Source organism: Dromiciops gliroides, chromosome 6 (assembly GCF_019393635.1).
Source record: "Dromiciops gliroides isolate mDroGli1 chromosome 6, mDroGli1.pri, whole genome shotgun sequence".
In the NCBI taxonomy this organism is placed as follows: domain Eukaryota; kingdom Metazoa; phylum Chordata; class Mammalia; order Microbiotheria; family Microbiotheriidae; genus Dromiciops; species Dromiciops gliroides.
The window spans coordinates 207,598,140-207,742,318 of NC_057866.1; the positions used below are offsets into that span (position 1 = coordinate 207,598,140).

General features: G+C 42.0%; 2 protein-coding genes and 2 long non-coding RNA genes across 6 annotated transcripts; 2 read left to right on the forward strand and 2 right to left on the reverse strand.

Annotated features, from left to right (window-relative positions):
• Nucleotides 1-1,742: 1,742 nt before the first annotated feature.
• LOC122731094 (CDKN2A interacting protein) lies at nucleotides 1,743-8,085 on the forward strand. Of its 2 annotated transcripts, none has more exons than XM_043970952.1 (3): nucleotides 1,743-2,008; nucleotides 2,460-2,590; nucleotides 2,974-8,085. In XM_043970952.1, exons 1-3 carry the CDS (start codon nucleotides 1,743-1,745, stop codon nucleotides 4,470-4,472), a joined length of 1,896 nt encoding a protein of 631 aa, XP_043826887.1. In that variant the 3' UTR covers nucleotides 4,473-8,085. The 2 variants fall into 2 exon arrangements, with proteins under 2 accessions (XP_043826887.1, XP_043826888.1); XM_043970953.1 differs by having other exon boundaries at nucleotides 2,460-2,559; nucleotides 2,974-3,107.
• Nucleotides 8,086-15,322: 7,237 nt separating this feature from the next.
• Nucleotides 15,323-25,407, reverse strand: LOC122732524. The gene is made up of 3 exons (XR_006353628.1): nucleotides 25,380-25,407; nucleotides 22,629-22,809; nucleotides 15,323-15,404 (listed from the first exon to the last, which is right to left on the reverse strand). It is a non-coding gene; the product is annotated as an uncharacterized LOC122732524 (long non-coding RNA).
• Nucleotides 25,408-38,379: 12,972 nt separating this feature from the next.
• Nucleotides 38,380-66,542, reverse strand: LOC122732523. Of its 2 annotated transcripts, XR_006353627.1 has the most exons (7): nucleotides 66,472-66,542; nucleotides 65,322-65,379; nucleotides 64,329-64,476; nucleotides 63,435-63,584; nucleotides 53,116-53,248; nucleotides 46,112-46,187; nucleotides 38,380-38,479 (listed from the first exon to the last, which is right to left on the reverse strand). It is a non-coding gene; the product is annotated as an uncharacterized LOC122732523 (long non-coding RNA). The 2 variants fall into 2 exon arrangements; XR_006353626.1 differs by lacking the exons at nucleotides 38,380-38,479; nucleotides 46,112-46,187; nucleotides 53,116-53,248 and adding an exon at nucleotides 59,719-61,038.
• A 54-nt stretch (nucleotides 66,543-66,596) lies between these two features.
• Nucleotides 66,597-78,745, forward strand: ING2 (inhibitor of growth family member 2). The gene is made up of 2 exons (XM_043972734.1): nucleotides 66,597-67,777; nucleotides 74,575-78,745. Exons 1-2 carry the CDS (start codon nucleotides 67,600-67,602, stop codon nucleotides 75,243-75,245), a joined length of 849 nt encoding a protein of 282 aa, XP_043828669.1. The 5' UTR covers nucleotides 66,597-67,599; the 3' UTR covers nucleotides 75,246-78,745.
• Nucleotides 78,746-144,179: the final 65,434 nt, after the last annotated feature.

Genomic DNA, 144,179 nt, shown 5'->3' on the forward strand with positions numbered 1-144,179 from the left:
GAAGCATCTTTCTTTGTCCCAGACAAACCCACCACCATTATGCCAGGCTTGGGACTCTAGGACCGGCTTGGCAGTGCTACCACATGAATCACCTAACTTCTTTAAGCCTTAGTAAGGAAACTCTGTAGGAACAAGGATCAGTATAAAATGTTAAGACTTATTCAGCACTCCATAGACAATTCTATCCTGTATGCCTCAAAACCACCCAGTGAAGTGGGTGCCAGGGGCATTCTCACTCCAACTGAACAAGTGGGGAAGGGTTGGGAAAGGTTGGGGAAATGGCCAAAGATAAGCCAGGTATCTCCTGAGACCAAGTCCTGTCCCTATCCCATCTTACACTTTATCGGAGATGGGAGGAAGGAGAAAGGGTCAGAGAATAAGCGTTTATTAAGCACCTACTACGTGCCAGGCACTGTTCAACGCTTTGCACACAGCTCCTGGGACATTCAATTAACCTGCCCTGAAGTGCGACCCTGACCCCCTCCTCTTGGGCAAGCATGGGTACGAGGCCGGGCCGGGCCGGGCCCCATTCTCCCCGCCTCCAGGGCTGGGCCGCGGCCGAAGGCACCCCCTGGGGAGAGGGACCCCGTGGGGAGAGGCCCCACCTCGGCGCCCCCTCCCTCCGTAGCCGCTCGCTCCGGGGGTCCTGCAGGGGGCCGGAGAGCGCCCGGCCGGCTCCCAGGCGTTGGGTACGCGCCTCTGAATTCTGCCAAGCAAAGAAAGGCCGGGAGCTCCGAGATGGATTAGAGGCCTCTGGTTTTAATGCACATGTCGGGGGCTGCGGCCAGGCCCCGCGGCGGCCGCGCTCCGGGCCCGGACGCTGCCCCTCTTCCGAATCGCCCAAGAAGCGCCCACTTCCTGCCCCCCATCCCCGGCAGGGAGCGCCGCAGGTCCAGCGGCCAGCTGCGGGGGCGGGGCGGACCCAGGCTCCGACTCCATCCGGGTCTCTTCCCTCGGCGACCCGTAACAGTAGGGGGCGCGCGCGTCACCCGGCGGCCGGGGAGGGCCGGGGTGGCGGCGGTGGCGGCGGCAGCAGCTGGATTTCCACCCCGAGACGACGGCCGCGCCGGCCGCGGCGGCGCCGCGCTCCCCCGGTCGTGTGTGGTCTGGGCCGCTGGGGAATCACCCTCACCCCCAGCACCCTAGCCGCCGTGGTAGACGCCCGCACTTCCCCTTCCGCGTTCCTCCGCACCGCCTTCCCCGGAGCCTCAGTGGCCGCAGACGGACCCCGCCCACACCCAGCCGCGGGAGCTGCCGCAGTGGGGGAGGAGCCGAACGAGGAAACCAGCGGCCGGCAGCGAAACGCCCCTTGCGTCGGCGCGTCACAAAAGCGGGAGGAGGTGGGGAGGTACGCGCCCATTGGTCTGTCTGTCGGCTTCAGGACGCCCCGAGGGGCGGGTCCTGCGTTCCCAGCCGTCCGTGACGGGCCGGCCGCCCCTTAGGCCCCGCCTTCCGCCCCCTCCTCGGCCAACCCGAGTGGAGGACCGCGGCGGAGCTGCCCGCCACAGCGGGGGCTCGCGCCGGAAGGAAGGGAGGACGCGCGGGTCCCGCCGAGGTTATAAAAGGAGAGGGGGTGCCTGGCGGCGGGCGGAAGTGGGCGTTTCGGCTCTGCAGCTCGGCTTTCGTTGGTTGCTCGTCCTCCGGATTGAGGGAGCTATCCAAGTCCTCGGTGACAGGGCCTCCTCCGTCCTCTCCCTTGTCCCCGTCCGGCTCTAGCGACGGACGACACAAGCGGGTCGAGCATGGCCCGGGCAGCCATCTCGGAGGTGTCCGAGTACTTAAGCCAAAATCCTCGGGTGGCTGCCTGGGTGGAGACGCTGCGCAGCGACGGCGAGACGGACAAGCACTGGCGCCACCGACGCGAGTTCCTGCTTCGCAATGCCGGAGACCTGGCCCCGACCGCCACCACCGAGGCCGCCTCGGTGGAGTGCGGGGACCGCCGCCGCCAGCTGCAGCAGCTCGTCTCCTCCTCCATGGCCTGGGCCAACCATATCTTCTTGGGGTGCCGGTGAGTGATCGGGCCGGGGCCTCCTTGGCCCTGACAGTCGGTGGCGGGAGCCCGAGGCCTGGGAGCGTAACGAGCTCCGAGGGAGGGAAGCCGGCCGGGCCGAGAGGACGGGGCTGTAGGCCCTTCCTCCCGCCCCGGCGGCCCCTCCCCCTCAGCCCCCGCCCTCGGGTTGGGTGGCGCAGACGTCATCCGCGTTCCTTTTCGGTCAGCTGGGGGAGGCTTGAGTCGGGAGCGGACGAATGGCCGGCTGGCCCGGCTGGGGGGAGGAGAGAGGGCGGATTCCATCGTTCCGAGAACCCGGTTCTTTATGGGCTGTTTAGGAAGCAGAGACTCCTAGCTTCATCCCGATGGCGGGGTGGGAGCTTGATTCCTGGGGTTGGTTTGTAGGCGGTGTGAAACACAATTACGGAGAACGGTCAGCTTGTTTTTCTTTTTTCTTTTTTTTTTTTAGGTACCCACCAAAAGTTATGGATAAAATACTTAGTATGGCTGAAGGCATCAAAGTGACAGATGCTCCAATCCATACAACAAGAGATGAACTGGTTGCCAAGGTGAAGAAAAGAGGGATATCGAGTAGCAATGGTTAGCAGATCATAGATGTGAACATATATAGGAGTATAGAACATAAGTTTATTTTAGTGCTGTGAACTCATGTTTCATATTAACTTATATTTCTAACATAGCCAAACTACTATTTAATGTGTTGTTTTTTTAAGGACTCTAGTCCCAAACTTTTTCTAAATATTTTTTCTTTTTAATTTTAAATTCCTTTGACTGTTTTAAGACTGTCAAATTGTTTCTTTTTTAAGAATTACATAGTAATTTTGTTCTTGGCATTATACATACCAAGTGTTTTGCTTTTCTTTTACTAAGCATCTTTCTTGCATTGAATGTTTAGCTTACACTATTAATCAAGTGGAATTAGTCAAATACCTCATCTTTTTTATATATATTTTTATTTTTAGATGGGGTAGAAGAGCCATGCAAAAGGCGGGCAGTTGAAGGAAAGAGCAGTTTTGCTGGTGGTCAGGATGCTTCGAAGACTTCTGGCAAAACAGAGCAAGTATCACCAAAGCAGGAAGTTAAGGTGGGGCTGGCGTCATCCACTAGATCTGTGGGAAGTGGAGAGAATCTAAGTCGGAGCTCTGGCAGCACTTTGGAAAGGGGGAGTGCACTTTCCCAAGAGGTGACAGGAGTAAAGTGTCAGAATAAATCTACCAATGAGCTGACAGTTGAGAACTTTGGATCAAAGCAAAGTACCAGCACTTCTCAGGTTGCAACAGCTGGCCCTGAAAAGGTTTCAGAAGGAGAAACTTCAGACAAACATAGTACAACACTAATTTCATCTGTGGCAAAATCCACTCTTGGGACCCAGCTAACTGATTCCAAACAACAAAATGTATCACCTATAAAGAGTGTGTTGGAGAGCTCTTCATGTTTTGCTTCTCAGAGCAGTTCAGAGACAGAAGTGCCTCTGTTGACTCCTCAAAGCAGGTCCGAGACAAGTGTGCCATTGTTGGGCTCCCCAAGCAGCTCAGAAGTTGAATTGCCATTGTTATCCTCCACACCTGGTTCAGAATTACTGCCTCCTCTATTAGGTTCCAAAACCACTTCAGATGTAAGCACCTCACAATCGACTTCCAAAACTAATTCAGAATCAAGCATGTCATCATCTATTTCTAAGAATAATTCCTCATCCAGTGGACAAATCTTAACCCCCAAAAGCACCTCCTCCGCAAGCACATTACTGCTAACTTCTAAAAGCAGCTCCCAGGTATCTGCTACACTTTTGGCTTCTAAAAGCAGTTCCCAGGCAGCTGCATCACTGTTGTCTTCCAAAAACAGCTCCCAGACAAGTGGATCACTATTGGCTCCCAAAAGCAGTTCCTTGGCCAGTGTATCCCAGCTGGCTTCTAAGAGTAGCTCTCAGACTAGCACATCACAGTTACCTTCTAAAAGCACTGCACAGTCAAGTGAAACTTCTGTTAGGTTTTCTTGCAAATTAACCACTGAAGATGTAAAACAGAAGCAGCCTTTTTTCAATAGATTGTATAAAACTGTGGCATGGAAGTTAGTGGCTGTTGGTGGCTTTAGTCCCAATGTGAATCATGGGGAACTCTTAAATGCATCTGTGGAGGCTCTAAAAGCAACATTGGATGTTTCTTTTGTTCCACTTAAAGAACTGGCAGATCTGCCTCAAAATAAGAGTTCTCAAGAAAGTATAGTTTGTGAATTAAGGTGCAAGTCTGTTTATTTGGGTACCGGCTGTGGAAAGAGTAAGGAGAATGCCAAAGCAGTAGCATCACGAGAAGCTCTGAAGTTATTTCTCAAGAAAAAAGTGGTGGTAAAGATATGTAAAAGAAAATACAGAGGAAGCGAAATAGAAGATTTGGTGCTTCTTGATGAAGAATCAAGACCTACAAACTTACCTCCAGCTTTAAAGCATCCTCAGGAGCTATCATAGCATGTTTAAAAGGTTACTGCATAAAGCTTACATAGTGTTTTAACACCTGAACTGAAGTTTACTTTTTTGTACACTAAAATACTGGCTTTCAGATAATTTTATATTGCTTTTCCCCCCTAGTTTTGTGGAAAACTTACGTTCTAGTTGTCTTCACCTAGTAGCAGCAGTTGTAAATAATTTATGAATTAATGACAGTGTGCATTTAAAGGTATGCCTTAACATCATAGCACACCAGAACGTTGTTTAATTTGCTAAAGAGTGTACCCATGTCTTCTCTTTTTAATGGTACAGTAGGTACGGTATGCAGTTCAGTATAGTCTTAATACTTTTTGTACTACTAAAAATTTGGTGAAAATGTATTATGAGTGTTAGCTTGCCTTTTTTTTTTTTTTAGCAGAAAAACAAGACCCCTCCACATGAAAGTAATGGGGACCACAGTATTTAGATGGGTGTCTAAAAACCCAAGAAAACCCATTTTTAAAAGTATAGAGAGAACTCATGTTCACTTAAAGAACGAAGAAAAAATAGTTGCTTCAGACTATTTTTCTTAAAAGTTGTAAACATTTTAAAATATGCAGCTGTATGAAGTACTTAACATTATTTTACTAAAATTGTTGGCTAATTCAGTATGATAATTTTCACCTCAAATTCACTGAGTTAATTTATGTTCAAGGTAAAATACAATTCACATTTTTTTCAGAATGAAAAAAATGGGGTTTGTATGTTAAGCACATTGTGACTGCTACTATAAAAACAATTGATTTGTTTAGATATTAAATGCTTTGGGCTATTTTACCTTTTAAAGAAGTTTTGTGGTTTTTCCCAAGCCAAAATTAATTCCTTGGAATAGAAGTTGTTGGGGGTTTTTTAGGATCAGTCACTGTATCCACCTGGTAATTTTCCATAATTAACATATTCCTCTGGTCAAAGCATATTTTTCAAATCAAATACTAGATATTTTGATTTCTATTTGTAAATATGTTTTAGAAGAGGATGTTTGGGAGGAACTGAGTTAAATGATTTCACTAATGAGCATGTAAATTTCTTGTGACCTAAATTTCAATTGCATTTGATAGTAGTGGAATCTTGTCATGCCACAATATCAGCTCACTTTATTGAGTTGCCACTCTTTGGCTCTTTGATAGATATATTAATTTGCTAAACTAAGTCTCCAATTTTTGCATTAACATACTTACCCTAAGGTTTGGTTATTTTTCCTATTTCTTCCTTCGTTCTCTGGATCTTCCTTCTTACTGTGGTATAAGGCATATTCAGTAACTATAGATTGGAAGCAAGAAAGACAAAGGACCACCTAGCAGGTGCTTTTTAGACTTTTACCTGAGAATAGACCGTATAGTTTATAGAGAAATATGGAAATTAGAACTCATATTTCTGGAAGCCTCTAACTGCTTTCAAAAGACTTTTATGACAGCATTTGTTTGAACTTTATAAAAATTCTATGAGATAGGATTTTTTTAGGAGAAAGTGAAACTCACAATTGTTGTGACTTAGTAAAGTCAAACGACAAATAATTGAGGAACAGATTACCTGGTCTCTTGGCTTTCACATCAGTGGTCTTTCTGTCTGGCTGCCTTTTTAGTTTATGGAAATGTAGCTATTCTGTTACACAGAAATTAGTAGCCAAAGTTATTCTCTCTTGATTTTAGCATTAAAGTCTTAATTATTAGTGAGGTTCTACTTCACAGAGTGGCTATAAAAAAGCCACATATGGATTTTCTTTCTGTACTTTAGGTTTGTGCTTATATTAGTGTGGATACTCTCTCCATTGGTGCAGATCACCACATCTTTCTATACCTTAGTATAGATGGTTTTCATGCTGTAGCCAGCCTGTTTATCCTCAAAGGAGAGACACCTTAATCTCTTTCTAGGCTCTTACCTCTTAAAGCCTTTTCCTTCTTGATATATAATCTGCAGCCTACAACAGTTATTAAAGAGCCCCAAGATCACTGCCATTCCACAGTGAGGCATCAGAAGATATTCAGCGGAGGTTTTAACTGACTGTTAATTTTAATTTGTGTTCCTAGAACAAGTTAATGTATACATAATGTGGAAATAGTTTTCATTGGTGTTTATTTCAGGTTTCCTGGGGAGGAGGAGAAAGGATGGGATAGTGATTACTTAAGTACAGCTAAGAACAGAAAGAAGCAAATCTTGTCATTTCAAAACAGGCTGATTACAAATGTATGGAAAGATCCTATTCTGAGTTGGAATATCCAAATACTTTTGTCTTGCCTTTTTGTGAAATGAAATAGACACTGAACCATGCTAGCTACAGGAATTTTTTGGTATAAAAAACATGTGATGTTTTTAAAAAGTACCATATGAAAGGAAAGTTGGAAATAGAATAATGAAAACTATTATGAATGTTAGAAGAATACACAATTTAATTTAGTTGGTCAAATTAAAAAGACTTAAAAAATAAACCTCTGAAAGGTATGTATGATAAGGCAAACAAGACTAATCTTATAAAATCAACATCAGCCTTAGATTTGTAGAGCACTTAACTGATTGCCTTGTGAGGTGGTAGGTAGTACAATTATTATCCCCATTTTATAGGTAAGCAATCTGCCTTTCTGAGCCTCAAACCGCCCAGGTATCCTGACTTCATGTCTAGTCCTCCATACATCCAAGTGAGTGGTGTTCCTTTTTAATTCATCACCTTTGGATGCTTTACTGCAGTGATGCTTGCACTATTAAGGACTTTTTTTTAGAATTGTTTTCAGAGCCTGTGTCATTCTCAGTGGTGGCCAGTCTTCATCCTCAGAGTGGATTTGACTTTTGGAAATAGTCAAGTGTCACTCAGCCAAGCCTGGAAAATAAGGTGGGTAATCGAGTTGAGTAATAACATTTTAGGTCACAAGCAAGGTATGAGACAAAGTAGCAGAATGTGTTTTTGTGTGGCTCATTTGTTTGCTCCAAAGGTGGTTCCAGAATTGTTTGGTGTGGTAGACTGGCATCACTTGGAATCAGATGATGATTCCTTGAGAGCAGCAAATGCCCTTTCAGGGATAAGCTTGGCTTCAAGCATTTAAAGATGGGATGGAATGAGTTATTTGTTGACTGCCTCCTGAGACAATTAACCTTAAGGAACAACTCTAATGGATGTGTTTCTAAAGTTTTTTTAAATTTTCATTTCACAGTCACATATTAGAAAGTTCCCACTTCTATGTTTGTCCCTCCATCAGTAACCCCCTCCACATTCTCAACAATGTAGTCCATTTTAAATTCTAATGTTGATATATGAGTATCTTGTTGAAAGTAGGTCCTTAGTATCAACTTTCATATTGGCACCAAATTCTTTGCTGCCTGAGATCATTGCTAAGACAGTGCTACACTTTGACTATACACTGTTGCTCAAAATACTGCCTTGGTTAATGTTTTGAAAAAATTTTTATTATAAACTTAACTATTAACAACGAGGGGAAAAATTACACAAAACCATAAAGAAAGCTTTAACAAAATAACATCTAATTTGCTGTCTTCTGATTTCTGCCTACTTATTAGATTATGTTATGTTAGTTTTTTCATTATGATCAATGTCTGTGCATAGTGTTGCAATGTACATGCATAACATTTCATAATAAAGGATTAATATGGTAAATTGTTTCTTGAGATTATTTCTTCCATAACAAAATCATGTTTCAAAAAAGTTGGCCTTGGGGCAGCTAGGTGGCGCAGTGGATAGAGCACCGGCTCTGGAGTCATGAGGACCTGAGTTCAAATCCGACCTCAGACACTTAACACTTACTAGCTGTGTGACCCTCGGCAAGTCACTTAACCCCAATTGCCTCACTTTAAAAAAAAAAAAAAGTTGGCCTTTCCATTACATGGAAATATGTAGTTATACAAATTTACCTTTTGTAACAAAGTAATTTCTTAGCTTGTTGGCCCAAGAAATATTCATTTATGGCTTAAGCCTTAAAAGAGTCTTTAGGCTTTGATCTGTTAGGCTTTTTTTGGAAGGTAGGAGGAAAAAAGACTAAAGTTAAATTGAAGGGTGGAGCCAAGTTTTTTTGTCTCAGATTATGTCCCTTTAAGATTATCTCCCACATAGTCGACTTCTCCCACCCTTCATTGATTTAGTACTGAGACAACAGGTAGTTATAAAGATGTTAATGTGAAATTGCTGGAGTCTTGGGAGTCTGCCCCTGTGGTTTCACTAATGTAGGAAATTCCTTAGTCAAGGCAGATCTTCCAGTCTTAGTTTTATGTGTTATGTGACTTGTCCAGGGTCACACAGTCAGTGTGAGGCCAGCAGAGATAGGATTTGAAATTAAAGTGGTTTTTCTATCCATGAGATATGTGGCATCTTAAGGATCTCTCAATTTTTTAACTGGAAGGAGCTTTAAATATAGATCTAATCCAATACTCCATTTTACAAAAAGAAAATGGCCCATCTTTAGTCTGGAAGCCTGTCTTTACTGTGCCAATCTGCATTTGAAGGGATGTGTCAATACTAAGGTTATAGAACTTGGATTGGGCAAAGTGAATTCATAACACAGGAGTGGAGTTGTGAAAAACTAAGCATGCATTTTTGGTGTCACCAAAAATCGTTTAAATAGATGTTTAAGTGGAACAGAGAATAAATTTATCCAGATTAGAAAGACTGTTAGTCTTTCAGAGCAAAATGAAGGAAAAGAGAAGAGAAATAGGAAGAGCATGAGTGTAGGAGTATGAAGTTAGTGTATGTGAATACAGAATCCCAGATGTATATATGAGATGTTCAGCTAGCTATTAGTGGCTAAGTAAAAAGCTATTTGGAGAAGAGTTCATTGGACAATTGAGAAATAATTTGTCAAGTGAACAGTTAACTTTAGCCAAAAGGGACCCAAGCAGGGACAGACCTTATGCCTTGAGCGACCTGAAAGACCCTAACCCCAAACTGCAACCTAGAGGAAAGGGTGCCTAGAAGGGAATGCTTAAATTCCATTGGTGTGGGCATTAACTGATTTGAATCCAACTTCTTCCTGAGTGCAGGAATCCCTTCTGCAGTGTCTCTTTATAGATGGGATCCTACCTCTGTTTTCTGAGGCATCTGTTTCCATTATTAAATGCTAGAAATTCTTCCTTATGTTGAATTGCCTTCCTATAACTCGCACCCATTGATTTTAGTTCTGCCTTCTGGAACCCCACAGAATGAATGTCTAAGTCTTCTTCCCCATAACAACTCTAAAGATGGTTGAAGACATTATTGTTTCAAGAAACTATGACTCCTGGGAGATCCAGTAATGGAACTGAATTCAGTTGTGAAGGTTCAGGAGTTGAATCTATAGAATGTCATCATTGTTCCAATTCTCTTCTGAATCTGCTCAGTATTGACACTAATCTGGTCTACAATTTCAATATACAGGGGGCAGCTAGGTGGTGCAGTGGGTAAAGTACCGGCCCTGGAGTCAGGAGTACCTGAGTTCAAATCCGACCTCAGACACTTAACACTTACTAGCTGTGTGACCTGGGCAAGTCACTTAACCCCAATTGCCTCACTTTAAAAAAAAAAAAGAAGAAGAAGAATTGGAAACATCCATGTAGGTTTGCAAAGCACTTTACAAATAGTATTTCAGTTGCTTCTCTCAACATCCTTATGAAGCAGGTACAATTATTCCTATTTTATACCTGCGGAAACCATCACACAGCTAGTGAATATGCCAATATTCAAACTCCTCTTTCTAATTCCAAGTCCAGCATTTACTATACTATGCATGACCTCTGTATCTTGTGCTCTTGAAGTTTCCTTACACTAGTTATTATCAGTGTCATACTTGAACTGACTCTGTGTGCTTGACCACAGGGGAGAGATTGAAAAAGACCTAGTGGTGGAAAAATGGGTATGGAGCAGGGTGTGTATACAATGGAGAATTCTTCCCTTTTTGATTCTTGGTTAATGGATTGATTATACTTCCTGCTCCCAAGTGGTCAGAGGGGAAAAGGCCAGGGTCTGGGAGGTGGTCTTGGAGGTGCCTTCCATCAACAAATATCTTGGAAACTATGAAGCAAATTTGATGTACTTTAGGAGGATACTAAAGTCCTATGCCAATTCATTTTAGGTATTTTTTCACAAAGGTAATAATTTATTGTATTTAAATTTTTCCTGCTTTGTGCTAGTGGCTGAAATAGTTACTGCCAAGCCACTTTCTAGAGACATTTATGAGTTCTTGGTTTTTTTCTAGACTTCCTTGAATGTAATTTAACCTCTATCCAGTTAGATTCTCCTATGCGCATCTCCCTTCTGGGAATGGTTCCTTTTCCCTCCTTTAAGCCAGTCTTTCAGCCTGTACTGAAATAGTGGAACTGGCTTCTAGCTTTTGTTGTTGGGTTTTGTTTTTTTTTTTAGTGAGGCAATTGGGGTTAAGTGACTTGCCCAGGGTCACACAGCTAGTAAGTGTTAAGTGTCTGAGGCTGGATTTGAACTCAGGTCCTCCTGACTCCAGGGCCGGTGCTCTATCCACTGCGCCACCTAGCTGCCCGGCTTCTAGCTTTTAATGCTTTCCCATAGACATGGAGAGGAGCTTGAGTTCTCTGAGGTTGTGCCAGGAGGATGGTCTACCAAGCAGAAAAGTCTTTTACTTAGGGCTCCAGCAACCATAACGTAGATGTCTATTCTACACAAAGTCTAGATGAATTTGGAGCATCTGTGGAGTGAGTGATGAACTTTTTTTGTGCCCAGTAACTTTTTTTTTTTTTGGTGAGGCAATTGGGGTTAAGTGACTTGCCTAGGGTCATGCAGCTATTAAGTGTTAAGTGTCTGAGGCCGAATTTGAACTCAGGTACTCCTGACTCCAGGGCTAGTGCTCTATCCACTGTGCCACCTAGCTGCCCCTTGTTTTAACTTTTGATAGCACAAAAAGTTGTGATTCAAACAACATTCTTTGTCAAATTGAATTTACAAAATGCAAAATTTAAAAAATGCAAAAACTGTTCTTAGTTCATGAGACCATACAAAAACAGATGGTGAGCTGGATTTGGGCCACTAGCTGTAGGTCACTGACCCCTGCCCTAAACAAATGCTAGAGGTACTGTGGGAAAACAGGTACATTATCCCACTGATGGTGGAGCTGTGAATTGATCTAATCATTCTGGAAAGTAATTTGGAACTTAGGTCCCTAAAGCTATTAAACTCTGTGTATTCTTTGGCCCAGTGATACAACTACCAGGTCTATGCCCCAAAGAGATGAAAGAAGAAAAGGACCCGGGCTTATAAAAATATTTATAGCAGCTTTCTTTGTGTTGGAAAAGAATTGTAAATTGCGTGGGTGTCCATCACATGGAGAACAGCTGAACAAGTTATTACATATGAATATGATGGAATTTTGTTTTGTAAAAAATAATGGAAGCTACAGTTACAGAGAAACCTGGGAACACTTGCATAAACTGATGCAGAGTGAAGTAAGCAGAACCAGGAGAACTTCTAGAGAATTACAAAATTATTGTAAAGATAACTTTGAAAGACAGGAACTCTTAACACAATGACCAACTGTAATTCTAGAGTACTCATGATAAAACTTGCTCCCCACCTACTAAGGGATGAAAGTGCAGACTAAGACTTTTTTGCAGGGGAGGGGAACAATTGGGGAATTGGTTTTGCTTGACCTTTGTAACAAATGTTTGTCACAAACAAATGAAAAAAAAGCAGACATATTAAATATATTCTTTATTGATCATGGTGTAAAACAAATGATATTCAAACAAAGGGCCTTTGAATAAAAGATTTAAATCAATTGGAGACTAAATAATCCTAAGGAATTGGTGGGTGAAGGGACAAATAATAAAAGCATTAGGAGCAGGAAAGGGCTAATGGAGTGGGGGAAGGGATGAGGGAGGAGTGGGGTAGTGAATGAGCCTTATACTCATCAGAGTTGGCTCAAGGAGGGAATAACATACATACTCAATTGGGTGGAGTAATCTATCTAACTCTGCAGGAAAGTAGGAGGGGAAAGGGATAAGGAGGGAGGGGTGAAAGAAGGGAGGGCAGATTGGGGGAGAGGGCAGTTAGAAGCAAATCACTTTTGTAAAGGGGTAAAATTCTAGCTAGTCTGTCTAAAATATCTAATGAGTGGTCGCCAATAAATTATAAGCTTTAGCAAGAGTTAGACTTTTAAGTATTTATTATAGAGAATAAGAATTTGGTGAAGAGAGAGAGAAAAAGGCCTATATTCAGCTGTCTATCTCAGGGAGCCCGAATTTCTGCTCCACTCTCCAAGAGAGTCCTGACAAAAGAGACTGAGAGCCAGCCTCACCCCTTCTTCCTCCCACCAGCCTCCTGTGAAACTGGGAACGTCCCATCCACACGCACACACAGCTCCAAGCTAATTGGTTGGTAGCTTTGATAGACAGTACTGTCAGATTTAAAATTGGATACTAGAGCATTAACCTCCCCTTTTTAACCTTTCCCTTCTTTATCTCCCAGACTAGTAAATGAAAGAAGCCTCGGGTCTCTAGTTAGAGCTTTTATTGTTTGGAAATTACAAGGTGATGTTGATTAGAGGGATAGGAAAGTAGAAATACAAAACAAATAGTCTTAAGTCTAAGTTTAGTCTGTATTCCATATGAAACTCACCAAAAACCCAAGGCCACCTTTTGGGGGGAGAGCCACGTCAAGCACGTGCTGCTAATGGCGAGCCGGGACGAGTCAAACTCCAGTCAGTGTCTGTCTGAGCAGCGCAGCCAGTGAACAGGAGAGCCGAAAAGACATCTCACTTCCGTTCTCTCCTTGCCTTTTAAGCTCACACCCCGGACTTGGAGTGCTTAGCAGCCAGGCTGGCGTGCGTAGCCCATGCACGGCCGTCAGTCTCCTCCCCGAAAGGGTGGTCCTTCAAAAATTGGCGTACTTTTTACCACAGTGCCCACGAGCAACCGTCACTTCCTGATGCCAAGGAAAAGCCCCATGGCTTGCCCTCAGACACCTTTTCCTCATGGCGGAGCTTTCCTACAGTAACTCTTCAGCAGGTGGCGTCACTTCAATCGTCCCACTTTTTAGGAGGGATAGGGCGAAAGAAGATAGAAAATAGAGTAAATATCACGGGGAAGGGAATAGGATGGAGGGAAATAGTTAACAACAGTAATTGTGCAAAAAAATTTTCGAAGCAAAGGCAAGAGTAATGTAAGATGGTGATGATGGTTGGTTGATTGATTTTTTGGCTGCCACATCCCTTACATTGAGATTGTAGTTCAAGATATTTTTGGGGAACTGATTAATTTTTTTTTTTTTTGGCAGGGAAATGAGTAAGCACTGGGAATACACATTTGAGCTAAAAGAGAGTCCCTGCTCATAAGGTGCTTACATTCAAATGGAGGACAAGGGAGCCCCAAAGGACTGGGGGCTAATGTGTGGGTGAGTGAGGGTGGAGAGAAGTACCCTCAAAGGGTATGGGGGCCAAATCCTGAGAATCAGAAGCACAGCTCAGAAGAAAATGCAGCTTGGCCAGTCTGGGCCTCTCTCTAAAATAGAGGCCCTGGAAAGAACTCATCAATGGGAAAAGGAGGCAGGCATGGTGGAGTGATGTTTCAGGGTGCAATCGTAGGCTCAGAGGGAATTTCTAGGGTGAGAAGGTAGTTGAATCAAGGTGGTGAAGTCCAGAGAGTCAGAAGCATAGCCAGGAGGGGAGACTGGATTTTTGTTTTAAAAAATCCTAATCTGGGGCAGCTAGGTGGCACAGTGAATAGAGCACCAGCCCTCGATTCAGGAGAACCTGAGTGCAAATCCGGCTTTGGACACTTGACACTTACTAGCTGTGTGACCCTGGGCAAGTCATATAACCCTCACTGCCCCTCCAAAAACAAAAACAAAGTCCTAATCTTGAACCCAAAAGCTGTGGCTCCAAATTGTTACTCTGCCACCAGCTAGATGTGGAATCTTGGGCAAGTCTCAGAGCCTCAGTTTCCTCTTCTGTAAATGACAGAGTACAATGTAAATAAATGTGTGCCATGTCTTTCTTAAATATGAAAGAACAACACATTCTAAATGCAGCATAGGTAAAAGTCTGTTAGTGTTATGGGGGGCTTTGTAGAACATATTTATCCTGGAGAGAAATTGTTGAAAAGCTTTCTGTTAACTCAGTTGCTTGAGCTAATTTATGAAAATTTCCCCAACAGATCTCAAGCAGGAGATCCCTATGGAAGAGTTCATTGCCTACTTGGAAATGTAGCTGTTTGAAAAGTTTGTATAGGCAGACAATTAGTCAAGTTTCATCCATTTTTCCCAGTCTACTCTATCAGACTTAGCTTTCTACCATCTCTAGACCAACTCATTCATGCACTTTTGTTCTTTCTCCTTGGCTACCCCATTATTTTTCCTGGTCATTTCCCTTCCTTCTATGACACTACAGGCATGAACAGCCAAAAGAAGTTTATAGGATTTTCAGTCTCTAAAGCTTTGACAGAATAATACTTCAGAGGTCAGAAATCCTGTAAATTTCACTTTACTGTTGTTTCAGGGGGCAGAGCAACAAAGCATAGAAAATATGACTGGCCCTTCTTGATCTCTGTCAGTATAAAACAACCAGGGAAAAACAGTAATAGACGGTGATCAATGTAAGGTTAGCCCGGCACAGCTCCGTGAATTGAGTGTGTTTCTGCACATGTGTTTTCAGACATTTAAAATTCTGGCTCTTCTGGTTTTGAGGAGAGCTGTCTCAATCTGTATCACTCAAAGTTGTCTTACTGAATCTTCATCCAAGCAAACAGAAATAACATCCACAAAGGTGTACTTCCCACATCTATTTTAATGGTGTGTTGGCTTCATAGTCTATTTCTGACCTTGTAAAGACTGCAGACTGGCCTCACTGCTAGGCAATATACAGGACAAGGAACGGTGAATCTTAAAAATAACAGTTCTCCAGAAGCAGCTACACAAACTTCTATAGGACGCATCATTATTTCAAGTGATGTTGGGTCACAGTTTCTTGCCTCTTCCTCCTGTAAAATTGAATGGAGGGAGGTCATTCTGTTCCAGATACCTTCAAATAAAACTCTGTGTTGAGGGTCAGTATTAGAAATAGAATTTCAGCTGTTTACACGCATAGAGCAATACTTATTTTCTAAAAGGTCTCTGAACTTGTTGGGAAAGAGTGGAGAATTTTAACAAAGCACATGCTATGGGTATCAAGAGGATGGCCATGAGAGAAATGTACATTTATTTGCAGCCCATGTTGGTCCTTCTAAGTTAGAAATAACCAGACTGTGTTGTTGAATAAAATACATGATGAGGCACAGAGGATAACTCATTGATCTAGAACTAAAAGAGATGATGATCTTGTCCACATCCCCTCCCCCATTTCACAGATGAGGAAACTGAGTATCAGCAAAGTTTTGCCAAGAGTCATATAAGCCCTGTCAGAGGTAGAATTTAAACTCGGGGCTTCTGACTCTGTCCTTGATATTATTGTCATGTTGCCTTCAGCTCTTCAGCTACACAAGCTATTACAGGACACATAATTAAAGATATTTGGTATACTTTTATATTTAGCTCACCTTTACCTTTTATACCAAAAGTTTACTTGGTGTATATGTAGTATATGCTTATTCTTGTGTACGTTGTCACCCTCAATAGAACATATGCTTCTCGTGGGCAGGGATGGATTCATTTTTGTCCTTCTATCCCCAGAATGCTAGCACAGTGCCTGACACACAGCGGTAGGTTAATAAATGCTTGTTGATTGAGCGGTTGTGATAGAACCATGATTGTTCCCAAAGCTTTGATATTTCTTTTCTTTAATTTAATTTAATTTAATTTTTTGATGAGGCAATGGGGGTTAAGTGACTTGCCCAGGGTCACACAGCTAGTAAGTGTCAAGTGTCTGAAGTCAGATCTGAACTCAGGTCCTCCTGACTCCAGGGCTGGTGCTCTATCCACTGCGCCACCTAGCTGCCCCTGGTCTTTACATTTACAACTTCTATTTACATGTACATACTGACAGGGCCCTCCAATTTCTCATAGTTAATTGTACAGCACTCATGATCATCATAGTGGGTCCTTTCTGGTGAACTCCCTCTTCCTTCCTGGCACTTTGGCCATTGTGGATTCACTCAATAAACTTTTACTAAGCACCTCATGTGTGCAATGCACTATATATTAAGCATTGAGGAAACCATAAGGATAATTATAACCAGCTCCTTTGTGTTTTTAAAACTGCCTGTTTATATCCTTTGACCATTTCTCCACTGGGAAATGACTTGTATTCTTATAAATTTGATTCAGTTCTCTATATATTTTAGAAACACTGGCTGTAAACATTGTTTCCCAGTGTTCTACTTTCCTTCTAATATTGGTTACATTAGTTTTGTTTGTGCAAAACCCTTTTAATTTAATGTAATCAAAATGATCCATTCTGCATTTCATAATGTTTTCTATCTCTTGTTTGGTCATAAATTCTTCCCCTCTCCATAGATCTGACAGGTAAACTATTCCTTCCTCTCCTAATTTGCCTATTATGTCTAAATTATATACCCATTTTGAACTTATTTTGGTATATGTAAGATGTTGGTCTATGCCTAGTTTCTGCCATACTATTTTCCAGTTTTCCTAGCAGGTTTTGTCAAATAGTGAGTTCTTATTCCAGAAGCTGGAGTCTTTGGGTTTTATCAAACAGTAGATAGCTCTAGTCATTTACTACTGTCCTGTGTGTCTGACCTATTCATTCCACTGATCTACCACTTTATTCCTTAGCCAGTACCACATAGTTTTGATGATTGCCACTTTATCATTTTAAATCTGGTATGGCTAGGCCACTTTTCTTTGCGTTTTTTTTTTCATTACTTCCCTTGATATTCTTGATCTTTTGTTCTTCCAGATGAATTTTATTATTTTTTCTATCTCTATGAAATATTTTTGATAGTTTGATTAATATGGCACTGAATAAGTAAATTAATCTAGGTAGAATTGTCATTTTTGTGATATTAGTTAGGCCTACCCATGAGCAATTGATATTTTTACAATTGTTTAGATCTGATTTTATTTGTGTGAAAAGCATTTTGTAACTGTGTTCATATACTTCCTGGGTTTGTCTTGGCAGGTAAACTCCCAAATATTTTGTCTACAGTTATTTTTCATGGAATTTCTCTTTCTCTTGCTGCTGGGCTTTGTTGGTCTTACATAAAAATGCTGATGATTTCTATGGGTTTATTTTATATCCTGCAACTTTGCAGAAGTTAATTGTTTCAAGTAGTTCTCTAGATTTCTCTAAGATACCATTCTATCATTTGCAAAGAGTGATAGTTATTTCCTCCTTGCCTATTCCAATTCCTTACCCCTCTTCCCTGCTCTGACTTACTGAATTCTTACCCCTTTTCTTCCTTTTTTTTCTTTTTGCAGGGCAATGGGGGTTAAGTGACTTGCCCAGGGTCACACAGCTAATGTCAAGTGTCTGAGGCCATATTTGAACTCAGGTCCTCCTGAATCCAGGGCTGGTGCTTTATCCATTGCACCACCTAGCTGCTCCCCCTTACCCCTTCTCAAGGGTAATTAAAATGCCATCTGCTACATGAAGCTCTCCTCAGTCCTCCTCCCTGTTAGTGACAACTTGGTCCCTCACTTCTAATTCCTTTACTTACCATGCCTAACAGTTACCTGTGTGTTATCCCATTTATAGCCTAAGGTGCATGAAGGTAAGGACCTTGTGTTCTGAAAACTACTGGCCCTTAATAGATAAATTTCATACTGAATTGATAAAACATAGCAGGGACATAGCCCATTCAGCCTAACCTGCCAAGGAGGCAGTCACTCTTGATGTGATTTGCAGGATGGAGTGCCTTTATGGTGGCAAAGACAGAATGAGAAGTTTGGGTTCAAGTCCAAACTCTTAATTACTAGCCATGTGCCCTTGGGAAAGTCATGTAAAACCAATGGACCTTAATTTCCACATCCGTGAAATGGGGACATTTGTATTGCCAACCTCACTGCTTCCTTGTACTCTGCCATGTTGGCCTTGTCTCCCAAAAAGGAGGGTTTAGGGGCACTAGCTGATGCTTGGACCTCACTCTCATATGAATTGGTCAAGAGAAGGAAGGACACACACATATCACACACACAGAATGGGTACAGAGATATATTTACTTAGGAAAATAGGATGGAAAGGGGAGAAGGGAGGTGGAGGAATTAAAGAGGACAGATTAAGAAGGGGATTAGTCCTAAACAAAACAAACTCTGAAGATGAACAAAAATATTTATAGCTCTCTTTCAGGTTGCAAAGAATGGAAATCTGTGGGGATGCCCATAACTTGTGGAATGGATGAACAATTTATGGTATATAAATGTGATGGAATACTATTGTGCTGAAACTCTTCTCAACATAATGACCAAAAAGGATTTCAAAGAACTAATGATGAAACATGCTACCCATTTCCTGATAGGAAGTAGAAGATTCAATGCAGAATGAGACAACTTCTACTGGACATGGCCAATGTGGAATTTGCTTTGAGCAAATGTATAGGTTTATAATGTTAGAAAAAAAAGATTCACTATGAATATCAAAGGACATAATACACCTGAAGCATTATATTGATGCAATCTAATATTATTATTACCATTATCATAACTGTGTTAAAGACAGCCAGTGTGGTACAAATGGATAGAGAACTGGCCTCAGGGGCTAACTCTTTCCCTTCAGAAGACACTTGGGGAGGATATTGATGTTGACAAAGTGAATTCGTTATAGGAGGAAGCTGAGAAAGTCTTTAAGTTCAGGGCAAGGAGTCAGAAAATAAGCAATAGGGTAACATGGGAAGAAATGTCAGAAATCACAAAAGATTTAAAGACTTTGAGCCCAAAGATATAAACCAACAGGAAGATATCAATACCAGAAAGATAGCCTACAGATTTTCTAAATAAGCCCAAACATTTCTGAATAAATAATGCAAAACAAAGAAAATGAATCAATACCTGATGAGAAAGAAGACTCTGTGGATTTTTTTTTTGTATCCTAGTGTACGGTCAATATTTGTAAAGGTAGCATACACAGCTGAGAAATATGTAAACTTCTTTCTGTTCCCTTTCAGTAATCCTTAGAGGTCTATCAATATCTTAGTTTTCCAAAATCCTAGTTGGATCCTAAACATCTTTCTTGCTTACTTATTTGTAAAATTTCTAAATTATAAGAGGCCTACAACTATTATAGTTTGATTATCTAAGTTCTCACTTTAAAATTTTCTACATCAATTGGTGTATATATATATTAAGCACTGATATTCTTTGTTTATGATGCCTTCAAGTATCTTTTAAAAAATATATCTAATTTACTATTTCCTTGTTTTCTCCCCCTGCTTTTTTCTTTTGCAGGGCAATGGGGGTTAAGTGACTTGCCTAGGGTCACACAGCTAGTAAATGTCAAGTGTCTGAGGCTGGATTTGAACTCAGGTCCTCCTGAATCCAGGGCCAGTGCACCATCCACTGCACCACCTAGCTGCACCCCCCCCATTCCCCTGCTTTTTTGAGGTTACCTAAAGAATAAATTCTATTCTAGTCTCATTTTGTTTGAATCTTTATGTTCAAGTATGTGTCTTGCAAGTACACATTGTTGGACTCAGCTTTCCAATACATTCTGTTAGCCACTTATTTGATAGGTGATTGTATGTTCTGACTGTTGTGTATTTATTTCATCTTATCCTTATACTTTTCCCTCTCCTTACTACCCCGACCACTCTTTTTCACCAGCCTCTGCTCTTCTTGTCCCCAGACCTTGATTAGATTTTTACTTTCCTTTGTTCTTCTGATCTTCTTGATCAGGATTCCAAAGATCTTTATGACTAATCCTTCCCTTATTCTGCCCTCCTTTTAAATACTGCCTCCCCACCATTCTTACTTTTTTCCCCATTGAGTTGAATGTTTTTCCACACCTAGTTATTTTTTTTTCTTTTTTGCAAGGCAGTGGGGGTTAAGTGACTTGCCCAGGGTCACACAGCTAGTAAGTGTCAAGTGTCTGAGGCTGGATTTGAACTCAGGTACTCCTGAATCCAGGGCTGGTGCTTTATCCACTGCACCACCTAGCTGCCCCCCACACCTAGTTATTTTTGAGTGCATGTATGTTCAACTCTCCTTTAAAGGTGAAGTTCATATGTCAGCTTCCCCCATCCCTTCCTCCATGTTTGTATAGTCTTTTGCTCACACATCTATACCATACTACGTGAAATAAGTTATACTCTCCATGATCCTTGAAGACATAAGGGTCCTAAGGGGATGCTTGTTTCATCTATTTTGCTAGTTGTTATTTCTGGTTGCAAGCCTTTATCTTTTTCCTTTTGGAATACTGTATTCCAAGTTCTGTTCTTTACAAAGGTATCTGCCAATCTTTACCCTAGTTTCTTGGTAATTGTACTTTTTTTGTCAAAGTTGCAAATATTTTCAGATTCTTCTGATATATTAATAGGATTTGCTGATTTTTTCCCCTTCTTCCTTTTTCTTTCCTTTAAAAAATTTTTTTTTTTTTTTAGTGAGGCAATTGGGGTTAAGTGACTTGCCCAGGGTCACACAGCTAGTAAGTGTTAAGTGTTTGAGGCCGGATTTGAACTCAGGTCCTCCTGAATCCAGGGCTGGTGCTCTATCCACTGCGCCACCTACCTGCCCTCCTTTTTTTTTTTTTTTTTTTTTGCAGGCAATGGGGGTTAAGTGACTTGCCCTGGGTCACACAGCTAGTAAGTGTCAAGTGTCTGAGGCCAGATTTGAACTCAGGTACTCCTGACTCCAGGGCCGGTGCTTTATCCCCTCCTTTTTTTTAATTTAAAAAATATTTTCTGTATGGGATGGCTCTCTGTGAGAGGAAGGGGGAGGATATTGGGAGAAATTTTGGCAACATTAAACCAAAATATATCAATAAAATGTATTTTAAAAATAAACTCCTTAGGCATATATTTTCTTTGCCTAATTCTATGTGTTTATGTAAGCTAACATACTGTGTCTCAAGAATGAAGTATGTTTTAAACCTATTACATAACAGATCCCAAGTTGATTTGGGAAATGGAAAGCTATCAAAAATGTATTTTAAAACAATAAAAGTTGATGGTCTAACTCTATACACAAAGCTAATTCTTTAATGACTCCCATTTTTGTAACCAATTATTTCCCATCTGCTAAGAAGAGATGGTCTTTTGGTAAGAGATATGGTAAAAGAGGGGTGAAGTTTTTTGGTGCTTGTCAGATTCAGTGCCTTCTAACACTCTTCTTAAAGAAAGTATGCATGATATTTAGACTTTTGAGAAGGCTGCAAGCCTTTAGTGTCTTCTGTTTCTTAAATTTGAACTTTATTTTTCAACATATTTTCTGTCATTTTCCCTTATGTTCACCTTTACAATGATATTACCAAGTACGAATTTGTAGCAGCTGTCACCCCTCCACACATGCTCACACATGTTCAGTCTCTAAAATAATTATTCCTGATATAAGCCACTCTGTGGAGACATCCACTCAAAATGATTATTGTTGTTATTCAATTGTGTCAGACTCTTGGTAACTCCATGACCATAGCATGCCAATATTGTCCAAGGGGGGTTTTCTTGGCAAATGATACTGGAATGTCATTTCCTTCTCTAGTTGATTAAAGCAAACGAAGGTTAAGTGACTTGCCCAGGGTCATGTGGCTATTCCGTGTCTGAAGCTGGATTTGGACTCGGGTCTTCTTGACCCCAAGCCCAGCACTCTAGCCACTGAACCACCCAGTTGCCTCAAAATGATAGCCCCTGGCAGTGTTTACTTTTTCTTTCGTTATCCACAGAACCTAACTGATTCGAAGCAAAGGTATTTCATGAAATGGCAAAGGAAAGACTGCTCCGCACCCAAGGACTTCCCGCCTCTGCAAAGGACTGAGGTAGCTGTGTCTTTACTGAAGGCAAGCTTGTTCTGTGTCATTCTGCAGCTTTGACTTTTGATTGTTCTGTGGTGGTTCTTTTCACTACAGCGTCATTACTTCACTCTGCATATATTTTCTATATTTCCTCCCATAAATACAGGGCACATTTCCCCACAACTTTACACGTGATCAATGGTGAAAGTGAGTTTGCATAGGAATCGTGCAGGTGGTGTTCACAAATGGGGACAAGAAGGAAGGGGCAACTCACACCTCTCGTGGGCAAGAACTGTGTCTTCTGGTAACGTTATTACACTGCTTTCTCTAATAGAACTAAGCACGTTCCTCATAAGACAAGGTGTAGTACCTACGAGCATGTTGGGCTCTTACTCTGCGCAGTCTCCACTGACATGCTGCTTTGCTGGTCTCAATATTAATCTACTGGATATCGTTGTCACCTTCTGGTCTTCTCTCTTCAGGGCTAGCCAAGCCATCTCAACTTTTGTCTGATAGGGTAGAGTTCTTCACAAAGAATCCTTTCATGTCACCTAGTTATGAATGTGGGAAAAACAGGATGGGGAAAAACACAACAAGAATGGCTTGTTTTCAGTTATTCATGGAACAGCCTAGGTGGTCATAAGAAGATGTCTTCTGTACTTAATGAAGTATGGCAAGTATCAGGATCACAGAATCTCTTCTAGATCACTGACCCAATGATTTGTTAATCCCCAATATAATTTAATTATTATTGACTGACTTTTACAAAGGGATATTAAAAAAAAACAAACACCATACAGTAACAACTAAAGTAAAACAAACATCTCCCCCAAACCAAGGGCACACTTTCTCCTATACCTTATCAGGTCCTGGGCAGAGTAGACTCAAATTTAAAGAAGCTGCTACAAAGCATTTGGTCCACTATATTCTTTTTGAAATTTGGCATAGGCAGTGGACAAAATGGGATCCTAGCTTCAATAAAACACTATCTTGGCTGCTGGGCTGATTCACTTATGTTCTGGGTCAAGTAGGCAACTCCTTCATGATGAACTGGCACACTAGGCTTAGCTGCCAGTAAACTCCAACATGAAATCCAGTTTCTGATGGTTCCCTCTTTCTACCTTTCAAGGCACTATACCAAAGGAAAGAAGACATACGCAGGAGGTGGTCCCATCCTGGCATAAGCCATGCACTCACCTGCTTTATGGTGCTCTAGATGGGAGAGAGCCTGAAAGGTCCCTCTGTCACCCAGAAGCCCAGAGTAGTGTGTCTTCCTGAACAAAAAAGCCACAGAGTAGCTGATTTGGGCATTCATGCCTTTCATACACACTCCCAATTTTGGCTAAACAGCCAATCAAAAGATCTCCTTCTGCCTCCCTCATTCAATACTTGTATATGCTCTAAAATGCCCTGAAGCAGGTTTACCAAATATTCACATGGGAGATTTTATTAGGCAAAACCTGCTGTCCATGGTTGCAAGGAATGGAGAGTCAAAAGAACCTAAAAATGCAAATTTACTTGCAGAATTAGAAGATGTATGATGAAGAAGGGGTAACATTGTAAAGGAAGAAGTAAATGTCTCTTCAGAAATGTAATGTCTTCAAAGGGTAATGAGGGAGTTAGGTAAGGAAAAGAGAACTGGGGGGTGGATTCGTTCTGTTCTGAGGGTCTTAGGAGAAGAAAGCAAAAGGAATACTGTAGTGTAGGAATGAGGAAGAAGGAACTGGCTATTTCTTATGATTAGGGTGGATGAGAAGAATATGCAAAAATGGAGGAGGAATAGCATCAGATGAATCTGCTGATAATACTTGGGGGGAATAATCACAAGCAAAACAAACTTCCTAGTCCTAAAGGGGAGATCAAAAGGGAGGAAAAATCTAGGAATTAAAATTTAAAGGAGTGCCTATCAATTGGAGAATGGCTGAATTATGTACAAGAATGTACAATGCAACATTATTGTACCATAAAAAATGTTGGGAAAAGATATCAGGGAATCCTGAGTAGTGTGAATTGACAGAGTAAAGTGAGTGTGATGTGGGCTGGAATCCTGGGGTCAAATTGATCGCGAGTTGTCCCAAAAGAATTACAAGACTCCACAGTGACTCAGTTTCCCAAGTTTTATTGCAATACTGTGGGTGACCACAGGGAGAGAACCAGAATATTGGAAAAGTATCTCTCAAATAAGGAAAGACAGTTATATTTATAGTATGGATAAATTGATTATCAGTCTCATTATAATAATCTCCACCTTGGGGAGGTAGAGGGGAGGGCCTGTCCTTCTCATAATATTCTCCACTTGGGGGTGTTACAGGGGAGGGCTTATCCTAATTTGGAGTTCCTGGAGTCCTAAGCCAACCCTTGAGGCGGGTACCTTTTTCAGTGGAGGTGTGTTTTGGGGGTTTACACGTCATAAGGTGAATCTGGGGACAAATTTGGCCTTTTCTGCGCATGTCTCTTTCTGATTCCCATGGCTAGTTTCAAAATATCATTTTTCATTAGAATTTCTATAGGTTGTCTTTTTCCTTTATTGTTATTTTGACCGGACCCGTTCTCGTCCGTTATGGATGTTGATCACTATGCGTACAAGAACCTAAATTATCCAATAACTGGAATCTGACTCCCTTTTAGAGCTAATATCTGTATTAGAGCTTGGGTCTTGGGTTTTTCTATTAACCCTTTTTTGCCTCCTACATCAAGTGGATCTAGGAGAACAATTTATGTAATAACATTATAAAAAGAAAATGACAGGCTTTAACCTATTAATATAATGACAAGGCACATCTCCAGAGGGCCCATGATAAAGCATAGAATCATCTCCTAACAGAGAGGTGATGGAATCAAGAAATACATTTTTATACATGGCCACCATACGGATTCTTTTTAACTCTGCTTATTTGTTATAAGTGGTTTTAAAAAAAATTCTCCTAGTTATTAATTGGTGGGAGGGGTTTGTGGGAGATGGGGGATTGATTAGCAATAATAATGTCAAAAAAAGAGGGCTACTGAAAACACGTTTTAAAATACAAGGGAGGGGGCAGCTATGTGGCGCAGTGGATAAAGCACCATCCCTGGATTCAGAAGGACCTGAGTTCAAATTTGACTTCAGACACTTGGTACTTACTAGCTGTGTGATCCTGGGCAAGTCACTTAACCCTCACTGCCCTGAAAAGAAAAAAAAAAAAAAGCTTTGGAGGGAGCTGAAGGAAGTTCAGAAAAAACACAGACAAGCAGAAATGTTAAGAAATTAATGTATTGCTTACTGTGAAAATGTGTACCTTGATTTACACTCAAGCAATTATCCAAATAACAACTGTATAAGGACTAGCTTCATTGGCCAACACATCAACTATTCTTTGCATGACGGAGAGGAAACCCAGCTGGTTGTGTTGGGAATCAGTAACCCCAAAGCCAACTGAAGAATCGTCTGACTGCAGGATATGTGACTATGGATATGGACTTTATCTTCAGTTATTCCCCAACTTTGGAATGATCCTTTTTCTTTTTGAAGAGATCTCATCAAGACCTTGAACTGAACTGTCAATCACCAAGAATGCCTTCTGATTTGTGTATCAAAGGGCACATCCTGTATCCATAGAATTCCTCACACACCCCCTCCTCCCTTTGAGAGTGGGCCTTTTAAAGCCCACCTTTCCTTCAAATAAACCCTTGCAATCTATTGCATGGTGTCCTATTTGGCAATAGGCTGAACAGCACCCAGGATAATGCTAAATTTTCTTCCCTGCTTAATAAAACCTTTCTTTTAATGTTTACAGGCATTGTCTTTCTCTGGTTTCCTTTTCTTTTTTTTGTTTTTTTGCGGGGCAATGGGGGTTAAGTGACTTGCCCAAGGTCACACAGCTAGTGTCAAGTGTCTGAGGTCGGATTTGAACTCAAGTACTCCTGAATCCAGGGCTGGTGCTTTATCCACTGCACCACCTAGCTTCCCCTCCTTCCCTTTCAGGAAGAAGGGAATTTAATTCTCAAGAACTGGCCTTCCCCTTTAGGAAGGAGATATCTAAATTCCATTAAGAGAGCATTTGCCTCAGTTTATATTTGTACATTTTTTTTTTTGGTGGGGCAATGAGAGTTAAGTGACTTGCCCAGGGTCACACAGCTAGCAAGTGCCAAGTATCTGAGGTTGGATTTGAACTCAGGTTCTCCTGAACCCAGGGCTGGTGTTTTATCCACTGTGCCACCTAGCTGTCCCTGTATACTTTTTTTTTTTAAAGCAAACCATGTAAAATGAGATTGAGTTTCACATGCAGTCCTCTTTCCTGTGTTCTGAGGTGTATGTGGAAATGTGTGTTTAAGTTCAAATTTAAAATGACTTCTGTGAAGAACTGATTTTGTCTATCTACAAATGAAAATGAACAGCTCCAATTCCAAGCAAGACTGAAGTCAATGAAGTTTTCCCCCGTTCATCCTTTTTCATTAGTGGATCTTCTACTTTGGGGTTTCTGACATTTCTCATCCTACCCCTAAGGAGGTGAAAATAGAAATACTGAGATGAGAAAGAGCCAAGTGAGTCATGAAATCGGCAAAATATTAAAGAGTGAAGGGGACCGTACACACCAGTCCAATGCCCCATTTTACAAAGGAGGCCACTGAGGCAGAGAAGTGTGAAGTCATTTGTCTGACACTACCAGCTGGAGCTGGAAAAGCAGGACTGGTGTCCGACATGCTTGCCAGCCCATTATTATCTCCTCTACTCCACGGCAGTAAGTTATTGAATTGTGGGCAGAGTGCTTTGTGAAGCTGGCTTTTATAAATATGAGTGTAAAAGTGCCTCAGTAAGACTTCAGCAAAAAGAGTAGGTTTAGAAAGGCTAAAAGACCGAAATATGGAAAATAAAGGGGAAAGGGTTCAGAGGAAAGAAGGCGTGGGAGGTAGGAATATCTTAATTACAAAGGAAAAGGCCAGCAAGACAATGAAAGGGCCTCCAGGGTGAAGACTGCATTCAGTCGGAGTTGCAGTTCCTCATCTACATAAGAATCTCAAGGGAGTACAGCAGGTGGAAATGTCTTAACTGAAAGAGTTATCCCACTAGAGGAACTTCTAGAGAAAAGAGGCCTTTCTGCCGGAACTGGTAGCAAAGAGAGACAAGGTTTCTCAAGTGCCTGGGCCTGACAAACAGCCTCAAAACGTAGGCAGTGGGAGAGACAAAGGGTTTAAGAAGCCTCGGCCCCAAAGGAGAGGCCATGGCTGAATGGGGTCTCTTTGAATGTTCCCCAGGCCCAGCTGTGCCACTGCAGGCAAAGTGGTCCGCCCCGTGGCTGAAGAGAACCAGCTACAGAAGGCATAGGAATGTCCCCAAGGTACATCCATCACACACAACTCTTCTAGTCCAGCATACTCCGGCCAGAACACTAATCTTCCATAATAATGGTGTCAAAAGGGCCACATATTGACCTAGAAAGCCATAAATTAACATTATCTATGTTGTATTTCATGTTTGTTTATTTTGTTAAACATTTCCCAACTGCATTTTTTCATCTGGGCTGCTCTCTTTAGTTGCTCTGAGTTTGACAACTGTTCCAAGACATTTTTCCCATTTGAAAAATCTGCTTAGTCTTTTGGATGTGGCGTGTTTTGTATACAAGGACACAGAACACGTCCCCGATTCAGAAGAGTCCTCTGGCATCCCGGGGAGGTAGCATTATCCTTTCACTTGCTTTCCCAGTGCTATACTGGGAAAAGCCTTAAAACGGGCACTACAGAATGACCACATAAAATCCCACATGTACAGGCAAAACAATCACAATTGTCCCCACATACAAGGTTTGCATATTCAGGAGAGAATACTTAGCACAGTTTACCAAAAATCACTGCTTACTGGTACAGAATTTTACCTTTCCCCTTCTGTTCTGGACTCAAGCTAACAGGTCATGTTTAATCACAGAAGAGTTCCAACGAAAAGAAAAGTCATGTTTCCTTTTCTTTAGTTCTTACCTCAACCTTAGAGCCTTAGGGATACCTGGAAGTCACCTCCTTGCCCCTCAGAGAAGAAACCAACTGTCCCAAGTGAAAACACTACCATGATTCCCCAGTGCATAAAATCATTTGACTGGGGTCTTGACAAAATTAGTAAATGTCCTTTTTTACAAAAGATTTACCAAATTTTTTCTAGGGGTCTATGTACCATCGGTTTGTTAGCAGACCAGGCAAATTTCCTCTGGTTCTTTGTTTCAAAGGACACCCCAAATTCCCCCCATCAGATCCCTGCTGCTTCAAAGCTGGTTCTGTTGGAATTTCAATCCCAACAGGACAAAGGGGCACAGTTAGAGAAAATATCAGACTAGGGAGCTAAGAAGGAAGAAAAATAGCTGAGCTCCTCCCAACCAACCTCTTCCAGGAAGATTTATGAAGCAGACTGGGTGGTGATTGGGAAATCCAAGAAAGAAATTACGAGTCATACTTCCATCCTAAATTGGCTTAGAAAAACAGAATTCTCTGCACACTAGGGATTGGGGATTGGCCAGGGGCAAACCCAGTGGTGTTTTGGTAAATGCTTAACAACCAGCTGTCTAGAAAAAGAAAATGAGTGCATATATATTTTATAGACATGAAATCATTTAAAATGTATGTGTATATGTGCAATTTTCATAAGCACTTATGTATAGATGCAACCACTTTAAAACACATGTATACATTAATTTATTATAAATTTGACTGATTAAAAGGATGGGTAGAATGCAATTTACAAATTTTTAAAAAGATAAAATATTCTTTATTGTAAATTCCATATAGTCACCACCTGTTTTTGTATGGCTGCTGAGCTAAGAATGTTTACATTTTTTCAATTAAATTTTCTTGAAACACAGTCAGCCATGCTTATTTATGTATTGTCTATAGCTGCTCTTACCACTTTAAACTCCTACTCAAGCACACTACAAATCACTTCGAGGCAGTTCTAATTCCACAGGTTTTTGAAATGCGGGGCATATTACAGTACCACAACTTTTTTTTTTAAATTAACAGTGCATATCGATAATGTCAAAATAAGAAGAGGAAAGACAGTTTTATTACAATTTTTTGAGCTCAGGCCAGAGATTGAAAATTTTCTGAATGAGAAGGACTCTTAACAATTATTATAGAACACTGAGCATCTTTGGAAATTATCTTTAGCTTCTACTGTGGCCTTGAAAATATTTCTTAATGAATTCAACCTAAAATTGCATGGTAGAACAATGTTTATATGGGAAACATACTGTAGAAAAGTCAACTGATTGACAACTAATGTTGTCTGAATCACAAGTAACGTCCAACTGCTTTACATGTATATCCTTTCTTGTGCTATCAGAAGCTAAAACAAGCAATGAGCTCTCCATTCCATACAAATCTGCAGCAGCTACATCTTCCAAGCCCAAACTACAGTGGCAGAAGTGTTCTTCAGACCTGAATGCAAGTGAAAAGGAAATCTCCATATTTCAAAATCCATTTAACTGTGCAAATGAGGAGCTCCCACCTAACCTTCAAATGAAAGTGATTGATCTGTAAGATAATGACATGGTGAGGGGCAGCTAGGTGGCACAGTGGATAAAGCACTGCCCTTAGATTCAGGAGGACATGAGTTCAAATCCAGCCTCAGACACTTGACACTTAACTAGCTGTGTGACCCTGGGCAAGTCACTTAACCCTCATTGCCCTGCAAAAAAAACAAAAACAAAAACAATGCAAAAACAAAACAATTAGATAATGACATGTTTTAACATATAAGTCACTTACCTCTCACTGCCCTGCAAAAAAACAAAAAAACAAGAGAAGAATCTAATAGAATTCTATAAATGCCTTACAGGAAATAAATATGGTCAATTAAAATCATGTGCTGATGGACAGATATCAGTATTTGGCAGCAGCTAGCTCTGTGGGGGAAAAAAAAAACATTTTCAAAGATGAAATAAATTAGCATTAACAGATGAACATTTGCAATCAATTTTGACGATAGAGAACTTTTGAACCCCAATTAAGAAATATATTACACCCCATCAGAAGAATGCTATTCTTCTGATCAGTAGATACTAAATTACAAAAAAAGTACTTGATTATTATTATTATTATATTTTGAATCTCAACAATAAAAAATGAGTTAAACTTTGTTTTCCCTCATTATTTGACTTCAAAATATCCTTGATTTTGCCTCTTGGCCAGCAAAACTTAAAAGAGTTACTCTCTGGCTCTTTTCAGAAAAAGTTTGCCAACTCCTGATATGTTCAATAACAAAAATACTGTAAAGACAATTACCTATGAAAGTCTTTGGAACTCTGATCAAATAGACCACCCGCCTCTTGATAGAGAAGTGATATACTCAGTGAAAATTGAGAAATATTTGGGGGAGAATGGCCAATGTGGGAAGTTTGCTTGGCTATATGTTTATAACATAAGATTCTGTTTTTCTTGCCTTCTCAAAGGGAGTGGGGAGCTGGGTGTGAAATAAAACAGATCTTCATTTGAAAAAATAATTATTTTATTTTCAAAAGAAAATTACAGACTCGGTCAAATAAGTTCTTAAAGGTGAAGGTTGAGGGTCCAAGAAAGGGCTTTCCAGGGCACATTGGCAAATGCTAACCAACAGACTTACAGTTCATGAGGAACTCACAATAAGACAGAAAGAAGTCTATGCCTGTTTAAAAGCAACTAGAAAAATATAGCTAAGCAACAAAGTATAAAGTCAGAAAAAAAAAGACTAGTAAAATTAAAAGCAACACTCTCTCCCTCCCTTCACTGGATTGGTAAGAGTAGGACAAGGGGGCAGCTAGGTGGCACAGTGGATAAAGCACAGGCCCTGGATTCAGGAGTACCTGAGTTCAAATCCAGCCTCAGACACTTGATACTTACTAGCTGTGTGACCCTGGGCAAGTCACAACCCCCACTGCCCCGAAAAAACCCCCACAAACAAACAAACAAAAACAAAAAGAGTAGGACAAGATGTTTTTGGAAAAACTAATAAAGCCATTAAAAGTAAAGTAGGGGGGCAGCTAGATGGCGCAGTGGATAGAACACCGGCCCTGGAGTCAGGAGTACCTGAGTTCAAATCCGGCCTCAGACACTTAACACTTACTAGCTGTGTGACCCTGGGCAAGTCACTTAACCCCAATTGCCTCACTAAAAACCAAAAAAAAAAAAAAAAAGTAAAGTAGGCAATTCATGACAAATGGAGAATAAAGGAAATTGTCAGAAAGTACTTTGCCAAATTATATGTTAAAAAAGTTAGACGTGGGGGCAGCTAGGTGGCACAGTAGATAAAGCCCTGGCCCTGGATTTAAGAGGACCTGTGTTCAAATCCGACCTCAAACACTTGATACTTACTAGCTGTGTGACCTTAGGCAAGTCACTTAACCCTCATTTCCCTGAAAAAAAAAAAGAAAAAAATTAGCAATGTGGAGGAAATGGGTGAATATTTACAAAAATGTTAAATGCCTAGATTAACAAAATAAGAAATAGACTAAGCAATCCGGTGTCAGGTAAAGAAACTGAACAACCCATAAATGAACTCCAAAAGGAAAAAAAACCCAAAAAACCCAGGACCAGATGGATTTAAAAGTAAAGCCTTTCAGATATTCAAAGGCAATTCCAACATTACAAAACCTTTGTGCAAAAATAGACAAAGGCCCCCTCCAAATTGTTTTCTATTATACAAATATGATCTTGATACCTAAAGCAGGGAGAGAGAAAGACAAGAGAGAAAAATGTTTCATTAATTCTTTGGTTGAGGGTGGGGAGGGTAGCAGTAGAAGGGATAATAAATATTTGTTTAAAAAAGAAAAAAAAACCCACTGGAGGAAATAAGAAATAAAAAAGCGTGTTTCCTACATGTAAGAAAGAGTCAATAAAATTGGGCTCTTAGAATTCTTAGGAGCCCCTGGAGACATTCACTACCTGGGACTTAAGCTTTTGGATTCCTTAGTTGGTGGGATCCTAGGGAAATTGGCCATTTTCCCATCCCATGGTGGACCATAGATGGATATGGAACACCGAGTAAAATGTCAGACTTATTCGATATGTTAGTTTTACAGAACTTTTTTCTCCTCTTTTTAAATTCTTTATTATTAGGGATAGCTCTCTAGCAAGAGTTGAGAGAGGAAGACACTGGGAAATGTACATGATGTAAAAAAAAGGTAGCAATAAAAATTTACTTTATTAAAAGAAAAAAAAAAGATGAGCATTTCTTTCTTTCTTTTTGTGGGGCAATGAGGGTTAAGTAACTTGCCCAGGGTCACACAGCTAGTAAGTGTCAAATGTCTGAGGCCAAACTTGAACTCAGATCCTCCTGAATCCAGGGCTGGTGCTTTATCCACTGCACCACCTAGCTGTCCCCCTTTCTTTCTTTTTTTTCTCCAAAGATAAGTACTTCCCAACTAGGCACCAATAACATTTTAGTGATGCAAAATGAATATTTCCTCTATTAGCCTTGAGATCAGGAATCAATAACAGCAAACATCAGTATTTGTTCATTCAATCAATCAACAAATGTAAAAATTTGTGTAAAGGCATCCCCAAAGGAAGTGACTTCTAAGGGAAACACACATGGAAAAGGATGATCCAATTACAGCTTAAAACAAAGGGGGGAAAATGGCCCATTTCCTTAGGATCCCACCAGCTAAGGAATCCAAAAGCCCCAGGGAGAGAACGTCTCCAAGGGCTCCTGAGAGCTCTTTATTACATGTAGGAAACATGATGCAGGATTGCCATAACAGAAGCCAGGCTTAGGGCTGCAGGGTAATTCTGGGGGCTGGATGTCTTTTTTCTAATGCAATCAGCTAAAGCCTCCATTCCAGCTGTGTTCCTCCACCATCAACTGTTAGCACTCCGGTTCCATTGAACCATTAACACCTATTATCTTTTTACAAGGGGGCATTTGCTTTCAATATAGCAAGAACCAAAGTAAAAATAATATTTCTTCTCAGGATCTTAGATGTGTACACTCTACCCTCTAACACCCCAGTCTTGGGGGAAAGTAGCCTTGGACTGACACTTTTTACACAGCATCGATAAGTTCATGTCCAACATGGTTAACGAATAAGTCCTTTTGTCACACACAGCGGGGCTGGGTTCCAAAGGATTCTCCTCTTTTCCTAGGCCTTCAATACTGGGCGGGCTGCAAAGCCTAACATGGTCTCAACTCCTGGGCCCCCTGAACTCTGGGACAACCAGACAGCTCCCTCTCCTCCCCTTCCAAAGCTTACAAGGTCACATTCACCTAAAACAACAAATGCCACAGCAGAAAACCAGGAGCCTTCTGGAGGGTACATGGCACAGTGCCTGGCACGTAGCAGGAGCTTGACAGGCGTTTGCTGATTAATTACTGATCAGTGGGGTCACACAGAAGCCTTAAAGGGAGAGGGCCCAAGGCCCCTCTGCTTACACTATTGTTTCTCCTCTCCCAAGAACAATGACCACAAAAAGTCTGCCAAACCAAGTCAGAGACAACCAAGCTGAACAAGAGCCTTCTGAATGCTGCCACGGAAGCCAACCAGAGGCTGCTATTCCCACGTGGATGGCAGACCACAGCCAGTTTCTGAATGTCTCCATATGTTCCAAAGTCTCCCATGGTCCTTCCATCAGACACCACCACAACTCTCCCAGAAGCAGGCTCCCCAGCCTTTTCCATGTGGGGAATGATGTCAGCTGAGCAGGGTGATGTCTTCTACACAAGTGCCAGTCCCCTGATAGTATCATAATCTTCATGGGGATAGACTGGGGTTTGGCAGTGAAACAGAATCACAGCAAAGTTAGGAAGTGTGGAGCTCCAGGACATGATCAAGAAGCAAAGAAAGGTACCCATAGGCACGTCGTTCTGCTGAGAGAGAAGAGCCACAAAGGTGTATTTCTTTGATCAGATTTGTTTCACTGTGTCCCCAATGGAAAGAGTCCTAGTAGAAGCAAGGACTCCATGTAGAAGTGAGGCCTAGGAAAAGCTGGACGTGTTGCACATAGAGTGGTAAAAGCATAGGAAACATTAGATAGTGGGAAATCTATCTTCTGATGGATTTTAGTATCTGGGATTACAATAAAATTGTACATGGCGACAGAAAACTATGTCAAGACTATCTATAAATACAAGTGAAAGTAGAAGGAAAAACCCTGTAAATTCATAAGAGTCACTGAGGTAAAATATTTCCCATTTGTACCAATTACTGTATAGCACAATAATTATAAAATCATAAGATCAACTATGCTGGACAGTCAAAATTTAATTGATTACAACACTGAAATGTGCTAATCTACAGTAAATTTTTTGGTGTTTTTTTTTTTTTGGTGAGGCAATTGGGGTTAAGTGACTTGCCCAAGGTCACACAGCTCGTAAGTGTCTGAGGCCAGATTTGAACTCAGGTACTCCTGACTCCAGGACCAGCTCTCTATCTACTGTGCCACCTAGCTGCCCCAAGTTTAAAAACAAAACAAAACAAAACCAAAACACATGTTGCATGGCTCTCTGCTTAGAGTTTCAAAAAGTAGAGAGAATATTAATCTGTACCACACCATTTAACACTTGCTTATATACTGCCCAACCAAGAAAGGTAGACTGTTAACCATCTTAAAACAATAAGAACAAAGTCGACTAAAAGGGTTATTATATTTTTTTTTTTTGGTGGGTGAGGCAATTGGGATTAAGTAATTTGCCCAGGGTCACACAGCTAGTGAGCTGTCAAGTGTCTGGGGCTGGATTTGAACTCAGGTCCTCCTGACTCCAGGGCTGATGCTCTATCCACTGGGCCACTTAGCTGTCCCCAGGTTATTATCTTTCAAACCCATACAAAACCACAGCACATTTATCTGTTGTCTTTATCAATGTGGTTATCTATATTTATGTAATCTATGTTGTTTTGTCACTTCAGTGTCTAATCGGTAATTTCTATTTGAATGTACCACTGTCAACTTGTATTCAGTATTTCCAAAATGAGACTCAATTATTCTATCGCCTCCTCTTTTCTCCCAAATTCCTTTTCTGTATTTCCTTATCTATTAAAAGTCCTAGTGTGTTTTTAATCTCTCAGGCTTGAAACTTTGGCAAATATTCAGCTCATCTTTTTCCTTCACGTTCCATATCTAGGCAGTTATCACATGCTGCTGATTTTCCCGTTGAACCATTTCTCATATCTATTCTTTCTTCTCTGTTCCCAATATCATCTTCCTCACTTCTACGAGTAATCTATAAAATAGATTACTACGAGAGTTGGTATCCTGACTGCAATTTTCTTAACTCTAGGAATCTGCTTAGCTCTGACAGGTGGATCTTCCTAAAACATTGTTGTGTCATGTCACTCTCCTACTCCTAAACTTTCAATGGTTCCCGCCCATCTACCTTTCAAACCCTCCAAGATCTGGCCCCACCTTGTTTCTCCAACCTGTAAATTATTAAAATGTAAGGCATCTTAAGATAAAATTTTGTTGATCTTTTTTATATATACCACTTAAATTTCTCCCTGAATAATACCCACTGTCCCTCCTAAGGAGCCTTCTCTTGTCACAAAGAATTTTTCAAGAAGAGGAAGAGAAAAAAAGAATCAGCAAAATCCAACCCAATACACTGAAAAATCTAACACTATACGCAACATTCCAGACCCATGAATCCTCCTCCACATCTCCCACCTCTACAGGAGAGCAGGGGGACATGCTCTCTCATAGCACTTCTTTGGGGTCAAGCTCATTCTCTAGTATTTTGCAAAATTCCTGTTTGATTGTTTTCAGGTTGTTGTTTCTTCCACTTACACTGTTGTGGGACCGTGTTTCTTGGCTCTGCTTAACTTTACTTTGCATCAGTCTATCTAAGTGTTCCCAGGCTTCTCAGTATTTCCATACTGCTATGCTTAGAGCACAGTACTGTAACATTACACTCATGTGCTATATTTTCTTTGGCCATTCCCCAATCAATGGCTATCCACTTTGTTACCATAAAAAGCACTACTAAAATTCATTGGGGGGCGGGGGAAGCAGCTAGGTGGCACAATGGATAAAATACCAGCCCTGGATTCAGGAGGACTTGAGTTCAAATCTGACATCAGACACTTGACACTTACTAGCTGTGTGACCCTGGGCAAGGCACTTAACCCTCATTGCCCCACCCCACCCCCAAAACACACACACACACACACACACACACACACACACACACTCATTGGGGCAGCTAGATGGTGAAGTGGATAGAGTGCTGGGCCTGAAATCCGGAAGACCTGAGTTCAAATCCAGTTCCAGACATTAACAAGCTATGTAACCTTGGACAAGTCACTTAACCACAGTTGGCTTCAGTTTTCTCAACTGTAAAATGGAGATAAAGCACTTAGCATAGTACCTGGCACATAGTAGGTACTTTAGAAATGCTTATTCCCATGGAGCAGCTAGGGGGCGCAGTGGATAGAGCACCAGCCCTGGAGTCAGGAGTACCTGAGTTCAAAGCACTTAGCATAGTAACTGGCACATAGTAGGTACTTAAGAAATGCTTATTCCCATGGAGCAGCTAGGGGGCGCAGTGGATAGAGCAACCAGCCCTGGAGTCAGGAGTACCGGAATTCAAAGCTGGCCTCAGACACTTAACACTTACTAGCTGTGTGACCCTGGGCAAGTCACTTAACCCCAATTGCCTCACTTAAAAAAAAAAAAGAAAAAAGAAAAAAGAAATGCTTATTCCCAATAAACCTTTTGGTGTATATTGGGCCTTTCTTTTTATCAATGACTTTCTGAAGGTGTATGCCTAGCAGTGGAATCTCTGAGTTGAAGCCAATTCTTGAAGGAAATTGGGGATTCCAAGTGGCAGGGATGGGGAAGGGTTACATTCTGAATATGGGGGAGAGGCAGTGCATAGGCATAGAAATGGGAAATAGGGTGCCATATATAAAGAATGGTAAGACCACAGATTGGATTGTTGATCAAGTAAAAGAGTGATGTGTAATAAGGATGGAAAGGTAGGTTGGGGTCAGGTTGTGAAGGGTTCTAAATGTTAGAAGAATTGACATTTTACCCTAGACATAATAAGTCACTGTATTTTCAGCAGAGCAGTGCACAGATAGATAGGCACTTAAGGAAAATCACTTTGGTTACTACACGGAGGGTAGACTGATATGGGGAAACCAAGCAGGAGGCTACTGAATAGTACAGAGTCAATGCAGAATGGAGCCTCCTTTCCACAAATTCAATTCTATTAGCACCAACTATGTACAATATTGTGATCTGGGCAAGGAGGACAGAGTTGAAAAGCAACAATTCTATACTTGAGGAATTTACAATCTAATGGGGGAGAAGGGAAAATATCATTTATATGATATAATTTAAAAAGTAAGTGATAGGGACTGCTAGGTGGCACAGTGGATAAAGCATTGGCCCTGGAGTCAGGAGGACCTGAGTTCAAATTTGACCTAAGACACTTAACACTTACTAGCTGTGTGACCCTGGGCAAGTCACTTAACCCCAATTGCCTCACCAAAAAAAAAAAAAGTATGTGATAAAGATCTGAAAGGGATCAAAGATGATTTAGTCACCCCCGCCCCTTATTTTACAGATGATGGGCACTGGAGACATCATCCCCAGGACAAAAGCAGATAAAGAGCTCTGAGAAAGTGTGCAGAGGAAGAGATCGCCTCCAGCTAGGGGAAGCAGAAAAGGTTCCCTGAAGGGCATGGCCGACCAGCTGGGCCTTAGGGAAAGAGGAGGATGATGCAGGAAGAGACCGGAGCTCAGCTAGTGAATGGTAAGGACGAGCTGGAACAGATGGTGAAGGAGGCTGGAGGTCCCCTTTTTAGAAGCTAATAAAAATATCAGCACTTGCGAAAGGACCCTTCAGTGGACCGCAGTATTTCTTTAAACAGCAGCTTTTACTAGATTTGAAAGATGATTTAATTCATAAAAATGGAACGTCCCTACACCTTTAAAACCATCATCTAGCATGTAAAGTGCGCTAAGCAGGGACACAGGAACACTGGAATGCTAAGCTTCTGAAGAGAGTTAGGAATGACAGTTGGCTAATGACGACACACTTCTTTCATCTTCGGGGTAGCTCGCGGGGTCTTTAGGCGGGACTATGTTCGGTGGTTTCAGCCTTCCTTTGATTACGTTACAAAGCTGTTCATTTTGGGGGATGAAAATCACTGATTTCAGAAGTTTCTTTAATCAACCAAAGCGAGGATGAGGAATCTGAGCCAACTTCCACAAAATGAACTGCCTTCATGGCCTCCGTGAATGAGGGCACATTCAATTACTCTTCTGATTTCCAGGGTTTATTTTTACTCACTGAAAAGGAAAGGAAGCTTGAGTAGACAATATCTGAAGAAATAATGAAACATAATATATTTCAGGAAGTGTGGGGCTTGTCAGAAAGCTTTACACGAAGATTCTATTAATAATGAGATCTCACAAAGCGGGCACAAATTTTGAGCCCACAGAAATAATTACATATAAATTGACTTGTCCTCAAATCACATCAGGTGAACTCCAGAACTATTTTTTTCATTGTCATTTCTTTCAAACTTCATGTGACAAAAGGATGGCTGCCAGTTGGTAATCTGGTCCTGAATTTTAACAGTGGCTGGACACACAAAAAATATGAATATTACTTGCATAGAGAGGCTTTCCTTATTTTCATACATAAATGTATAAAATCCATGTTAATTGAATTTATCTTAGTTCAACAAACATTCATTGAATTCCTGCTGTATGCAAAGTGTTGGGCCAGGCACTGAGCTCCAAATTCAGCTCAGTATTAAGTGTTTTTGTGCAGAGAACTCTACATTTAAGGAACTCTTCTGGCTTTACAAAGTACTTTTCCCTCAGGTGAGAATAGGATTAAGTCTATTTTATAAATGAGAAAACTGGGGCTCAGGGATCTGAGACAACTTATAGTAAGACAGACAGTTAAGCGTTGGGTCTGGGATATGAACCCAAGTATTCCAACTCCAATTTCAGCCCTCTTTCCACTTTTCAACGTTGCTTCTAAATCATTGTTGCCTTCACAGAACACAGACAAAAATGGTATACAATGATGGATTAATTAGCTTGTTAGAAAGAGGCAAGACAAAGTGCTCGGAGTGGTCCAAGGAAGGTCATTCTTTATTCATGGGGGAAACCAAGGAAGGATTCATTGGTCTTACACATATGAAATGTTAGTCAACAAACAAGTGCCTACTACATGCAGAGAACTAGTCTAGGCACTGGGTTAGACACACCATTTATATGCCATTGTCCTTCCTTTCAACAAGCTTGGTTTAATGAGGAGAAGAGATAGATGATAGCAAAACAGCTATAATGAATGATGCTATACAATAAATATTAGATGGTTCTGAAACAAGTTTCTATGTGAGGTCTGAGGGGAAAGACAAGTTATCTGGGAGAAGGAAGGGAATCAGGGTGAGCTTCCTAGAGGAGGCAGTGTTTAAGTTGGGCTTTAAAGGATGGACCTCAACAGTTAAAGATGGGGAGAAAGAGAAGACATTGAGCAAGAGTCAAAGGAAGGCAGAGTTCAAGTCACCTGCCTGATGGGGCAGTAAAAGGACTTGTGGATGCTATTCCTGAAATGCTGTGAAAGAACTATTTCAAGCCTCCTCTTTCTTCATTACACCTCTCACACTTTCTCCTTTGCTCTTCTCTTACTTTACTTTACTAAGATCCTTATAGTTTCTAAATCTGATGATCATGCTCTGACTCCCCTCAACCTCCCCCACCCCCAGCTTAATCTGGAGGAGAAAAGACCTCAGGAAAGCACGATTTATTTCAAAGATTTGAAGGGTTTAGGAAAGGGACGGGACATACTCTGCCAACAGACCAGAACTAGGAGTCATGTACAAAAAGTTGCTGCAAGGCAAATTTCAGCTCAATATGAGGAGAAAAAAATCCTAACAACTGGGGTTTTCTAAGAAGTGTGGGGTTTCCTGGCTATGAGGTGTTCTGAGGGCTCCAGGACTGCTTGTTCACATGCCGTCATGAGGAGAAAGTGAATAATTTCCCTTCCTAGTACAGGTTGATCTAGTTGGTCTCCTCCCACTCCAAGGTTCTATGAATTATACAATCTCTAAACTCACGAGACATATACAAATATCTAAAATATAATGTAAGTTGTTAAATGCTACAGGAATATGAGCAAAGTACTGTGAGACCACAGAAAAGAAACAGATTCCTTTGAGCTGAAGGGATGTGCAAAGCATGGAATAGAGGGGATTCACAGTGGACCTTGAAGAATGGGTAAAATGTTTTCTTATAGATGTGAAGGCATTCCAGATGGAGAGGAAGAGAATAGCTTTGGAAGTGGGAAAACATTTGTTGTATTTGGGAATGGTCAGCAATCAAGAACAAGGAACTTTGTTCTGTAGATAGTAGCCATTACAGGTTTCTGGGCAGGAGAATGGTGATAGAGGGGCACTTGAGAAAGATTATTTCAGCAGTAGTGTGGCAGTATTTGGGCAGCAGAGAACCAGAGGAAGGGATATTGGCTAGAGAGCTTCAAGGGTATGGGGAACTTCCAGGGGAGGAAACCAATGTGGGTCGGCCTCTTCTCTGCACCTGAGAGAATATTACAGAGGTACCTAGAACACTGAGAAGTGAAGTGACGAGCATAGAGACAGAGCTCAAACCCAAGGTCTTCTTGGCTCCTAGGCCAGCTCTCCCTGTGTGATGTCTATAAATCGTTACATACTAAAGTACTGGTGATATACACGTTGTTGTGGGGTTTTTAAATTGACCTATGAGGAGGGTGCTTTGATCAGGATAGAAAGGCCTCTTTAAGAAATCTCCTTTTGGGGGCGGATAGGTGGCGCAGTGGATAAAGCACCAGCCCCTGGATTCAGGAGTACCTGAGTTCAAATCTGGCCTCAGACACTTGACACTTACTAGCTGTGTGACCCTGGGCAAGTCACTTAACCCCAATTGCCTCACTAAAAAAGAAAAGAAAAGAAAAGAAATAAATCTCCTTTTAAGAGCAATTTGGACCTATGCCCAAAGAGCTATGGGACTGTGCATACCCTTTGATCCAGCAATACCAGTGCTGGTTTGTATCCCAAAGAGATCATAAAAAAAGGGAAAAGGACTCATATGTACAAAAATATTTATAGCAGCTCTCTTTGTGGGGGCAGAGAATTGGAAACTGAGAGAATGCCCATCAATTGGGGAATGGCTGAACAAGCTGTGGTATATGAATGTAATGGAATGTAAGAAATGATGAGTAGGCAGATTTCAGAGAAACCTGGAAAGACTTAAGTGGACTGATGCTGAGTTACATGAGCAGAACCAGGAGAACACTGTACATAGTAACAGCAATACTGTATGATGATCAACTATGATAGACTTAGCTTCTCAGCAATACAATGATCCAAGACAATTCCAAAAGACTCATGATGAAAAATGTTCTCCACATCCAGAAAAAAGAACTGTGGATTCTGAATGCAGACTGAACCATACTGTTTCTACTTTTGTTTTTTTCTCTTCTGAGGTTTTTCCTTTCTGATTCTTCTTTCATAACATGGCTAATGCAGAAATATGTTTAATGTGATTGTTACATATATAACCTATATCAGATTGCTTTCTGTCTTGGGGAGGGAAGGTAGGGAAGGAGAAAAATTTGGAACTAAAAACCTTATGGAAACAAATGTTGAAAACTATCTTTACAAGTAACTGGAAAATAATAAAAATACTTTTATGATTAAAAAAAAGAGAAATTTCCTTTTGTCCAGGCAGATCAACACCTCACCGGCAACTTAGTCTTCAAAAGACTGTAATTACATATAGACAGTAAGTATTGCACAGGTGAAAAGTAATTCGGGCTTGTTAAACTTGGATAAAGACAGTGGGACAAGTGCAAGATGATGCAGAACTAGAAATAATGTGACAACTGTGGGAGGCAAGTGACAGGGAGGAATCAAGGATGACACCAAGGTCTTTAACCTTATTGGAGAGTAGTAATGATTGCCACTAACAAATAGAAAATCAGGAGGGAGGAACCTGAGGAAAGGTAATGAATTTGAGGCATTAGGGGAACAACCAGAGAGTGATGCTAAACAGGCCATAAGAAAAGGGGCTTTAGAGATGCAGAAAGAAGAGTGATTGTAAAGTGACAAAGGAAGAATGTGGAGAGAAAAGGGAACTTGGGTCACTCTTGGGAGGGTGCCAGCATTTGGAGGGGAAATTGGTTTTGTTTTTTTTAAGTATTTCATTTTCCCCCAATTACATGTCAGAACGATTTTAACGTCTATTTTTAAAACTTTGAATTCCAAATTCTCCCCCTCTCTCGGAGGGTAAATTGAAAGAGAAAAAATGGGAGGAACAGAAACCAAGGAAAGCTAAGGGAGGAGTGAATAACCAGATCTTGGTATCACCTTCAAGGAGAATCAGGATTAAGAAAAGGCCTGCCTTCCTTCAAAACTCACCACCCTGAAGAAGCCTTTCCTGATTAACCCGTCCTAATTTTAATCACCTTATTCAACATCACTTCTTTTGCTTATTTAGTCTGCTTATATGAGCATAATCCAAATTTTATTGTTGCTTTATAAATGGGCTTAAGTCCAAGCCTTTCTGGTGGAGCCACACTGTGCGGGCTCTTACATCAGACGCCTGTGGCCACAGCAACAGCAGCAAGTATGAAGGGAGAGGGGCAGCTAGGTGGCACAGTAGATAAAGCACCGGCCTTGGATTCAGGAGGACATGAGTTCAAATCTGGCCTCAGACACTTGACACTTACTAGCTGTGTGACCCTGGGCAAGTCACTTAACCCTCATTACCCCCACCCCCCCAAAAAAAGAATGAGGGGAGGACAGCAGGGGGAGTTGTGGCCTGAGAGGGTAGGACAGATTTGATGGGAATAGCTTTTTTTTGTCTGAAGCAGGTTCTCCACTACTTTGATATCATATGTATCACTGAGTGAACAAAGGGATGCTTACTTCTTCAAAAAAATATAAATCAAAATAAACATCACCACCTCTTATTTTATATCCTAACAAATTCTTCCAGGTTTCCCCTACCATATTACAAGGTCTCATGAGACCTAGGTACAAATCCTGGCTGACACTATGGGACTATAGTCACAACCTCAAGCCCCAGCATCCTCATTTGTAAAATGGGGAAGCCAAGCCTTGTACTGCTGGCCTCACCGAAACAGAAGGAAAGTATTCTGCAAACATTTAAGTGTGACATAAATTCCAGGAGTTTCTGATTTCCTGTCCCAACTGTTTTTTATTAGTTAAATTTAAGACAGCAAGGTATAAGGGAAAGAGCAATGACCCTGGTAGTAAAACTCACGATCTTCCTCAAGCAGAGGGCTAGACGATAGGTGTAACATGCCAGATCTGGCAAAGCGGTTGGTGTGTTTTGTTTATACGGTTTTTTTAATTACAAGAGGGGCTTTTATTCAGTGGGTGGGGATAAGGAAATAATTTTTTTAAATATATCAACAAAACATTTATGAAAAGGAAAGAGCCCCGCACCTGGCATCTGCCTGGGTTTGAATCCTGCTTCTAACACCAGACCTGAGTCTATTAGGAAATCACTTAATTAAGGACTGAGCTTCTTTTTCTGAATAAAAGGGGACAGAGAAGCAGAGGATAGATCTTAAGAGTCAGGAGATATGGATTTGAGTTTTGCCCCAACATATATACTGTGTGATGATGGACTGGGCACTGAAGCTTTCAAAGCCAAGACTATTACAGAGAAGTTGAGAGCACCAGGGGAAGGCCTCTCCATACTCAGGGTGAAAACACAGGGACAGACCCATTTCCCCCAATTTACAATGGGGATGGATGATAATTCCCCCCTCACAGGGCTGTTGAGAGGATCCAATGACATAAAGTACATTGCAAACTTTAAAGTATTAAATACATGTTAGCTACCATTATTTAATAAACTTTTAAAATAAATTGTGATCTATTTCCTATTCTTCAGACTCAACATTTAAACAGATTGGGCTGGAGTTATTATAACTGCAATGTCTTTATCTCACCATTCTCCTTTCCTCTAATCTGATGCTGAATTTTACCTTTGATCTAACCAATGATCCAAGCACATGTGGCCAACAGGATTCAGAAATGACTCCATGCTAGTAAACCAGTCATTTCCTGTGCTAAGATATGATCAATTTCAATCACATCTGGTACCATCTTCTTTTATTTGAGGAAACGGTTCATTATATAGGAGATTAAGGTTTCTGAATAACCTACAAGACTTTAGCCTCTTTCATTTTTTTTTTTTTTTGGTGAGGCAATTGGGGTTAAGTGACTTGCCTAGGGTCACACAGCTAGTAAGTGTTAAGTGTCTGAGGTCGGATTTGAACTCAGACCCTCCTGACTCCAGGGCTGGTGCTCTATCCACTGTACCACCTAGCTGCCCCAGCCTCTTTCATTTTTAAATCCTGAATGGTATTTTTCAACATCTCTTGCCATTTTCCCTTATGCACAGAGTGATCTTTTCATTGAAATTATGAAGTACTATATGTTGACATGGTTTGAAGAATGTTGCTACATTATTCATAGAATTTATCTACTTCTTCATCCTCTGTAAAAGTTGTTGCCAGGGAAGCTAGGTAGTGCAGTGGATAAAGCACCAGCCCTGGATTCAGGAGAACCTGAGTTCAAATCTGATCTCAGGCACTTGACACTTACTAGCTGTGTGACCCTGGACAAGTCACTTAACCCTCACTGCCCTGCCCGCCCCCCAAAAAAAAGCTGTTGCCACTTAAGCTGTAATTATTATTACAGTGGTCTTTTTTGCCTATGCTCACTATGAGCACTACACAGCAGAAAAATAAGAGGAGAAAAGTCTGAAGAAGCATAAAGGTGCCAAACAGGCTTTTATTTGTTAAAGCCCAAAGGAGCATTTTGTGGAGCTTATCTGCAGTTTAAATCCTCTTTAATTCTGAAGAGATACTGGGAGGCAAAACCTGATGTGCAATAATACATATGTATCGATGTACTATCTGCTTTAACGTTTTGGAGAGAACCCCAATGGCCTGGCCTCTGCCATGTACCAGCAGTGACCCGGGAGAAGAGGGCAGGCAGCCTTTCTGGGTAAAGGGATTTCTCTAGCTGCCAAGTGGGTTACTTTCAATATCTATCTACCACAAAGAGCTGAGCTGACAGCAGTCTGTAAGCCCTATGGGCCACTTCAACGGACTGGTGATCTCCTTAATGCAGAAGGCATTGTTGTCTTCTCCACCTGTGAAATTGTGGGCCTAACTCACTGATGGTGTTCGGTGCCTGCCCCAGGCACACCCACCAACACACTCATTCATTGGACTGACCAACTACAGATTAGCTTTTGGGTTTTTTTTGTTTGTTTTTGTTTTTGCGGGGCAATGACGGTTAAGTGACTTGCCCAGGGTCACACAGCTAGTTAAGTGTCTGAGGCTGGATTTGAACTCAGGTCCTCCTGAATCCAAGGCCAGTGCCTTATCCACTGAGCCACCTAGCTGCCCCTACAGATTAGCTTTTGGATGGCAAGTATTCTCTATCTATTCAGTTTTCCAGTGTGGATAATTAGACGGAATTCATAAATGACAATATTATTCAGGAGGATCTGAAATATTTTAAGGCTTCATAAAATCAGCATAATGTGATCTGGAATCTGGTTCATCTGGAGGACCCTTGTCATCCACAGAAATTCCTCTTACCATTTGGACCTTGCCCAGGCCTGATCTGATATCCACAAAAACAGAGGCAAAGGCTCTGTGTGGGCAGTCAGACCATAGGCTGTTCACAATGAAGGTAAAAATTAACATCAAATTAGAAAAGATGTAAAGCTGAAAAGATAGAACAATTGCATCAGCTTCAAACTGACTTATTCAATGGAAAAAAAAAGCAAAGATATTGGCCTCATTTATCACTATTCCTGAAAAGGTTTAACTTACATAAAGTCACCACAAAAATGAAGCCAAAAAAGCACTGAAATTACCTTAGCCAGAAATTCTTGATCTTCTTGTCAACTGGAGAAAAATGGTATCCAAGAGCAACACCAATTTAAACTAACCCTGGAAGACAGCAAAAAGCAGTGGAAGGAAAGTAAGTCTATGGAAAACAGTGTGAGGCCTGTCACTTCAAAAGCATTCTGAGATGAAGCTGACAGGACAGCAAATAGATGGGAAATGGAGCAAATGTGTAATGTTTTTTAAACAATCTACCTTTTAAAATCTCATTTTACTGATATCTTTGCTTTTACATCATCTTCATTCTTAAATATCTTTCCCCTTTCCCTTTAATAAAGTGAGCCATCTCTTTCAACAAGTAACAGACAAAGGGGCAGCTAGGTGGTGCAGTAGATAGAGCACCGGCCCTGGAGTCAGGAGGACCTGAGTTCAAATCCAGCCTCAGACACTTAACACTTACTAGCTGTGTGACCCTGGGCAAGTCACTTAACCCCAATTGCCTCACTAAAAAAAAAAACACAACAAAAACAAGTAACAAAGAGAAAACCCCCTCCCAAAATGGACCAGTCTATGATATCTAAGAAGGGAGATACATTTCTTCAACTCTTCTCTGGGAATAACTGTTGTAATTGTAATTCCAGTGTTTAGGTTTTTTTTTTCTGCTTTCACTGGCACAGTCATTAAGTATATGTTCTCCTGGTTCTGTTTATTTAACTCTGCATTATGTTCATATGCGATCCAAACAATCAATTAACAAGTATATGTTAAGCCTCTACTGGGTGTGAGGAACTGGGCTAGGTGCTGAGGATACAAGTACAAAGAATGAAACAATCCCTATTCACAAGGACCTTACATACAGCATAAAGACAAGGTTAATCAATATAAATATATACCCAGGAAGTGGAAAGTGCCCAAACTGAAGAGTTTACAGACCATATTACTACTTAAAAAAAGGCAACTGAAATAATCTCCGTCACTACCAACCCTTATACTTACTGTTTTGATTTTTCTAAAATCTTTAGGAGAATAAAATGCAGTAGAGAAAGTGCTGGGTTTAGAATCAGAAGGCCTGGCTTCAAAGCCATCTCTGCACTTGCTACATCGCTTAACCTCTCTGGGCCTCCTTCCTTACCTGTAAAATGAGAGGGCCGCCCTAGATGGTCTTTCAAGTCCCTTCCAACTCTAAATCTCTGAGCCAATGATTCCTGGGGGAGCCTTTATACGTGTTCCCAAGTTTCTCTGAATTCTTCACATTAGTCATTCGTTACAACACAGAAATATTCCATTTATTCACATTCTATGATTGGTTTAGTTATTCCCAAACAATGGACGCCTATTTTAACAATCTATTTTTGTTCTCCAAGACAGAAGTCCCAAAGTGGGGCCCTAACACTTCAAGATCTTGTTATACTGCACAACAAAATCAAAATGATGCTTTAAATGAAGTTGGGAAAAGCAGCAGGACTAGACCAAACAAATAATGACAAAATCAATGCTGGAAGCAACACAATTTTGAGGGTATGAAAGCTTCATGTAAAAAGGCTATCTATCAGTAAGTATTTAAGTGCCTACTGCCTGCCAGGTATTGTGCTAGGTGCAGGCGATACAAGTATAAAGAATGAAACAATTTCTACTCACACAAGTACATAGAAAACTATATGCAACAAAGAAATAAGGCTAATAAATACAAACATATACAAAGGAAGAAAAAGTTATCTTTAAAAATTCTCTCTCTCTTCCTTTCACTCTAAAGGTTTCTCAGATGAAAATCTAAGAGGAAACACAAGTAATTTTCCATAAAAGACATCATAATAAAGAACTGGCCAAAAGATAGAGAGAATACCAAGACTCTATTCTACTTGTTGATTACCAAAAAAGCATTTGACTCAGTGGAACAAAATGCAATCTTTTAAGTCTTTCCTCTAGAAAGGACCATGTAACGGATATCTTAAGGTCATACAAGATTTCTTGATAAATGCAAACAGATGGTTTTGTTCACCAATCCTCTATTAATGTTGAAGGAGGAATGAAATATTAGCTATTTGCTAAAAATGGGAAATATTAAAAAATCACTGAGTCAATAATTAGTCAACTGAGCTGGGTTTTTGTATATATTTGTTTTTTGGGGGGTGTTTTCATATAGTATAAGAAATACTCCCATTAACAGCGTAATCTTGAAGAGAAGAGCTCTGTGGAAATCCAAAGAAAATGTGAATGGTGCCACACTCTTGAAAGCAGGGAAGCATACAGTAAAGGCTCTATCTGCCTTGAAATGTGTAAACTTCTGGCTGGCTGGAGCTTCCAATCTGTAAGGGGGGGGGGTTAAAAAAATCCCCCAGGTTCATTAAGCCCCGTGTGGGCCAATCTGTAAGGGCCTGCCCCTTTCCCAACTGCTTCTCCCAGACTAACAAGAAACAAGATTAAAAAGCCTCCTTTCAATTAAAGCAAAAAACAGGGTTTATTGATAAGAATAAACTTTGAGATAAGGATAAAGAAAAGCAAGAAATACGACCTGTGAACTTGATAAAAGCTGTTTCGCCTTTAACGTTCTCTATCCCCCTGGGCTTCTTCTTGCCTGTGGGTGTAGCTGCTGCCACCTGTGCTTCCTCTGGTCTCCCTTCTCTGGTCGCTCCCCCTTCACTCTCCTGCGTCTCCTTCCCCTCCTTCTACCGACGACCCCCTCTTCACTCTGCCTCCCCTGAGCTTCTTGCGTCTCCTCCACTTCTTCTACTGACCCCCTCTCTCCTTTTCAGGTCACTCTTTCGCTCCCCTCTGCTCTATGTCTCATGGTCTCCCCTCTACCAACCTCCCGACTGTTTTACATCTCATTCCTAAAAAACCCTTCTCTCTCAGGTTACTCGAGCAACTGCCCACACACTCCAAGCTAATTAGTTGGCTGTGCCCAAGGCTGGCCAGGGCTTGGGGTTTTTCTGTGCATACTCCGGCTTGGCCGGAGGGAGCTGGTGCACAGGTTTTCTGTGCATATTGGGGCATGCCTGAGGCTTGCGGTGGGGGGGGGCAGAGGGAGCTGGGCAGGGTGCGCCTGAGGTTTTCTAATTTTAGCCAAAGATGGGGGGGTTCCCAAATCAATTCTTATAGTATCTTGTGCCACTTTGTTTCCTGCTGAGTACCCTGTACTCCATAAACAGTCAGTCTTTGTGTTGTTGTGCCATCCTTTTAATCCCACCATCCTAACATGTTCTCTGGAAACTCCAGCTTCTCAGTCTGATGAGTCAGCTTTGAAAAGAAAGAATGTAATAAAGGAAGTAGCACCCATCAATGATTTATAGAGACATACCTCATTTTATCACACTTAGCTTTACTGCGCTTTACAGATATTGCATTAAAAAAAAAACAAACCAACAAATTGAAGGTTTGTAGTAACCCTGCAACAAATAAGTCTATCGATGTCATTTTTTCCAATAGTGTGTGTTCACATCCCGTCTCAGTCACGTTTTGGTAATATTTGGAATATTTCCAACTTTTTCATTACTATTCTTTTATCTGTTATGGCAATCTGGGAACAGTAATTTCTGACATTACTACTGTAATTGTTTGGGGCGCCACAAGCCATGCACACAGAGAGTGGCAAATGATAACCATTGTGTGTGTTCTGACTGCTCCACAGACCAGCCATTCCCCGTCTCTCCCTCTCCTGAGGCCTCCCTTACTCCCTGAGACACAACAACACTGAAGAGAATGACATAAATCTAGTTGATAAAGCAGTGGTACAGTTTGAAGGGATTGACTCCAATTTTGAAAGAAGTTCTATTGCAGGTAAAATGCTATCAAACAACACTGCATGCTAGCTACAGGGAAATCTTTTGTGAACAGAAGAGTCAATTGATGTGGCAAACTTCACCGCTGTCTTATTTTAAGAAACTGCCCCAGCCACCCCAGCCTTTAGCACCCACCTTCCTGATCAGCTGGCAGCCTGGTGGAAGGCAGGACTCTCCCACCAAGCAAAAACATTCTGATTTGATGAAGGCTCAGATAATGGCTAGCATTTTTAGCAATAAAGCATTTTGTTTTTGTTTTGGTGGGGCAACGAGGGTTAAGTGACTTTACCAGGGTCACACAGCTAGTAAGTGTCAAGTGTCTGAGGCCAGATTTGAACTCAGGTCCTCCTGAATCCAGGGCTGGTGCTTTATCCATTGTGCCACCTAGTTGCCCCCACAATAAAGTATTTTTTAGTTAAGGTATGTACATTGTGTTTTTTGTTTTTTGCAGGGCAATGAGGGTTAAGTGACCTGCCCAGAGTCACACAGCTAGTAACTGTCAAGTATCTGGGGTCTGATTTGAACTCAGGTCCTCCTGACTCCAGGGCTGGTGCTTTATCCACTGCACCACCTAGCTGCCCACATTGTGTTTTTAAGATATAATGTTATTGCACACTTAACAGACTGTGGTATGATGTGAACATAACTTTTATATATGTATGGGGAAACCAAAAAATGGGTGCACCTTGCTTTATTGTAGTATTTACTTTATTGTGGTGGTCTGGGATTGAACCCACAATATCTCTGAGATATGCCTGTATTGTAATACTGGGGTGGTTGGTGGGAAGAAAAACATGTAAATAAATGGTCTAGTGAGGAAAGAAATGTTGTGCCTTGCAATTCCCAGGTTCCACTTTTTCCTTTTTTGCCAACACCGGAGCCTTGCTTCTTTTCCCCCATACTTTGTGTGTGGGGGGGGGCAGGGGGGCATTGAGGGTTAAATGACTTGCTTAGGGTCACACAGCTAGTAAGTGTTAAGTGTCTAAGACCAGATTTGAACTCAGGTCCTCCTAACTCCAGGGCCGGTGCTCTATCCACTGCACCACCTAGTTGCCCCTAAAGTTTTTGTTTGTTTGTTTGTTTGTTTGTTTTTAGTGAGGCAGTTGGGGTTAAGTGACTTGCCCAGGGTCACACAGCTAGTAAGTGTTAAGTGTCTGAGGCCAGATTTGAACTCAGGTACTCCTGACTCCAGGGCCAGTGCTCTATCCACTGTGCCACCTAGCTGCCCCCTCCCTCATACTCTTTCAACAAAGGCAGATAATTCTTGAACGGATTGTCTTTGTAAATGAATTATTTTGGTTCACTTTACTTTCTAACTCTTTTGGGCTCACTAGCCAATAATTTCCATTTTATTAAAAAAAAAATATATATATATATGTGTTACACACAAACATCTATGTAACTTCTGTCCTATTAAAAAGAGAACCTCTACCATTCTTCTATCAATTTCTTTGCCATAAAGGATTCAGGAATAGCTAGACAGCTGGGTACCAGGTAGCTTTCAAGGCTGATGGAATCATAGATCTTTAGAATTCAATTCAATTCAACAAACATTTATTAAGTATCTACCACATGCAAGGCACTGTGTCAGAAGCTGTAGATATAAAGACAAAAATGACACTGTACCTTCCCTAAAGGGGCCTCCATTCTCCTCAGGCAAAAAGCACCATGATATGATAAGCATTAGAGGTCACATAAGCTGATTTTCTACAGATCTGTATAATCACTACTGTACTAAGTACTGTTTGGCCCACTTTCCCAGAGCCAGACTGCTACATGCCCTCTTCAGGTTTCTAGGGGTACCTGAGGAGTCAGTGGATATCTCTTCTCTACTGGGTTTGAGCCCACCAGCTGTGTTGCCCCACCGTTAGATACTAGTAACTAGTGTTCCCATTCTATTTAACCACTTAACTTCAATTAACTTTTTACAAAAGGATACTTACTTCAAAGATGTAGCAATAACAGAAGTACAAATGCTTTGCCCTAACACCTGGGGACAAGGAGGGGGCATGCTTGCCCCCATCACTGTGTCTCTGGAGGAGAATGAGCTCAAACTTAGCTGAGCTCCCATATAACATTTGTACTAAATTCACATTCAGATACAACATGACTACTAGACAAGTCCTAGTCTCAGCAACAGTTGGGCTGACTTCTAAAGGTCACTCCTTGCTTCTCTAGGCACCAATGCTGACCTGGCTTCTAGTCAGATGGATGCTGGGAAACCTGAACAGTCGTTTACCTCACTTGAAACACACGGGATTGGATGCTTCAATCCCTCTGCCTAGAAAGGAAAAAAACAAATGCAGAGGCCACAGACCAAGGTCTATTTCTCAGGGCCCTCCAGCCCCGCAGAGGAAAAAGGCCCTGCTTCTCCCATGTGTCTCATCAGACACCGACAGTGAAGAAGTCACACCACCAAGAACACTCCCGAGACTAGACAGAGGATCACTCCGAAGCCAACTCAAGCCTTTGTGAAGGCATCCTCAGCTCTGATTACACAGCCAATTGAAAAGGCTTCTTCTCCATGTGCTTAGCATGTGCCTCATGATGCATCCCATGCTTGAGCCAGGACCCCTTACACTTCCTGGGCTACTGCTCATCTTCCCTGGCTGCTTTATGGCACCTGATAAACTGCTTCCTTCTCTAACTCACAAATGCAGATTACCTTCTTGCAAATCCAGAGTCCACACACAAACACTTTAAGGAAAGCCTTCAGTGAATAATCCTTCCATAAACCATAGACATAAAGTCATCTGATGTATCAGAGCCATATGAGATGGTTAAAGACTAGCTGGTCTGGTGATTCTGTGGGAAAAACTGATTACATCTGTGCTCCCTCAAAACACCAACAGAGGGCGACATCAGAAAATAGCCAAATTAAGTAAAATCCAGCTGTCCAGTTATTTTCTACTTGACAGTGAAACCTATATGAAAATGTGAACACACAAAACAGATAAGTATAATCATGAGAAGTATTATAAGAATCATCTCTGCTCCCTAAGGTTTGGGGACCTTTATTATAGAAACAGGCTTACATCCTACAATACTTTGTTCCCTATTTCAAAACAACGCACACCGCTTTTCCTGCTTATTTACAATGTGGGACCTGCAATTATGGAAATGATGAATTGTGTAAATTTTCTCTTAAACCAAACATTTAAAGTCAAATCAACTGTGGCATCACTACTAATAGTCCCAACTAAGCTATTACATTAAGAAAAGAGTCTTTTTAGAGTAGGAACGAAAGCTTTTACCTCATCAGTTAGGGCTTTAAATGGACGAAAGTGCTGCTATAGCTTCAGGACACTTGCTCTCCAATAGGGGTTCCTGGCCTGGGATCCAGAGATCCACCAAATGGTCTGTGGTTGGATAAGGGGATCTGCAAACCTGGATGAGAAAAAAAATTACATCTTTATTTCCATTAGTAGCTAGCTGAAATTTGGAATGTTCTTCAATTATTTAAAAACATTACACTTAAGAATCTACAGGCTTTAAAAAAACTGCCAAAGGGTACATGATGTAAAAAAACCAATTAAGAACCCCATGCCTAATGAAAACATTTCTCTCATAGTATTATTTTGTGACATTCTGAATATTAATGTATAATTAAAAGCATTTTCATGAATGAATGAACAAGTATTTATTAAACATCCTACAGTGTGCTCAGCAGTAGGGATACAAAAAAGTCCCTGCCCTCAAGGACCTGACATCCTAGCAGGAAAGACAGCATGCACATATTTGGGGATGTACAAACTGTACAAAGCAGACAGAAGACCATCTTTGGAGGGGAAGGCAGCGACAGCTAGAAAGACCAGGAAAGGCAAGTGCAGGGTTCTATTTAAGCTGAGTTTTGAAGAAAACTAGGTATTCCAAGAGGCAGAGGTAAGGAAGGAGTGAACTGCAGGTATGGAGAATAGCCAAGAAAAGGCAGAGATGGGAGATGGCATGTTGTGGATGAGGAACGACAAGGCCAGTCTGGGTGGACTACAGAGTGCTTGGCAAGAAATAATTTTTAAGTAGATTAGAAAGGCAGGATGCAGTCAGGTTGTGAAGAACTGTAAATGTCTGTAGGTAATAGGGAGCCACTAGAGGTAATTGAGTACGAAGGTAACATAGTAACACCTACTCTTTAGAGCAATCGGTTTTGTAGCTTATACAGAAGATGAAATGGCTGGTGAGATGCCTGAGACAGGGAGACTAATTAGGTTACTGCAAGTGTCCAGGTGACAGGTAATGAAGGCCTTACAATGATGAAGGGTGTGATGAAGGGACATATGTGAGATGTTATGGAGGTAGAAATGGCAAGAAGTGACAAATGATTACATATGTGGAGTGAGGGAGCCAAGGATGACATCCAGATTCCAAACGTGAGTGACTGACTAGAATGAGAGTGGAGCCCTCAATGGAAATAGGAAAATTCAGAAAGAGGGATTAAGTTAATGAGTTAAGTTTTAGGCATGTTGCGTTTGAGATGCCTATTAGAGGTCCACTTGGCAATAGAGCTCAAGAGACTCTGTGTGTGTGTGTGTGTGTGTGTGTGTGTGTGTGTGTGTGTGTGTATGAATTGGAGACTCCATAGGAGCTGAGACAGTGACCAGGTCAGAGTACATAGAAAGAGAAGAAGAGGGTCCAGGACCGAACCCTTGGGTGCTTTCACAGTTAGAGAGTGTGATATAAATGTTAATTCATCCAAAAAGCCTGAGAAGCAACAGGCAGACAGTGAAGTGCCGTGAAAACCCAGAGAAGAGAAACTATCCAGGAGAGAGTGTCAACTCTAACAAAGGCGGCAGAAAGATCAAGAGGCATGAAAATTGGCTGGGGGGGGGGGGAGGGGACGGACGACAGGTGATTTAAAAATATTTGAAGCGCTGTCATTTTCTTTTTTTTTTCTTTTTTTTTTTAGTGAGGCAATTGGGGTGAAGTGACTTGCCCAGGGTCACAAAGCTAGTAAGTGTTAAGTGTCTGAGTCTGGATTTGAACTCAGGTCCTCCTGACTCCAGGGCCAGTGCTCTATCCATTGCACCACCTAGCTGCCCTATAGCGCTGCCACTTTCATACTATTGCAAGGACCATTTCCTTCAAGGAACAACTTGCCACAGATGTCAATCAGAAAATGATTCCATTTACAATTTTCAGGAATACATCTATTCCCAAAAAGGAGGTCACTGATATGCATGTGTGTGTGTGTGTGTGTACACATACACAATCACAGACTCTCTCACACACACACACACACACACAAAGAGGGGGAAGGGGAAGGAGAGTAAGGGAGAGAGCAAACACTAACTAGCTGTGTGATTTTACAGAAGTCACTAACTTCTGAGCCACCATATGTTTACCTATAAAATGAGGGGTTAGTCTAGGTACCTTTCATCACCAGAAAATTCAGATTTGATGGTAATCCCTACAGGTGAATTCACAACATCAACTCTGACAACCTTCAAAATCCTTTTTCCTCTTTAGGAGGAAAACCTAAATTAATTTGCTGTTTCCTCCTAAACTCCATATTTTAGTTTATATACACTGCTGCTACTACAGTTTCTAAATGCTACTGCACAGAATAAAACCCTGCTCCCCACTTCTTTCCATCAGACAGAGTAGGGGGTGGGGTCTGAGGAAAGGGCAAAAATGGGTTATTATTTCACTGCTCTCTGAGAAAATGTCTTGGCCAAAAGACCTGCCTCCCCTTAACCCACTTGTGTGGCTAGAGTTCATTTTGTTTTCTTCTAAGAAAGGTTTAACAAGCCACATAGAAAGATGAAATGTCAGGAAGAGGGATCTATACAAGAAAAAACAAACCAAGAATAAAACATGCCCAAAGGGCTGACATCCATTTGTTTTATTTAATTTTAAAATCTACCCTATTGTGCAAAAACACCATATTAGATGAAAGATACAATGATATTTTACAGTTTCAAAAGTCTTTGCTTTCATCCTTGTGGATAATTCAAGGAAATTCTCCCTACCAATGAAAAATGAAAGTTCACCATACAAATTTCTACTGTGATGCCTCATCATGGTACATAAAGACTATGTCAACCAAGTACAACCTCTAGAAACACCTGCCAAGCTGAAAAGGGTTGGCACTCGAGTCCATCCATGGACTCTGTACTCAAAGGATACGGCCTCCAGAGAGGTTTATCAGCACAATGTCATGATTTGGGAGGTGGCCACAGCAACTCATAAAACCTTTGACTAACGGTGAAGAATTTACATCTAGAAATAATAAAAAAGATAAATCTGCACTTATTTTTGTTTTTGTTTTGTTTTTTGCAGGCAATGGGGGTTAAGTGACTTGCCCAGGGTCACACAGCTAGTAAGTGTCAAGTGTGAGGCCAGATTTGAACTCAGGTGCTCCTGAATCCAGGGCTGGTGCTTTAAACACTAATCTGCACTTATTTTAACGTTTTACCGGAAAGTCAAAAGTATGTTATGCCCACTTCTATAAACTAATGGATTTTGAGCTAACTTAAAAATATATATATATATATGTATATATTTTTATATAGCATGAAACCTTTCTTCTCTACATCAAGTCCTCCCCCCCCCACTCCCCTAAACAAAATAATTGCAAAATTTAAGCTCCTTCACTATTGTGACCCAGTTCCCCCCTTGATGTTATATAAACAGTTCATGTTACCATGGTAACCACTCCCGGAAAAAATGACTTTCTGGCCAGTGATATACAAAGTGTACCATTTAAAATGTGTTTATTTTTCCTCTTTGGAACTGGGACACAACATTTTATTTTATGGAATTTCCTCTCGCAGATGATCCCTTGAGAAAAGAGCTAACTGGTCATTTTGTACTACATTGAAATGTTTTATGATCTACTTTTGCCTCACTGAAGTGTTGGTCCTTCATGTACACAGTTAAAGTTTTTATTCACAGTACCATTTCTCCATAATTGTACCCAACACCACATATACATTTGTATGCTGATTTGGTCTTATAGTCAAGTATGGCTGCTCGGGAAATCTGATTTTTATTTCTAGATGCACTGTACTCCAAACACAGCAGGTGATTTGTAATTGGCTGAACTAACTGTCCTTTGAAAGCCTTAGCAATAATGTTTTATTACAATAAAAAGACCTGAAAGGGGCACATTGGCAAATTCTTTAAATTGTAGTTCTTTCCCTGTTATTTCTTCTGCAAAACTGTATTATCTTTTTTGTTTGGGGGGGCAGGGAAGGAGGAGGTTAATTTGTTTTACATTCTAAAGTATATTTTCAAGATACATAAGTGGACCAACCAGATCATATATACCCCTAGTTTACAGGCTCACATCTCTTAGGATTTATTTAGTCTTTTACCACAAACCCAAGGGTAGTCTCAAATACTAATTATCTTTTTTTTGTTTTTTGGTGAGGCAGTTGGAGTTAAGTGACTTGCCCAAGGTCACACAGCTAGTAAGTGTCAAGTGTCTGAGGCTGGATTTGAACTCAGGTCCTCCTGACTCCAGTGCTGGTGCTCTATCCACTGCACCACCTAGCTGCCCCGATTACCTTTTATTTTTTTATTTTTTGTGTGGGGCAATGGGGGTTAAGTGACTTGCCCAGAGTCACACAGCTAGTAAGTGTCAAGTGTCTGAGGCTGGATTTGAACTCAGGTACTCTTGAATCCAGGGCCGGTGCTTTATCCACTACGCCACCTAGCCGCCCCCCTGATTACCTTTTAATTTCAGAATTTCTTCACTCCTTTTATGATTTTTAACTTTTAAGGTTATGAGGCTAACCAATGATTCTCATCCTTTACTTAAATTCCTTCATATTAATTACTCATTTTACATTTTCCACTTGAAAGGAATATTACCTGATGGTAAGGAATTGGATTCTGGTATCTCTAAGGGCTTTGATAAAAGATTTTAAATATTTCAGTTGGCATGAATCAGTATCAAGGCAGCTTTCATTCAGACATCTTGTGACAAGATCCTGGGGAAAATGGTTTGGAAAATCCTGCAAAGCTACTAATAATTTGCTCATCCAACTAGAATTTAGGGCTGTTGCATCCACCTCTCACATCAGAATCAATGGAAAGTACTTGGAACTGTAGGCAAGCTAGCAAGCACAGCCAAGGTTCAGTTTTTCACCTATGACTCTTTGTGACCCCATTTAGGGTTTTCTTGGCAATGACACAGAAATGGCTTGCCATTTCCTTTTCCAGATCATTTTACAGATGAGGAAACTGAGGCAAACAGGGGTAAGTAACTTGCCCAGGGTCACACAGATAGGAAGTGTCTGAGGACAGATTTGAACTCCAGAAGAGTTTTCCTGACTCTAAGCCCAGCACTCTATCCACTGCACTACCTAGTCACCTCTAAAAAGCCTGGAAATTAAGGATTGGAGAGATCCTTAAAAATTTGACTAAGAAGATGCAGAGATTCCTATCTACTGCTGTTTTAACAGGTATTTACTAGAGGGGCCAGCTAGGTGGCGCAGTGGATAAAGCACTGGCCCTGGATTCAGGAGTACCTGAGTTCAAATGCAGCCTCAGACACTTGACACTTACTAGCTGTGTGACCCTGGGAAAGTCACTTAACCCTCACTGCCCCGAAAAAACAAACAAACAAACAAGTATTTACTAACGACTTGTGTGTCTGGTACCATGATCTTACCTCTAAGACTCACATAATACTTTCTTCAAATTGGTACTTCCTGGAGAAGATTACCTTATTGAAGGGTTAGCTATTCATACTGCTTTGATTTATACGACAAAAAAAAAAAAGGAAAGGAAAAAGAGAACATAGTGGGGATATTTTCTACTAGAAACACAACATTTTATCATAGAAGGGACTTCAGTGTCCACCTAGTTCAACCCATACCTGAAAAGAATCCCTACTAAAACATACCAAACAAATGGTCATACAGCTAGTTGGCTCTGCCTCCTTTTTCACACTCTCCATAATCTTAAATGCATCTAACAAGGCAGGGATTTAGGGAACATTTGTAGTTAACAAAAGGGTATAGTAACTATTCGCAAAGGACCCAGAATTTCTAGTTAAGCCATTATTTAGTGTAAAAGGACAAAAGGATGGGTTTGTCAGACATTGTGAGGATTCTCTTCCTTTGTTCTCTTCCCTACAGGCTGCTTTTTTTGGGGTGGGGGCATGGAGATGGGCTTTAATATACCTTTGCAAAAGGTCCATATTTGTTAGGATGTTTTTTCCTGAATTAGGATGTTTAAAAGGTTATTTAGAGTAAAAGGAACAAGACACTTAAAACATTTATTTCCTTTCAGCTTCTATTTTTTTCATGTTTAGCCTAGACCTGATTTCACTATGTCACACTGCCTCTCAGGGATAAATAAACAAAATAAAAATCCTATGAACGGCCTGAAAGCAGATCCCATTAAAATTCAACAAATATTTACTGAAGACCTATTATATGCAAGGTTTGGTACTACACATAACACTTAACCTTTTTTTTCCTTAAAAAACTTGTTATATGCATTTATACTAGACCCCCCCCAACCCCCCAAAAAACCCAAACACTAAAAAATTAAATTCTCATCACAAACACGCATAGCACTGCAACAAATTCACATTGGCCATGTCTGAAAATGTATATCCACTTAACTTTCTCTTTCCCAATCCTGTTTTCAGCACCTGTAAGGGTGCCCGCAAGTTCTGTGCAGGAGGAATGCACACCCCCATTTCCTTTCTCTCCTTTGGCTACTGTTGGGGCCAAATTTGATATAGGGAGAGTTAATTGGGTGGCTCGCCTTAATATTGGGGTTCAGAAAATAATGAGGGACCTCTAGGTCCAAAATTTCCTCCCCTCCAAACTGCCTTTTTGGATATTTTTCCTAGGCCAATAAGAAAGGAGTCTAACAGCCTCTTTTCCACAAACGAATCAGGTTTTATTAATGGGAATAAAATAAACAGCAAAGTTGAAATTAATAAAGTCAAAGAGAAGGGAATAGGAAAAAGAAAAATGGATAATCCCCAAACTCGCTTCCAGCTCAGTTAATTTTAAAGAGCAAGACTCATTTGTTAACTCACCACCTGGGGTCTATAGCTTCAATGGGAAACAGCCATGCAGCCAGGGCCCACAGGACAAACTGCCAGGAAAAACCTCTCTCTCATCTGCTCCCACAGCTCAGCTACTGGAAAGAGCCTTAGCACGTTTACTCTCCCTCCCCTAAAAGGGGAGGTCCTTCAAACTGCTTGTGGAGAGTGGTTTCTCCTGCTGACATCAGCAGCATCCGTCACTCAGGACATGCCAGGTGTGGCCCATCCCAATCAGTCTGCCAAATTCCATTTTTTTGCCACACTACTTTCTCCCTTCTGTTTCCTAAGACTCAGCCAGTGCCCATGACTATGTACAATCTGCTACTGGCCGTAGTGTCTGAATTACACAAAATTCACTGGGAAATGCAGGTTTCAAATAGAGTGCACCACACAGAATCTGGCTGGGGGTGCCAGAAAAAGTCTCCCTCCAAATGGATGCTAATCAATAAATCAACAAACGAATAGTCAACAACAGAATGCCAGCTTGGTGGATTCCTTCACACAATGGTGCAGTGGTGGACAGCGCACTGGGATTCAGAGCTGGGTTTGAGTCCTGGCTCAACACCTCACCGCCTCTGAGACTTTGGGCAAGTCACTTAACCATTTTTTCCAACTTCCCACCTTTCAAACAATACGCCCTTGTTTCCACACACCGGCAGCCCTAGTTTAGGCCTGATCACCAGGGCTACTGCAGTGCCCTTCTAACTGGTATCCCTGTCTCACATCTCTTCCCCATTCCATTCCAATCTATCCTCCCCTTCGCTGCGAAATGATATCCTTCAAAGGTGGATCTGACTCCCGTACTAGCCCAGGCAAGTCCAAGGCGCCCCCATTAGTGAAAGGATGAGCAATTGAAGCTCCTTCGATTCCAGTCTCCTTAACCTCTACTCCTCTCTCCCCAAAGGCTCCAAGCTGCTCCTCCAACATGTCGTCACACATGGCTGCCTGGGCCACCTCATGGGCTGCCTCAGGGCCTCTTGTGAAGAAGCTTCTTCCAGGCCCCTCTTGTAGTAAGCGCCTCGTTACTTTCCTAGCTGTCTCCCATTAGAATGTGAGCTCCCTGAGGCCAGGGCCTAATGGGGCCTCTCTTTGAGCACAGTAGCCGGCGCCTCCCAACAAATGCTTGTTCATAGAATGACTGGACTTCTCGGGCTCTCGGTCTGCTCATCTGTAAAACAAGAAGCTTGGATCAGACGACTATTATGCCCCCTCAGCTGCCTCATCTGTAAAACAGCCTAAGACTAGAAACCTCTGAAGTCACCTTTAGCTCTCAATCTGTGAAATAAGGGAGCATCAACTCTCAAAATTTAAGATCCTCGTCAATCCCTTTGTTTTGTCGATGAAAAAAATCGAGGGACAACCGCAAGGTAGTTTGTCTAGGGCCACAGAGCTTGTTAGTGGCAAAGACACGACTAGAACCCTGGTGGCCCGAGTCCCAGGTCACTAATCTTTTCATCACCCAACAATGTCCCTATCTCTCTTAGCTGCCAAAATGATACTCCTCAAGCCCAGGGCTTAGGGCATTGCCCTAACCACAAAGCCCCAGAGGCTGGCTCTTGCCTCTAGGATAGAAGTCCGGATCCCAGTTTCAGAAATGGATCCAGAAATGCAAGGAAGCTCACAACTCATCCACTTAGGTCATACACAGCATTCATCAGGGGTGGGGCTAGGCAACCCAGGTACTCCTGATTGCGCTCAGTGTTCTTTCCATGGTCCCACAACACACACTCAGAGGAGTTTGCCATGGAAACCCTTTTCTATTCTGGCTCTGGCCTGCCTTTCACATCACGAGTCAGCCCCTGCATGCTCTCCAGGAACTAGCCAAACGGGCCTGCACATGCACCCTTCTGCTTGCTGCCTCCTCTCTGGGCCTCATCTCCAGAAGGCATTCGCCTGCTTCACAGGGTTAGGGTCCTTCCAAGCTACATTCAAGCACTGCAGCCCACATGAAGCCCTTCCCCGATTCCCCTGGGTGCATCTCCTCCCACCACCCCATTACTTTGTATGTATTTTGTATCTCTTTAGATATGTGTGTGATATAGTCTTATCCCAGCCCAGAGCATCAGCGTCTTGAGGGCAAGGACTGTTTCTCTATCTCTGAATTTACGGCAGTGCTTGGCAGGCATGCTGGTGATTCATACAAATCTGATGATTGATTTGGAAAATCTAATATGACCTAACGTAAGAAAAACTAATCTTAGAAATAGTAGTATGCTTATGGTAAAAAAGAAACAGAAGGTTTCAAAGTCCCAAAGAAAGACCATGTCAGTGTTTATGTGGCACTGAGCAAGCAAAAAAGATACTAGGTTCTTTTTTTTTTTTAATGAGGCAATTGGGATTAAGTGACTTGCCCAGGGTCACACAGCTAGTAAGTGTTAAGTGTCTGGTGCTGGATTTGAACTCAGGTACTCCTGACTCCAGGGCCAGTGTTCTATCCACTGCGCCACCTAGCTGCCCCCCAAAAAGATACTAGGGAAGTAGCTGGTCATTAGAAAGTTATGCTCTGTGGTGAGTGGAGTCAGGATTGAATTATTTTTCCCAATGTTTTAGACATTTTTATTTAAAGTTTTGAGTTCCAAATTCTATCCCTTCCTCCCTACCCTCCCAGAGATGGGTAAGCAAACAGATATAGGTTATACATATGCAATTATTTAAAACATTCAGGATTAAACTATTGCTGTAGATCAGTTTTTCTCAAAGTGTGGTCCATGGACTCCTGGAGATCCCTGAGAACTTTCAGGTATAAGTGAGATCAAAACTATTTTCATACTAATATTAAGATGTTATTTGGCTGTTAAGCTACTCCTCCCTTTTCCAACTACATATCTGTATGAGACTGGATTTTCTTCATAGACTTCAACCAAAACAACACACCACAACAGACTGCATGCAGAACCAGATATAAGAACCCAAATATTTTCTATTAAGCCATACATTAAAGAAATTTGCAAAAATATATAAAACAATGTCAATATTTTCACTAAAATTTTTGTTTTGGAAAATAATTATTTTTCATAAAAATGATATTTATGAATTTAACATATATGAATTTATTATTGTTCTTTTAAAATTAATAAATGTGTATTTTTTTTCTTTTTGCGGGGCAATGAGGGTTAAGTGACTTGCCCAGGGTCACACAGCTAGTAAGTGTCAAGTGTCTGAAGTCAAATTTGAACTCAGGTTCTCCTGAATCCAGGGCTAGTGCTTTATCCACTGCGCCACCTAGCTGTCACCAGTAAATGTGTATTTTTAAACATTTATGAGCTTTAGTTTCTATTATGGTAAATATCAATAGCTATAACCCACATAAACAAAAGCCTTATAGCTTGTGGTCCTCAATAATTTTTAGAGTGTAAAGATGTCCAGAGACCAAAATGTTTGAGAAATGGTGTTCTAAACATTCTACCCTGAGGTTCACCTCAGGGTGAACTGATAAAATTGAATTTCTGATTCCCCAAAGCTGAGGCACTAGACTTCCTTTAGACCACAAAATGCAGATACCTTGTGAGGTACACAGGGAACAGTTTCCTCATCAGCAAATGAAGATAGAAAACTTGGACTTACTTCCAAGGGTTTTGAGAGGTCAGCACCTGGTTAAGCATCAAGCACAACAAAGGTGGGTGCCGTTATTAACAATGGGCATGTCCCCTGCCCAGCACGGTGTTTTACAGGTAACAGGTATTCCATAAATACCGATGCATCAACTCCATATACCTAAAAACAACAAGGCACAGAAGAGACAAGTTAAAGTGGGCATCTGGTAACTAACACCCAGTCAATCTCACTAGTGACTCCAGCCTACACAGCTGATGGCTGCTCAGGGAACCTAAATTGACTAAACAGTCAATCCAATGACAATTCTTTAAATTTCAATTTTTCTAACAGAGCACTCAGAAATGCAAAGTTTGTATTTAACAAAGCATCATGACATGCTAGATACCTACTCAGAGTATGATACTAAAATGTCTCAGCTGGAAGGGACATTTATCTGGTCCATAGCCATTAGGCTGTGAGAACCTTCAAGTCAGGGAGACTTGAAGGATCTTTTGCCTCCTCTGGTATCCCTCAGGCTTAGCACAATGCCTGGAAGGTATTAAATTAATAAATGTTTACTGATTAATTATCACCCGCATTTTACATATAACCTTAGCTTGTTACATTAAGTAACTAGCTCAATTCAATTAAACCAACATTTACTAAGCATCTACCATTTCTGTACAAGACACTGTGGCAAACTAAGAATAGGAGGGGGGAAAAAAAAGGCAGCTTCTGCCCTTAAAGATCTTACATGCTTAAAATCTTTAAAAATTCTTCAGCTTGACACTGAAAGACCTTCCCCATCTGGCTCCAAGATGCCTTTTAGACCTCACACTGCTTTCTTCCATAGCCTTTCCATCCCAGCCCAATGATCCCATTTGGTGTTCTCTGAACTCAACATTTCATCTCCTGCTTCCCCACCTTGCAAAAAGATGTCCCCAAAGCACTCTTCTTATCTGGAGAAATCCTTAGCCTCCTTCAAGGTTCAGCTCTCATGCCACCTTCTGAAATGGGCTCTTCACTTTGTGTCACTGTATGCTTGGGCAGGCTGGGGGAGCCCATGGCCCCTCTGAACAATGTTTTAAATACACAAAAGAGATCAGATTACAAAGAAAACAATTACATTGAGATGCAGTTGTCAAATATTTTAAAAAGAACTCTGGTTTGTAAGGAAAACCATTTTGATTCCCTTTTTTTTTTTTAAGTGAGGCAATTGGGGTTAAGTGACTTGCCCAGGGTCACACAGCTAGTAAGTAAGTGTTAAGTGTCTGAGGCCACATTTGAACTCAGGTACTCCTGACTCCAGGGCCAGTGCTCCATCCACTGCCACCTAGCTGCCCCATTCCCTTTCTCTTAACATTATATTGTATTCAGTTATGCCCGGACATATAGTTGACATTTTAGGTAGCTTTAAAGTTTACAAAATGCTATAAAAAAAAGAAACCAAAAAACTCCAAATGCTATACAAATGATTTTATCTGACCTTCACAACCCTGTAAGGCAGATGTTAATATCGGTCCCATTTTACACATAAGGAAACAGGCTCTCGTATAAGTGATTTTGCTGTGGGTCTGACATTGGATGTTTGAGGCAGGATTAATTTAGGTCTCTTAAAAACCAAGTTTAGTGCTCAGTCTACTACAACCAGCTTCCCCCTTACAAAGTAAATCCCCTGAGTGCAGGAGCTTTGTTTTAGTCCCGGTATTCTGCCTGGCATAGTGCCTTACCCAATAGCTGTCCCTCAATAACTGTTCACTGAATTAGACATAGAGACAATGGATAGATAGCACGAGTCTAGGAGTAGGAAGACCTGAGTTCAAGGCACTTCCTGCGGGATCCCGGGCTACTTTGTCAACCTCATTCAGCCTGTTTCCTCATCAGTTAGAAAGAAATGGGGATAATAATAGCACCTACCTTCCCGGGCTGGTGGTGAAGATCAAAGGAGTTAACATATGTAAGGCGCTCTATGAACCTTAAAGAATCAGATACCTGCTGGTTATTATTACTATAACAAGTACAATAGAAAAGCAGTGGGGTAGCCACAAAGTACAGATCCAGAGAAAACGCTGAGTCGTGTAAAAAACTCCTAACTCAAACTTTTCTTTTGTAAGTGCTCCAGAAAAACCTAAGGAGGGAGGGAACACTGTCTACTGAGGACAGGAAGGCCGCACTGCTAAGCGCAGGGAGGAACAAATCTATTTCCAAGCACACGACCTGACTTCACAAAACCGGAGAAAAAGGGACAGTGGTTTGTTTGTTTGTTTGTTTTAAAGAAGCGGACATCGGTAGATGCCGTCAAATCATCAGTTTGGGTAGATCTTTCAAATCCCTGCCAAAAAATATTTTGCTTTCACGTGACTCAGATGTATTTTAGAATCCAAGTAGATTTTTAGACGTTGTTGAGGAGTTTGCATTTCAGTGTTCAGAGTAGTAACTACAAAGGCAGCTTTTAAATTCTTGGGAGATGGAATAAGAAAGTTTCGAAGAGCAGACTACTGACTGATAATTCGACCAGGCGAACCCCACGTCTGGAAATCCCAAAGTCAAAGTCTGGAGGAGACACTTAACTGTGTCACCTCGGGCATCAACTTCCCCCCCTCCGGGGTTTTCTTTATCAGTAAAAAATAAAACGATGCAAAAGAAAACAAAACCACCCCTGGGATGATGCCCACCCGGCACCGCGGCGCCCCCAACCCTTGGACAAAGATCTCCTTCCTACGCAGCTTCCGTGGGGACACCTGTCGGCTCCCTGCCGGGACAATACGAGAAGGGGGAGTTAACATGCTGGGAAAGGATGGGGGGGGGTAGTGCAGGGACCCCCGGGCCGGGTTCTTCCGACCGCAGGCATCTCGGGAGGAGAGGGGAAGGGACAGGGCGGGACGCCGTGGGCGGGCCTGGGAACAAGTTCATAGTTGCCATCCCCCGCCCGGACCTCGGAGGCCAGACCAGCGAGGGGGGCGGGGAAGGGGAGAAGGACCCATGGCCCCGAACAGTCCGCGCCAGGCGAGGCCTCGAGGACCGAAATCTGCCCATAGAGCCCGGGGGTTGGAGAGAGGGAGCCTACCTCCCAAGCCGGCAGCGCCCACGTGCTCAAGGAGCCCAGGGGCGGGGAGCCCGCGGGGCGGGGCCTCCGAGGCGGGGCGGGGCCTGCGGGGCGCGGCGGAGCGCGGGGCTGAGCCTAGCCTGGACGCGCAGCATGCCGGGAGCCCTGGGGTCTCACTGCACTCTGGGAACTGCAGTCTCCTCCGGCCTCGCTCCATATTGAAGGGAAAAAGGGGCCGCCAACTGCTCCATTTTACGCCTGGGCTGCGCTGCTTTGGATCTCCCGGCGGGGAGGTGGTTCATCAGCAGGGTGCAGCCGGAGTCAGGCCGGACTCCGGACGGTTCGGGAGGAGGGCAAAACGGAGCGAGGCGGGAGGATACCGCCTCCACAAGTTAGCTGGCTCGCTACCCTAGACTGAGCAAAGGGGCGGGGTGACGGCGCTTCTCCTTTAAGAGGGGGCGGGGCAGGCCCTGCCGTTTGTCTTCCCCTCCTCCTCTTCCTCCTTCCCTCCTACCCTAACCTCCCCCAGCCGCGAGATGACCGACCAATCACCGGGGTGGCCGAAGGAAGGCGGGAGAATGCGAACCCTTCTGTCCGGCGGGAGGGGCGGGCACCGATCCTTATAAGGGCTGAGCCCTGCGCAAGCGCAGAGGCATCTGCAGTCGGAGGGGAGGGGGGCAAAGAGAGAGCGAGAGAGAGAGAGAGAGAGAGAGACCCACACACACATACATACACATACACACATATACACACACACACTCAGACCCCGACACTCTCACACTAGGTACTTGGGAAAAGTGGGGGACTAGCGGGGGGACGGTCAGTGAAAGCCGAGTAGCGAAGGGAGCCGGGAGCAGATTGGGGCGCGAGGGGGACGCGGAGCCCCGGCAGCCGTCCGGGACGCCCGAGTGCCGCGTCCCCGGCGGCGGCGGCGGCGGCACGGCCGGGGATCCCCGCTGCCCGGGCGCTGAGGGGGGCAGCTGATCTCGCTCCGCCCTAGGACGTGTACCCGCGGCGGGGTATGTGAGGGTCCCCCCTCGGGGGCCGGAGGGAGCGGGTCGGCTGCGCCCCGGAGAGGGCGGCCCGGGCGGCCGCGGCGGTGCATGTGTGGCCGCTGGATGCGGAGGAGGCGGCGGCGGCGGCGGCAGGATGTTAGGGCAGCAGCAGCAGCAGCAGCAGCTGTACCCGGCGGCGGGGCTCCTGGCCGGGGAGCGGGGCCGGCTGCTCTCCTGCTACGTGCAGGACTACCTCGAGTGTGTGGAGTCGCTGCCCCTGGACATGCAGCGGAACGTGTCGGTGCTGCGGGAGATAGACACCAAGTACCAAGGTGAGCGGGGGAGCAGGCCGGGAGGGACGCCCGGCTCGCCGGCCGCGCTGACAGCCCCGCGCCCCCGGGCTCGGGGCACTTTGGGGGGAGCTGGGCGCCCGCTGCAGCCAATCAGCCATTTTAGGAGCCGGGGATCGCTCCTCCGGCGGGGCCTCCGGAGGAGGAGCTGCGGGGGGGCCGGCTGGCTCCGGCCGCGGGGGCCGGGGGTGTGCGGGCTCGGGGAGGACGGCTCGGCCCCGGGTCCCCCCATCCCATCCCCTAGAGGCAGATGCATTGGAACGTGCTGGGGGTGGGCGAGTGGGCAGCGGGGGCGGACCCCGGAGAGGTCCCTCCCTCTCCCTCCTCCTCCCCCTGCCTCGGGGTCTCCTCGGCTCTCGCCACCCCGGGGGAGGCGGGCCGGCCCGGGGGCTGCTGCTCTGCCTTTGCTCGGCTCCTTCCGCTAAACAGTTAAAAGGAGGGAGGGGCTCGGCGGGTAGGGGGGCGGTGAAGAGGGATCGGGTCTCTGCCCTGGAGTGGGCGGTGCCTCCCAGCGTTACGCTGGGGACTCGAGGGGCGTGCGCCCCTCGGTCAGGGGGACCGGGGCGAGGGGAGCCCCGGGGGCTTGGGGCGTGGGTTTGCCCGGGCTTCTGCCCCGCGACTCCCCGGTTCGCCGAGCCGGCGCCGGAGACGCCTCCCGCAGCTGGCGCGGCCCCGGCGCGCGCTCCGCGTGGGTCCTGGAGCGCTGCGTCACTTCCGGGGTGGGCCGGGCCCATCCCGGGGCGCCGCCGGGGGTCCGGCCGCTCGGGCCGGCCCGGGGATCCCGAGGGACCGTGCGTGCAGCCGGAGGCTCCGAGCACCGCCCCGGCCCTCGCCCCGGAAGGCGTCCGTTACTGTCCGCTGCGCTGCCCGGGGGCCGGGGGGGCGGGGCGGCAGTTCCTGCGGAGCTCGCCCGGCGGGGAGGGGCGGCCTTGATCCCGGGGCCGAAGTCGCTGCAGCAGCCCGAGAGCCCTCGTCGCCGGGACCCCCGGTTCGGGCACTGCTGGGGGGTGCGGGGGCCAGACTGTGGAGACTTGGGCCGAGCAAGCATCGTGTTCGGGGCGGGAAGCCAAGGAGGGTCGGCCAGGGCTCCCTCTGCTCCTCCGCAGACCTTCCCTTCCCCCCGCCGTCCCCAGGGCTTGTTTAAACGTCTCCCTGTACCTGCGCCCTTCGTTCCTCACCTTCTCCACTCTTCCGACCGGATTCCCGAGATTAGCAGGAAACTTCTCCCTGATCCTTGAAGTCCCATCTCTTTCCCTTTCACTGCCGGTGTTTTGGGAAGAAGAAAGTGGCCCCCTTGCACTCTGACTTCTGTCTTCAGTGCTCTCCCGAAACTGCCCCCGTCTACCGGCCACTTTTAAGTCTTTCGGCTCCCTGTTCTCGTGTGGCATTTGACATAAACCACACCTTTCTGCAGTCTCTACCACCTTGATTCCAGAACTGTCGGGGCCACCTGATTTTAACTCCTTTGGGCTCCTCGTCCTCTTGACAGCCTCCCTTAATGGTGCTGTTGTTGTTGCCTGGGATCCAGGCCTTAAACTCCCTGATTTAGATTATACGGCCTCTTTGACTTTTCATATAGATAGATGACTTCAGATCTGGACTAGAGAATTCTGCTTCAGAAATTTGCAAATAGTGTGACACTGGACAAATCACCTAACCTCTGCGTCCTAATTAATCTGTAAAATGGGCGTCCTAATGCCCCCTCACTCAGTGTTGTTATGAGGATAAAATCGTTATATATCAGCTATGACAATATTTCTTCTCTGTTCTCTGACTTGTTTTTCTTCATTTCCAATGGTTGACGGAACATCTGAAACAGAATGTTAGAGCTGGAAAGGCTCTTCTTGTCCTAGGTTATGCAACTAATTAGTGGAAGAGCTAGGATGAAACTTAGATCTCTTGATCTTCAGGGCATTCTTCAGTTTCTTCAGTACCTGAGTGTTCCTCTGGCAACTCGGACTCAGTCAAGTTTAACTTAGCCTCCTACAAAACAAAACACCCCAGCCCAAATCCTATTGATTTTCACCTCCTTGGTTTCTCTCAGTTTTGCCTCTAGTCTCACCGCTATCAGCCCAGTGCATGGATTCTGGGCTTGTGTAGTGGCTGGGAGACCAGCTGCTGAGTCATCTGGGTTCAAGTGGGTTCCAATCTTCCCTGTGACACACACTGACTTTGTTTCCCTTGGGCAAGTCTCTTAGCTACTCAGTATTCCAAGCTATTCACCACAGTGAGGCCTTCCATTTCCCAACAAATGAAATTTTAACTCCATTACAACTGGTATCCTACTTTTATGGCTTCCTCATACTCTGTACAATATAACAGAGTACTAAATTTGCTGTCAGGAGACACCTGGTTGAATTCAACTCTGATACTTAGTCACATGGCCCTAAACAAGCCAGTTTAACTCAGCCTCAGTTTTCACATATGTAAAGTGGCAATAATAAGTGTTGTTTGGATATGGGATAGGCATCTCAGCGGTAATGTAGTCTAACACTGTCATGTGACAAATGAGAAAACTTAGACACAGATGAAGTGATTTGCCCAAGAACACAGGTTGTAAGTAGCAAAGCTGAGATCTGAAACTAGTTCCCACCTGACAAGGCTGTTGTGAGAGGCAGCTGGTGGTTCAGTGGATAGAGTCAGGAAGACTTGAATTCAAATCTGGCCCTAAATACTTCCTACTTGGATGACCCTAAGCAAGCCACTTCACCTTTGCCTCAGTTTCCTCATCTATAAAATGGGAATAATATCAGCACCTACCTCTCAGGATTGTTTTGTGGGTCAAATGATTGTAAAGTGCTTAGCACAGTTCCTGGCACATAGTAGGTGCTCTATAAATGTAAGCTATTATTATCCATTGTTGGTTTTTTTTTTTTTTTTTTTGGTGAGGCAATTGGGGTTAAGTGACTTGCCCAGGGTCACACAGCTAGTAAGTGGTAAGTGTCTGAGGCCGGATTTCAACTCAGGTCCTCCTGACTCCAGGGCCAGTGCTCTATCCACTGCGCCATCTAGCTGCCCCTTATTATTATCCATTGTAAAGACTAAAGTGTGGGGGCAGCTAGATGGTGCAGTGGATAGAGCACTGGCCCTGGAGTCAGGAGGACCTGAGTTGAAATCCGGCCTCAGACACTTACCACTTACTAGCTGTGTGACCCTGGGCAAGTCACTTAACCCCAATTGCCTCACCAAAAAAAAAAAAAAAAAAGACAAAAGTGTGGTAGAAATGTCAGTTGCTCTCCTTATCTACATGCCAATCAACTTAGACTGCTTGCCTTCCTCCACAGGTACTGTACTTACCTATTACTTTGTTCATGATTTCTTTATGCCTAGAACATCCTGTACCTCTTGAATTTTCACCCATGTTTTAAAGTCCCACCCCATATGCCTCCTTCCAGAAAGCCTTCCCTGATCTTTCTGCTGGACCTTCTTCCTCTGACGCAGTTATCACTTTGCATTTCTTTTGTAATTGTGACTGAAATGACAAGCTCTGTTCTGTAGGGATATTGTTGTCTTATCTAAACTTGTAATCTACCAGGCAATGAAGCATTCTACAAAAAGTATATTAAATTTTAATTTCTTTATTGTGTGCATGTTATTTCTTATGGTCTTAATCTGTGTGATTGTCTTTTTGATAAGTATATGGAAATTTAGAAATACAAGGCTAGGGAATGTTTTGTCTAGAAATGATATTAAGCAATTCAAAATGACTTTGCAAGCTTGAACCTTTTTTTTTTAAGCATATATTTAGCAATTATAAAGTTAAAGCCCTCTTTAGAGGTTGGGGACAGGATATTTTGTAAGTCCCACATTTACTGTGCTGAGCATAAAGCTGTCATGTAGCTCTAGACACAAGAGGAATAGTGTAGCTTTATGAAACAGAACAACTGGGTTTCCATCGTGATAATAACTCCTGTTCAGGCAAATAGTTGATTTCTAGATAAAGTCACAATAATTTGTACTTTAAGTGCATACTGTCCTGTCCAAATCTCCCAGTATGATATTTATTAACATCTTATATTTCACTCTCCAAGGGTAGGCTCTTACTGGTTTCTCTCAGTGTACTACAATGCTTTGTACATGGTAAGCACTTAATAATAATGTTTTATTAGGTTTGTGATTGAGATTTCATGTGTGCTGCACAGGGTTGAAGTACATCTCGATACAAAGAATACCTTTAGAGCCAGACTGAATTCTATAATTATATATTTGTGTATCATTATATATAATGATTCCAGTGTTATGAGTATGGAAGGAGGGAATATTTCAAAGATAAATGGGTTCCGGGGCAGCTAGGTGGTGCAGTGGATAAAGCACTGGCCCTGGATTCGGGAAGACCTGAGTTCAAATATGACCTCAGACACTTGACACAAGCTGTGTGACCCTGGGCAAGTCACTTAACTCCAATTACCTCACATACACACACACAAAAAGATAAATGGGTTCTGTCTTTCAGAGTAAATAATGTATGACTAATTAGTTGGAAAGAAAGTTTACTGTGGGGAACTTTAGGCACATAATTTTAGAAGCATTTCATTTGATAAATATAGAAGTCATATAAGTTTCTTATATGACTTCTATATTTCTTTAAAAAATTATCTATTTTCACAGGCATTTATTACATCTTCCTACTGCCTCTTTCCATTAAAAAAATTTTAAAACCTCCAGGCTTTCTGACCAGACTTCATCTGTCTTCTCTTTCTGCTCCTTTGGCTCTCTTCTCCCATTGTTGAGTTCCTCTAGGAGCCTCCATTTTGAGGAAGGGTCCAGGTGTACCTCCCCCTTTACCTCCTTTTCCTTTCCCTCTTATATGTTTTTCCTGCTGTGAATGTAAGCTCTTTGTGGGCAGAGACTGTCTTTCTTTTTTTTGTTCTTTTTGCTTGTATTTGTTTGTATCCACACACATACAGACACTTAGCCCAGTGCTTGGTGCACGGTAAGCACTTAAATACTTCTTGACTTGATAAACAAATGTGCATAGTGCAGCAGAACAAATTCCTACATTGGCAGTGTCCTAAAAGTGTAGATCTCATTTAATATTTTCAGTCCTCTGGATCTGTGGTTTATTGTTACATTGATCAGTTCTATTGTCTTACAAGTTGTTTTTTTCCCCGTGATGTTGACATTATTATATAAAATGTTTTCCTAGATCTGCTCATTCCACTGTGCATCAATTCATAGAGGTCTTCCTAGCTTTCTCTGAAACTGTTTCATCTTTTTGTGTGTGTGGCACAATAACAATCCATTCATACACCCTAATTTGTTCAGACATTCTCAAATAGGTAGGCACACCCTTAATTTCCAGTTCTTTGCCACCAAAAAGAGTTGCTATGTATATTTTTGTGCATGTACAGGTTCTTTTTCTAGATCTCTTTAGGGTATGGGTCTACTAGTGGTATAGCTGGGTCAAAGGGCATACATAGTTTAGTAACTTGGGGCACTGTTTCAAATTGTTTTTCAGATGGGCTGAACCAATTCGCACCAACAATGCATTAGGGTGACTGTTTTCCTTGCTTTCAGTATATTAAGATATTCGTCTTGTTATGAAATTATTTTCTCATTGGTTGGTATTAAGGACAAAACATTGGTTCTCTCCTGGACACAACATATTAAGTACCATGTTTATAGGATTACAAATCACTGTGAGTAAGATGTGGGATAATTGAACTTAGTTTGTCCTATTTCCTCCTGTCTGCCCCCTCCCAGCCCTTGTTCATTCCAAAACCTTTGTGTCTAGAAATTTGTCATCCTCCTTTCCCTAGAGGAAACTTAGCAGATTGCTAGAGCATTTGGACACCTAAATAAAGGAGAATTATTTGAGCTTTTGAAATAATAGAATAGCCTGTACTGAGGGCTTTCTGTCTGGGGGATGCCCCACTGTGCAGCCCATGGGCTTGTGAAGCCCAGGTGGCTGGTCTGCTCAGGTGGCTACCAACAAAGGGTTGCCTACCCCAGAGGTGTCAAACTTCAAGAGAAATCTTTATAGGCTTTTTTTTTTTTAATGGGGCAATGAGAGTTGAGTGACTTACCCAGAGTCACACAGCTAGTAAGTGTCAAGTGTCTGAGGCTGGATTTGAACTCAGGTCCTCCTGAATCGAGGGCCAGTACTTTATCCACTGCACCACCTAACTGCCCCTAGGCTATGTATTGACTTGGAAAATTACAAATTAACATTATCTCTCATATTGTATTTCTTTTTTATTTTATTAAACATTTGCCAGTTACATTTTAACCTGGTTCAGGCCACACTGAGAAGTTTTGCCAGCTGGTGTCATGAGTTTGACACCTGCCTACAGCATGATAGAATGGAAGAACTTTGGGTTGGGAGTCAGAGATACGCTTTTGAATCACAACACAAATTTTCCCTTTAAAGGTAGTGTTGCTTCTCATGCTAGATAAAAATGGATTTACAAGATAGATATTTTAATTTAGTGCTTTAAAGATGTTGCAGGGGGCAGCTAGATAGCAATACAATAGTCCTTAAATTAAGATGTTAAATATTCTTTCTTATATTCCAAAACTAACAATGAGTGAATTGGGGCTATGTGTTTGTTTAAAACTTTGTCTTGGTCATACTAAGCAATTTGAGAATCGATGGTAGTTCCCTTTTGGGTGGGGGGGCAAGTTTCCATTAGTTTTTCTGGATGTTGTGTTTCCGTGTTAGATATAGTAAATAGTATGGTTGGATATATGGCATTATGTTTTGAGTTGCTTCTATTCAAAGTACTCCAATGACTTTTAAAAAAATAACTCCTTAAAACTATTTTTTTTACCTTTTACAGAAGCATTAAAGGAAATTGATGATGCCTGTGAAAAATATAAGAAAGAAAACGATCCACATCAGAAGAAACGCCTTCAGCAGAATCTTCAGAGAGCATTAATCAACAGTCAGGAACTGGGTGACGAGAAAATTCAAATTGTCTCACAGATGCTTGAACTGGTCGAGAACCGGGCAAGGCAAATGGATTTGCATTCGAAATGTTTTCAAGATCCTTCTGAAAGTGAAAGACCTTCAGATAAGACAAAGATGGATTCCAGCCAACCAGAAAGATCTTCAAGAAGACCACGCCGGCAGCGGACCAGTGAGAGCCGTGATCTCTGCCACATAGCAAATGGGATTGAAGACTGTGATGATCAGCCACCTAAAGAAAAGAAATCCAAATCTGCCAAGAAAAAGAAACGTTCAAAGGCCAAGCAGGAAAGGGAAGCTTCACCTGTGGAATTTGCAATAGATCCCAATGAACCCACATACTGCTTATGTAACCAAGTGTCTTACGGGGAAATGATAGGATGTGACAATGAACAATGTCCAATTGAGTGGTTTCATTTTTCATGTGTTTCACTTACTTATAAACCAAAGGGAAAATGGTATTGCCCAAAGTGCAGAGGAGATAATGAGAAAACAATGGACAAAAGTACTGAAAAAACAAAAAAAGATAGAAGATCGAGGTAGTAAAGGCCATCCACATTTTAAGGGATTATTTGTCTTTTATATAATTCATTTACTTTACAGAAAATGTTTTAGGATAAATGCATAAGGCTATGCAATAATTTTTAATCATTAGTATTAATGGAGTATTAAAAGTTGTTGTACTTTGTCTGTGGTTTACTTTTCTGCACTGAATAGCCAAATGTTTTAAAGCCAGGTGGTCTTAGAATAACACATGGAAAGAATTAGGAACAGTGGGAATATGGTGTGAACAGGTTGCTTTTATTTTTCTCCACAAACTATACATATCTCATTGTCACTTAAGATGGAAATGTTGTTAATGGGTAAACACCAAAGGTTTACTAGCATTTAATTCTTCTCTACACTTTAAAAGTTTTTAGACTCTTCAGCTGATGTGAACTCTATTTTACCTCCGTGGTACATTGAACCTTATCTCTAGTCTCATGAGGACTCATTTAAGGAGCTAGAGAGGAAAGTTAATTTAGGATTCCATGTGGAATAATGTACACACATTCTTATCAGAGTACCTTGCTGTTGTATTTTTCTTAGCAGCATTTTGATACACTATCAGTAACCCATTTGTAAATGACTCCTTTTCACAAAAGCAGCTATTAATCCGCCTGTGTTTTAAAATATAAAAAGTTCTCCTTAATAAACTTGGGCACTAAAGAGTAGTTGGTATACCAAAAATACTACCATTAGGTTAGAGTGGCAGAATTTAAGCTCATTTAGCAGTATGGGTTCACTTAGTTTTTGGGCATTCTTAAAGGTGTATTGTATTTTCCTGACACTGATAACAACAAAAACCCCAAATCTGAATTTCTCTGTGATCTGCTGGGATGCCTCGGCACAGTTCTAATCAATTGGAAAGCAATACAATAGTCCTTAATATCTGTATATCAAAAAGTTGTTTTAAATTGTTTTGCTGTCATTTAAACAATTTGCTTTCATTTAAACAACTTCCATCCATAACGACACATCATTATTTTAACTTAGAGTTGTATTAATCCTCTTGACTTTCCCGCATTGGTGCTCCCTGATATGTTTGCTTTGGATGAATATGATTTTAGGAAAATGCAGTTAATCACGTGTTTGTAAAATGGGTTTTCCAAGAGTCTTATCTGTTAAAGATAAGAATGTTGAAGGGTGTATGTTTGGGGATTTTTGTTTGTTTGGGGGGCTATAGCTTTATCTGTGTGTAACCTGCCTTGTACTCTTCCTCTTTGTTTGAGCGTGACAATCTTGATTCTTATTAACCTGGTAAAAACCCTATCTGGGTCGAAGAAGTGTTTACTGTGTAAGCAACAAGGTGTTGTAGAAACAACATGGGACTCTTGAGAGTCAGACTTTGGTTCTAATTCTGACCCTGACACTAAAACTAGCTACTTCATGTTAGGCAAGTTGCTTGGCTTCTCTGGCCCTGATTTTCCTCCTCTGTAAGGTAATAGACTTGAACTAAATGATCCATGAAGTCCCTTACGATTAAAGTTCTCATTTTCTGTACTAATTTGAATTAGAGTGAAGATTTTAAAAGCTAGTAAAATGGACATTTTTTTCAAAACATTTTCATAAATCTGAGATGTGAAAGGCATATAAAGATGTTAGAGCAAGTGAGAAGAGCTTCAATCCAATAGCTAGTTTTGATTGAGTACAGATGATTTTATTAATCCTGGGGGAAACACTCAGAAAACATCATTAAGAATTTATCCTTTTATACAGAAAATGTAAGTTACAACGTTAAGAAATTCCTTTCCCAGGCAATAGGATTAGAATGTTTCTTACTAGAGACAATTTCGTAATAAGTTTCTTTGTCACTAGACTGTCATGAGATTTTTTTCTGATGATATATATATTAATGGTTACAAAATGCACTCACATATTTGTCATACCAGCTGAGATCAAGTCGGGGGGAAAATAATATATATATATATATATATATACACACACACACACACATAGTGCTTTGTAAGCTTTCAGGTGCTATATCAATGTTAGCTAGAACAATAATACCAGTTAATGTAAGCATAAGCCTGGTTTAATTGTAATCTGCCAAATGAAAATTGATTAAAATAGATTTGTTTTGAGTACTAGAACAGTGATTAATAACTCGTGACTAATAAGATTAGTTTAACAGGAAAAAAGGAAAATAGTTGCCTGGAAGTTTTACTTCTTAATGTGGCATATATTGAGACTCAGTCCTCTTTTTTAAACACCCTTTTTCAGTTTTTAGGGTAGATATACTTTCACTGTTAGTACCCACCTTTATTCTGGATTATATGTAAAACTAAGAACTTAGCTCACAACTTGGAAAACTAGGGTTTGTCACCACTGGGCCTGGTAAAAGTTTCTCTTCTACTTTATTCTAGTAAGGTCCAGTCAAATGGTTGGGGATGGGGGCGGGGGTTAGGAAGAGAAGGTGTCATGGAGTAATAGCATTAATAAAGGACTGGGAATCCACAAGGAAAGAGAAATATTTAGCTGCTGATACCAAATGAACAATTTTAAGTTTCCTCTTTAAAAATTTTCAAGTCTCACTCTCCTCAAACAAGTTCTTACACAATACTACCACTTTCTGTCTTCTTGGTCATACAAAAAACAACCCAACGCCACAGTCCACAGTACCCAGAATCAAAGAATCCACACTGTCCATGAAAAATGGCCATTCAGATGCACCTTTAGAGATAGGAAACTTTCCCTTTAAAAAACAAACTGTTTTGTTGCTGCCCCTTTAAACATCATGGTTATTTCTCTCTGATGCATTCTTCCCCCACCCCTGGAATAGAATCCTTTTGGATTCTTGGATTGTAACAAATAGTACATTTAGAACAAATCAGCACATTGGCCATGTCTGGGAATGTCTATCCCATTCTGTCTAAAGGTGGGAGGCATGGATCACCTTCAGGCCTCAAGTCATGGGGTCACTGTGGATTATTAGGTCTCAATGTTTTTCTTTACATTTTTATGGCCTGGTTCTTGCTTGTTTTGCTTTGCATCGGTTCACATAAGCCTTACCACAAGTTTCTCCAAATTCCCCACAGTTATCATTTCTTAAGTTGCAGTAACATTCCATTACACTTAGATATTACAGTTTGTTTATCCATTCCCTAAATGAATGTCATCAATTCTCCTAGTTCTTTGCTACTACAAAAGATGCTGCTATAAACATTTTTATGTACTGTATATATAGGCTCCTCCCCTGTAAGGAAGACCACAGGGTCAAAGGGTACATACAGTTTAGTGACTTTAAAATATAATTTTTAAATGGTTTTCCAGAACCATTATACCATCCCCTAATTCTGCCAACAGTGCATTAGTGCTCACTACTTTCCAAGGTAGCCCATTTTGCTTTTGCACAGCTTGAAGTGTTAGGAAGTTGGGGGTGGGGGTTTCCTTATTTTGAGCCAAAATGTGCCTCAACAACTCTTACCCTGTTGGTCTTGTACATACTTTGCTTGATAGATTGTAAGTTCCTAGAGGGAAGGGATTGTTTTCATTTTTGTCTTTGTATTTACAATGCCTGGCCCATAGGCGGTTAATAAATGCTTATTGATTGTTCCAAGTTGTTCCTTCTAGAGCCAAGCAAAATGGATGTAAAATTTCTATCATAAGATGGCCCTTTTAAATGTTTGAGGACAGTTCTCGCCCCACCCCCCACTCCACACACACACCGAATTGTATCTTCTCCAGGCTTTAATAGCCCTCTGGTTCTTCAACTTGAGCCTCATGTGCATAGTTTAAAATCCCCTCTCATCGTTCTGTCTTGACAGTGTCTTAACCAAATTGTGACAATAGTCCATGTGTGATGTGACCAGAACAAAGTTAGGACTGTATTCAGTTCACTACAGCACAACTAGTATACAGCCTATGATCTTTTTAACACTTGGGGAGGCCAGTTCATAAAACTATATGGAACTTACAGTCCTTTGGCACCTCTTAGTACTTCTCATGTGAACATCTGTATTTGAACCCAGATATTACAAGTATAGGACTGTTAAGTTTCAACAGGTTGGTGAGGCAGCCTCACATAGCAAAAGAAGCTGTGGACTTAAGAGTTAGGAGAGCTGGGTTTTAATTCAGACTGTGACCCTAATAGGTAAATCAATGCCTGCCTACCTTGGGGTGATCATAAGGAAAGCTTTTTGTAAACCTTAAAAGTTAGGAGCAACTGTTATCCAACCCATTGCTCTAGACTATTGGGATTTGGTAAACAGAATAGAACCCTCTGACACTGCTAGAAACCTACAGGTTACCACCCATCCATTTTCCCCAGACATTCTTCTTTCCTTTTCTTTTCTTTTTTTGTTTTTGGTGGGGCAATGGGGGTTAAGTGACTTGCCCAGGGTCACACAGCTAGTAAGTAAAGTGTCTGAGGCTGGATTTGAACTCAGGTCCTCCTGAATCCAGGGCCAATGTTTTATCCACTTCTCCATCTAGCTGCCCCTTCCCCAGACATTCTTAAACCTTTTTTGTGTTATGTGCCCCTTTAACAGTTTGGTAAACCCTTTGGACCCTTTTTCAGAATAATGTTTTTAGATGCATAAAATACATAGGATTATAAAGGAAACCAAAGGTTAGCAAAAGTAGACATTTTTCCCCCATCCAAGTTCATGGATCCCCTAAAATCCACAGACTCCCAGGTTAAGAATGCTGATTGGTGTTAATTGTCTTAATGGTATGCCACCATTCTTGGTATCCTGTTCAACCAGTGCCAAATCAGTGTACTGTTATCCAGCTCTTAGCTCCACATCTTGATCAAAAGCTTAAGAAACTGTCAAAGGCCTTGATAAAATTTAGTTACCCTATGCCCATGACATTTTCTTGGTTTCATAGGTCATTTAATCCAATCTCTATTATAGATGAATGAAGTGGGGTCTATGGGAGTGTAGTAGCACAGCCACATTTGGAGCTTGATTCTAAATACAGTGTCCATTGGGCTATACTACTCTAGTTTGTATTGAGTACCTCTTCCCCTTCAGAGGGAATCATATACCAGCCCTTGAATAGCATGTTCCAGAATCTTTCCAAAAATCAAAAACATGTTTACCAGGCTTGTCCTTGCCCAGATTTTTTTTTTTAAGTTATCATTTGGCTTTTTTTTGAGTCTTGTGTTATGACCTATTTTCCACAGATCAACATAATTCTTTCTTTTTGGGGGGGGGGCGGCAATGAGGGTTAAATGACTTGCCCAGGGTCATACAGCTATCAAGTATCTGAGGCCGAATTTGAACTCAGGTCCTCCTGAATCCAGGTCCGGTGCTTTATCTACTGTGCCAACTAGCTGCCCCCAACATAATTCTGTACTCAGTGTTGGCTTGATGACTTTGAGGTCATTGAGGACAGTTAGGTATCTTTTTATCATATCCTTATTCTGGATTTCAGTTCCCTGTTAAATAGTAGTCCTTTCTCCCTCCTAAACAAAAGATTATGCTCCTTGTTAAAGAAAAAAGAAAAGTTGAGTAGTCCTTTCTCATTTTTTTCTGTTTAAGGAGCAGTCCTAATTAATTCTCTTGCCACCTGCATAGCTTGCTAAGCCCTTTTTGATAACCAAGAGCCTCAACATTTTTTGGACTTGAGCTTTCCTGATATTCTTAGTAGACAATGCCACTGTTTCATGTTTGTCCTCTGCTTCCTACGAATGCATACATATCTCTTAAAAATGTCATTTAGTTGGAGCAGCTAGGTGGCGCAGTGGATAAAGCACTGGCCCTGGATTCAGGAGTACCTGAGTTCAAATCTGGCCTCAGACACTTGACACTTACTAGCTGTGTGACCCTGGGCAAGTCACTTAACCCCCATTGCCCCGCAAAAAAAAAAAAGGCATTTAGTTGATGTCTAGATGTCTAGATAGTGTCTCCTTTTCTCGGGGAAAACAGACCACCAGCAACTAACCCGAAGTGATTGTCAGGTGTCTCATGGGGAATATGAAGTAGCAAATTCTAAAGGGGCAGAGTCAATTTGAGAAAAGAGAAAAGGATGGGAGTGGGACCCAAGAAAGAGCTTTGGTCACCCAGTGTCATTCACCAAGCATCAAACAGGAGCCCTCACCTTGTATACTAGGACAATTAACTGTACACCAATGTTTCTGAATAGTGGATCCCAGGCAAATTTTCACTATTCCACTAAATGTACTAATAAAATAGCCTACAGTTTAATGGAGGAGTGATGCCCCTAACACTGAAAATGGATATACAACATTGCAATCTACATTCAAGGGTTGTTAAACAAGGTGCTACTTTGAGGTATTGAAGAAGTTTGTTAGCAACATAGAACAAGGAGGAGACAGTATTTATTTGAGTTAGACTATCAAGGATGTAACAAACAACATATGAGAGAGGAGGACATGCCCAGCCCAGGGGACAGCTTACAGAAAGACTCCTGTGCCTCTTGTGGTCTTTGATCCCAGTACATCTGTGGTACAAGCCAGGGGGAAAAAATGGAAACCTGAAACAGGCTTGTCATATTAGCCACATATTTTATGGAAGCAGTTTAATGATCTCGCTTCTACCCTGTTGGCCAGTGGAGGTCTTCAGAAAATGAGAAGATTGCATGATCTGGATGAAAAAGCCTTTTAAATTCGTTAGACGCTAGGCATATATTTTATCATGGATATTTCATAGCTACTCAGAAGTCTGAACATATTAGAAATATGTTTTGGATTTTCTTTACTTGAAAATTTGATCCAAAAGCAGTCATTCATGTGAATAAATTTCATCCATCTGGTTCATTCTGCTCTGATTTCCCACTGGTTTGAGAAGGAGAGAGGACTGCCAGGGGAGGGCTTATTGTCAGTGGCAACTAACAGCAAGGTATGAGGAAAAAAAAAATTTTTTTTAATGCCACCATTTTCCCTCCCAAAAATGGTAGCCATCTAGGAATGGGCAAACTGTCTTCTGCTATTTAGTAGCTCCTCTTATGATACACAGTGTATTCATGACCCTAGAGCTAGCAAAGAATGGTATGTGTATTCTGGGGAGGTGGAGAAACATATTGTTTTAGGAATCTTCCATCAAAAATAGTTAAAATTGTTTCTCTTGCTTTAGGGGTGAGGTTCAGTTGTCTAGAAATTTTACTTACATGAAACACATTTCCCAAGGATGGCACATTAAGGAGATATGACTAGATGTTTCTAGAGAACAACGAAAGGTCTTTCCATGGAATAGCTGGGATACTTTCAATCTTTTTGGAGCAGAGGCCTGTTTAATCAAATGCAGACTGGCCACCAAAGATTATCTAAGGATAGTTCATTTTTAAATTGTGAAAGGCATAACTAAGCTAAGGCTTCATTACCTTCCATTTTTTCAGAGAAGGTTTCGGTTCACAGCATCCAAGGATGCACTGCCCTCTCTTTAAGCTTCCTATGGTTATACTAGAATCTTCCTCTGACAAGGAAGCTTCAGTGTTTAATTACATAGATACACGCTCCCTTATCAGGGCATATTATATGCAAAATTTTTCAGCCTTAGCTTTTCTATACATGATACAGTGGAAAGACTATTGGATTTCAAGTCAGAGGACCTGGGTACAATTCCCCACTTCATCACTTAGTAGCCCAGTGATCTTGGGTAAGTCACTTGAATTTGGGGGCCTTAGTTTCCTTTGTCTGTAAAGGGAAGGGCTTTGGCTCGATTACCTCGCCTTCCCTGTTCTCCCTCTGAGCTTCTACTCTCAGATGGTAGCCAGGTGTGATAACCACAAAATGTTAGGTTGGGTGGGGCAGGGTGAGGATTGTCTTTTGAATATCAGCATGGCAAATGGACCAAAAGGAACAGCACCTTCCCTATCTCCTTTCTTCTATCTCCCTATCTCTTCATGGGTGAGTATTGTTTCAGGACACACAAACATATGAAATGGAAAGCAAGGAAAAATTTTGAGTATTGAGAGTTGTGTTAAAGTGTTTTTGTAATGTTTCAGTCAAGTTTTTGGTATGGCTAAAATTAATGCCTTGTGAGAGAAATTATTCTCATATTAATAGCCAAATATCGAAATTGGGGAGACCCCAGCTTTTTCCCCCGTCCTATTTCCTTGTCCAATCTCTCGAGGACAGGGCTGATGGAAGATAATATGAACACTCTCCTTATTCTGGGTAGTGTTGTCATTTGGGTGGGAGATATAGATTCTTTGTCTAGATTACCCAAGAGTGAGGGTGGTATGGGTACAGGGATAGTCTCTCTGACCAAGAGGGACATGATGTTACTCTCGGCCCATCATTGGATGAACTTACTTCTCTGTGAAGTCCACCTTTCATTAATTGGTTGGGTTTTTTTCGGGGGGGGGGGGAGAGAATGAGGGTTAAGTTACTTGCCCAAGGTCACACAGCTAGTAAGTGTCAAGTGTCTGAGGCCAGATTTGAACTCTGGTCCGTCTGAATCCAGGGCTGGTGCTTTATCCACTGTGCCACCTAGCTTTCCCCTCATTAATTGTTAACCAATCGGAGTTGATTGCCATCTTCAGGAACACCCATCTTCCAAAGGCATATGAGCCTGAGCCATGAGGGTCTTTGACATTCAAGAGCGTCACTGACCTTTTATTAAAAATGCTGGCATTATTAATAAAATGACTTAATTACCCAGAAATTATGTCTCAACTTTTTAAACATCACACTTGAGCATCAGGTACTCCCCATTTCCAAATGAAAATCAAGATACATTTCAAAGTAATATATAAATTATTGTGGCACTTATCTGTACCACAAGTCCCCTATAAAATAATTGTGCTCTATACTTAATAGTATATAGCACTTTAAAGTGCTTTGATTTGTTATCTCATTTGATTCTCCAACCCCATGAAGTAGATTCTATTATCCCCAATTTATAGCTGAAGAAACAGGCTGGAAAGTAAATGACTCACCCAAGGTCACACAGCTAAATAAGTGTCTGAGGCAGAGATTTTAAATCAGGTCTTCATAAATTTGTTCATTGTGCCACCCAGCTGCCTTATACTTTTGTTTTGTTTTTAGTGAGGCAATTGGGGTTAAGTGACTTGCCCAGGGTCACACAGCTAGTAAGTGTTAAGTGTCTGAAGCCAGATTTGAACCCAGGTACTCCTGACTCCAGGGCCGGTGCTCTATCCACTGTGCCACCTAGCTGCCCCTATACTTTTGAAGATAGGAAAAGTTCCTTACAATTCACTGAAAATTTCATTGTAGAACAATTAGAGAAAGAGATGCTTATGTAATACTGTAGAACACCCTTCATTATGCCATAATTGAAAGAACCACACAACTGTCGGAAGATCTGGGTTTGACACATCTTTGGGGTGACCTTGGGTAAGTCCCTTATCTTTTCTGAGTTAGTTTCTTCACCTGCAAAATGTGAATAAAAATACTTCACTACATACCACACAAAGATGTTTTGAGAGAAACAATTTATAAAACCTTTAAGCACAACAAAACTGGATCCTAGACTCAGATGTGTGACTGGTTATTTCAGTGTAATGTATGCTGGATATTATTCCTGCCCCCAAACGTGAATCTTATGCCTAAATTTCATCAGTAGAAGTAGTTAGGGAAATGCCAACTTTTAATTTTAACTATTATTAAGTATAGATGGTACTCTTTATAATGTAAGCATAGGGACAAAACCTGTGATTTCACTCATTTAAGGGAATTCCCATGTAAGGGAACACCCTGTACCAGTACTGATGGGCACCTTCTTAGAAAGTATAGCTAGGTGGCACAGTGGAGAGAGTGCTGGGTCTGAAGTCAGGAAGACTCATCTCCAACTCAGACACTTACTAGCTGTATGACCCTGGGTGAGTCACCTAACCATGCTTGCCTCAGTTTCCATATCTATCAAATGAGCTGGAGAAGGAAATGACAAACTACACCAGCATCTTTGCCAAGAACACCACAAATGGGGTCATGAAGAGTCAAACATGACTGAAAAACAACTGGACAACAACATTTTTTTTTTTTGGTGGGGCAATGAGGGTTAAGTGACTTGCCCAGGGTCACACAGCTAGTAAGTGTCAAGTGTCTGAGGCCAGATTTGAACTCAGGTCCTCCTGAATCCAGGGCCAGTGCTCTATCCACTGCATCACCTAGCTGCCCCAGATCATAAAATTAAAGAAGAAAGGGATCTTAGACTCCATCTGGTCATACCTCTTCATTTTAAAGATGGGGCTTAGAGGTTGAGCCCATGGTCACACTTAGTGCTAGAGACAGATGCAGTATCTGAACTCAGGTTTTCTGAGCTTCAGGAGTAATATGGCTCCATTTACCCACTATACCCTCCTTCTATTGCATTCTGGTGGGTGTTATTCCTTAAATATGTGAAAGAACCCCTTTCTATAACCTATGTATTATACATAATTCTAGAATGCATAAGTTGGACCTAGATGGTTGGGGATTGGAGATAAAGTGGGGAACTTTAATTCCAGTATCAAGATTTTATGTTTTGTGACATTTAAAAAAGTTTGAGAGACACAATTGCTGGGTAAGTAATTTTATTAATAATGCCAGCATTTTAGTAAAAGGAGGTCAATGGCCCTCTCCAATGCCAAAGACAATCATGGTGTCAGGCTCAAGGGGTGTTCCTGAAGGTGGCAATCAACTGATTGGTTAACAATGAATGAGAGACGGACTTTACAAAGAGAAGTGAATTCACTCCAATGTGGGGCTGAGTGACATCATATCACTCTTGGCCAGAGAGCCTATCCCTATACCCAGACCACCCCCAATCTAGGGAAATCTAGAGGAAGAATCTATAGCCCCACCTAAGGCAGAAGTAGCATAACTCAGAATGAGAAGAGTATTAATCCTACCTTCCATCAGCCCTGTCCTTGAGAGATTGAACAAAGAAATAGGACAGGGGGGGAAAAGCTGAGGTCTCCCCAATTTTAATATTTGGCTATTAATATGAGAGAAAAACAATCATTTTTCTCAGTTTTATTCAATGGACAAGGAGGAGCCAACAATGATTTTTGAGCATATGGATGATATGGTAAAAAAAATGTTTTTCTAAGTTCCCATTTTAATAAAGTAAAACCCTGTCAATCCCAAACTAGAAGAATAAGCCTGAAGATTTGGCTTTGAAGACCAAAACATAACTCTTAAGGATGGAAATGTTTCCAAAATACTGTAAATACTGTAAACTTCCTACCCTTCTTAAGCTAAGGAGAGTGAACATGATGTAACTGTTTTCTTGATAACTCAAGGTCATCGATGTGAACATCATTTCTTTCACTAGCCTCCAGTGCAGGATGACCCCAGAGTGCTTTTTGGAGTTTTTATATTTCCTGTTCCAGGAGTTGCCTTTACCACACTGCATAGCCCCTCTATGGATAGGAGTGCAAGATGAGAACCTCAGTAACAGGATTGTTATTCTCTCTCTCTCTTTTTTTTTTTTTTTGGTGAGGCAAGTGGGGTTAAGTGACTTGCCCAGGGTCACACAGCTAGTAAGTGTTAGGTGTCTGTGGCCGGATTTGAACTCAGGTCCTCCTGAATCCAGGGCCGGTGCTCTATCCACCGCACCACCTAACTGCCCCCTGTAAAATGCTTCTTGAAGAAAGTTGAGGCTTGGAGGAAGTCTGGGGAGCTAGGAGGCAGAGATGAAGTAGGAAAGAGTTGCAGGTATGAGAAAGAGCCAATACAAATGTTTAGTCGGGAGATGAAGTCATGTGTGAGGAACAGTGAGCAGGCCGATGTCATTGCATTATAGAGGATGTGGAGAGGTGTCAGGTAGAAGAAGACTGGAAAGGTGGGAAGGAGGCAGCCAAAGGAAACCTCAAAGTCCATGCATGAAAGCGCATGTCTTTTATGAAAGCCCCTTAGGTCCTTACACAATGCCTATTTACTCTAACTTTACAAACATCCCAATAATCCAGCCAACAGAAGATTATAAACCACAAATTAGAAGAAGCAAGACAGTCTGGTACAAATTGGTATAGTAACAATAGCACAAATTGTCAGGGCGAGGGAGAATTTTTTTGTTTAAAAGACACTTTAATTTGATGCTTGGAAAGTTGCTTCAGTCAATCTTTTTTTTTTTTTTTGGTGAGGGAATTGGGGTTAAGTCACTTGCCCAGGGTCACACAGCTAGTAAGTGTTAAGTGTCTCTTTCTACTGCATTCAGTTATTCAGCTGGGTAAATTATTCCTAGCCTTGAGCATAGGTCATTTAACAACTGAAATTCAGTATTCCAAGGTTTCTGCTTCTTCCTTCCTTCCTTCCTTTCTTCCTTTCTTTCAGGGCAATGGGGGTTAAGTGACTTGCCCAAGGTCATACAGCTAGTAAGTGTCAAGTGTCTGAGGCCGGATTTGAGCTTAGGTCCTCCTGACTCCAGGGCTGGTGCTCTATCCACTGCACCACCTAGCTGCCCCCATATAGTAGTTATTCTAATACATTTCGGGCATACAATGGCATTGAATGTCACCAAATATCCAACTGTTATGTTTTGTTTTGTTTTTAGTGAGGCAATTGGGGTTAAGTGACTTGCCCAGGGTCACACAGCTAGTAAGTGTTAAGTGTCTGAGGCCGGATTTGAACTCAGGTCCTCCTGACTCCAGGGCCGGTGCTTTATCCACTGTGCCACCTAGCCGCCCCCCAACTGTTATGTTTTACTAGAGTCCAAATCTTACATAAAACATCCATGACCTGGTAGTATTTAATATACAAAAGAAAACAAAAAACCCTCAACTACTCACTCCAGGCCAAAAACTGACAAAAGGGAACTGTTCAGATCAAGATAAGAGTTTTTATGTCAGTTAATTCTTTCATCTATGCACTCAAGTTTAGGGTACCCTGTTAATAACATTTTTTTTTTGATGGACGGCATTTTTTTTAGATTGCGGCAAAGAAAACAACCTTCTCTTGTTCCAAACTCTGTTGATCTTTTCTATTCTTGTTCCTCCTTCATTCTCAAAGAGGTGATGTCATGACTTTCAGTGAATTGGGTTTAAGTGAGGGGGTGCTGTGCAAGCTCACCAAGCTCACTCCTCTAGAGCCATCTGGGTCCAGTGGCAAGATATGCCACTGTGGACAAGTGGAGATGATCCCTGGTGCTTAAGGCAATTGGGGTTAAGTGACTTGCCCAGGGTCACATAACTAGTAAGTGTCTGAGGTCAGATTTGAACTCAGGTCCTCTCAACTTCGGGGCCAGTGCTCTATCCACTTCACCACCTAGCTGCCCCTTGCTGATTTGATAAGATCCCTACCTAACAAGAGAGAGCTAGCCTTCCCTTAAGGTGTTTGGAATCTCACTACTAGGTTTTTGGACAGCTTAGCCTGTTGGGAAATCTTTCCTTACATTGAGCCAGAAATCTGCCTTTCTGAAACTCTCATTCATTGCTCCTAATTTTGGCCTCCGACACCAAACAAAGCAAATCTAATCCCTCTTCCACACACCAACATCTTTGAAGATAGCTATCCTTTCCTCCCTCAGACTTCTTTTCTGCAGGCTAAACATTCTGTTTCTTCAATAGATTTTTTTGAGGCCTGGTTTTAATCCTCTCATTAGCCTGCTCACCACTCTCTAAATATGCTCCAGTTTGTCTGGGTCCTTCCTAGAGTGTGGTATTTGTAACCCAACACAGTCCTCCAGATGGGGTCTGACCAGGGCACAGTATGGTGGGATTCAAGTCCTCCTATTGGACACCGGCCTCCTTGTTAACGCTGCCAAGGATTTGTTGTTGTTCAGTTTTTCAGTCGTGTTCAGCTCTTTGTGACCCCATTTGGGGTTTTCTTGGCAAAGATACTGCATTCACGGTTTGCAGTGGCTACATCACACTGTTGACTTATGTCACTATAACACCCCGATTCCCCCCACTGCTTCCTACCTGCCTTTCTAAGACATTATAGCATCTGTAGAAGACTGGGGAGATTTCTGCCACCACTTTCCAGGCATAGTTCCCTTGTTACTTTTTTTTCTTTTCCTTTTGATTTAGGAAAAGAGTAGGAGGAGGCCATGGGAAAGCTGATTATAGTGCAGAGTGGCAAAACAATTAACAAGTATTCATTCCAGGTTTAGCTGCAAATAAACACTTGGACAGTTTTATCTTTGGACCTGTTATGCTTTATACCACAATAATCCAGGAACATTTATAGTTGACTGAATTTGTATGTAAATTAGGATGCTATAATTGGATCTCTAATTGCTATTTTTTTAAAGACTAAGTAATAATAATAATGGGGCAGCTAGGTGGCAAAGTAGATGGAACACTGGGCTTTGAATCAGGAAGACTCATCTTTGTGAATTCAAATCCATCCTCAGACATTTCCTAGCTGTGTGACCCTGGCAAGTCACTTAACCCTGCTTGCCTCAGTTCCTCATCTGTAAAATGAATTGGAGAAGGATTACAAGATACTCCAGTATCTTTGCCAGGAAAATCCCAAATGTGCTTGAAAAGTCAGACATGACAAAAAGATAAAATAGAATAATAAAAAGTGCTATTGTACAAATGTATCTATCCTTAATGGAATGAAACACTTTAAAAATAATCATTAATAAAATACCATAGTTGGATATGACTTAACCAATCCCTAAAGTTCATTCACTTGTTCTAATAAATAATTGGATATATATTTTTTAAAAATTAAAGAAAAGTCTGACACAACTGAACAACAAGGACAACTGTCATCTATACCTTTAAGCATTATAAAGTCTCTTACATCCATTAGCTTCTGATCTTCCATAACAATTCTGTGAGAGAGCTGCTATGATTTTACAGGTGAGTTTATTGGGGCTCAGTGACTTGTCTGTGGTTGCACAGCTATTAAGTCTCCTTTTGAGAAAGAATAATGAAGCTGACTTGGAACCACCATTAGAAGGAAGAGTGACATACAGTAGGAGTTCCTAACTATTTTTGTGTATCGAGGACATCTTTTAGCAGTCTGGTGAAACCTATGGACCCTTTCTCAGAATAATGTTTTAAAATACATAGAACAGATAGCATCACGAAGGAAACCACATATTGAAAAACAGTTATCATTTAAAGATTTTTTTTTTTGGTGGGGCAATGAGGGTCAAGTGACTTGCCCAGAGTCACACAGCTAGGAAGTGTCAAATGTCCAAGGCTGGATTTGAACTCAGGTCCTCCTGAATCCAGGGCCAGTGCTTTATCCACTGTGCCACCTAGCTGCCCCCAATCATTTTGTTTTGTTTTGTTTTGTATTTTGGTGGGGCAATGAGGGTTAAGTGACTTGCCTAAGGTCACACAGCTAGTAAGTGTCAAGTGTCTGAGGGTGGATTTGAACTCAGGTCCTCCTGAATCCAGGGCCAGTGCTTTATCCACTGCGCCACCTAGCTGCCCATTATAATTTTTTTTTTTAAGCTTACAGACCCCAGGTTAAGAACCTCTGGAATAGGGGGCAGCTAGATGGTGCAGTGGTAAAGCACCAGCCCTGGATTCAGGAGTACCTGGGTTCAAATCTGGTCTCAGACACTTGACACTTATTAGCTGTGTGACCCTGGGCAAGTCACTTAACCCTCATTGCCCTGCAAAAAAAAAAAAAAAAGAACCTCTGGAATAGAGGGACCCAAAAGCATTTTTATTATTATCAAAATACTGATTATTTCAAAATACGCAGGCACCTTATGGCTAATTTCATCAAATTTTCTATTTCTAGTCATTTATTAAAAGCTTAATTGGTGACCTCTTGGGAATTAAAGGATGATTAAATGGCATGTTTGTGTTTGTAGTGCTTTCCTGTACTGTAGCTCTGACTGCTTTGCATTGCTCTGCCTCACTTAAATCTAGTTCATGAGCAAGTCAAGACATCACCCCTTAATGGGGTCCTCTTCTAGAATGAAGGACAAACAACAACAGTGTCACTTGATGAAGATGGTAGTAGATAAAACTGGAAATTACTCTTGCTTTCCTAATTGCATTAAGGTTGGCAGACTTGGTTGAGGATCATATACTGGTGAAAGAAATGTGAACCCTTTCCTATGTTTGTGCCCATGTGTGTGAGAGACAGACACAGACACAGAGAGACAGAGACAAAGACAGAAAGAGAGAGGGCAAGAGAGAGACAGAGAGACAGAGAGAGGAGGAGAAAGGAGGCAGGGAGAAAGGGAGAGGGAGAGGAAGAGAGAGAGAGAGAGAGAGAGAGAGAGAGAGAGAGAGAGAGAGAGAGAGAGAGAGAGACATGCTCACATCATTGGAATCATGGTGGATTTTAAAAATGAATATTCCTGGGGGCAGCTAGGTGGCACAGTAGATGGAGCACTGGCCCAGGAGTCAGGAGGACCTGAGTTCAAATTCAGACTCAGACACTTGACACTTACTACCCTGGCAAGTAACTTAATTCCAATTGCCTCATCAAAAAAACCCCCCCAAAACCCAAAAACCCACAAACAACAACAAAACCCCCCAAACTGTAATGAGTTATAAGTGTTGAAGGAGGAGATCGATTTTGTGTCCACCCTCAAATGAAGCCAAGCTTTCTTGAGAGAAGGAGGATTTCTTAATTTTATTTGGACCTTGACAATGTTATTTTCAGTTATCATTTTTTTTTTTTTGCAGGGCAATGGGGGTTAAGTGACTTGCCCAGGGTCACACAGCTAGTAAGTGTCAAGTGTCTGAGGCCGGATTTGAACTCAGGTACTCCTGACTCCAGGGCTGGTGCTTTATCCACTGCGCCACCTAGCCGCCCGACAATGTTATTTTCATGATTTTGGATCTGCACACCAGGGTCAGGGTTCAAAATTGAGAAGCCTGCTGTCTCTGTACCACCGTAGGGACTAAATCTGTCCAAGGAGAGAGGGTACCATGAGAAGACTTACAGCCTAAGGACTATTGTGTTGTTAAATCTTTTCCAAACAGTTTTCATTCATTCACCAAATACTTACTGAACAGTCTCATACACCTTGCTAGGTGCCAGTGCAATAATGACCATAGAGAGTTTACAGTCTAATCTAGTAGATATGAAATCCACACAAATCACCATACTACTAGATAGGATTATACAAGCACATGAAGAGGTAGGAACAAAGTGCTTGGGGAAATTCAGGGGGGAGAGAAAGAAAAACAATTCACAGGAGCCTATGGAAGGGACCTCAGAAGTCATCTAGTCCAACCCCCTCATTTTACAGAATAAGAAACCAAGGCCCAGGGAGGGGAAGTTGCCTGAAGTCACATAGGTAGTATGTAAGTGGTAGAGTTGAGATTTGAAACAGGTCTTATATCTCCAAGATCAATAGGCTTTTTTTTGGGGGGGGGCAATGAGGGTTAAGTGACTTGCCCAAGGTCACACAACTAGTGTCAAGTGTCCGAGGTTGGATTTGAATTCAGGTCCTCCTGAATCCAGAGCTGGTGCTTTATCCACTGCAGTGACACCTAGCTGCCCCCATGGCTTTTTTTTTTTTTAAGCACATGTTGCATGTACAGCTTAGGCTTCAGTTATCTGCTTATAGTATCTTAGACCCCTAGGTGGTCCAGTGGATAAGAGCACTAGACTTAGAGTCAAGTGGACCCAAGTTCAAGTCCTCCCTCAGATAATTACTAGCTTTGTGGCCTTGGACAAGTCACTTAACTATCATACTTCCTGCCTCAGTTTTCTCATCTATCAAGTAGGGATAAAAATAGCCCCTACTCACAGGGTCATTGTGAAGATCAAATGAGATAATATTTATAAAGCTCAAACTTAAAGCACTATACAAATGCTATTGTTATTGTTGTCAATTGTTATTGCCATTATTATTTTCCCACTGTGTTATGCTAGGCCAACTGGAATCTCTGCAGAGTTTAAGTAAGGGGACTGCCCTACTCTCAGGAAGCTAGGTGTTTGGGATCAATCACATCTTAAGTAAGAGTCAGGCACTATGCCAGTCATCATGAATATAAAGGAAGGAAATAAACACTTATGAAGTACCTACTATGTGCCAGACATTGTGCTAAGCATCTTACAAATATTATCTCAATTGACAGATGAAAAAAAACAACCCAAAACCTGAGGCAGACAGAAGTTAAGTGACTTGCCCAGGATCACACAACTAGGAAGTGTCTGGGGGCCAAAATTGAACTCTGGTCTTCCTGACATCAGTCCTGGTGCTCCATCTACTGTGTCTCCAAAAACAAAACAGTCTGCCCTCAAGGAGTTTACATTCTAGATAATAACTATAGATCTAGAACGGGGAGGGTTCTTAGAGGCCAGATAGTCCAAACATCCCATTTTCCCGAAGAAGAAACTAAGACCCAGAGAGTGACTTTCCTTAGGGTCAGACAGGTAGTATCAGAAGTAGAAGAAAGAAAGAAATAGAAGAAAAAAGAAGAGGGGTGGGATGGAGTGTGGAATGGAGTGAGGGATGGGAGAATATGTATAATATTAGAATCAGGAAAACCTGGATTTGAACCCCATCCCCCCAAACACACACACACACACACTGACACAGGGGCTACGAGATCCTGGGCAAGTCACTTAACCTTTGTCCACTTCAATTTCTTCATGTGTAAAATGGGGATCACAATAACACCTACCAGGGGCAGCTAGATGGCACAGTAGATAAAGCACCGGCCCTGGATTCAGGAGCACCTGAGTTCAAATCCGGCCTCAGACACTTGACACTTACTGTGTGACCCTGGACAAGTCACTTAACCCTCATTGCCCCGGAAAAAAAAAAGATAATAGCACCTACCTCACAAGGTAATTGTGAGGAGCAAATGAGATATTTGCAGAATGCTTAGCTCAGTGCCTGGAATGTGGTAAGAGCACTATATGAATGGTAGCTATTATTATATCTTTGTAGAGACATAAATGTCATCTGTTTGAAGGGTTACCTAGTGGAAGATAGATTAGAATCGCTCCGCTTGGCCCCAGAGGACGGAGCCAGCCAGGATCGATGAGAGGAAGCTACGGAGAGACCCGAGCGAGGGGAGAAGACGCTACAGGTGGGAGCAGCCTTCCCCTCCCCCAGCCCCGCCCCTCCCGGCTGGAGGCGGTCAGTGGTGGGAATGCTGGCTGGTTGGGCCTGGGCTGAGCCTCGGAGACCGGTCCCTTCCAGCTCTGTTTTTCTGTGCGTCTGTGACAGAGACGCACATAACCATCGTACTCAATAGAACACGAGGCTGTTGGCATTTAATATTTGCCAAAGCTGAGCAGATCAGTGTGGGCTGGAAGTCAAATTTAAAGTCCTGCTTTGCCGAACAAAGCAGCTCATGGCCACAGAAGGCCTTCCCGCACCGTCCCCTGCCTTGAAATGGGATTAGGACACGCCGGGTTTAGTCACACTCTGCAAAGGAGCGGGGCCATTTTTGTTGACAGGTGGCTAAATAAATGCCCTCTGCCCAAAGTGAAGACAGCCCCCGGGGCCAGCGAGATGCAGAAACGCTAACTAGGAGGGAGAACAGCTGAGCACTGAAATATGGCATCAGTCACGTAACCGTAACTGAAACAGTAGCAGGTTGTACATTCCAAGACCTTGGAGAAGTTTCCTTGTCTCCAGACCCAACCCCCCTGTCTTTCGGCAGGCTCCAGCTGTGCCAGGTGTTAGGATGCTAGAGAAAGGTTTACTTAGCCAAGCATTATCCGGTGTGAAATCTCCCTGGTAGGTGCTTAAGAGTCCATTTGGCATAGACAGAAGCTCTGGTGTACATTAGTGCCCCAGACAAGTTAACCAAGGGATATAAAATAAATTCTCTCACTTCTCTCCTGTTTTCACTACCAAATAACTACTAAAGGGGAGACAGGCAAGTAGAGAAAACATTGGCTTTTTGCATTGGGAGGACCTGGGTGAAAATTCTGGCCCTGCCACTTATTACCCATGATCTGGGCCTCAGTTTCTTCATTAGTAAAATGAGAAAATTTTGAGGGCAGGGATTATCTTGCTTGATTTTATGTTTTAGCATAGTGCCTGGCCTGTAGTAAGTCCTTAATGAATATTTTATCTATCTAGAAATCATGACCCAAGACCTCATCATGGTATACTCTGATATCATGTAGACTCTGGCTCCACTCCCCCAGAGCTATACAAATCACATTTCCCCTCAGGCAGCTAGGTAGGGTACCACCAGGAGGTCTTTGGGGTATGACTTCTCCATGTTGTTGGCTAAAGCCCGACTCACTGTTCTCCTCATTTGTTATTTGGTTTTTTTTTGGGGGGGGGCAGGGCAATGAGGGTTAAGTGACTTGCCCAGGGTCACACGGCTAGTAAGTGTCCCTGTTATGGGACCAGTTTATAGTGCCTTTCTTCAGCTTAACCACTTGACATCAGGTGGCTTTTACAAAGGAATAGTTACTTCAGAGACATAGCAAGAACAAGCATAAAAAGTTTTCTCCAATGCTTCTGAGTTATACTATCCCCTAACACATCTCAAGCTTGAGTGTCAGGCTCACCACGCCAAGGCCACCTCTCTATTTTTAACTACTCTCTTTTTACCATGAGGAGACACCCTGTTTTCTGAGCCAAGGCCCAGCAAGCAAGCAGTGTCCTAAGCTTGGTATAATAACAATCCTTCACACTCACCCTGTAGATGACCTGAGCCACAGCAGTATCCCAATGGTACCCTCAGACACCGAACCCTCCCTTTTTCAGCTTCCTTTTGAGTTTTATCTTCCCCCATTGGATTGTAAGCTCCTTCAGCATAGGTATTATCTTCTTATTTGTATCTCCAATGCTTAGCACAATGCCTGAAATATAGCTCACCCTTAATAAATGTTTATTGTATCACCTCACCTTACATCCAAGTAACCATTTATCACACAAAATCCACAGACCCAACCTGGAACCATGTACCTTGGATGCCATTTGTAATAAAACAAGGACAAGTCAAAATCATTGTTATTGTGAGTCTTGGATTTTTCCCCCTGGTTGTACAAACTGATCCATTTGGATATTCACAGTTCCTGTCCAGCTCTAAATGAATGGCCTATACCACATAACAGGAAAATAGTGAGTCTACTTTTCTTTTCAGAAACTACCTTAGAGACTAAAATGGAGTTGCTAAGAGAATTACTCCAAGGAGCCTGGTTAAAACTTCTTTTTCTTTCTTTTTTTCCCCTTCTATAATCTGGATCTTAAGCACAGAGCACTGAGTAATCAATTGCCACCAATGAAGCTTGAGACTTGGGTTACATTCCCCTTTAATTTTAGTAACATCTTTTATTTTTATATCACCCGTATCTTTTTTGGGGGAGGTGAGGTGGGGCAATGAGGGTTAAGTGACTTTCCCAGGGTCACAGTGTCTGAGGTCAGATTTGAATTTAGGTCCTCCTGAATCCTGGGCTGGTGCTTTATCCACTGCGCCCGCCACCTAGCTGTCCCACACCTGCATCTTCTTTAAAAAAAAAATTACATGCGTTTATTATCTCTCCATCATGCTCCCTCTGTCATTGGACAATTAAAAAGAAATTAAAAAGGAAACCCTCGTATCAAACAGGCATGCTTAGCAAAAGAAATTCCCACGTTGGCCATATCTAAAAATGTATGTCTCTTTCTGCATTTTAAGTCTGGTTAAAACTTGAAATATTACACGTTGTCTTATTAACAGAAAAGATGTAAGAGACTAAAAAAGTGAATTCAGCAGTATGAAGGGGATAGAGATTTTCTTTGTGGATTAGAATTGAGTTTGTAATTTGGTGGAGGGGGGAGGGAATACTGCAAGTTTACCTGCCAGACTTTCCAGTTTCTTGGGTGTTTAACAAATGTTGATAAGCCGAATTGCTATGTATAGGAGCTATTCATTTGCATTTGTGGGAAATGCGGAAGTTAACACCAAGGGTTGACCAATCTGAATGGATGGGCTCTGGAGCCTGTTAGAAAGGGGCAGGTAGATCTCCTACTTACTCAAGTTATTGGAATAGGTTATTATCAGAAGGCTCTCAAAGGGATGGATTTAAACTGCAGGCTGAGAGAAATAATTATTTCCTTCCTATATTAATAACCGATTATCAAACTAGGACTAAAGGGTTTTCTGCTTCCTCATCCAGAAATCAACCATTGTGGGAAATCTTGGGCAAGATTTACCTAGCCAGAAAGGCTAAGATCTAATGAAAGAGAGTAAAGAAATTCTAAGTTTAGGTGAATTGGTGGATTCCTGTTCATTGTGTTTACTCAGACTTGTCTGGGAAAATGTAGATTCTCTCTTTTGTCAGGCTGGTGATATGGGTATTGATAAGTCTCTTTGATGAAGACTGGGTGCTCTGTGTCATCTGCCTCAAGACCTTCACTGGTATAAGCCCATTTCTCATCATATAATATCTATTCACTCATTACTTGTTAACCAGAGTTGATTTCCACCCTCGGGTGCACCCCCGTTTCAAAAGACTTTATAAATATCGAAGGTTCAACAGGCTGTGCCTCTTTGCTTACTGGGGGGAACAATGAGTCTGTTTTGTTGACTGCTTTCTATACGTAGTTAATAAAATTGATTATAATTTACCCCAGAAACTCTCTCAGATATTTTCAACCATCACAAGTGTGAGGGTTAGATTAAGCATTAGAGAACTGTATTTGTCATAGCTCAGTTATGCACAAGAATGATTTCAAAGGAGAAAACATTTAAAGGGATTTAAAAAGCAGATTGATTAGCTGAAGGTCCTAGTCACTCTTTTCCACTGTAGTCAGATGGGATGAACTGAGATCTTCAGTTCCACATTTTACCAAAGTCATTTGCATTTTATTCATTCAATAATATATCCTTTAATATATAATACTCTGGGACCCAGTAGTACAAGATCTGAAATGCTATTGTAATGGTGGGAAAATGGGGTACGGGTTGGGTTAGGGGTTGGGGTTCTTAGGAATTCCTCTTTAAAGAATTACACCCTCTTGCACACAAAAGTAGTTAGAATAAGGTGATAGTTTATTTAGGAGCAAGGGAAGGGAAGGGGGGGGGAGGGAAACCATGAAAGAAATCCTTGGACTTTCATGGGGAGATTGGCATAAAGCACATGGCTCAGAGGTACCAAATCTCCTTGAACAGGAGACTGGAAAGTACTTTTATAGAGGCCTGATGGGGGTGGACCATCTGCCTGTGGAAAGTTTTAGTGAAGGTGGACCATCCCCCACTGGTGGTAGCTGGGGAAATTGGGTAAGGAGTGGAGGACCATCCCCCACTGGTAGTGACTAAAGGAATTGGGTGAGGGGTGGCTACAGATCCCTCTTCAGAACGCAAAGGCCGCAGCCACACCCAAATTTATCTCCCCAGGGTAAGGGAGACCAGAATGAAGGGTAGGAATCCCAAGCTAGCTCAGTCCGATTTGGTTCAGCTTATCTCTCTAGGCGTTATCTGTCCTCTGGTTTAGTTTCTCAAGGAGAAGATTCCTTGGTGTGCCCCAGAGAACTTCTGTGGTGCCCTGCACCCCATGACACTATTATAAAGCAATAATCATCAAAACTATTTGGTAATGGTTATAAAATAGAGCCTTTAATTAGTGGGAGGGATGAGGGATAGTAGTCTATCTATCAGATTTTCCACTGGATTAAGGTGTTTATATAGTTGTCCAAAGAAAAAAAGTGCCACAATCTTGAGAGTAAGAGAGTCTTTTAGCTTATATTCTTTGATATTAACAGAGATAAAGTTCTTCATAACTAATGATTATTAGATCACTAGCAGAGGGAGGGAACAAGCATTTCTAAAACATCTATTATACGTAAAACACCATGAGAAATGCTTTACAAATATCTCATTTGATCCTCACAAGTACCCTGGAAGATAGGCGCTATCGTGATCCCCATTTTACAAGTGAGGAAACTGAGGCAAACAGAGGTGAAGTGATTTGCCCAGCTAGGAGGTATCTGAGGTTGGATTTGAACTTAGCACGTCCCTACTCCAGGCCCAACACTCTATTCGCTGTGTCTATCACCTAGCTGCCTCTAATGATTTGAGTCTCTGATACCCTAGCAATGAGAGAAAGCAGAACATATTTTGTGTATGTGTGTTTGACATTAAAACTTTACAATTCTTCAGTCTAAATATTATTCATTCCCCAATCCCTGATTCTTCTTGAATTGATGGGTGAGGGAGATATTCAATAAGCTATAAGGACCTACATTCTTTTTTTTTATGATTGGGCATGTGACATTTTCAAGAAGATTGGGAGAGGCAGGGAGAGAATGGGGAAATCCAGTAGAATGGAATGTATATTAGTAGTATATGGGCTTTGTATACTGCTGGTGATCCTTCTTACTAAGAGGCAAATTATGTTATTATAACTACCAGCTACGTAGCACTGTGGATGAAGTGCCAGATCTGGAGCCAGGAGCCCCTGAGTTCAAATCCAAATTTAGATGCTTACTAGCTAAGTGAATTAACCTCTGTCTTTCTCAGTTTCCTTATCTATAAATGGAGATAACAATAGTAGCTGCCTCCCAGGGTTGTTTTGATGATAAAATGAAATAATATCTACAAAACATTTTTCAAACTTTAAAGAACTATATAAATACCAGTCATTATCATCCCATAAAAGTTTGGTGTACCAAAAATCATTTGGAATAAGTTGGCAGTTAGCTGGGGTCTAAATCCTTTTGTTCAAAGTCTGAAGTCATAAGAATAGTAATAATAGCAGCTGACATTTCTAGAACTCTTTCTAAAGAGTACTTTCTTTATAACAGCCCAGTAAGAGAGGTCTTATTATCCTCATTTTGCAGATGAATAAACTGAAACTCAGAGATGTCAGCAGCCTTGCCCACAGTCACACAGCCAGGAGACTGGAGGTAACATTTAGTCCTTTCACCCACAGGACTGTTCTGCGCTCTTGAAGTGTGGACAGTCCTTTGGAGATGATGCAAGGTTTGCCCTTTGCATCACTTCCCTTGGTTCAGCCTTCATGTTACATTCAGAAATACCTCTACTGAGATCACTGCTCTAGCCTTTAATGCTGGTCCTAGAAGCAGCCTAGGATGTCAAAGGGAAGTGATGATGGGCTGGGTACTTACAGTCACTGCTGGTCCCAGACCCGCTGTGTGTGAAGTGATGAGAGCATATGACCCCAAACTGAGCCTTCAGGTTCCCTGTTTACCCTGAAGTTTATTAAGAGTCGAAGCCACAGGGCAGCTAGATGGCGCAGTGGTAAAGCACCAGCCCTGGATTCAGGAGTACCTGAGTTCAAATCTGGCCTCAGACACTTGACACTTACTAGCTGTGTGACCCTGGGCAAGTCACTTAACCCTCATTGCCCTGCAAAAAAAACCCAAAAACCCAAGAGTCGAAGCCACATCGAGCCTTTGGATCTGACATGTGCAAAGTACAATGGAGTGTTCCTCCTTGGAGCATCCCTTCTCATTCTTTCCAGGTAATTAGTTACTAGCGGGTCTCCTGGAATTGCTTTACTAGACTGAAGTGCTTATATATGTCACTGCCAGAAGTCCTGCAGGTGAGAGGCATTGAGGCATAATGCAGAGATAACTGGGTCTGGCACTGAAGAACTTGGGTTCAGATCTTGCCTGTGCCGTTTACTAGCTGGATAACCTTGGGCATGCTGCTTCATCAACCTGGACTTTAGTCTCTTCTGTGAAGTGAGGAGTGTGAACCAGGTGATCTCTGAAGTGCTTTCCTGCTCTGAAATATAGATTTATAGATGCGGATAATAATAGCAACTTCTTCCCAGAGTTGTTACCAGGATAAAATGAAATTATATCTATTAAATTGTATATTATATATATCTAATATATTGTACCTATAATATATCTTGATATATTTGATATATTCATATTTATTCTACATTTCTTATTATATATCTTATGTAAATTATATAGATTATATTTAGACATAAATTAGCTATAGATATAATAATATATGATCTAATAGATATATTAGATTTATATATGTAATATGACAGAGATACTATATTAGATCTATTATAGAATATCTATTATATATGTGTATGTGCACATGCATGTCTATTTATTTATTTACTTATTTTAGACAGTGGAAACAAACTCAAGTCTACCGATGTTTTTTAATTTTTTTTTTTTAGTGAGGCAATTGGGGTTAAGTGACTTGCCCAGGGTCACACAGCTAGTAAGTGTCAAGTGTCTGAGGCCGGATTTGAACTCAGGTCCTCCTGACTCCAGGGCCGGTGCTCTATCCACTGTGCCATCTAGCTGCCCAGTCTACCAATGTTTTGAAGGGGGTCTGAGATAGCAGTAGGGCAGTACTGGAATGGGAAACTGGCCAGGCATTTCCTAGCATAGCCCAAAGCAAATTGTGTAACCCAAAAGTGTGGTCATTGACAAGGCTCAAGAACTACTGGGCCCAGCATGACTGAGCTGAAACAGCCATGGGCCAGAATTTGGGAAACTTGTCTTCTAGTGTTGGCTGTCTCTATAATGAGTTGTGTGACTTGAGGCAAGGTTTCTGTCTATAGTCTTTCCTCCCTCTGTAAAGCTGGGATAATGAAGCCTGTCCCACTATACAAGGATTATTAAGTAAAAGGTCTATTTGATATAGCACAAAAAGCTTGGATTTTAGTAAGAAGTTTCTACTCTAAAGGGGAAATCATCTCTTGGAAAGGAATATTTGTTTTCCTTCTTGGGAGAGCTCAAATTGAGTCTTTTTTTTTTCTTTTTTTTTTTTGGTAGGGCAGTGAGGGTTAAGTGACTTACCCAGGGTCACACATCTAGTGAGTGTTAAGTGTCTGAGGCCAGATTTGAATTCAAGTCCTCCTGAATCCAGGGCCTGTGCTTTATCCACTGTCATATCAATTCTAAGGAGACCAGTATTCAGCCCAAGCAATGCAACCAAACTTCCCTTTCCCATATAAAAATGATCCACAGAAATGAGACTATAGTATACCAGTAGTACAAGGCACCGTATATGATTAGAGAGACAGGGGTCTGGGGAGGGCAGTAAGAGGGGAAAGAACTCTGGATTTTTAATCGGCAAAGATCTGGATTCTAATTCTAGTTCAGCTATGTGACTGATTATAGGGTTATTGAAAGAACTGTGATATATTACCAGTCCAAGAGATATAATTTCTGAGTAATTAACAATCATTTTATTAATTATGGTTAGCAGATAATAATAATTATTATTATTATTTGGTGGGGCAATAGGGGTTAAGTGACTTGCCCAGGGTCACACAGCTAGTAAGTGTCAAGTGTCTGAGGCCGGATTTGAACTCAGGTCCTCCTGACTCCAGGGCCGGTGCTCTATCCACTGTGCCATCTAGCTGCCCAGTCTACCAATGTTTTGAAGGGGGTCTGAGATAGCAGTAGGGCAGTACTGGAATGGGAAACTGGCCAGGCATTTCCTAGCATAGCCCAAAGCAAATTGTGTAACCCAAAAGTGTGGTCATTGACAAGGCTCAAGAACTACTGGGCCCAGCATGACTGAGCTGAAACAGCCATGGGCCAGAATTTGGGAAACTTGTCTTCTAGTGTTGGTTGTCTCTATAATGAGTTGTGTGACTTGAGGCAAGGTTTCTGTCTATAGTCTTTCCTCCCTCTGTAAAGCTGGGATAATGAAGCCTGTCCCACTATACAAGGATTATTAAGTAAAAGGTCTATTTGATATAGCACAAAAAGCTTGGATTTTAGTAAGAAGTTTCTACTCTAAAGGGGAAATCATCTCTTGGAAAGGAATATTTGTTTTCCTTCTTGGGAGAGCTCAAATTGAGTCTTTTTTTTTTCTTTTTTTTTTTTGGTAGGGCAGTGAGGGTTAAGTGACTTACCCAGGGTCACACATCTAGTGAGTGTTAAGTGTCTGAGGCCAGATTTGAATTCAAGTCCTCCTGAATCCAGGGCCTGTGCTTTATCCACTGTCATATCAATTCTAAGGAGACCAGTATTCAGCCCAAGCAATGCAACCAAACTTCCCTTTCCCATATAAAAATGATCCACAGAAATGAGACTATAGTATACCAGTAGTACAAGGCACCGTATATGATTAGAGAGACAGGGGTCTGGGGAGGGCAGTAAGAGGGGAAAGAACTCTGGATTTTTAATCGGCAAAGATCTGGATTCTAATTCTAGTTCAGCTATGTGACTGATTATAGGGTTATTGAAAGAACTGTGATATATTACCAGTCCAAGAGATATAATTTCTGAGTAATTAACAATCATTTTATTAATTATGGTTAGCAGATAATAATAATTATTATTATTATTTGGTGGGGCAATAGGGGTTAAGTGACTTGCCCAGGGTCACACAGCTAGCAAGTGTCAAGTATCTGAGGCCAGATTTGAACTCAGGTCCTCCTGAATCCAGAGCCGGCGCTTTATCCACTGCACCACCTAGCTGCCCCTGGCTAGCAGATAATTGATAAAAGAGGTCAGTGGCACTCTCAAGGACCAAAGATGAATCATGGAGGCTACTCAGTGCTTATATATCCTTAGAAGAATGGATGTTCCCAACAGAGGGAAATCAACTCCGATTGGTTAACAATTAATGAGAGAATGAATATTATAATGAGAGGTGGGCCTATTCTAATAAGTGGCTGGGGGATTTTGCTTAGTCATCTCCATTCAGACTACTTCAGCCTCCAGCAATCTAGACAAAGGGATCTATCTTTACCCAAGCCTGCCTGTATAGAACACAATGGGCTGGAATTCACCTAGATTAGATTCTCTTTGGAGGGTTTTCTAGTTGCATGAGGTTCCACCCAAGATTGAAAATCATGTATGAGCAGGGCAGCTAGGTGGTACAGTGGATAGAGCACTGGCCCTGGATTCAGGAGGACCTGAGTTCAAATCCGGCCTCAGACACTTAACACGTAACTAGCTGTGTGACCTTGGGCAAGTCACTTAACCCCAATTGTCTCATTCCCCCCCCCCAAAAAAGAAAGAAAGAAAGAAAAACATGTATGAGGATTTGGACAATCTCATCTCTAAGCAATGTTCTTCAGAGACCGACTGAATAACCTACAGGAGGTTATTTCTGAATGAGGGAAAACCTTAATCTCAGTTAATAATTGGTTATTAAGATAATAGAGAAATAATCATTTCTCTCAGAACAGATTATTTAGTTTAGAGAAAAGGAAAGTCTGGGATTATTTTAACTTTTGTTTTTATCCTTAGCAGGATGCCAAGCATATAGTAGGTCCTCAGTAAAGGCTTGTTGAATGGGATGCTTGTTGACCGATGACTTTCTCCAAGTATTTGAAGAGTTGTTAAGTGAGATAGAGATTACTCTTATCCAATTTGGTCCCAGAAGACAGCAGGAGCAATGGGTAGGAGGTGTATTGAGGTTAACTTAGATGAGATCTGAGGAAATAATTCCTAACAATTAAGGCTCTACGTAAGTGGAATATCCAGGCTGCCTAGGGGAGGAAGTGGGTTCCTTTTCCTTGGGAGTCTTTGAGCAAAGGTTCACTGAGCCCTTATCTGGGGTGTGATTATGGGAATTCTTTTTCTTGTATGAGGGTTTGGGGTTTTTTGGTGATAGATTGGGTTCCCTTAGAACCCTCAAATCCCATGATTTGGGGACAGCTAGGTGTTGCAGTGGATAAAACACTGGCCCTGGATTCAGAAGGACCTGAGTTCAAATCCAGCTTCAGACACTTGACACTTACTGGCTGTGTGACCCTGGGCAAGTCACTTAACCCTCATTGACCAAAAAAAAAAAAAAAACCCAAAACACCAACCCCGTGATTCTATGAAATCACTTAACTTCTTGGTTTCCAAAGAGAGTGATAGGTACCACCCATGGTATGGTTGTGAGGAAAGCACTTGGCCAACCCTTTAAAGGAATGGGCAAATTTGTGCAATTATTATGGTGATGATTTGGTTGACAGCCCAAGCAGGGAAATGCAAAACTTTTTTAGGGCTATCAAAACTGAAAGAAATGATTATTAAATAACAAAGTATTGGGGCAATCCTTTACCTTTCCTAAAAATTGACCCCACCTAGATTATCTTATCTAGGTGGAGTTGTTGCCCCACTCAACTAGAAAACCTTGTAAAGAATTTAATCAAAAGTGAATTCCTGGCCCATTTTGTTCCATCCACTCTGGCAGATTTGGGCAGGGGGAGTAGATCCTTTGTCTGGATTGCCCAATGCTGGGGATGATTTGGAAGTAAATCAAGTCACATCCCCCAGTCCCTTAGTAGAATAGGTCCACCTCATTATAATATTCATTCTTCTCATAAATTGTTAACCAATCAGAGTTGATTTCTCCATCTCAAACATCTACTCTTCCAAGGGCATATAAATTTTGAGTGGGTTCCATGAGAGGTCTTTGGCATCTGAGAGTGTCATTGACCCCTTTTATTTATTATATGCTAGCATGATTAATAAAATGATTAATTTCCCAGAAACAATACCTCTAGAATTTTTTACATGTCACAAAAACATGCACTGAACCTCTTTGTTTTTTGCTTGCCCACCCACCGAGATGGGTGCTAATGGGAAGCAAATCATCCAGAGGACCAGACGCAGAGAAGAGAATAGAAAATAAAAAGCGAAAATGGTCATTTCTGAGAAATGGAATTGATATCTATTTCCCCCACAGATCACTTTCTCCTGAAAATAATAATACCTTTAGTCAGTATTTTACAAAGCAGGAGTAAATGTTTCTTGACTAATAGTAATCTTATGTGATGCTGGGTCATTTGAGTATTATCATCCACATTTTTTAGATGAAGAAACTGCAGCTTAGAGAATTTTTTTTTTTAAGTGAGGCATTTGGGGTTAAGTGACTTGCCCAGAGTCACACAGCTAGTAAGTGTTAAGTGTCTGAGGCTGGATTTGAACTCAGGTACTCCTGACTCCAGGGCCGGTGCTCTATCCACTGTGCCACCTAGTTGCCCCTAGCTTAGAGAAGTTTTAACTGACCTAAGGTCACCTAACCAGAAAGTGATTTGAACCCAGCTCTTCTGCCTGACTACAAATGTGTTTCCACCACACTAGGATTCCTCAATGAAAAGGCAAATAAATAAGCATTAAAGAGTTTCAGAATCTCAGAGCTGGAAGGAACTTTAAGAGATTGGCTCCTAGTGCAACCTAAATCTGAGGGAGGAATCCCCTTAACCTTTTCAACTCATTCTTCTCTAGTCTTAGGTGATAGGGAACTCACTACTTAACAAAGGAGAACAAGGGAACGAGCAATTATTTTTAAGACTCTACTAGGTGCTAGGCACTGTGCTAAGTGCTTTTACAAATATCAACTCATTTGGTCTTCGTGAAAATTCTGGGAGGTAGTCGCTATTATTATCCACCTTTTTTACAGTTGAGGAAACTGAAGCAAACAGAGGTTAAGTGACTTGCCCAAGGTCACAAAGCTAGCAAACGTCTGAGGATAGATTTGAACTCAGGTCTTCCTGACTCCAGGACCAGTTTATGCCTGCATTGTACCCCCTAGATACCACCTGTTTCTATTGTTTCCAACTTAATTTCCCTTTACCTAAAATGTCCTTTCCCCAAACTAATCAGACCCTCGTGACCTGACTCAAACCTGAGTAATCAATTGCCACCAATGAAGCTTGAGCCTTGGGTTACATTCCCTTTTAATTTTAGTAACATCTTTTATTTTTACATCTTTTTTTTTTTGAGGGACAATAAGAGTTAAGTGACTTGCCCAGGGTCACACAGCTAGTAAGTGTCTAGTGTCTGAGGCAGTATTTGAATTCAGGTCCTCCTGAATCCAGGGCCAGTGCTTTATCCACTGTGCCACCTCACTGCCCAGCACCACAAATTTTTAATCTTGTTTTTAGGGAAAAGAGCTCTGAGTTCTAAACAGGTGAGTTAAAAATCAACTTACCAATCTGCCATCATTCTCTAAGGATTTCATGTCTGTTAATAATCTTGTCTCCTAAATTGTTGTTGTTGTTGAGTTGTTCAGTAAGGTCCAATTCCTCATGATCCTATGGACACACCAGGCCCTGCTATCCTCCCACCATTATCCACTGTGCTCCAGAACCACAATTCAAAAGCGTCTGGAGAAGACTTTTGAGAATCGCTTGGACAGCAAAAAGAACAAATCAGTCAATTATTAAAGAAATTGATTCATACTATTCAATGAAAGGTCAACTACTAAGGATGAAGTTTAAATACTCTGGCCACATAATAAGAAGACAGACTCAACCGGAAAAGACCCTGAAGTTGGGAAAGATTGGAAGCAAAAGGAGAAGGGTATGGCAGAGGATAAGATGGATAGATAGTGTTGGGGGCAGCTGGGTGGCACAGTGAATGGAGCACCAGCCCTGGATTCAGGAGGACCTGAGTTCAAATCCAGCCTCAGATACTTGACACTTACTAGCTGTGTGACCCTGGGCAAGTCACTTAACCCTCATTGCCCCAGTGCAGTGGAAGCAATGAATGTGAGCTTGCAGAATCTTTTAAAAAAATATTTTATTTTTTCCCAATTATATGTAAAAATAATTTTTAACATTCATTTAAAAAAATTTGAGTTTGAAAATCTTTCCCTTCCTCCTGTACACCCTCCCTGAAATAGTAAGCAATAGTATGCATTCATGTAAAATCTATTTTCATATTAGTCATGTTATGAAAGAATGCACAGACAAAAAATACATGAAAAAAATTTAAAAAGCAAAAAATAGTATGTTTTGATCTGCATTCAGAGGTTTTCAGTTCTTTCTTTGGATGTGAATAGCACTTTTCATCATGAATACTTTGGAATCATTTTGGATCATTGTATTACCAAGAATAGTTAAGTCATTCACAGTTGATCACTGAATAATTCTGCAGTATCTCATCTTGCTATTCTCTGGAATTCTGCTTTCGCTTAGATATATCTTTCACTTTCTCCTTTATCTTTCACTTTCCTTCTTTCCTCAACTATTTTTTTTTTTAAGTGAGGCAATTGGGGTTAAGTGACTTGCCCAGGGTCACACAGCTAGTAAGTGTGTGTTAAGTGTCTGAGGCCGGATTTGAACTCAGGTACTCCTGACTCCAGGGCCGGTGCTCTATCCACTTCGCCACCTAGCTGCCCCTCCTCAACTATTTGTAAAGCCTCATCAGCCAGCCACTTTTGCTCCTCTTTTTCTTTGGAATGTTTTTGTTTGTTTATTTGTTTTGTTCCTGTTTCCTGTATAATATTGAGAATATTTGTACATAGTTTTTCAGGCACTCCATCTACCAGATCTAATCTTTTAAATCTATTCATCACTTCTACTTCATATTCATAAAGGATGTTATTTAGATTATACCCATATGGTCTGATGGTTTTCCCTACTTTCTTCAATCTAAGTATGAATTTTGCAAGAAGCTCATGATCTGAGCCACAATCAACTCAGGTCTTGTTTTAACAGACTGTATTGCACTTCTCCACCTCTGACTGCAAAGTATATAATGAATCTGATTTTGATACTGAGCAATTTTCCCAACTAGATTTTAAAATTTCCATGCTCTTTGGTTTCCACCATAGTCCCTAGCTGAGTTCTGACCACATAGAAGGCACCCACAAATACTTGTTGAATGGAAAAGAACTTTTCCAATTAAAAACCCCTACACATTTCCTGGGAGTCATTTCACTTTGGTCTGTTAAAGAATGACTTCATTTGTCCACAGATTGAGTACCCACAAATATGATCTTACTCAGAGACCAAAGATGCTGATTGGCTTCTTATGTAACCCTGCTTCAGAGTCTGGCCCTGACTTAGAGTAGTCATGGAGATGGAGATACTAGCCCAAGATTTCACCCTCCACTGATGTAATGAACTGGAGTGGTCTTTGCAATTGTCCACCAAGCATTTGGGGAAGGAGAGAGAAGCCAGTTTAAGAGTCATCCTCGGGGCAGCTAAATGTTGCGGTGAATAGAGCACTGGCCCTGGATTCAGGAGGACCTGAGTTTAAATCCAGCCTCAGACACTTAACAATTACTAGCTGTGTGACCCTGGGCAAGTCACTTAACCCTAATTACCTCACAAAAAGAAAAGAAAAGAAAAGAAAAGAAGCCATCCTCTCACTTCACATCATGCAGTGCCTGCTGAATTAAACATCTGTGCTCCTCTGTAACCTCTCTACAGAGTCCTACTGGTACCATCTGGAGCCATTTTGTAGTTGCTACTGGACCAGCAGTTAGACTTGTGGCCATGCAGGTAGACTGTAACAGAGTGAGTGGTGATTGGGTAAGATGAATCCCCCTTTGCCCTGAGTTGAGAAAGAGGTTACCTCTTTAACTGAACCATTCTTCTGAAATCACTGGCTCTCCTCCCCATGAGAAAACGGCAGACCCAGAGAAGCTCACTGTAGTCAGAAGCATTCTGTATTAGCTGCTACACTGTATCAGTCAGCCCTTCACAGAGTCCTTATTCCTTCCTTTTTCCGCCTATCCTTTCTTGCTACTATCATCTCATTGTTATATAAATGAAATTAGTGGTCGCTAATCTTTGTTTTGTGATCAATGCTATTCGTGATGATGGAAGTTGGAGAGGTTGTGAGTCCGGATAAAATTGGGAGACACAGCCATTTTCCCCTTTCTCCCCAGGAGGGAAAATGAAGAGGCAGCTGAGTCATGGATTTTCCCCTGAACATCACAAACCTGGGGTCAGCCTGAAATAGTTTTTCTTGGTCAGTTAGAGATGAAAATCAGAAGAAATATTGAGCAAAAACCCCCAATAACCTGAAGTGTCGTATTCCCCCATAGGCAGCTAGGTGACATAGTAGAGTACTGGTCATGAAGTCAGTAAGATCTGTATTCAGTCTTAGACAGCCTTTTTTTTTTTTTTTTGGTGAGGCAGTTGGGGTTGTGACTTGCCCAGGGTCACACAGCTAGTAAGTGTTAAGTGTCTGAGGTCAGATTTGAACTCAGGTCCTCCTGACTCCAGGGCCGGTGCTTTATCCACTGTGCCACCTAGCTGCCCCCTTAGACACTTATTAACTTTGTGACCTTAGGCAAGTCACTTAACTGCTATTTGCCTCAGTTTCCTTAATTGTGGAATGAGAATAATAGTACCTACTTTCCAGGGTTGTTGAAGATCAAATCAGATATTTGTAAAGCACTTAGCATAGTACTCAGCACATAGTAGGCACTAATAAAAATGTTAGCTATAATTATGTGAGTTTTATTGGCAAGCCAAAGCCCAGGCCAAAGGGATAGAGGAGAGTTAGTTGTGTCCAGGGCTAGGGGTGTGTTGGAGTCAGCTCAATCCAGCTCCAGAGAGCTGATTTTGAAATTTTCAGTGTGAGCATTTAAACTTCTGAATCAGCAAATGCTATAAATGAGGGCTTGATTTATTTTTTCTCCTTCAATTATTTGTTTGTTTATTTGTTTATTTTTAACATTAATTTTTTAAAAATATGAGTTCCGCATTCTCTCCCTCTCTCACATCCCTCCCCCCACCCATTGAGAAAGTAAGCCATTTGATATTGATTATACATGTGAAGTCATGCAAAATATATTTCCATATTAGCCATGTTGCAAAAGGAAAAACTAGCAAGAAAAATAATGAAAATTTAAAAAGTATGCTTCAATGGCTTGATTTATTGCTTTCCAATTGTCTAGACTCAAGAAAGTGATAGGGAAAGTGTCCGTAATGCAGATTAAACTTCAGTTTAATTTATATACTTAAGTGGATTGTGCATCTTTGAAGAGCTGGTTGTTAAACATTTGCTAGCACACCACTGCCTGGGTCACCATAGATTCTTAGTGGAATCCTTTTGGATTCCCTCACTAAGCATCTCTCAACTTACATTCATTTCCCCTTCCAGCATTTTATCATTGACCACAAACACCCAACACTGGTATTTCCCATAGATGAATTACTCCAGGCTAATATGATATTCTAATTACAATTATAAACTCAGATCAATGCCCAAGATGGCAGTCCATCAATTAATTGCATTTGAGGTGGCAATAAAGCAGAGCTATCTCTGCCTGATGTTATGTGGTGTGAGATACGAGAAAGGGAAAAATGTCCTGCTCAGTTACTGGAATTTGGGGTGGGGAAGGAAAAATCAGACTATGCTGTTCTCTAAATATGCTTGTACATAAGGAAACAAGAAAGATTTTCATTGGCCAAAATATAGGACTAAATCAGGGTGCTTTGCTGCTGACAGATATGGTAATTAAAAGCAGGGATTTTATCTTGAGTCTTTGGTATTGGTGAAATGGGTCACCAGTAGTCTTGTTCATGCTACATCTGTTCTGACCAAAATGATCTGATCTGCAGGCATGACCTCAAGATGTACTCTCAGTGATTCTGTCATTATGCATGGGCTTCATCAAGTTGGACTAAATTGCTTTTCTAGACCCCATTTTTCCAGACTCTGGACAATTATTTGAGCTATTCAATGAAAATTCTTGTCACTTACCTAGTTTGCATATGAAATTTAAAAGGCTTTTTTCAGTTTTAAAAAAGGAATGACAAAATAAAGGTGAGAATGTAGGCTAGTTGAATGAAGAACAGTGACTATCTCCTTATCTTACTTTTTATTGTGACTCAAAATGATTTGTATGATACGCTAGAGAGCAACTTGCAAGTATCTAAACCTAAATTTTATATATATATATATATATATATATTTTTTAGTGAGGCAATTGGGGTTAAGTGACTTGCCCAGGGTCACACAGCTAGTAAGTGTTAAGTGTCTGAGGCCGGATTTGAACTCAGGTACTTCTGACTCCAGGGCCGGTGCTCTATCCACTGCGCCACCTAGCTGCCCCCTTTTTTTTTTTTTTTTTTTTTTTAGTGAGTAAACCTAAATTATATAATTGTGAGAGAGGCCTTCAATTTCTTTTTTTTTAAATTAAAAAAAAATTTTAGAGGCTTCCAATTTCTTGAAGAACCTTGAAGATCAAAAAGAAAAGAATTAAATTTAGTTAGCAATCACTGTCTTGTTTTTGTTATCTGGTTCTATTTCCGGTGGTTATGACTAAAGAACTGTCTCTTTGACCTTATCAGAGAGATGTTCTAACCACTATAACCTAGCTGATTGGAGCTGAGATGGCTAATGGATGAGCCTGAAAGCCTTGAGTCCAAAGGCCAGTAGCAGGAACCAATACACCCCAACCAACAATAGAACAGGCCCAATGATAATGGCATGACATTAATGATCCTTCAGCATCCTAAGCCTTAGTCATCCTTCCACACTGGGCCCAGGCTGGCTTTTTTTCCTGAGCATATGCCCTTTCTGGCCACGTACACCCAACTCTCCCCACTGATGTGTATGTGTATTTAAGGGGGAGGGTGCTCAAGTTTTATGGAAGCATAATTCTACTACAACTTTTCTCATTATGCTATTTCATTAAATGCCTTTGTTTTCAATAATTGCACCTTCTGGCTGACCAGGGGAAAACCAAGCAAAACACTGGCAGAGGTTGTGAGCTATTGTTTGAAGTGGATGTGCTTCCAACAGTGAATCTGGAGCTATTCTGGGAGCCCGATATCAGAGACCCCAAATTTTTATTTGTGTTTTAGAGTAACATCAAATAGTTTTCAGAATTAACCTCCAGGAAAAAGAGGCCCCAGTGGAGTTAGTAATTCCAGATAATCATGAGCTGGGAAGAGAGATTGGATTACTAGGTGAGGATGAGAAAAAGGTGGCCAGCTTTGATTGATTGATTGATTGTCTGCATGTTTCATTGTGGCTCAGACAACAATGGTGAGCTAGGAGTGGGTTCAGGGTCAGAATACAAGTTAAATCTGAAAGAAGCGGCCACAGAATAAAGGAGATGGTAGCAGGAAGCAATGCCCAACATAGAGTAAGGGCATTTGGGCCTCAAGTGAATACATGTTGGGGCTGGGGGGTGGGGGGTGGGGGTGGGAAGAAGGGGCAAAAGTGGGGAAAGGAAGGAAAGGATAGATTTTCCCAAGCTTTGGTCAGCGTGTTGAGAATGCTGGTGTCAGAGGGCAGGGGAAGTTAGACATAGTGTTCTGATTGGCCTCTCTGTTTTAAATCCCATCCCTCTCCAATATATCCTCCACCCAGATGCTAAAATATCTTTCTAAAGCACAGCTGATCAGATCATCCCCTCCTCAAGAATCTTCAGTAACTCTCTATTGCCTCTAGGGCAAAATACAGATTCCTAAACTCAACATTTCGAGTTCATCACATTGTGCTTGTAGCCAACATTTCCAAGTCAACAAACATTTATTAAGGGCTTACTATGTGCCAAGCACTGTGCCATGCAAGCAGTGGGAATACAAAAACAAGCAAAAAGAAAGACAATCCCTGCCCTCAAGAGGCTTACCTTTTAACTGGAAGATCACCCCTAAAAGAGACCTTAAAAAGTGTGTGGGGGCTAAAGGCAGCTAGGTGGCGCAGTGGATAGAGCATCAGCCCTGGATTCAGGAGGACCTGAGTTCAAATCTGGCCTCGGACACTTGACACTTCCTAGCTGTATGACCCTGGGCAAGTCACTTAACCCTCAATGCCCCACCAAAAAAAAAAGTGTGTGGGGGGAGGGAAAGGGGTTGTAAAATAGAGTGGGGGCGGGGTAGAAGAGAAGGTACTTGGTTGGGTGGGGAGGGGAATGGTGGGGCCAGTGAGGAATAAAATGAGCACCATTGTCCCGGGCACTTCCTCCAAATGGAGATTCTGGGAGGAAGCCGCCCATCAGAGGATGGACAGTAGGACCTCTTCTATTGTACTAGTCTTCATCTGATCAAATTGGCCGACTAGCTGGTTCCTGAACTTGGCCTTCCATCTCTTGTTTCTGGACCTCACAACAATCCTGTTGGTATAAGTGCTGTTGACATGAATCTATCCTCATGTTATAGATGAAGAAACTGAGGCTCAGAGGGGTTAGTTGTACTACGTAATCTTTAAGGTCCTTCCTTTATAGTCAAATCTATGATTCTGTGACCAGTTGCCTGGGTAGCCCAGTATCCACTTGAAGAAACCACTGCAGCATGTTTTGGGGAATCCCCAGTTGTTAACACACACCTTTCTCAAATAATCTTTTTACGTATTTATGTGAGGGGAGGCTGAAGTTTTTCCCCAGCCCAAAGCATTAAAGCAACCAAGCATTAGTGGTATAATAAAGACCCTAACGTAGGCCAGGAGGGAAGCTTAGAGCAAGCTAAATTTACCTCACCTTTACAAATCATTTGTAAACTAATCCAGAGGATATTGGCTAAATCTCAGATGGTTATCTGTAGCTCTAGGCTTGGACCTCCTAATCCTGCAAAGGGGTTGAAAAGAAAATACCTCGGGGCAGCTAGGTGGTGCAGTGGATAGAGCACCGGCCCTAGAGTCAGGAGGACCTGAATTCAAATCTGGCCTCAGACACTTAACACTTATTAGCTGTGTGACCCTGGGCAAGTCACTTAACCCCAATTCCCTCACTTAAAAAAAAGAAAAGAAAAGAAAATACCTCATCTCAGCCTGGGCTACTCTGCCTGCCCTTTTTTTTTTTTTAAAGTGAGGCAGTTGGGGTTAAGTGACTTGCCCAGGGTCACACAGCTAGTAATTGTTAAGTGTCTGAGGCTGGATTTGAACTCAGGTCCTCCTGAATCCAAGGCTGGTGCTTTATCCACTGTGCCACCTAGCCACCCTTCTACCTGGCTTTTGTAGCTGGCCTAGACTAGAGAACTGTGAACCAGTCATAAGGGAGAGATACTAGCCACTACTGAAGCAGGGATTGATTTCTTAGGTGGTCCTGAAGAGGAGACACCCAGGAAACAACTTTGGCAGCTCACATTGTACATAGAGTGTCTCGCCTGGAGTTAGGAAGACCTGAGTTCAAATCCCAGCACAGACACTTACTAGCTATATGACCCTGGGTAAATCACTTAACCCTGTTTGCGTCAGTTTCCTCATCTGTCAAATGAGCTGGAGAAGGAAATGGCCAACCACTCCAATATCTCTGTCAAGAAAACCCTAAAAGTGGGTCACCAAGAGTCAAACACAACAAATTATTATGTTTTATATAATATTATATACCATATCTCATATCTCACATCTCAGCTCATAATGTTATTGTTCAAATAACAAGTGTATAACCTGATGGAGGAGGCTAAAAAGGGGTTATCAGACAAACCTAAGATCTGAGCTCTAACTAAGACCCGAGCTCTAAAAAGGTTTAACAGATAACCTAAGACTTGAGTTATCAATAGTACCTAAAAGGGTTAATAGAGAAACTAAGGTTTGTGTTCTTTTAGTAAGGCAATTGGGGTTAAGTGACTTGCCCAGGGTCACACAGCTAGTAAGTGTTAAGTGTCTGAGGCTGGATTTGAACTCAGGTACTCCTGAATCCAGGGCCAGTGCTCTATCCACTGCGCCATCTAGCTGCCCCCAAGGTTTGTGTTCTTACAATAACCAAGAGGGTTTGTCCCTATCAACCCTCACCATCAACAGAGACTGTAACTAGGGACCATTAATCATTAATAGCCATTAATATTCCTAGATGACAGGACACCTAGAAACCAGATCTTAAGTAAAGAGATATTAAAAACACAGAACCCCCCCGGGTTTGACAAGTTTAAGCATGTCTTTCAGAACATGCGCAGAAAGGGTCAAATGTGTTCTTAGGTTCACCTTATGATGTGTAAACCCTAAAAATACACCTCCAAGGAAAAATGTACCTCCCTCGGAGTTGTCTCAGGGCCTCAGGAAGTCCAAATTAGGATGAGACCTCCCATGTACCTCCTTAAGGAGGAGATTAAGATAATGAGGGGACAGAGGCAGCTAGGTGGCACAGTGGATAGAGCACAGACCCTGGAGTCAGGTGGACATGAGTTCAAATTCAGTCTCAGACACTTGACACTTACTAGCTGTGTGACCCTAGTCAAGTCACTTAACCCTCATTGCCTTGGACAAGAAAAGATAATGAGGAGATAGCCTACTTTTTCTCACTATAAATATAACCATTTTCCTCTCCCTATTTGAGACACCTGGTGGTCTCCCTGTGGTCACTCATGGTAATTCAATAAAACTTGGGAAACTGAGTCACTGAGTCTTGTAATTCTTTGGGATGCCTCAGGATCAATTTGATCAATTAAAATCCTTCCCCACTTCGTAAACCACATATAGGATAAATCGAAGATAATCAATAGAGAGAAGGCATTGCAATTAAGGGGGAATCTGTGAAAGATTTTTGCCAAAGGCAGGATTGTAGCTGGTAGGAAGGAAACCAGGAAAGCTGAGATGAAGAAAGAAAGCATGCCATGGGGGCAGCTAGGTGGCGCAGTGGATAGAGCACCGGCCCTGGAGTCAGGAGGACCTGAGTTCAAATCTGACCTCAGACACTTACTAGCTGTGTGACCTTGGGCAAGTCACTTAACCCCAACTGCCTCACTAAAAAAAGAAAGAAAGAAAGAAAGAAAAAAAGCATGCCATGCATGGGAGACAGCCCAGAGCTTGTGTAAGGCAGAGCAAGAAGGTCAGTGTCACTGGATGGCTGATTTACCCAACAGGGATCAGCAGATCAACATGCCATCCCAGGCTCCAGGCAGGACCAGAACAGAGGATTACACATGGGGAGCCCAGGAGAGCCCAGTGGAATAATAATGTGTCCAACAGAGCAAACCTGCCCAGCAACAAGAGACCCAGTGAGAACAGCTTGACATCACCAGAAGACATCAGGGGTCTATTCATATTCCCCCACTTGGAAGCACCTTGAAAGTAATTGCTGTGTTTGCTCTTGGTCTCCGCTGAAGACACCTATATTTGTGGGTGAGTGTGGTATACACACATACACATATATACATACATATACATTTATATACATGGATATACACATACACACATCTATTTATCCATATATCTCTATCACCTATTGCTATCTCTATCATCTATCTATCAATATCTATTTATTATCTATTGCTATCTCTATCATCTATCTACCTATCTCTATCATCTATCTATCTATCTCTATCATTTATTGCTATCTCTCTATCATCTATCTATCTATCCTCCATTTCTATCATTTATTGCTATCTATCTATCTATCATCTATCTATATCTATGGAGTTTTGCTGTGAACTGTGTTTTGCTAAAACATTACCATGAGAACTGACTTGATAATGTATAATCTTATTGAGTGAAAAGCTGGCTGGATTTCTTGGCATTACCCAGAGAGCCTTCCCTGACTTAAGGCAAATGTTTGTTACTCTGATAGCATCACATTTTCTCAGCGCTCTTTGCAAAGTGATTATTAGTTAAAAGAGCTAGTCATTGCTTCATCATTTTGAGAGCAGAAGTACAGAGAGGAGCAGAAGGGGAGCATCTAGCCACGGAAGAGCTTGGTGTGTCCATGATGATTGTTCATGAAGGTGCCAGGGACATCATCAAAGCTTGAAATCCAGAGTTGTGAGTCACCCTAGGATATGAGTCTTTCTTCCTTCTGTTTCTTCCTGCTAGGTTTCTGTGAGTGTGTACATACTCTCCTCTGAAAAGATTATGTGTATGGATCGGAGACCATGACCTAAGTTTCCTTATTGATGTGTTTGTTTTATATTGAATAGCTATGGTGTTGTGGCTTTTGCCTTATAATTAAGTGAATATTTTATGTTTAAGAGTTAAATGGTGACTGATTTTGTGTAAATGGGGAAATATACCAGGGAGGGCTCAGGAGCTCCGGTGGTGACTAATGAGAGCATATCCCTCCCACAAAAGAGTTACCATCTAGAATTGAGTCATAGCTGCATGGTGGTGACCCATGTCTAGGAACGCCAGATCTTCCAGTAGGAAGGGCAGGTTGAGTGAGGTGAATGGACCAGCTGAGAGAGAGAGAAAGAGGAAGGAGGGAGGGAAAGGGAAAGGGGGGAAGGAGAGAGAGGAAGGGAAGGAAAAAGGGAGGGAGGAAAAGAGGGAAAGAGAGGGAGTGAAGGAATGAAGAAGAGAGAGAGGGAAGGACAGAGAGAAAGAGAGGAAGGGAGGGAAGAACAGAGAGAGAAAGGGAGGGAGGGAAGGAGGGAAAGAGAGAGGGAGGGAGAGGGAGAGGTGGGGGAAGGGAGGGAAAGAGGGAGGAAAGAGAGGAAGAGAGAGGGAAGGACAGAGAGAAAGGAAGGGAGGGAGGGAAGGGGAAGAAAGAGAGAGAAGACAGAGAGACAGAGAGGAGAGACAGAGAGACCGATAGAGGAAGGGAGGGAGATGAGAGAAGAAGGAGAAGAGGAGATTGTGAACTATTACTGGATTTGGATATAGCCCCAAAGTATGCCTTGAGCCTGAGCTAACTACTCTGGGAGGCCTATGCGTGAGAAAGAGATGTGTACATTTTATGTCCGTCCGTATAACGTCAGCTCTTTTAGGGATGGTTTTTTGTTTTTGTTAGTGTATCACACCTCCCCGTGAGAAGCACCTTTAGTTTAAGTTCACATCTGGCCTCTTACACTAGCAGTGTGATGGTGAGCAAATCACAAAGTTTCTGAGCCTCAGACAAATCTTGAAAACAGTAACTGGGGCCCATGGCGAGCATTTCCCCACATCTAGAGTTCAAAGATTTTGAACACAGACAAAATCAAAAGCATCCATCCTTGAAGTATTGACCTGTTCCCAGTGCCTGTCATATTCTTAGTGATTTCCACACCTTCCTGAAGTGACTTTGTATATATCTTATATTTCCCTGTAGACATGTATATCTACCCTCCCCCCCCCCCCGCCCCCGCCCCAGCCAGGAACCCTATCTCAGACGTCTACTTCCTAGTTCTATGACTTTGGTTGAGTCACTTAATCTTTCTTTGCCTCAGTTTCCCCTTCTGTAAAACGAGGATAATAATAGAACCTACCCCACTGGGTTGTTATGATGATCAAATCAGATAATGGAAAGTATATTGCAAATCCTCAAGCCTATGGAAATGCTAGTTATTATTGGTGGTGGTGGTGTTATTATGCTAGAATTAGCCTTTGCAGCCTTCTGGAATCAACTCCCATTCAATGAACATTTGTTTGTTGTCCTATAATAACATGCAATAAATAAATGTTTGTTGAATTGAAGCTAATTGCAGAAGGCTACTAAAGCTAGCTTAGGCAATATGATTCCCATAACAATGACACTAGAGGGGAGATCAAGTCAAGGACAAGAGCAAGAAGAATTTGACAGACGTCTCTCATAAGGAATGTGGGTGAGCAAAGTCCTTAAGACCTCAGCTAAGTGAAATATTGACTTTTCCATCTGTTGCTCTTTCCCCAGCCCACATCAACATTATTTACTCCATAGTAAATTCCCTTTAAATGTCCAAGAGTTAGAAGAGACAGTACAAAGGAAACCCTGGGGGCTTTTCTCCCTGAGGTTTGAGGGTCTCCAGACCCAGATAAGTGAGAAGATGTGGGGGATAACTTAAAACCTCAAAGGGACCAACAATGAAAAGCTTTTCTGGGGGGAGACAGACTTGGAGTTCCCATGCTTCGGACATCTTGTGACATTGAAGTTGTGAGGTACAGGGGAGAGAGCATCTCTGGATCTGGAATCGAATTAACAGGGTTCAAATCCCTCTTACTACTGGTAGGACCTTGGACAAGCCTCTAAAGTTTCTCCGAGGAAAAATTAGTTTCCTCAACTGGAGAATGAGGAAGTTGACTTACATGGTCTTTAAAATCCCTTTCAGCTCTAAATCTGTGATCTTATTTCACCTCCAGCACCACAAGGTCCCCTAAGGATCTTCTACTCAATTAGCAAATTACTCTCTTCTATCAGTAAAAGGGCCCAGGGTTAAAAATCTTCCTAGCAGGGGCAGCTAGGGGGCGCAGTGGATAAAGCACCGGCCCTGAATTCAGGAGGACGTGAGTTTAAATCCGGCATCAGACACTTGACACTTACTAGCGGTGTGACCCTGGGCAAGTCACTTAATCCCCATTGCCCCACCAAAAAAAAAAAAAATCTTCCTTGCAGAAGGAACGGAGGAGACTTAGCTCTGGCTAGCTGTTAAAGGTTTTCCATTTCGGGTGTTTGCAAGCTTTCCAGTTTCCTGTTTCTTCTTGACTTGCTTTCCAGTCATCACCAGAAATCCCGAAAGTTGAAATGTAGCAGAGAGGGAGGGAGCGAAGAGCTAAAGGTATTGTTGGGAGGGTTCTGCTCAGTGCTTGCACAGCCAAGGCACACAGGGTTGGACTCTTCCACCCAAGGCTGGGAATGGCTTGGCAGATTCTGCTGAACAATTCAATTGAATACTTTGGCTCCATTAACTGTTGAATCCAACAGCCAACTTCAGGAGCCCCAAGATGAATTAAATGACCCCGGCAAAGATTTGCCTTTACAGATCACAAAATGTGGAAGTGACAGAGAATCCTCCACCTAGCTGTTGTGTCAAATGTTTGAGGAGTACTAGGAATTTGGCTTTATTCCAAACTCTGTTCCATTCATTTTTTAAGGAATCCTAGTTCACATAAACTGTAATTCAATCCACGTGGAAAAGCATAGGGAAAAAATCTTAATTCCCCTTGTAAGCAACATTCTTGACAGGACATAAAAGCCATGAACAAGACACTATGACTAGCTACACATACAATGTATGTTATGATAATTATATCTCAATATAATTGGTTTCCTTCATAATTCTGTGGATTTTATTTTATTCATTTAAAAACATTATTCCAAGAAGGAGTCTATGACACACAAAATTATTAAGAATCTGTGAGACTCCCTATGCCTAACTGACATAATATGAATGAATGAATTTTTTAAGGGCTTATTATGTGCAAAGAAATATGCTAAAGTCTTCAGGCTACAGCTACAAAAGCAAAGATAGTTTCTGAGCTCAAGAAGTTTATATTTTAGTAGAGGAGAAAATACACTTAGAGGAGTAGTTTTCAGGGAGGGGAATTTTAGACTGGAAGGTGATAGGGATGGTGAGCGGACATTAATTGGCACACCCTATCCCAGAATGATGGCAGAGTTGATCATTCATATTCCAGAACTAAATAGGGAGTGGGGAGGAAGCAAAGGGCAAGCCAGTATGCCAGTGAGATTGTTGTTCCTTAGAGGTTGTGGAGGAGCTGGTCAGAAGGAAGGAATGAGGGGGCAGCTAGGTGGCGCAGTGGATAAAGCATCAGTCCTGGATTCAGGAGGACCTGAATTCAAATCTGGCCTCAGACACTTGACACTTACTAGCTGTGTGACCTTGGGCAAGTCACTTAACCCTCATTGCCCCACCAAAAAAAAAAAAAAAGGAGGAAATGAAGTAAAGCATGGCTGAAGCTTTTGTGACATCATATGACAGGAGAAGAAGTCACCAATCCATGTCTTGTGTGATTTGTCTAATGAAAGATACCAGAAGGTGGTCCCTTTGCATTTAAATGGAACCCATGTCAAAGAAGGGGTCTGGATTGGAAAGATGGCTGTTAAGGGTCCTAGCTTTCATGTTCTATGGTTCTATTATACGATACTTCAATACTTTAAATTCAGTACTCATTAGACTACAAGCTCCTTGAGGGCAGGCACTGTTGTTTTACTTTTTTGGTATCTCCAGCTATTAGCACAGTGCTGGCACATATTAATTGCTTAATGCTTGTTGGTGTCTGTGTGATTTAATTAGTTCAGGTATTCCTTCCACCATCTATGATCTTCATGGGTTGTTGTGGCTAAAATAGATCACCACTCTGGTTAGACTTCTGGTGATGAGCAGATTAGCTGGGCTATTTCTTTCATGACACAGTCCATTATGGGGTCAAACTTGCCTCTATCCCCTTCTCTTCACTTGCACTAACTACCCTAGTTCAGGCCTCTTCACTTTTTGCTAGGATTATTTTAAGTTTTTGTTGTTCACTCATTTTTCATTCATGTTTGACTAAATCCATTTGGGGTTTTCTTGGCAAAGAGACTGCAGTGGTTTGCCATTTCCTTCTCCAGCTCATTTTACAGATGGAGAAACTGAGGCAAACAGAGTTAAGTGACTTGCCCAGGGTCACCTATCTAGGAAGTATCTGAAGTCAGATTTGAACTCAGGAAGATGAGTCTTCCTGACTCCAAACCCAGTGCATTATCTACTGTGCCACCTAGATGCCCCCACAGACTCACAGAATTCCTTGTTTTTTTCAAAGTACAGCTCAGATGTCACCTCCTATAGGAAGGCAGCCCAAAGGAAGAAAAAGGGTGAAACTGCTATGTTGGCCCTCATATTAGTGGGCTGTACTGCTCTTTTTGGTGGGTAAAAGGCCCACACCTTGAGTCAACCTCTTTTTTAGAGTGCTAGGGGTAACCCTGGTGTTCATGGGAGGGGTACGGGAATACATTCCTACTATTTATCACTATCCCTCCTGGGATCACTTCCTTGCCGTGGTGGAGGGGCTTGTGTAGTTTAATGAAGCCATGAACTGTGCTATGCAGGGTTACCCAAGATGGACATCTCATAGGGGAGAGTTCAGACAAAAAGTGACCCACTGGAGAAGGAAATGGCAAACCACTCCAGTCTCTTTGCCAAGAAGACCTCATGTACAGTATTAAAATGATAAATGATATGACACAGGAAGATGAGCCCCTCAGGTCAGAAAGTGTCCAAAACATTACTGGGGGAGAGTGGAGAACAACTATAAATAGTTCCAGAAAGAACGGAGCAGCTGGACCAAAGCTGAAAAAAAGGCTTAGCTGCAGATGTGTCTGGTGATAAAAGGAGAATCTGATGCTGTAAAAGTCAATATTGCAAAGGAACCTGGAATGTAAGATCTGTGAACCAAGGTAAGCTGGATGTGGTCAAATGAGATTGTTGTTGTTTGTCCTTCATTCCCAAAGTGGACCAATGACATCAGGAAGGTGATATCTTGACTTGCAAGTGAATTGGATTCAAGTGAGACAGGGCTGTGCAAAGTCACAAGCCTCACTCTCTCTACCAGGAGATGGAAAGATTAAACATAGACATCTTGGGTGTCAATGCATTTAAATGGATGGGAATGGGTGAATTTAATTCAGGTGATCATTGCATATGCTAATGTGGATGAGAATCCCTTAGATGAAATGGAGTATCCCTCATGGTCAATGAAAGAGTGAGAAAAGCAATATTGGGGTATAATCTAAAAAATGACCAATCAATATCTGTTCAAATCCAAAGCAAACCAACATCACCGTAGTACAAATCAGTCGAACCACTGATGCCAAAGAGGCCAAAGTTGCTCAGTTCTATGAAGACTTACAACATCTTCTAGAAATAGCACCCCAAAAAGATGTCAAATTCATCATAGGGGATTGGAATGCTAAAGTAGGAGTAATTATGTAAGTGGATTTCATCTCATTGGGCCATACATAGATTGTCCTACTTAATTAGAATTAAAAATGAAGGACAGATCTATGGTTATTGAGTATTTAAAGTATGGATTTACAAAATGGAAATATCTGGGTGTGTTGATAGTCATAGGAGCCAAGGCCACAGAAGAAATTCTAGCCACCACTACCCCTCCCCCAGCATTTCTTTTCTTTTCTTTTCTTTTTTTTTTTTTTTAGTGAGGCAATTGGGGTTCAGTGACTTGGCCAGGGTCACACAGCTAGTAAGTGTTAAGTGTCTGAGGCCGGATTTGAACTCAGGTACTCCTGACTCCAGGGCCGGTGCTCTATCCACTGCGCCATCTAGCTGCCTCCCCAAGCATTTCTTATGAGCCAGTCCATGTGATGGTTCCAACCCAAATAGCTCAGAAAGTGGGAGCCCTCTGTAGCTATACCCAGGCTACAAAGTATGCAAGCAGAGAAAGTCTCCATTTTAAAAATAAATCCAGCAACAAGGCAGCTGAATAAACTCATTGGCATTAATCCCGGGAGGCCAGACAGGCAAGACTAACTTGCACATCATTTTCTGAGAGGCGCCTCTGCCCCCACTGACATCCATAGGCATTCCACCTCCCAATAAGCGGGGAGCTAACAAGGAGGATCTCATAGAAAGTCCATGGGTTGTGCTTCACTGGTTAGGCTCCGTTCCAAACAGCTGGAGCCACCTGGGATGACCAACACTACCCGGGGGAAACGAGGTTAATGATAGCAGCACAGGGCTGATTAGTCCGATGTGTTTTGCTTCTATTAGCATCCTTTCCCCTCTTTGCAGTGCTGTCTTCGCAAAAAGGTTTAATTCACATTCAATTAACATTCGGTTGCTAATAAGCACTAAGAGCAGATGGTAGAGATATTTTCATTGCGAGCCCTTGAGGGTGTCAGGGCAGAAGGAGAAAAATGAGAGTAAGGGAGTCCAGCACCTGCTCATGTGGGAGGACCTGGAGGCAAACCTCCAGGCTCTAGAAAGCTCTTTGTTCTGATCTGATCCTTTCTATTCACAGTTGTAGAATTTAGACCTGGGAGGGTAAATTCCAGTGGTCTCTATGACTTCTAGAACCAACTATAAACTTTCTTCAACATTTAAAGCCTTTCACAACCTGACAACTCTTTGATCACCTTTCCCCGCCTCCCCCCAAACCAGGGTCTCTCTTTTTTTTTTAGTGAGGTAATTGGGGTTAAGTGACTTGCCCAGGGTCACACAGCTAGTAATTGTCAAGTGTCTGAGGCCGGATTTGAACTCAGGTACTCCTGACTCCAGGGCCAGTCCTTTATCCACTGCACCACCTAGCTGCCCCTCAAACCAGGGTCTCTTAAAGCCTGTGTTTTCCTATTTCCCTTTTCTTTTTTTTTTTTTTTTGTGGGGCAATGAGGGTTAAGTGACTTGCCCAGGGTCACACAACTAGTAAGTGTCAAGTGTCTGAGGCTGGATTTGAACTCAGGTCCTCCTGAATCCAGGGCTGGTGTCTATCCACTGCGCCACCTAGGTGCCCCCCTCCCTTTTCTTTTCAAGGTCTTTTCTTGCATCCTTGGTTGGGGAACTGACCCTGTAGAACATTCTTGAAGAAGAATTTGTCCTTTTGTGGTCTGGAGCCAGCTGATTGTTTTTTTTTTTTAAAGGTCCCTGAAAAGACAAGGTTATGAATTCCCATCTGTGAGAAGCTCACTAGAAATGTAGGACTTTCTGGTGGTGATATTTTTTCTTTTTAAAAAATGGTCATCTCAGGCTGCAAGTCTTAGCAGCCTGCTCTCAAGAGAATCTGGGGCTTTCCCCATATTTCCTGTGTCAGAAGTAGTACAACCAGCCTTCAAAGAATAAGAATACTGTAATTCTCACGAGCAGGAAAAGCCAATTTTCCCCTTCAGAGGTGAAGGAGCCCTTTTAACTTAGGAGTCTAAGAAGAGAAACAATGAATAATTGAAAAAAAACCATATGGAGTGCACTATGCTGTCCTTTAAAACTTGAAACTGTTTAAAAATGAGAAGGTTCTCCCTCTGGTATAGTGGAAAGTCCATGGCATCAGGTAGACTTGGATTTAATCCTGGAACTGGCACTTTTTTTTTCTCCCAACTGTGATTGACTCAACTATAAAATGAGACTATGTAATCAGACTAAGCCTTCTCTAAGTCCCCCTGTTCACCAATAGAATAAGACCTACTCAAGAGGGTTGCTGGCAATTGTTTAACAACCAGCTCTTTGAGAAAAAACTGTACATGAGACACATTTTAAAATTTAAGCTGTATCATTAATGTTTTCTCCATCGCTTTTTTTTTTTTCAGGGCAATGAGAGTTAAGTGACTTGCCCAGGGTCACATCACTAGTGTCAAGTGTCTGAGGCTGGATTTGAACTCAGGTTCTCCTGAATCCAAGACCAGTACATTATCCACTATAACACCTAGTCATCCCTGTCTCCATCACTTTCTTAAGCCTACATAATCAACAAAGTGATAAATCACGCCCTGATTTGTAGCCCTTGCTGATTCCTGAGGCGTAAATGCTCACATTGAACATTTTAATGATCAGCTCTTCTGAGCTGGTATGAGCCTGCTCCAGCGCACCTTTATTACTATTAGTCATTCATTCAATCAACAAACATTTATTAAGTGCCTACTATACGCCAACAACTGGGGATACAAAGGCAAGGATGAAACTGTGCCTGCTCTCAAGGAGCTTACATTCTATTAAGAGAGGCAACATCTTAGTCAGCTAATATTAATTTACTGCCTTTTCTGAGCAAAGTTCTTTATGGGACTTTTGGAAATTATACCTAGCAAATACATTGCATAGTGTTACTGATGCAAAGAATAATTCATGCATGAATATGAAGAACATAAGTGTTAGTTGTTATTATAGGCAATAGCTGTTATAGAGGCTACCTAGAGTATAGGAAAAAATACTCTCAGGTCAGGAGAGATCTAAATTCAAATCTCACTTCTGATACTTTGTGACCTTGGACAAGTCACTGCATGTCCCTATGCCTCAATTTCCTCAACCACAAAATGAGGATCATTGTGCTTTTCATATCTACCCTGCAGGGCTGTTGTAAGCTTAATAAAATGAGCTAATATATGTAAAATGCTTTACATATCTTAAAGCACTATATAAAAGTCAGGTATGATTATTATTTTACATGGAGGGAAGCCCAGAAATAGAACAATGATGTACCTTCCCAAATACCACAGAGCAGAGATGAATAGAACCCAGCCTCAGTCATCTCAGGGCTTAAGAGATTTACATCCCACTATTGCCTGGGCTTCTGTGATATTTTGTGTCCTTTATTTTGCAAATCGCTTTTTTTCCACCCAGAAAGTTTTTCTTTAAAAAAAATCTAGGGGAGCTAGGTGGCACAGTGGATAAAGCACTGACCCTGGATTCAGGAGGACCTGAGTTCAAATCCGGCCTCAGACACTTGACACTTACTAGCTGTATGATCCTAAGGCAAGTCACTTACCCTCATTGCCCCACCCCACCCCCAATCTAGTGGTTATGATACATATAAAGAAGCGTGGGAAGACTTACATGAACTGATGCAAAGTGGAATAGACAAAATGACTCTGTCAATATAAATATTAAAAACAACAACTACAAAATAATAAAAAATGAATGTTATCAAGAATAATATTGACCCCAAAGAAGAGACATCAGAAGACAGCGAAGCCCAATCCTTTGCAGAAGTAGGGGGTCCGTGGTTTGGAACATCAGGTCTTTTATTCCATGTGGTGACCACTTTTTTTTTTTTTAGTGAGGCAATTGGGGATAAGTGACTTGCCCAGGGTCACACAGCTAGTAAGTGTTAAGTGTCTGAGGCCGGATTTGAACTCAGGTACTCCTGACTCCAGGGCTGGTGCTCTATCCACTGCGCCACCTAGCTGCCCCCGTGGTGACCACTTTTACAGATTTCTTTCTTTTAAACAATTATTGGTTTTAAGTAACTTCCCTCTGGGAGACAGAAGGAGAAGAAATCCAGGGAAAAGTCTAGGTGATGTTGAAACAAAAGTTATCCATGAAAATCTACTTTAAAAGTCATATTTGTGATGTTAAGAGGGGAAGGGCTTTCCCAAAGATTTGGGAAATCTCTCTCCAGCTCCTAACCAATGAAAACCATAGCTGCCCTGTTCCCTTGGAGCTTCCCAGTCAATAGGAATCCCTAGAGTCAGATTGATTAATACATCAAATACAAGCTCCTTCCATCAAGAGTGGAGCCTGCATGCTCTGAGTGACTTGTGGTCGCAGGCATGGCACATGGGCAATTACAGAGGGGAGGACACATTTTAGTGGCAAAATGTTGAGGAAATATGCTTCTCCTTCCTCAACCTCCTATCTCTCAGTGACACTTCCTAAGAGAGCTGCCACCCTTGCTGGGTTGTTTCAAATGCCAACTATGTATCTGGCAGAGAGAAAACTGGCTTCAGCATCAAGAAAACTTGGGTTCAAGTCTAGCCTCTGACACATACTGCCTGGGTGACCCAGACTTAACCTCTCTGTAGCTCAGGCAACTTTCTGGGGTTATAAACTGAAGAAAAGAATAAGATCTTCATGGATGGAGGGAGTTTTTCCACCAGATCTACAGCCTGATCTACAGCTAAAACCAAATCTACTCCTGGTGCCTTGCTTGGCATGGCAAATACAAAGACAATACCAAAGCATAAAATGATGTTGTTCAGTCATGTCTGACTCTTGGTGACCCCATTTGGGCAATGATTTTGGGTGGTTTGCCATGTCCTTCTCTACCTCATTTTATAGATGAGGAAACTAAGGCAAACGGGGTTAAGTGACTTGCCCAGGACCACACAGCTTATATCTGAGGCTGGATTTGAACTCAGGGAGATGTCTTCCTTCCTCTATGCCTGGCACTCTATTCACTGCGCCACCTAGCTGCATATAAAGAGACATGCTTCTCTTCCAACTAACAAAGTTTTGGCTTTTGGCTTAGCATTTTTTAGTTGTTGAATGTGAATGTGTGCCCAGACATTTAACATAATAAAAAGTATAGTTTAAGCATTTAGCATAAGGAGGGAAAAAACCAGGGGGCCTTTCCAAATCTCTTCACTTCTGCTGTTTGGCATTAATGATGTCGACTTTCAGTCCAATTTCCAACCCACAAGATTGTTGCTATAGCATTTTGCAAGTCTCAAGATGAACACACTTTCTTGTTTTCTCTGCAGTCCCACAGGTCGGCACAGGCCAATCCATATGGGTTGAATCTGAATGTTAATTCCACCCTCAGTAGCCAGCACATGTGGAAAATGTTAGTGCTTTCCTCCGAATGGAATTTTGGGGGGCTTTTTTTAAAATGGAAAAAAACAAACAAACACAACCACCCAGATTTTTAAAGAAAAAGATCTCAGGGCCAGTCCAACAATGACGATGATGACAATGTCCCAGAATATCCATAAAACATCTCATTATCTGAACCAAAGCCAGCAGTGGTATTTATTTTAAGGAAGGAAGTAAAAAAAGGCAGGCCTTTTTATTTGACAGCTCAAAGTCGTTAGTCCTAGCTAAAAGAGCATTCTACCTCATTTGGAGGAGAAAAATAAAACCTAACATGGCTAATCTCCGTTTCTTCCCTGCTTCTCCTCCCACACATACAGGATGGTTGAAACTTTACCTTCTACCCTTGGTGAGCTCATTTCCAAAGCTAGTTTCAGATGCCCAAACTCTGGGAAGGCAACCTTGGGGTTAAAAAATATAAACACCAGCTCTCTGAAAGGGAGACCGGAAGGTTCTCATGGTAACAGTTAACACACCTTTGTTTCCCACACTATGGATTTTCAATGACTGCTGCACAGTTATGGTATAGGGAACGTGGGCGAGTTCTAGAACAACTTTGCTGAGGGCTTTCATAGACATATCGGTGGGAAGCCCTAATACTGCCTTACAATTAGATTTCATCTTTTGTCTTCTCTGAACAGGTGAGTGGGTAGTCTAACAATACAGCGGATGGAGCCAGAAAAGGGGCCGCCATCTTCCCTCCTCCTCTCTGGTGTCCTTTTTCTTCCCGGCTAGTTGTCAAAGGTTTAAATCCATGCCACACCAGATGCCATGGAAGCTGGTGAAGAAGAAGTTGGTGTACGGGGCTGTACATGAGAATTTTTGTACTGGGGAACAAACCACAAAATATTCTATAGTGGAAAAAGCAGAAAACTTGAGTCTACCATCAGAAGAGCTTGGTTATTTCTTAGCTGTGTGACCTTGGGGAAATCACTTAATTCCTCTGTGCCTCAGTTTCCCCATGTGCAAAAAAGGAAGAGGCTGAGCTCTAGGACTGGAATCCTGTGATCCCATTCCTGGGACAAATGACACAAAAGACACCCTCTGGGGGGGTGGAGAGAGATACAGACCCTCACATAACATAAGGTCAGGACTAGGAAAGTTGTTCACGTCATTATCCTTCTTCCCCCACCATTTAGTGACTTCCTATTTTAACTAATTATTTTATTAAATGTCTAATTAATTTTTTTTTAAAGCTTTTAGAGGGGGGCAGCTAGGTGGCACAGTGGATAAAGCACTGGCTTTGGATTCAGGAGGACCTGAGTTCAAATCCAACCTCAGCCACTTGACACTTAACTAGCTGTGTGACCCTGGGCAAGTCACTTAACCCTCATTGCCCTGCAAAACAAAAACAAAAACAAAAGATGAAAAGCACCGGTCCTGGAGTCAGGAGTACCTGAGTTCAAATCTGGCCTCAGACACTTAACACTTACTAGCTGTGTGACCCTGGGTAAGTCACTTAACCCCAATTGCCTCACTAAAAAAAAAAAAGAAAAAAAAAGAAAAAAGATTTACTGAAAAAGCACAGTTGATACCTAACATCTCCCTTCCCCCATACTCCACTGGTGGGCTCACCAAACCCTTGAACACACAAAGATACCTGGGGAAAGTGGGCTCAAATTTAAAGTACAGTGGTTAGAAAGGCACACCTTTCTCTATAGAACACGTGTGACCAAGGGGCACCTCCCAACTTTTGGCTATGAAGGTCCTTTTCCTCCTTCATAAAGTCCTCACTGAGTTCCTCTTAGATGTAGCTCCCTGTCGGGTGAGCATCTCAGCTATGCTCTGAGGGTCTGTGCCTCTTAACTGTTGATTACTATTTATTTTACTATCAAATTACTATCGATGGCTATGTGCCAAGGTTCGTTGTTTCTTCATAACATCCGGGCATCCGGGAAGCTTGATTATTGACAGGTGGTGGTAGATGGGGCTGCAACCCTTGGAGCAAAAAGATAGATGTTTTAGGAAGGAACTGAAAGAGGTTCTGGGCTTTTAACAAGCCGTGGCCCTTGGTCTTGAGACTCAAGACAAAGGTGGCAAAGGTCCTCCCATCGGAGAGAAAGCTTGGAAGGGTGAAGTTTCCAGGTGATCATGGAGCCGGAAGCCCAAACATCTCTGGGAAAGCACAGACTTCCATTTAGTGTTGAGAAGCTGACACCCTCCCCTTCCTTGCACTACCCAGAGTTTCCCCAGCCCCCTCCACAGACCTCTCCTAGGACAAACCATTCTGAGAAGCAGACCTGGCCAAGAACGCCTTGGCCTAGGAAAGCATTTACCCCTCTGTGGGATAGTCTGACCACAGTGTTGTATGGGACAAAAGGGGCTTGAAGTAACCCATCCCCTTTTGTCTTAGTGGGTGGCCTGCCACACTTGGAAACCTGTGTTTCTGCCCATCCTCAATGGGAAAGCTTGAGAAACTGATTGGCAACCCTTGGTGAAGGCTGGGCCTCCAGTAGAGGTGTAGTATTGTCCTGCTAGGGTCTTCTGGCTCTGAAGGACACTTTCCCCTATACTCTAAACTTCTCCCACTATATCAGAGTTGCTTCAGTGCCATAATGGGGTAGGTATTTAGTGGAAGAGGGAATTAATCCATTTGAAAAAGAGTTTTGTGGGACTGCTACGTGGTGCAGTAGATAAAGCACTAGACCTGGGTTCAGGAGGACCTGAGTTCAAATCTGGCCTCAGACACTTGACACTGGCTGTGTGACCCTGGGCAAGTCACTTAACCCTCATTGTCCTGGGGGGGGGGGGAAGAGTTTTGTTTTTAGTAGAGTCAAGGAGAACTAATATTTTCTTCTTAAAAAAATACAAAATAAAAATACAAAAAAATACAAAGCAAGAAGCAAATTTGATGATTACTTTCCATAGAAATCAACTTGACATCAAATCCTCAGAATCTATCCCTGATTGGTCTAGGTATCTGCTCTGTTCTTATACAGGAAGATTGAGCTAGGCCCAGAGTAAGTCCTGTGTTGATGTATCTGGCATACCTATAATGGAATGGTACTTGGTCGATCAATCAATCAATTAACATTATTAAGCACCTACTATGTGTCAGGCGCTGAGCTAAGTGCCGGAGATAAAAAAAAGGCAAAAGGCAATCTCTACCCTCAATGGGGGAGACCACATGCAAACAAAGATCTACAAAGTGAGCTAGATATAGCAAAAATAATTGAAATAATTAAAAGAAGAAAGACACTGGTCCTGGGAATGTTGGGTGCTGGACTGGGCAGAATAATGATACTCATTGCACAGATCAGGAAAGGAAGGCAACGCCTCTGTGAAGTCTGAGACAGATTAGGATAGAATTCAGGAATTTTATTTTTGAGCTTTTGATGTTGTTCATGACCCCATTTGGGGTTTTCTTGGCAAAGACACTAGAGTGGTTTGCCATTTCCTTTTCCAGCTCATTTTACAGATAAGGAAAGTGAGGCAAAGAGTTAAGTGACTTGTCTAGGGTCACACAGGTAGCAGATTTGAAATCAGGAAGATGAATCTTCTTTATTTTAGGCCCAAGGCTCTATCCACTGTGCCACCTAGCTGCCCCAACTTTTTTGAGTCCTATTTTCTTTTGTTTGGTTTCTTAAGTCCTGTCACCAAGTAGCATACTTCTCTCAGGAGGCATGCTCTGTAGTACCACCCTTCCCTCCAAATTTTTAAAAAAATTTTTTTGGTGAGGCAATTGGGGTTAAGTGACTTGTCCAGGGTCACACAGGTAGTAAGTGTCAAGTGTCTCAGGCCGGATTTGAACTCAGGTCCTCCTGAATCCAGGGCCGGTGCTTTATCCACTGCACCACCTAGCTGCCCCTCCTTCTCTCCAAATTAATAGAGACCCTATTATTACTTTAGTTATTGTTATTATTAATCAATAAGGGCAAAAATATGAGAACCTAAAGAGAATTCCCCAATTTCTAATAATGTTTTTTAGTCTGTCCCAGTTCTTTGCAGAGGAGACAAATTAACCGATACTATTAATTTCCTATCCTTTCTAGTTGAATTGCTAATTAATCAAAGAGGAAGGAAGGAAATAAGCATTTATCAAGTGTCTACTATGTGCAGGCACCATGTGAAAGTGTTTTGCAAATATTATTTCATTTGATCCTTACAACAACCCTGAGAGGTCGGTGCTAGAATTGTTCCCAATTTACAGATGAGGAAACTGAGGCAAATGATTTGCTCAGGGTCACACAGCTAGTAAGTTTCTGAGGCTGGATTTAGATTCAGGTCTTCCTGACTCCAGGTCTAGCTCTCCATTCACTGTACCATATGCATAGCTACCTCTAAGAGGTTGGGGGTTGTGGGGGTGGGGGTGGAACGAACCTGAATCCTATGACAAGCATTTATAGAGCACCTAGTGTTTTCATTATATTCAGTTCTGTGGATACACAAAAAAATACAAGATTCTTCTCCTCCAGGAGCTTACAATTAGTCGAGGAGACAAGGCTAATATTGTATAATGCAAAACAACTAGAGAATAATACAGATAGCATGAAACTCAGTGGTTAATTACATCTCAGGCTGGTGTTCCCCACCCTCTTTGAGTATGGTTCAGTACATATAAGGGGGCATTCTATCAGGGCCCTAATTAATATCCATCAATAAAGAGAATAATTGGTGGGAGAGGGGGAGAAGCAGGAAGTGGGGCATTAGGGATAGGTTTTTAAAAAGTGAGAGGAAAAAAAAAGGAAAGAAGGCCAGAGCAGACAACAGATAAGGAGGACAAGCCTTGAAAAGTTTCATGTTACATTTATTATATACTTTTCATTTATTTATTTATTTATTTTTGCGGGGCAATGAGGGTTAAGTGACTTGTCCAGGGTCACACAACTAGTAAGTGTCAAGTGTCTGAGGCCAGATTTCAACTCAGGTCCTCCTGAATCCCAGGGCCAGTTCTTTATCCACTGTGTCACCTAGCTGCCCCCTATTATATACTATAAAAGAAAAACAAGCTCTACCTAATAGAGATTCACATTTTACTTGTACCATCCCCGCCTCTTCTACAAAATATATAGAAATGCTTGTTTTATTTGCTGCTTGTTAAGTTCAGAATAAAAAAAAATTAAGGAAAATAAATTGTGACAAAAAGCTACCACAAATTGGGAAAGCTTTTGAATAAATTTTCATTTCATTAATTACAACAGCATCTATATCCATTTGAAAAATAGCAGTGCATATGTCAAATTAAATGAAACAATTATTTACAGTTATTCCTTCCACATCACAGGGGTTAGGGATGCATTGCACACAGCCCTCCCAAATCCTGTAAAAAGTTTTGGTCCTCCCTTTGCATCAGAGAAGAAGCCCACATTATTATGGTATTCAAAGATAAAAAATTAATATTATACAATATCTTTTATGTATTTCTGAGTTTCCAAAGTTTCCTGTGTCATCTGCTGTCCTTCGAATATCATCTGTGGCTTCCACAAAACTCTCCCCGCCAAATTCCCACTTAATTTCTTATGCCAACCCGTGATATATCAAAACTGTGATGGGGAAAGTCAGGATGTGGATGGGCATAACTATATTAACGCATCTACTAAGTACTAAGAATACAAAGACAAAAACAAATAGTCCCTCCTCTCAAGGAACTTACATTTTCCTGGGAACTACATTGTGTGCAAGCCGCTATACACAAGACAAATTATTGATTGAGTTTCCAGGAGTTATGGTTACTATTTATTATACGGAATCATACTGCATATCTTGTTGGCAGTATAGAAGGATTATAATGGCCAGCCTGGGTCTACATAAGGTTTCAAAGACACTCCAAGGACACTCAGGGGAGTCTAGGGTTCACAGACTGGGAACCACTGGGGGAAACTCTAAATTTTTAGATGACCTCTGCCGTAGGCCAGACCTGACTCAGGTCAGTCTTCAGGTTCAGGATTGAAATGAAATGAGGCTCTCATGGAATATTTGAAAGTGAACAAAAAAAGGTTACTTGGCCACAGCTAGAATATTCAAGAGTTCACAAAAGGAGGTTTACTTAGCCTTATGGGAGAAAGGATACCCAAGAAGGATACAGTGCTTGCATCAGCTCTTCATCTTCTTGCAGACACAGTTCTAGTCATCAGGGTGGGGCTACAGGACCGCCACCAAGTCTGAAGGGCACTGATTCCTTTTGCGCTCTCCTCTTTCATGCTCTTAGGCAACTAGGAGACATACTAAGGGGTCAAACCTTAGTTGCTTGGACCAGTCAAGTGTCAGGGACATTTTCCTTGATTTTTAGGGCAATAACTAGACTAATCTACATGGTGAAGACCCTGATAAACATTATCCCTATTGAAACCTCTCAAGTCTCCACCAGATCTAAATTTGTTGTTGTTGTTGTTGTTGTTGGGCCCTCATTCTTTAGGAAGGAACTGAAAGAGGTTGTGGGCTTTTAATAAGCAGTGGCTCCGGGCAGCTAGGTGGTGCAGTGGATAAAGCACCAGCCCTGGATTCAGGAGGACCTGAGTTCAAATCCAGCCTCACACTTGACACTTACTAGCTGTGTGACCCTGGGCAAGTCACTTAACCCTCATTGCCCTACCAAAAAACAAAAACAAAAACAAAACAAAAAAACAAGCAGTGACTCTTGGTCCTGAGACTCAAGACAGAGGTGGCAAAGGTCCTCCAATCGGAGAGAAAGCTTGGAAGGGGGAAGATCATGGAGTAGGAAGCCCAAACATCTCCAGGAAAGCATAGACCTCCATTGAGTATTGAGAAGCTGACACCCGCCCCTTCCTTGCGCTACCCAGAGTTTCCCCAGCCCCCTCCATGGGCTTCTTGAAGAAGACCAATGACATCATGAGAGGGATGTCTTGACTTGTGAATGAATTAGATTTAATTGAGGCAGAGCTGTGCAAAGTCATCAGCCTCACTCTCTTCCTCAGAGTCATCAAAGTCCAGAGGCCAGACAAAAGCCATGACTGGCAATGGCCCAGGATGCAGTGGGAGACCTTGGCCTTTCTAAATTAAGGTCTTTTTTTCAGGCCTCGGTTTATTTGGAATAAGAATCCAGGAAAGGGATAATTCATCATTACATGATAAAATCTTTTTGGCTGCAGCAACTAGCAAAGACCATTTTTGAGGGGCTGCCATCTACTCTGCTAGGAGTAGCCCCACATGGATAAAACCTTTGCATCCCTAAAGTATTGATGTATAAGCATTAGGGAGGCAGCATGGTATTGTGGAAAAACCACTCCATTTGAATTCAGAAGAATTGGATCTGCTACTTACTACATGACCTTGGGAAATCACTTAATGTCCTTGGTCTTCTACTTTCTCCCATTAAATTGTGAGCTCCTTGGAGGCAGGGGCTATCTTTTACCTCTTTTTGTATCCCCAGTGCTTAGCACAATGCTTGGCACATAGTAGGCACTTAATACATATTTACTGATTGGTTGTAAAATGAAGACGTTAGACTACATGTCCTAGGAGACTGTTTCCTCATCTGTCAAACAAAGGGGTTAGAGGGGGCAGCTAGGTGGCACAGTGGATAAAGCACCAGCCCTGGATTCAGGAGGACCTGAGTTCCAGCTCAGACACTTGACACTTACTAGCTGTGTGACCCTGGGCAAGTCACTTAACCCCAATTGCCTCACCAAAAAAAAAAAAAGAAAAGAAAGAAAACAAATAAAGGGGTTAGACATGATGGCATATGATGTTTCCCTGCACCTCTAAATCTAGGATTCTATTATTTCTTAGTTGTGAAGAAATATTACATCAATTATCAGTGACCACATTTAAGCACTATTTTACCCAAGTGCTTGCCATCCACCCTGGAAATCTTGCCACCTGCCTTGCCAATATTCTACCCCTATTTTCTACCTCTTGCTTTGAGAACAAGGACCAAATCAACACTTCCTGTTGCTTCTGGAAACAGTGTTGACAATCTCCATTTCTGGCTTCACTCACCGTACCTGGGACTCTCTAGATCAAAACCCCTTTCCCTGTCCCACTACTCCCCAATATCGGTTGCCTCTCCCTATTAGAATGTAATCTCTTTGAAGGCAGAGACTGACTTTTATATTTGTATGACCTAGTATAGTGGCTGGGACATAGGAAGTGCTTAGTCAATTCTTTTTCTCTCAATAATTCATTCATTCAGTCAACAATCTGCAAACAAGTTTTACTAATCATTATTTTATTTGACAAAATGCATTTTGCCTTGATATTTTACTCAGCTGAATGTTATTTAATTAAATATGACTTAATTTGATAATTCTGTTTGGGAAACAACAACAAGTAGATAGATGCCTACCTAGTCTAGGAAGACTAGATCCAAGCCTGCCTTCTGACACACACTAGCTGGGGGACTCTGGGCAAGTCACTTAGTCTCTCAGGGCCCCAGGTAATTTTCTAAAATTATACGTTTTAGATGAATTGCTTATCTGTATCAGTGGAAGGAGTTCTCTACGTTTGCCGTTTCAAACTCAAATAGAAAAGGAGGCCTCTAATACACTAGGCCACATATTAACAATTTTAAAATGTGCTGTTTTATTGTATTTTAATTTATTTTGTTAAATATTTCCCAATTAAATTTTTTTCGGGGGAGCAGGGCAATGAGGGTTAAGTGACTTGCCCAGGGTCACACAGCTAGTAAGTGTCAAGTGTCTGAGGCTGGATTTGAACTCAGGTCCTCCTGAATCCAGGGCTGGTACTTTATCCACTGCGCCACCTAGCTGCCCCCTCAATTAAATTTTAATCTGGTTCAGGCCATACTTGGGAGTGTGGCTTCCCATAGACCACCTCTGTTCTATATCAATGAAATCAGAGATCCCAACAAAAAAAAATTATTTTAATTAAACTTATTTCAAATGAGGTCAGGATTGGCTGGCTTCATCATAGGCCCAGTGCTAGTACAATTGGTACTTTTATTTGCCTCTCAAAAGAAGGATTGTCTGAACTAGGTAAGACGCTTTAGTGCTTGGCCTACTATACCATGCTGCCTCTCCTCATTTCTCTTCCTTTTAGAAGAAATAAATATTTCATTGATGCTCTTTTATATTGATATCACTTCCTAAGGACAACTTCACATTGTAATAGACTTCTCCCTTGTGACAAAAAAAAAAAAAAAAGAACATTAAGCAAAAGAACTCAATACATTGACCATGGATGATAGAAACTATTTCTGAACAGGCCAGGCTAATTATTCCTTTAAAGGAGTTGAAAGAATCCAAAGATTTAATTGACCCAGAAGACTAAGATTCAGGCCAATACCAGGCTTTTCCCACTACCTGAGGTACCCTTCAGACTTGACTGGATGGTCCTCTGCCCAACAAGTCAGCATACCCTGCTGACTACACCCTATTGACCAGACAAGTTTCCAAAAGGAGGGGAACCAAATCTACTTTTGTAAATGGTACATCCTTGTTGAGTATCCTTTCCATGTTATGGCTAAATAAACTTCTTATCAACTGTGGGTCTCTGAGTATCTCATCTTATTCCTTTTTTGGGGGGTGGGCAATCAGGGTTAAGTGACTTGTCCGGGGTCACACAGCTAATAAGTGTCTGAGGCCAGATTTGAAAACTCAGGTCCTCCTGACTCCAGGGCCAGTACTCTATCCACTTTGCCTAGCTGCCCCTTGTCTCTTTTCATTCTAATCTTGAGCCTGAACCATCAGAATGACCTGAGTCAGTTTCTAGATTGCAACCCTATATCTATTGATCTTTTGGTACCTGCATTCTGCTGCCTTTCTGCCAACAGGAGGTCCAGATACTCCACTCTCTAACTTTAGAAGTTAATGGGGGGGGGGCAGCTAGATGGCGCAGTGGATAGAGCACCGGCCCTGGAGTCAGGAGTACCTGAGTTCAAATCTGGCCTCAGACACTTAATACTTACTAGCTGTGTGACCCTGGGCAAGTCACTTAACCCCAATTGCCTCACTAAAAAAAAAAAAAAAAAAAAAAGAAGTTAATGGGGATAGGGGACAGCTAGGTGGTGCAGTGGATAAAGCACTGGCCCTGGATTCAGGAGGACCTGAGTTCAAATCTGGCCTCAGACACTTGACACTTACTAGCTGTGTGACCCTGGGCAAGTCACTTAACCTTCATTGCTCTGCAAAAAAAAAAAGGAAGAAGTTAATGGGGATGATAATAATGGCACCTACCTCACAGGGTTGTTTTAAGGATCAAATGAAATAATTTATGGAGAAGTGTTTTGCAGAGCATGAAGCACTATCTAAGCTAGATGATTACTATTTTTATTATTGTCATATTATGATAAGCAAACTTTGTTCTGCCATCCCCCAACTGATGGGCACCCACTTTGTTTCCAGGTTTTTGTCTTATCAGCTTTCTTTTTCCTTTAGTGATAAAACCAGTAACTGACAGTTTCTTACTTAGTCATAGAAATATTAAGTAATAGAACATCAGACCTTGGATATTCAATCCAAACTATTTCATAGTTGAGGAAACTGAGGCTTGGAGAGGTTGAATTACAAAACTAGTAAGTGGTACAGCCATGACTTGAATTCAGGTGCCCTTTCTGGGACACCACAATTTTTGAGAGCCAAGGATTTTTCAGGTACCTTATATTAATGTAATATGGTGCAATGTAAAGAACACTGACTTTGGACCCAGAGGACATGGGTTCCAATTCTACTTCTGATGGATACTACCTGTGTGACTTAATCTTCCTGAACCTCCATCATTTTCTCATATGAAGACAGAGAGATAGAGACAGAGAGACAGAGACAGATAGAGAGAGACACAGAGACACAGAGAGAGACACACATACAGAAACAGACACACACACACACAGAGACTAGAGAGACAGACAGACAGAAAGAGAGAGAGGGAGACAGAGACAGAGAGGTCTTGCTATATGACTTTAGAAGTCTTTTCTTGCTCTGTCTATGATCTATCTATGATCCTCTGGGCAGAGTTCATTGTAAAACCCAGTCAGTTTTTTTTTCTCAGAGGATTTGCTAAGTTGACAGGGTTTGGAAATTACCAAAGAAGCCAGCTTCTTTTTTGGTTGTTAATAAGTACTACATACCTGAGACACACCCATCACCCAGGTGAGTCTTTTTAAAGTGACTCACTGGACACCTTGCATTGTTTTTCTTCCCTGAAGACATTTTGCTTTAATCCCCCATTTTGCCCATGGACAAATGGTCTTTTTACTTTCAGGAACTTTTAAGATTCTTTTTGCCCAGGAGAGTAAAACAAACAACAAATAGAAATGTAAGAGCTGAACCCTGAGCCTCTTTGGTATACACCACTGCATGTCTACAAGGGAGACTGCAATTTTCAATTTGTGGAGAATAGGAAGATAGATCTAACTAATGTAACTCTTCTATCTTCAGAGGTACTATTGGGCTAGAATTCTATTTACTTTTGTTGTCGTTCAGTTTCAGTCACGTCTGACTTCATTACTTCTTTTGGGGATTTTTCTTGGCAAAGAGACTGCAGTGACTTGCCATTTCCTCCTTAAGCTCATTTTACAGATGAGGAAACAGACAAACAGGGTGAAGGGACTTGCCCAGGGTCACACAGAGAGTAAGTGTCTGAGGTCAAATTTGAACTCAGGAAGATTAGTCTTCCTGACTTTAGGAACTATAGTCAGATGTTTGCCAACTAGAGATACGATGTTCTTTTAAGAATCCAAGATAAAAGGGCAGCTAGGTGGTGAAGTGGATAAAGCACTGGCCCTGAAGTAAGGAGGACTTGAGTTCAAATCCTGCCTCAGACACTTGAAACTTACTAGCTGTGTAACCCTAGGCAAGTCACTTAACCCTCATTGCCCCCCCCCCCCCCCAAGAATTCCTACTCTAAAGATTCAGTAGGACTAGAAACCCAGGTTTTTCTTATGTAACAACTCTTTATGTAATGACCCTGCCCCACTGTCCATTAGGACATGGTCAGGGAACATTTCAGGAAAATTCACGGAAGCTGGGGTTGGGCTCGTTCCCAACCATGTATGATGGAGAGAGAGCCTCCTCCCACCCCCAGCCTGCCGCTTCATAGCATGTGCAGAGATCTCGTTTCCAGTTGGCCATGTTGACTCGGGGGTTCATACTGTATGGAAACAAACAAAAAAGTCTTTTAATTTTTGCTGAGCTGGAACTCCATGAACTCCATATTAAAGGAGCAATGCCTGCCCCTCAGGCTTCTTCCTGACTGTGCAAAGATAATTCCCTGCACCCGGTCATGAGCCAAGAGCTCGAGGCTTCCTAGGTAAGCCTTGTGCCTGGGATGGGATCACCTCCCATTTGTGACTTCTCTTGTTTATACAGAGACTCTTGAGATCTCAAAAGTCAATTGGCACCTTCCCCTTCCTAGGCACCTGAGCAGCCGAGAAGCTGCTTAGCAATCAGAAGAGCAACAGAGGCGGAAGCTGACAACCCAGTGAAATCGTCGAGACGGAGAGACCATTGGAATAAAAGAGCCTACTTGGTGCGAAGGTGAAAATGGTAAATGACTAAGTAGCCCTCACAAAGAAACTGTTTGCAAATGCCCCCACAAAGCTTCAATCTTAGCCTCTCAACTGATGGTGATAAGTTAACTCATTTCTGTTCTAATTATTCTATGATTTTTTTATTGCCTAACATTCCCTTTTCTGTGTGAAACTAAAACTACCTCGTTCATATCTGGTTCATATTGTATATTGGGTATTCCCTTTAATTCCCCTTTTGAAAGTAGGGAGTGGGGTGGAAAACCCCACACGAGGTAGAAGGTGAATTTATTTCTTGTAAATAGGAGATGGGGGTGGACTGCAGTACTGAGCTACCTAATTCCCCTATTGAAAATATAGGTGACCCCAGAGCAATGAACCCTGAGCAAAGCTCAAGGACAGGTAAAAGGCCAGCATTGAATAGGCTGCCAATTCCTATGGCCTCAGCTGAACAGTGCCTGGCCAGCTATTGTTCTAGACAGAAGAAGAAGGACAATAAGGAGGGTGAAAAGGAGTAGGAGGAGAAGAAAGAGGAAGGGGAGAAGAAAATGGAGAAGGTGGAGGAGAAGATGAAGACAAAGATGAAGGTGAAGACAAAGAAGAAGATGAAGAAGAAGAAGAAAAGGAGGAGGAGGAGGAGGGGATGGAGAAGATAAAGAAGAGGAGGAGAAGGAGAAGGAGTAGAAGAATAGGAGGAGGAGGACTCTCCACAATTGATTCGTTCTTTTTGATTACACTCTGAATACATGTGGTTCAATAGGCTGCAATCATTTGTTAGATACTTTGGAATTTGGATGATAAAAACAAATGGCATTCACTCATATGTCTCATCATTGCAAACAGAAATGCAGAGATTAAAAAAAAAAAAGAACCAACAGTCAAAGCAGGTAAATGTGTGAAGGAGGAAGGGGAAATAGAAGCACCTTTTTGAATTTTCCATCAGGCAACTCCACTCTGGAAAGAGAAGAGCTCTAACTTTCCTGAGCAACTTACACTTATAAATATTTCCTGTATGAATCACCCCCATTTTAAGGTGCCATTTGCAAGCTTACTTCTTTCCTAAGATCTTCCTCATAAAAAAAATTGAACAGCTGGTATCTTTAAAACATCCTAAAGTTTATTTTACTGTATTTCCCAAAGGGTAAATGACTAATTGATTATTAGGAAGTATTCTTTAGAACCTGGAGCACGCTGCTGCCTTGCAGCTGGACCCTAGGGACCATGTGACTTTTCCATGAGCCTTGCAGCTGAACCCTCCTATATGTATTGTAACTAGGCAGTTCTTAGTTTGGGGGATCCTTGAGGCTTAAGGTTAAGTATCCTACTATCTACACAAGGCATGAACTCGAGGCTCTTCACCACCCCTGATTGCTCCACTCTGTATGCTCTCCAGCTTGGCTATTCTTATTAGTTCTATTTTATTGCATTTTTTCTTTTTCTTTTCCTTTTTTTGTGGGGCAATGAGGATCAAGTGACTTGCTGAGGGTCATGTATTTTTTCAACTAAGAAGGATTCTTTCCCCCTCCCTCCCATCTCCCTTTCCTCTTCTTCTCCCATTCCCCTACATACACTGAAAAAGAAAAAGGAAAAAAAAAATCCTGTAACATTTAAAGTCAAGAAAAACAAATTTCCACATGAGCCATGACCCCAGAAGGTTTCATTCTGTGTCCAGCTTGGCTCTTCAGAAGCAAGAACATTGGGTTGAATTGAGACAGGGTCTGTACTCCCCCTTGGAAGGTTGTATCCTGGGATGGGGTTTGAAGTTCTACTCTGAGTTAAAACAATTTGCTGCCCTTAATTTCTTTGTGTGGGGGCCCAACCTCCTGGTTCCTCCTCCTTGGCTCCCCTCTCTCAGGGCTCCCATTCATTTTCTTCCCCCCCCAACCCCCCACCCCCGGGGCAATGAGGGTTAAGTGACTTGCCCAGGGTCACACGGCTAGTAAGTGTCAAGTGTCTGAGGCCGGATTTGAACTCAGGTCCTTCCGAATTCAGGGCTGGTACTTTTTTCACTGCACCACCTAGCTGCCCCCCAGTCATTTCTTAGAAAACATCTTTTTCCAAGTGGGAATGAGCTCTGAGCTACTCATCGAAGCCTTACAGCTGGTCGGATTTCAACCTTTTTTAATAAGACCTTCCTTAGCTACGCTGGGGTCAATGTGAGTGGGGAGCTGGTACCAGCCTTTGGACTACTTGTTGGAGAGAGAGCTCCCAGGTTCTTAGGCAGGGTTTGAAATGAGTCAAGTGACCTCCTCTTCTTCTTGTTTCCCTTCCTCTTCCTCTTCCTCCTCATCATCTTCCTTCTTCTTCTCTCCCTCCTCGTCCTCCTTTTCTTCCTCCCCCTCTTTCTTCTCCTTCCTGCTCTTTTTCCTCCTCTGTCTTATTTTCCTCCTCTTCCTCCTCCTTATCTTCCTATTTCTCTTCTTCCTCCTCTTCCTTCTCTCCCTCTTCCTCATCCTCTTTTTCTTCTTCCTCTTCCTCTTCTTCCTCTTTTTCCCCCTTATCTTCCTCCTCTTTCTCTTCCTTCTCTCTCTCTCTCCCTCTTTCTCTTTTTTTCCTCCTCTTCCTCCTCTTTTGGCTCCTCTTTTTCTTCTTCCTCTTTCTGCTCCTCTTCTTCCTCCTTATCTTTATCTTCTTTCTCTTTCTCTTCCTCCTCTTCCTCTTCCTCCTCCTCCTCCTCCTCCTACTCTTTCTGCTCCTCTTCCTCTTCTTCCTTCTTTCCCTCCCTCCCCTTGTCCTCATCCTCTTCCTTCATGACCCGGACTCATTGTGCCTCAGATGCTCCCAGCACCAGAGATACATTTAGACCAGGGTTATATTTGGGGATGGAGGAGAACTCACACATCCATAATGACCTTCTGTTCTCTTTCTTTAATAGCAAGTCTCCATTTGAGAACTATGATTCAGTGAGTCATGCTTGAGTAATAATATTGACTTCCTTAAAGTGGGGTTCTCTGGCTAAATGCCCGCAGAGTGTTCTGTGTTTAGAGCTTTCTCTGGCAGCCAGGTATCGCAATAAGAGCTGTGGGCTTCAGCAATGGGAGACTGCCCACTGAGCTTTCTCTACTGTGGCCGGAGTGTCACCTTAATCTGTCCCATAAGGATGTTCTTTATTTGATTTTATTTTGGGGGTGGGGCAATGAGGGTTAAGTGACTTGCCCAGGGTCACACAGCTAGTAAGTGTCAAATGTCTGAGGCCAGGTTTGAACTCAGGTACTCCTGAATCCAGGGCCGGTGCTTTATCCACTGCACCACCTAGCTGCCCCCTTTTTATTTGCTTTTAAGTTCCTTTTTGAACTTTTTTTTTCCTGAGAAGATGGGAAGAGTGAAGAGAGGTGCTAAAATAAACGTTCTCACACATCTTTAACTGGAGGTAGGA

Coding starts and splice junctions, on each gene's coding strand:
- LOC122731094 (XM_043970952.1), top strand. CDS start 1,743: ATGGCCCGGGCAGCCATCTCGGAGGTGTCCGAGTACTTAAGCCAAAAT. Junction 2,009..2,459: donor CATATCTTCTTGGGGTGCCG/GTGAGTGATCGG, acceptor TTTTTTTTTTAG/GTACCCACCAAAAGTTATGG. Junction 2,591..2,973: donor AGGGATATCGAGTAGCAATG/GTTAGCAGATCA, acceptor TTTTATTTTTAG/ATGGGGTAGAAGAGCCATGC.
- ING2 (XM_043972734.1), top strand. CDS start 67,600: ATGTTAGGGCAGCAGCAGCAGCAGCAGCAGCTGTACCCGGCGGCGGGG. Junction 67,778..74,574: donor GATAGACACCAAGTACCAAG/GTGAGCGGGGGA, acceptor TACCTTTTACAG/AAGCATTAAAGGAAATTGAT.